Source organism: Emys orbicularis, chromosome 2 (assembly GCF_028017835.1).
Source record: "Emys orbicularis isolate rEmyOrb1 chromosome 2, rEmyOrb1.hap1, whole genome shotgun sequence".
Taxonomy (NCBI): domain Eukaryota; kingdom Metazoa; phylum Chordata; order Testudines; family Emydidae; genus Emys; species Emys orbicularis.
The window spans coordinates 144,417,551-144,559,704 of NC_088684.1; the positions used below are offsets into that span (position 1 = coordinate 144,417,551).

Consider the following 142,154-nt stretch of genomic DNA (forward strand, 5'->3'; position numbering starts at 1 on the left):
AAACGCGTCAAGCTGGCATTCCCCCCTCCCCCCCAAACCACACCCCCGCCCCAGTCGGTTGGCTGTTGGCAAACAGCCCCCGGTGGCAGCACTAAGATAAAGGGGCGGCTGGACATCACTCATGGGAGCAGGCAGAAGGGGGAAGCCCAGGCTTTGCCCCCGTGCTAGCTGGTTACACACAGTGGCACTGGCCTTGGCCTCCAATCCCAAGCGTGGATGTGATTTTCCCTTCCTCGCTGGGCGTCATCAAAACTGCACGGCCCCAGGGGAGATGTTGAACATGGCGGGGTCGAACTTCTGGCCCCGGAACGGGGAGCCTTCCACGTCCCAGCCCTTCTTCAGCATCTCGTGCACCTTCTGAAAACGCAACGCACTCGAGTCAAGTCTACTGAGGGGAAACACAGCTGACGGAGACACGGTCCCACCCCCCAGGCTGGTCTCAATGCCCCACTGGTCTCTGCCATTCCCCAGCTGGGGGCCACCACCCCTTCTCCTCAATCGAGTGCCTCAAAACCCTCAGGTTTTACAGCTGTCGCCGAGAAATGAGTTTAAGGAACCCCCCAAGCCAGCTCCACGCCCGGCCTTCCCAGGGAGTGGCTAAGCTCAGGGTCTGTGCCAAAGAACAGAGAACAAAGAGGCACTGGCTCATTTCCCAGAGAGCTTTGCACTTCAATACCAAGCTGAAAGGTGCCTCCTGCTCTGGTCTCTCCGCCTCACAGAGCCACCGAGCTGGGCTCCATGACAGACCTGCACCCAAGCCCTGTCCTGGGGCAGTGAGATGGCGCTCAAACAGTTCCCCCTCTGCTCCTGATAACAGCCACCCTGCTGGGCCACTGCTGCTACAGGAGAGTGAGTGGGAGCCAACTCTGCACTGGTGGCTGCTTGCTATCAGCAGGGCCTGGGCCATTGGGATGACGGGAGACACCAGCTTTGCTTTGTGGTGATGCAAAGCCATTGGCCAGCCTGTGGAGTCTAGACTCCCTGGGTATTGGGGGAAGGCAGCAGAAGTGACATGTCCCTTTTTAACCTCCAGATGGCAGGACACGGACCGTTCCTGGCCACCCTCAGCAATCTTGGCTGTTTCACCTGCAGGCTCAGCTACTGGACAGACAGCAGAAGCCAGGCTGGCCGTTACCTGCTTGCTTCCGGGTGCAGCTCAGCTGGTTAGGAATGAATGATCTTGGACCTGCATACCTGGGCGATTGCCTCTCCTCCATGCCCGGCTGTGACGGACAAGACCCCCTCTTGCTTTCAGTCCTTGCCTAGCTCTCTCCAGAACGGCCGGCAGGGCTCTCAGAGGACTGCGGACTATGGAACGCACGGCGGGTGGGCCGCGAGGACTGGGCATTGGTGACTTGCAGGGTACAGCGTGAGGCTCGCCTGCACAGGAGGGTGTGGGGAATACGATGCTTGCTGAGGGCCAACGGGGGGTGGGGTGTGTGTGTGATGGAGAACTCAGCATTGCCACACAGGACGCAAGGTCCAGGCAACGAATGGCTCTCCTGGGTGCACATCAGAGTATGCAGTCGTTTACACTAACAAAAATTCACTGGCAGGCAAGATGGTGGCGTTCAGCTCCCTGGAGTTGGCTCATGGAGCGGGATCCGTTCAAGTCAGAGCAGCTGGGGCCCTTCAGGGAGTCAGGGTAGGTCTACAGCTCCCGGCAGTCACAATGGGCAAGAGGAGGGACAGCGCTTGCTGCTAAGTCCCTACTCAGTCCAGCCGGCCGCAGCCATCCCCTAGCGCCTGGGGCGCGGAGTCAGAATAAAGCGGTCAGCAAGGATCTGCCCAGCCAGCTGGCAACCCACTTCCCCGCAAGCTGCGAAGGACCTACCAGCTCATGGCTCTGGGGCTTGCCCTGCAGTTTCTGGTGGTAGTCGAAAGTCAGTCTGTCCAGCACGGCGTGCTCCTCTTCGTCCACCGTGGCCATCGAACGCTCCTTGTTGATCTTATCGATGTCTATCGGCTCCTCTCCCTCCAGGATGGCACTCCACCAGTACTCCCCCACCTTGTTCAGGTTGATCTGGGGACACAAAAGCACCGTCAGCCCAGCAAGCAAGAGACAAGGTGCAGCCAGCCAGCCAGGCCTGGGGCCGGAGGGGAGCCCAGTCCAGGAGTCACCGCTCTAGGCAAGAAATGAGGTCTCCCAACGGAGCGTCAGGGCCTGTAGGAAGCAGGGGCAGCGGAGCTTGCCCAGAAGCAGCAGCTGTAAAAGCTCCTCAACAGCATTTCACTGGCTCCACTTTAACCCCAACGAATCAACAGGCTGGCAGCTCCCAGTCAAGGGGGGCAAAATAAATATAGAGCAACAGAAGTTCTGCTGCAACCAGAGCGTCTCGATACACACAAGGAAATCAAATTAAATGATTGTTCCAAACAGCTCCCTGCCCCCAGAAATCTTTGGGCTAAACTACATTTATCACCCACCACTGACCCCCTCACCTGCACCCTGCCCACTAACCCACTACCGTGAGGCTACTGCTGGCATCCCAAACTGCTCAGTGGCTGCAGACCAAACCCAGCCCACGCTGTGTGCCTGACTTCCTCCTTTCCCTCCCAAACACGGAATTTAGCTCCCAAAGATAGACCGGCCCAAGGTTCAGGAGAGGGACTACTTGGCATTTGACAATGGCCCCCAAGGGTTCGAAATGGGTACTATATATAGCTAGAAAGGGGAGAGTCTAGCTTTCCGGTGGGGTCACAGGACAATGGATTCACACCCCGGCCATTAACACCACATTTATGTGCTGAAAAGCTGCTTACATCATTTTGAGATGGTGCACGTTTTCTTTGCTGTCGAGTTGCCTTGTGGGAACTCTGGGCGTTGGCCTAACGCGGCACCGTGTGGGGAGGATGAAGGCTTTATGGGCACTCATTTGGGGTGGGAGGGGAGGTTGTCGTGAGTTATGTGCCCATCCCAAGTCTTTATACCCTCCCACACCAACAACCATTCACTGTGCGGCTTCTGCTCAACGGGCGCTACACCAGCTGGAGCTCTGCCCACTGAAGGGGACGTTCCCCGGGCTAGCAAGCAGCAGTGCCCTGGAGGATGTTTTACCACGCCATCCAGTGGGAACATACACGGCTGCCAGGGTGTGCCCCCCACTATGTACAGCCACAGCGGGAAAGGGATTAACCATGCTACGCACTGCCATGTAGCCCAGGAGAGCTGGGTCAGGGGAGACCTCTGTCTCATTCGCTCTTCCTTCCGACGCTGCTTAATCCAGGATTCTGGTTCTCTGCACTGGGTCTACCCAGAGTTCCTCTCTCTTTCCTTCTACGCCCTTAATACTAGTATTTCCATTTTATGAAGAGAACTAAGGCACAGAGCGGGGACCAGACTTACCCAACGTCCCACTGAGTCAGTTACCACGATGGGAGTGGAACGCTAGAGTCCTGGTTCTAGCCATTAGGTAACGCTCCCCCACCCACGTGGGCCTCTGGCATCTGTGGGCTGGGGCGGTTCACTCTAACCATTCCAGATTCTCTCTGCATCCCAGCCCACAAGTAGGAAAGCGAACGGAGGGGCTGGCTGGCATATGCCCTTTAGCAGGGAGTGGTGTCTCCCTTCACACCCAATGCCAGTCTGTTCTAATGACTAGACAAGTTGGTAGGTTGCTTGACTCCACATGGTGAGTTTTTTAACCTGTCCTTCCATAGCAATTCTTAACGACCACCCCTCCCCACCACAGGGCCAGCTGGTTTTGCAGCCAAGCAGTGCAGGACATCCAGGATTCTCCTTCAAAGAGACATGGGGCCAGCAGTCTCCACCCTCACCCCACTCTCAGCATGGCAGGTGTCCCTCTGGAGAGCCAGCGCAGCATGCCCCCTAGTCCAGTCCAACAGCAGACGCATCAAATCTTGAATTAAGAAACGGCTCAAGAACTCGGGGGCACAACTGGAGCTTCCTGATTGGCTGGCAGTGATGTCATCCCCAGGTCTGTGAGGCCAATAATTCGCAGGCCCTGACTTTTATTTGAATGGATAGATTCCATTTCATAACAGCCGTGATGAGAGGCCGTGCATTTCATAGCCACTGCTGAACCGGGAACGGCCCTTGGCTTCAATGCCTGCCGTCGCGGTGCAGCCCCACCTGAGGTGGGCCAGAACCACCTGGCAATGGGGTTACGGCTTATTCTTTAAACCCAATGCCAGGCAAAGGCAGGAGAGCTGATAAAAGACAACTGTGTGCTTACAGGGCTGGAAGGTGATGCAGAGCGAGCAGGAATCGCCCCTAGCTGCCCACAGGCTCAGAGCGGAGGGACCTGTCAGACGCACCACTTGATTAAGAAATTCAGACCCTCTCACAGCCAGCTAACGACTCTGCTCGTGTGCAGCCCAGAGAGGAGCCCTCGGCGTGGAGATTTCACATTTCACTAACCCAGAAAAGAGTCCTGCCTCAGCTCCCGTCAGTCTCATCTCCCATGCACGAGCGTGGGCGGGAAGGAGGCTGAAATGTCACACGCTTTTAGCTGCCGCCCCTGCTCGGTGGGAACGCCTGCCCCTGCGTGTGTGATGCAGAATCTGCTCTGTGACAGGAGACGGGGCCAGGCGTGCGTCTGAAGGACCGGCTAGCAGGAGGGGAAAACAGCACTTTGGAGGCTGCCTGGGAGCCTCAGCGCTATGTGAAGAGTCACCAACTTGACACACAGCCCCAGCAGCTCTGCCAATAGCCAGCAGAAGAGTGGGCAGAAGATTTTCCTTCATAACGCTTTCAACAGCCGAGCCAGAGCCCAATGTCCTGGACTGCAGTCATGGCTGGGGGGGAGACACAGCAGAGCCAGGTGAGGGAGAAATGTACATGTGTAAACATCACATTGAGACAAACATGGAAGCAGGAGCGTGGAATCTGATACAGATAGGAGCTCCTAGCTCCTGGTAATCAGTATTTCTCTCGCCCACTGTGCTGGGGCCAGCTGAGATGGTTTTTTTCCCAGTGTTTTTTTTATTTTAACAATAATCTCAGCAGTGAAGAAGATATATGGCATGCGTTGGCACCTCTGCAAAATCATCAATAAAGTCAGACAATACAATTTAGTCAACGCTCTCAACAGCTCCGGAGGGGAAACATGGGCAGAAGTGCACAGCTATTAAAGTTATGAAGCAAGGAGATTTTCTCCCGAGCAAAGGAAAGAAGCCGGTTAACAGAGGAGAGGCGGGCGGGGGCATTTTGGGATCAAGCCCTCTAGGCAAGAGGAGCCCGGAAAATATTCCAACACAGATAGCATTGGTGATTCCAGCCAAACTGGTGCATTCCTTCCCCTGGTCATTGCCCAGTTCAGCTTTAGAGACAGAGGAAAGACTCACAGGCTTGCCAACCTGCAGGTGACTAAGCGGGGTGCAGCTGGACTCTCCTCTGCATTAGGAGCAGCAATCATAGGCCGTGGCCATGACATCTGCTGCAGAACCCTGCTCCAGAATCTAAGCTCCAAAATCAAACCCTGCTCTGAAGGCAGAATTATTCATTCCCTCCTGCACTTTTCTATGGCGCTCCTCACTCCAGGAGCTGAATGCTTCACAACCACCATGTGTGTGCACATGGGGCATTATCCCCATTTTACAGAGCGGGAACTGAGGCACAGCGAGATTAAGGACAAGAGTGTCCATTCATTATGGGTGCCCAATGTGAGGTGTCTATGGCACGAAAGTAGTAAGCATTATAGAGCCCGTCATGCGTGCCAAGCGCAGCTTCCAGCGACTTCAGCTGCGAGTGCTCAGCACTCCTGCGAATCAGACCCCAGCGTCTCAAGTTGGGCACCTGGAAGATGAGGCACACAGGGAGTGACCAGCTGTGAAAAGCTCGGAGTAAGTGACTTGCCCAGCGTCACATAGGAACGCTGTGGCAGAGGCAGGGATTAATCCATCTCTACAAGGCAGCATTCAACTGCCTAAACCACAAGGCCAGGCTTTATTCCTGCAGTCGCCTGCTCGATTCACTACACACCTTCCAATTTCTGCAACAAGCGAGGCAGGGGTCCTACAACCAGGGGTTCTCAACCTTTTTCTTTCTGAGCCCCCCCCCCCCCCCAACATGCTATTAAAAACTCCATGGCCCAGCGGGGGCGGGGAGAGCCTCAAGGCAGGGGCCTTGGGCATAGGCATAGTTTGACTATTTTACGGAGGCAGGGGCCAGCAGGGGTTGAGCCAGCTCCGGACGGCAGGGTACAGAGAGGGAGTGCCACCTCCATCCCCTGACTCACCTAAGCAGGCCACCCAGCCTGTCCAGGTTGGGGGGTGGGCAACCAAAAATTATAACTCAAAGGTGGGGAGCTTAGCTCAAAAAGTTTGAAAACAGCTTAGGGTGCAAGCAAGAGGGTAGCTAGGGGCTGTGTGCAGACAGGGGGTAGCTCACGGTGCAGGGAGGAGGGCTGTATGTTGGGAAGGCTCCCCTGCGGTCCCTGTTCCCAGCGGGGTCTGCCAGCCACGGAGCTGGGTCTCCCCACCCAGGGGACTCTTACTGGCTGCCTCTGCGGGAGCAAAGGGGGCTGGGAGCTGAGGAGCAGCTTTAACCTGGGACACCAGCAGGAGATGAGGGAACGCTGTGGCTGCCTGCTCCATGACACCAGCTTCCCGCCTCCGACTTGGCCAGGGGGTGGGGAGAGGAGATGGGGGGGATGGGGTGGGGGGGTGGAGCTGCCCCCCAGGACTGCTGTGCTCTTGCGCTGCAGTTTGGGGGGGGGGGAGGAGGAGAGGGGCAACGCCCTCCATGTTCCCAACTGTGCTCATGGGCTCAGGGCTTCTGCCCGACAGGGAGCACTGGAGCTCGGGGATTCAGCTCGGAGCCTGTCAGCTTCAGCCCCGCGCCTGCCGGCTTCAGCCCTGTGGGGGGTGCCAGGAATCAGGGCTTCAGTCCCACGGGGGGCACCGGGGATCAGGACTTCAGCCCCAGCTCCTGACTTCAGACCTGCGGGAGGCGCTGGAGCTCTGGGTTTCAGCCGCAGGGCCCCACAGACCCCTTGAAAGGGCTCGCGGACCCCCGATTGAGAACCACTGCCACAGACAACAGCTTCATTAAGGGTTGATCCTGTCCCACTATAAAAAAAAAGAAGGGAATTTTGCCATTGGGTTCAAAGGGAGGAGTGCACCCTTCCTACACAATCCTAAATCGTTCCCTGAGCACTGTCCCATCCTGTCAACTGAATGAAGCGGGATCCTGTGGAAAAAATAGCACATGCTCATGTACTGAAGACTATCATAATGCAGACACACGAGAGCGCTGAGTTAAGATTGCACTGAGCCGTCAGACAGCAGCAGACCCAGCAAACCCCAAAGACCAGAAGCACCCTGTAGCCTCAACCGCCCTGCAAACCGCAACACACATGGCCCAAAAAGATGGGTTTTGCAAATCCACAGCAAACCTGTTGGGGCAGCATCAAGAGAACTGAATCGCATTGCAAAGAGAAATACGGACCTGACTGCACTATTCGTTTCCCTATTGAATTCAATACAAATCAAAACTTTGCGCATTGATTCTTAGACCCTGAGGCCAGAAGAGACCATTGTGACCACCTAAGTCTGACTCCTGTATAACTCCATGGGACTTGCCTCAAGCTGCTCCAGGACTTCCAGCTGATGGCTGAATTTAGCACTTCGGGGCCCCAGAAACCATGGGTCTTTCTGCAGGACAGAGGTCCAGATTGCTGCTGAGCGTGCAGGGCCTTGATCGACCAACACTTGACGTATCTAGAATGAGCGGCCAGCACGTGACGGGTCTAGAATGCCTTTCAACCAGAGGGGGCCCAGAGCCCCTTACGGGCTGTATAGAAGGGTCATTCACCTCTGGTTGAAATGGAGGGAAAACGCAGCAGCTGGACTGGTTTATAAGAGGGAACCAGCAGGGCACCTTCTAGAACTGAAGCTTCATTTTGCCGCCCTAAAGGCCCCCTGAAGTTACCCAAGCCGATATTGTGCAGGCTGCAGGAATTAACCCCTCCTGGTGTGGAATGTATTATTGCTACAGCACGGTGTGCTCAGAGCTGTACAAAGCAATGAGGCGGCCAGGGAAAGGACCTGGACTGTAAGTAAGGGAAAGCAATAGACACAGGGGCCCAGCTCCTCAAAGGCACTGAGGTGCCTAACTTCCATGGGTGTCAAGGGGAGTTAGGCATCTGAGGGACCAGTGTCACCAGGGATTCAGGTAAGACTCTTGCTGAGAGGACCGAGGTGTAAGTGGAACAGATGGAGCCGAGGGGGAAGCCTGGTTAGGCTGGGTGAGGGAAGAGGTTCCAAGGATGATGGGACGGGACTGGAGAGGAGATGGGAGATAGGAATGAGGCATTGGATAGAGGAATAAGAAACTGATTGAAGGTAGATGGGAGCTAAGCACCGAGGAGGGCAAAACATGAGGCCAAGGAGCCTGATGCGGATTCTGTTTGTCTCAGCCGAAAGACAGCACAGGCACAGTGCACCAGCCCGCTGCCCCGTGAAGGGACACAACTCAGGAGGGCAGAGCACCACCTCCTTGCACCCAATCCCTGCAGCAGAGCGCCTCTCCCGGGGGCACTGGGGTCAGCACCCACTGTCCCAAGAGTCAGAGGGTTTACCACAGGTAGGAGGTCTCCCATCAAGCACAGACTGGGCCCCACCCTGGTTAGCTTGTTGCAGTGGTCCAGATCCTGCAAGACCTGCTGTGTTGGGATGTGAACGGGAGGGAGGAAGCAAAAGACTTTTTAAAAATAACATCCCAGGGGGAGGGAGAGAACAAGGTAGGAAGGGGAACAAATTACAGGGCTGAAGTACTAAATGCCAACTTCACTTCAGCTCCAGCAAGAGAAGAATGTCAGTAATGAGCAATCAGGTAGCGGAGAAGGAGGTGAACAGCCAAACGAGAGAAGCAGCAGAATTGTTCAAGAGCAAGTGAGGGAATATCAGGAGGGTGGGGAGCCTGCTTAAAAATCAGCAGGCTCCAGTGGAACCTACTCAAGGGCATTAAAGGAATTAACTTGGAGCCGTCGTCAACTGCTCATGGAAGGCAGGGGAGGTCACTGGTGTCAGGGTGATTTTCAACCTGGGATCAGGGGAGATCTAGAGAAGTAGAGACCAATTATTAACATCGCCCCGTAGCTCCCTGGGTGTTACGCAGAAAAGTGCTTTCATGGCTCTTCTAGGCAGGACTTTGTAACAAATTCAAACAGCCTGGCTAGCGAACGTTTGGTGGTTGGGGGGGGGGGGGGGGAGAACGTGTTGTGCAAAACACCGAGCACAGGTTTCTAAAAACAGCTCATGCAAATCTATTTTAATCTCACTCTTTGACAAGCTAACTGGTGTAATGGAGAAGGGGAACGCAGAGGAGATTATACACAGTACCAGGAGTTTGCAAAGGCACTTCACACAGGGTCACACGACAGTCACCGAGAAACTAGAAAGAGGCAGGCTAGCTAGGACAGCAAAGCTGGAGAGACAATAAAAACTGAGCGTAGGTGTTTGGAGAGCACTGGTCCACCTAGCACCCAAGCACTAAAAGACATCAAGAAATGGTAAGAGGTAGAGAATTAGGTTGGTAAATTACAGCCATTGGATTTTGTCCTTCGCTGGACCAAGACTCTAATGTGTTTCACAAACATGCTGGAGGAGAGGATGGAAAATACATTGATCTTTAGTCCGGTCACCTGCAAATTGGACATAATTAAACAAGACACTGCAGTGGTGCTCCTTTTAGGCAGAGAATAAAGGGAGCGTTGAGGAGGATAAATGCAGAGGAAACCAGCATAAGAAACTGGAGGACGAAATGGTTAAACACGTTGACTGTGGCATGGGGGGACAAAAACTACAGGACAGTGAAACAGAGAGGTGTACAGGAAAGCAGCTAGGATGGGGTGAATGGATTACAAGGAAAATTAACCCCATTAGCCCGGTTTGTATTTAATAATAATCAGGAGAAAATAGGGAAAATAAATGTTGAATAAGACGAGCAGGGGAAGGAGGAGACAGGGTGCAGGATGGGGTGAGGAAGCTGGAACTGAGATGAGGAACAGATGAGAGGCAGGGAGCTGGAAGGTACAGAAAAGGGAGCTGGAGAAGCAGACGAGGAGACACCCTTGTGTAATCAAAGAGCTGCAGGGCATGGGGAGCACTGCAACCCACGAAAGCTTATGCTCAGAGACTAACAAATTTATTTAAGGTGCCACAAGTACTCCTGTTCTTTATACTTACCTGGCGTGCAATTAGAGGGGCATGGCAGGTTCCATGGGCTAAGGGAAAGTACATACCTACAGCCTGGAAAACTGAGATGGGATTGTGGAAGATAAAGGGAGCCTGCACGGGAGAGAGATGAAATCTCTCAAACTAAGATAAAAAGTGATGGATTTCAACTGAAAAGAAATCAGTCTGAACAACAGACTGACCCACTCAGTACAGCCAGACCGCTGGGAGCAGAGCGGACATCACCACCCTGAATAGGCAGATGGCCCTAGCCTCAATTATGGTCTGGCTAGAACGGCTGAGATGCTAGAAGCCATCTGAGAGACAGGGTGGGTGAGGTCAGATCTTTTATTGGACCAACTGCTGCTGCTGAGAGACATGAACTTTTGAGCTTACCCACCTTGTCTCTCTAATAGCCTGAGACCAACCTTGCTACAACAACGCTGCCTCCATCTAGAAGCCACCTTTCGTACCAACCTTGTCCCTGCTCCCAGTGCCTGCAAGATGGACAGCTTGACAACAGGTAAATGTCTGCTGTGAGCCTGCGTGCGCACAGAAGCAGCTCTGTGCGTGGGGCTCGGCTGATGTGTGCTTAGGGTGACCAGACAGCAAGTGTGAAAAATCGGGATGGGGGTGGGGGGTAACAGGAGCCTATATAAGAAAAAGACCCAAAAATCGGGACTGTCCCTATAAAATCGGGACATCTGGTCACCCTATAAGTGTGCTCAGCTCAAATAGCATGCTGTGCACCTGTTTGTTTTCTGTGCAGCGGGCAATCACTCGTCGCTGATCTCAGTAACTCCTAACCCTTTCCCCACAATGATCCCACAGAGAAGGTTGGACTATTGCTGCCAATGCGCCAGCTGCGGGGAACGCTGCAAAGATCCCCCATGAAGAGTCACTCGCCGTGTTATGAGTTTGCTTTGGCTGCTCTCGCTTCCTGTGAGCACGGAGGTGACAGTAAGTTTGGCCAGCACGAACATCTGTGTGAAATAAAACTTCAGAGTGCAATGCCGTGAAGTCATCACCATTGGATTTTAAATGGGCAAGTGCTGCAGAAGGACAAGCTTGTGTTGCTCAACCAATCACAAACCAGAAACAATACCAGGCAGTTTACCTAACCCGTACAGCTCACGTACCAAATGCTCGCAGGGAGCTGTGCGCAAGCAAGAGTTACAACAATTCATTAACAAACAGTCGAATTGCAAACAATGAATGAAGCCAAGGAACCAGCAAACCACTCGTGTCTATTCTGTGAGCAGCAAAGGAGACAGTCCTGCTTGAGAATTATTCACTATACTCCAATTACCTTCAAGTGTAATTTCATCTACCGCCTCATTGCCCTGCACCCCACACTCCCACCATCAATATGTTAGAAGCCAGCTGGAGATTCTCACAATCCTCCATCGTTTTCACTCACTGATGGCCTGAACCAGCTTGTTCAAGGCAATGAAAGACTCTCGTCGACTCCAACGGGGGCCTTCTCCAGCTCTTGATCTTACTTCACCATCTCGCTGTCCCCTTCCTCCTCCAAATCACTGTTATTTAACAAACACAAGTCCTCTTACTGACCTGGGAACTCCCACAACTAACCTTTGCACAATCTGCAAAGCTCCTACAGAATGTCTTTGTTTCTTGTTTGTTTTCCTTATTCATCTAGTAGGGACCTTATTAAAACCTTTTTTGGAAAATCGAAGTAAACTACATTGCTATTATCTGCTACTTTAACCTTCTCTAAAGAGGTGACAGGTTAGAAGACGTGGTTCTCTCTCACACAGAGGCCATCCAAGAGTTACACAATTCTTTGGTTAGATTTCCAGTTTTCTTAGCACTACCTATCATAGGGTTTTATACAGCTGCCCATCACCATAGTCTCAGAGGGCCTTCCACGTAACACCATCCACAACAGTGCTCTCCCTAGTGGACATCACCGTACTGAGGTGTCTCCTCTGCCCTCCAGCTGGCTGCTTACCATTTTCCATTACGTCCTGGGGAGGGGGGGCGGGATCCCTCTAGTGACCCAAAACCTGGTGGTGCAATGGAGCACCAATAATCCTCTCCCCCAGATTGCAGGAAGCTACGCAGAGACTCAAGAAAGGGGCACTTGGTCCATTTGTGCAACATCTTCTGCTATTCCTGATGCCAGAGCTGGCCACACACTGTACATTTCCCCCCAGAAAGCAGCACAGCCAGGCCCCAAGGAAGGTCACTTGCTCTCCTTGCAGAGAAATTTAACATTGCCACTTGCTACCACTTGAGCAACAAGACTAACTACAATGACATGGTCCCGTCATACAGATTTCTTTATAACTCTGGGGCACTCCTTCCCTGCGCAGCCCCCTCTGTGCCAGAGTCTGAGCCTAGGGGTGGCCACAGACCTTTCTTCCATCTTATTCCTACACCTTAAATGCAACCTGGCCTGCTCCCCCCTAGAAGCCTAGGTTCTAAAGACTCACTGGATGCGAGGACATCAATGGCATGAAGTGGACAGTTCCTTCATTTATCCTTGTAATGGCTCAGCATGTGCGCGAGGATGGGCCACACTGAGGGCCTGTGACAGCAGTGGATTGCCTACATTGGAACACCACCATGACTGGCATCGGGGCTTTTTTTGACTAATTTCCGCTACACAGCAGGGGGGACTTAGGAGGACCAGCTGGCCAGATGTGGCTGCAACACTTGTTGGTTCCCATCCACGATGAGGAGAGGCCATGGGAGACCTCCCTCAGTCAGCTGGCCCTGAACTAACAATTACACCCCAGGCGCTGCAGCCAATCAGTATCGGAGACAGCCGGTGCATGCGGAAGTAGGGCACTGATACTAGCCGCTCCAAGTATCCCCATCCAGGCTTTGCTGAGCAGCTTTTTCACCTTGGGCAGATGTGGTGTGGGTGGGGTGTTATTGACCCTAACTTCTGCTGGATCAAGATCAGCGGAGGGAAAGCAATTTTTTTAAATGGGCATTTACACCCACTTCAGCTTAGGCTCTCCCCAGGCTAACGATGGTTTTCAATGGCCATTGAAAAGGAAAGCTCTTGTCACTCCACACAGGCTAGCCCTGCCAGCAAAGTCACTAGCTCCAGAACAGTCTGCAAGAACCAGTCCTACAAACTATAGCAGGAACAGCAAGGACACTCAACACTGGCTCCCCTGCCCCATGCCCCCGGCCCCAACCCCTCTCTCCTGCCCCTATGCCCCCTGCCCCAACCCCCCCTCCTACCTCCCCAGCCCTCCGCCCCCCTCCTGCTCCCAGCCCCCCACCCCCCACCCTCCCGCCTCTCCTATGCCCCAACCAATCAAAAAAGAGGAAATTAATAAAATGTAAACAAACAAATGCAAACCCTTCCTCCAAGTAGAGTTTTGACCCCAGAAAGGAGACATGCCAGAGACTCCATGAAATCCACTATGCACTTGGTTATTGCTATGGATTTTATGTGGAAGGTGCCCATGTATTACAGAGATGGGCAGCGAGATAAAAGCCTAAGCAAGATAGCGCTGACAAAACTACCACGTGGACAGGGCCCTGGGGATCCTCTTCTGGATGAGGCTGCCGCAGGCTGGGAAGCAAGACCACCGCGGTGACGTTTGGGCACTGACTGCTAGTACGCACTGGAAATGTGATAACAATGTGAAGTCCTCCCTTTAATCAGCTGCCAGTTGGTTAAGTCTGCAGAATTGCCCAGTTACCGCTCTCAAAATAAAGGGGCAGAGCTCAGAGCACCCGGATTAGCAGGGACCACAGCTCCCACCCCTTGTGCCAACTAATGCTCATCTCTAATAAGTATTAATACAACGCCACAACTGTGCACGGCACATCACAGGTTAAGGCAGGGGAGAGACACAGTCCCTGCCTCAATGAACTTCTAGTCTAAATAAGATGACACAGGACAGGACGGGGGAGAGACAGAGGGAGGGGAGGGCTGGAAGGAATCACGTGATTCACAGTACAGAGCGGTGGATCACGGACACATGTTTAAGTGGTGATTGAGGTCGGGCAAGACCGGAGCAGACAGCAGAGGGGAGAGCCAGCAGGATTCAAGGAGGGAGCTGAAGGAGAAGAACGAGGAGCGCTGGGGTTCCAGGCACAGGAAAGGAGAGACGTACCCAAAAAGGTGAGCAGAGCAAGCCGAGCTCAGGGGCAAGAGAGGAGAGACAGTAGAAGCCAGGGCAGAGGGGTGGGGAGTTCGAACGTGCTGTTGGAACAGCCAGTGAAGGGATGTGGTGGGAAGTGGAAGTGTGAGTCATTTGCAGAGGGAGGGAAGAGATCGATTTAGCATTTGGTTGGTAGAGCCAAGTCAGGCCCCTTGATTTGGCAAAGGCTGCTACCACCCTGGCTTCGCAGATGGCTGCTTCTTGGTCAAAGGGCAAGGACACACAAAGCCAATGTGCATGTTGCTCCCGCTCTCCCGCTGGGTGACTGCGAGAAGGGGGTGCCCAAAAGAGGCTGCTCTTACCAAGATGCATTTCCCTGGTTCCAGACTCCATAGGGAACTCTCCGTGTTGATCTTGTGGGTGAGTCTCCCTTCCACGAGGACACGCTGGCTGCTCCCCTCCAGCACGGCCACGCGAATTGAGCTGCTGCTGAGATCCACCGACACCTGGAAGCACAGAGACAAGGAAATCAAAAGGGACATTCCCTCCTGCTTTCTCCCCTGTGTTTGCTGGGGCGGGGGGGTAGAGTGCACTCATTGGGGATGAGAGAGAGGAAAGCAATCAGCTCTTTATATAGCACGGAGGCTGGGAATCCTGCCACAGCTTCAGGGAGATGGAAAACCACGTATGTGCAGTCATTTACTCTACTGGGGACTTCTTCATGTGCCCTTTGCTATTGCTGCAGTTCGAGTGCATGCCCCAGCTTTCAGAACAGGGGGAATGAGGAGGGGATTTCTATTCTGCGAAGGATTCCACAGGGTTGAAGTGTCTCTCTCTCTCTCTCTCCCTCCCTGAATTCTTCATTCTTGTGCTAAAGACAAGGCATACTTGCTGGGTTTGGGGGTGGGGGGAGAAGACAGCTTGGCATGTGCTTTAACGTCGACACCTGCAACTGATGGAGATTCCAGAATCAACCCGAAGAACAGCATGAAAATTGTGATCTTGGGTGGGTCCTATGCCTCCTGCTGCATCCGTGGTAGGGCTTGGAGAGCATGTGGGTCACGTGTGTGGGGGCAGAACATGGCCCGCTGCCCCTGCTACAGCACATATTAGGACAGGGCAGGAAATGGAAGCAAAGAGACAGCGCTGACAGCAAAGTCAAGAAAGGTTTTATTCCTGGCATGCCCTCTACAGGAATGAGGCCAGGTCCCTCACACAGCAGCAATGCTGCCATATGGGAGACCCTGATCAGACCTGCTGTGGAGGGGACATGCTTCTTCCCAAAGGAGGTGGAGGCAACTGCTGGCTTGGTTCATGGAGTGGTGTTACTTTCAGTCTCAGAAGAGACCATCTGTTCTTTCTTCCCCAGCTTCAAGCTGCAGTCACTGAAGAAAGGGATCTGGGGGGAGCCCGGCTCTCCCTCTATAAAAACATATTCAGGAAAGGGAACTGCCCCATCTTTCAAACACTGCCTTAGCGCTGAGGCGAGGGGGTTACCGCTAGATTTGCCTGAACACTCTCCCAGAGTTCCCCCAGATTTTGCTCTGCAGTTCTCATTTGAAATGTTCTTACATTATCCATTACCTAGGTGATTTCTAGTGACTCAGTGCGGGCAGGAGATAGACTGAAGCTGCTCCAGTCAGGGACTGCACCACAATTGCATTTGATAGATGCCACAGAGATAAAACCAAAAAATGAGCCACTTCTGACAGGTCCCTGTCAAGTTTTGGAGAGGACCTGAGAACACCCAGTGCACACAATGGAAGGGGAAAACAGGGAAAGCAAGAGCCACTAAGCTTAAATACTGCTCACCCCAGACTGTGCAAGACGGATGTATCTAAAATACCCACGTGTAAGCTGAGTGGAGTCTCTAAATCAAACAAAAGGCCCGTTGAGAGGAGCCAAAGGGGAATTCAGGAACAAAGGAACTGGGAGAACTGGCTGGCTCAGGGGACCGGTAACAGCACTAAGTCTCCTGTTTCGATCCAGCCCAGGGCAGACATGACTGGAAGCAAAATTCTATCTGACAGATGTTTGTGGGCCTTTGTGAACTGAGCTGAGGGAATCCACGTCCCACGTAGCCTCTCAGAGAGGCCACGCCACGGAGCCAGCTTCCTTTCTCACCCCTGGAGATGAGCCCCTCCAAGGCAGGGCGAAGGCCTTCCGGAAGGGGGTTGTGAAGAGAGCCCGGCTGCTGCTCCGTGGACAGAGGGCTTTCAGCCTCAAGGACTCTCAGCCTGGCCCCTTTTGTTCGTAACTCTCAGAGTTGAGGGAAGACAGGAGCTGTCAGAGGTTTAACAACAGGCAGTTTCTAAGCAGAATTAGTGCTGCAGGGTACTGCTCCCACAGCATGGCACAGAATAAGCCTCCAAAGCGGAGGTCAGTGATTTAGCCACAGTTCAGCAAACAAATGAATCCTTAAACAAGCCTGCAATCTCTTTAGTCTGAGGTGGCTAAAAGAGAAGCCACTTGAGGCTGGATGTACTTCTCCAAGTGACCTCTTAGGAACAACCAGACAGCGGGCAGTAACAAGGCCAGGATAAGTGTGCCCAGGACCTGAGAAGTTTACAGCAATGTTTCAAAGAAGATCAGCCTCAGGAAGATGCCAGGAGGTGGTGAGCATGCCAGGAAAGCAGTATTATTTTTAATAAAGTCAATGGAGTATGGCTTCTCGTATTTGAAATGACACCTATTAGAGACTATAGGGCAGGGTACAGCCGGGGGGAGAGTTTGCGGAGATTGTGGAGAGACCCAAAGCGGATGGAGAGGCAATCCAAGCTGATCTGTTAAGTGATATGGCAGCAGGATTCCCCAGACGGACGTGACTTGCTGTTTCATTGGGGGAGCTCTGGATCTATAAGCACTCATGGGCTAAAGACAAGAGAGACCCTGATACAACACAATTAGGCTCCCAGAATAAGAACATTTATTGGAAATTTCCTCTCCGAGTTACAAGGACACAGATCCATTAACCAATGGGCTCTCAGCCTGAATATACATAGTCAAAACCAGACCTGTCAGTCATTGATATGGGAAGGTTTGGCCAACCACACCAAAGAATGCACAAGTTGAAACTGTTTCCACAGCACAGGATAATATCCCCTGTGGACTGAAATTTCCAAACAAGCTTATACACACAACAATGAACTTGAGTTCCAACAGCAGAACATACCGTCACAAACTAATCAATGAGCCAAGCAGGCCAAAGAAATACTCTAAACAAGGGAGGGTCGGAGCTGTAGACCTTGGAACTCAGAGAAAGGAAATTTTCAATACATCAGAATAAGTTTTCCTATTCCACTAGTTGCACAGATCCTTTAACGAATGGGATTTTTATAGCAGTACACCTTCAGGGAGGGTTCAGAGCAAACAGAACGACAGGGTTTTAAATTCCTTCTCTACTCCTGGGATGGCACAACGTGGCGCGCCCTCCTACCAAAGGCAGCACCTGCTGAGGCTTAACGTGGTGCATCAGAGGCTGCTACCGCTCTCAGAGAGTAGGCTTGGATGCTGGTTGCTGGACAGAGACACTCTGACTTGTAGGCCTCATGGATGCACCATTTTAACCATCTTGAAACAGCAGATTTTGATACTTTTTTTCCTTGTAGATGCCAGATGGTAAAGAATAAATAGAGCATTGAACTTGGGACTCCTGCGTGCAGTGGATGTAGATCTTGAAGGCTCTAAACCAGCTGTTCTCTTGGGCAAGATGGCTTTGGACAAAGCAGGGAGCACAATTTTCTAGGCTCAATGAGTTAATTTTTGGGATACAGCCCAACTCTGCTCGAAGAACCACACCATTACTGCAGAATGTGCAGTAGCGTTCCTCAGTAGATCAGACCCTACAGTCTGATGCCTTCTGGGCAGAGGTGATGGCTACCAGGGAGGCCACCTTGACGGAAAAGAAATACATGATTACATTCCTGAAGGGCTTGCAGCCCCACCTCCCAGCTATTTCAGTGCTTAGCCAAAACCAGCCCCTGGATTCAGAGCAGCTGCTAAACTGCAGCTAGGCAAGACTGAAGCGATGTTGGTGGGAAGAAGTTGTGGTTTTAAGATTTCCCCCACTGTTGAGCGCATCAGCCCTTCAGATTGTTAAGCTGGCCTGGAGCCTCGGGGCCCTTTTTAGCTCCTCTGGGCTCATGGATGTCCAAGTAGCTGCAGAAATGCCACACCTGCACCTGCGATGGGCCAGATGATCGTGCCCCATCCAAACACGCACACTCTTGGCCACAAGGACTCAGGCATTTGGAGACTTCTAGGCTTGATGATTTCAATTCATATCCAGAATGAAGCCACACGGCCTGAGGAAGCTCCAACGAACACAAAACACAGCAACCAGTCTGCTTAGCAATTCAGGTCACCGTGATCTCATCACCTCCCGGCTCCTCTCTCTGCAGTTCCACCCCATTAAATATAGAGAGCGATTCAAGGTCTCTGTCCCTGATGCTCAAAGTCCCCCATTGGATTGTCCTAGCTGCCTCTCCCCCCCACCACCACAACTTCCCATGACAACTCCATTCCACTGGAGTCACGGAAGATGGGACGCAAGGGTGCAGGAGACAGAACTTTCACCGGAGCCGTGCCTAGACTATGAAACCAACTCCCACAAGAGAGCAGAATGACTGTGGGCCTTGCTGAGTTCAGAACTCAGCTCTTCCATGTCGCTTTCAGCCCCAATAATTTCTTCACACACAAATACACCCACACACACCCACACCAAGCAAGCAAGCAAACAAAAAACCTATGAACTAATCCAGCTATTTCTCCTACAGGCTGGGAAGGAAGAAAGATTTGTCGTTGTTATTTCTATGTTCAAGTTCTGGGGAGGCACTCATACTAATGTGATGGGAGGGGAGGGGGGCTACACTCAATCAGAGTTCACGGTGAGAGAGAGGAACCTCTATCCTCCCAGTCTCCAGCTGCTGCTCCTCCAGGGACAGTCCAGGGACAGCTACATTTAAGCTTGCCTGAGCCAAAATGCCATAGCAACCGTCCTAAATCAAAAGTTAATCATGTTTAAAATGAGATTTTAAATCATCTTTGGTGCTGGGCACTAGTTCACAGCCAAGAAAGCCCAGTGAAGTGCATTTTAATCTCACTTTACTTCAGCTTTTTTCCTACCAAGTAGGAAAAGAGTAAGCTTATTTGTAGAACATGGGTGAACACTTCCAGTTTGCAAGATGCCGTCATTCACAAATCCTATGTCCATTTACTGTCAAATTTGGTAGAAAAATTATACTTTGACCCCTGACCTAGCCTATCAATTTTGATGGAGATACGGACGTTTTTGTGGATTTTAGAGTGGGTCAAGATCTGGTTTAAATGAAAACTCAGCTGCAACCTTAGCTATGTAGTTGCTTCCATGACACTGGATAGATGAAAGAGAGGGTGACATTACCATGTGTGTGAACCGCTTCACTACAGCCGTCGTCTGACAAGGGGAGTGCATGCTAGAAACCCACGACTGATGATTCAGATGTTACTGTCACCTCTGAACAGCTGGGGTCAGCCACAGCTTAGCTCACAGCCACACAGCTCGCAGACTGGTGGCCTCACTCCAATCCTCCCAGGGCCTTTGCCCACAGCAGGGAATGTGGCGGTGCTGCAGGTTAGAAAGATCTGCAGTTTCTGTGCCGGGGGACCAGGACTGGATGAAAAGACACGAATGGTGTCACTTCCTGTTTCCCTCCCCCAGCCAACCCCTTCTTAACCCTGCCTATCCCCAGGACACCCCTTCCTGCAGCAGAGGGCCATGCCTGTGGTCACACACATGCCACCTGGCCAATGTTATTAGAGAGGAGAAATATGAAATCGTAGGGCTGTGCAGCAGCCCAGCCAGGCATATTCTCCCGTGCAGAAGTAAGAACTCCTTCCTCCCATCTAAACCTCGGCACGGTGCTGTGGGAAAGCTTGTAGAGCAGCTACCTGCATGAGTACAACTCCATTCAGGCCCGAGTGCCGTAAACTATATCCTCTTCCGAAAGCATCAGAACACTTGGAAACATTCATTCAGATTCAACCCCTCCGTGGGGTAGATGAGGGCGAAAACAGAGATTACTTGACCCACCACTGAAATGCAGCCACTTCTGTGGTGGGCCAGGCCAGCTGTTTAACAGCATGCGGCGTCACTACACAATTGTGTAGGACAATAAATGAAGAGAGCTCAAATCCAGTTGAACCTGCAGGGGTGTTTGGAGAGGAAGAAGAGGAGGTGGAATCTGGACAAGACGCTTACACCTTGACCCTTGCAATAAATGTCTTGAGAACGTTAAGGAACACCAGTCACTGGGAGCTCAATTTTACATCTCATTTAAAAGACAGCACCTTCAGCCACACAGCACCTCCTGCATTGTGCTGGGGAATTGACTCAGAACCAGCTTACAGGGGAGACCACCCCTAACAAGTCACCAACACCACTCTTACAGATCCTAGGTGGTCTCCCATCCACCTTCGTTTGTGAGATCTGAAGAGAACGTGGCACAAGCCGGGAGCATCTGTGAGCAGGTCGCGTTGGGCTTTCCTAATCACAATCTAGCCAACCAGCTCTGGGAGAGAGAGACCATCTTTAAGCCAGTTCAGTTTCCTGATTACCAAGATTAGTCTCTGCAGTGGAATCGGGCTGACATCTGGCAAACGTATTTGCATGCAGGGAAAGGAGAAGTAATGTAAACTGAGCTAAAAAATAACATGAAGTGACTATATCAGCCATCAAACTCTGCTGCCAGGGACAGCAGGGTCACCCCCAAGGTCATGCTGGGATGCTCATTAAAAGGAAAGGAGGGAAAAAGAAAAAGAAAAGAACGACAAGCCAGAGGTTTCTTTCTGCCCCTCTTTCTTCTAAGCAGAGTGAACACTAACCCGTTCCTCTCTCTCTCTCTCTCTCTCTCTCCTGTCCCTTCTCTAGTTGCTAGCAGCCTTCAGCTCATGATGCAAAAGGGGGTTGGAGGATCCAGCACCATCAGCATGAAGGGTGGCTCTGCAGTGCACCCATGAAGTACCAGAGTGCAGGACCTCCCACGCGAGGACCCTGCTCCTTCAAGCTGGCACCATATGCAGACAGCACTGTGCTTTCAAGTCAGGCCCAGAACTTCACTGGCCTGAAGGCTGTTCCCGAAGAGGAAAAGCCCCTCACTGCAAAACAAGGTAGAAGCAGGTGTTGTTTTCTCAGACCTAGCAAGAAATGGTTCTGTTTCATTTTATAGACCCTATACAAAAAGGGTGTCTTGGGCGCCCCCTGCTGGCCCCGCAGCAGCAAACTACATTCTGCCTACGTCTGTGCTGCCACTGTCAATTATGTTGATGCACAAACAAAGCTATTTCGGATACAGAGCTATGTAGGTTGAAGTTGGTGAACAAAACCGACTGTGCTCATTTCAGCTGCCCTGAAAACAGAGGGGAAGGGGAAAAAAAAACATATTTCCCAAATGGAAAAATACAAAGTCGGTGGGGGCCTCTTTAAAGGCTTCTAGGACAACGGAAAGTAAAAATAAACCTCTGGCTCGAACAGCCAGTCTGTCTGTGTACACCCCCCCCCCCGAACCCACCCCCACCAATAAGATCACAGAGTTGGAACAAACCAAAGAGGGTTGTAATTTACATTAGCTACCCCAAACCCACTGTCCAGCCCAGCAATGAGATGCTCACAGGGCAGGAAGCGTGGAGGAGGAAGGGCAGCTACAGCTACCTGTAGATTTTCCTGCAGGTCACTTGCCAGTGGGTCTCTGCCAGGTTAAAAAACCCCTCCATCCACCCACCTGACAATATTGTCAGATCAACTCACATTCAAAAAGGCAGGGCTTCCCCACAAGCGCTAAGCGAGCAGGGAGAACAGGGGAGGGGGATCGGATCGTCAAAGGCAGCTGCCTCATTCACGAAACCCAGCTCCCATTCCCTTGGGAGTCCAAGGAAAACAGTCTGGGGTGAAATGAAGCAGGCCACTCTGCCGCATGCCTCAGCTGTAGTCACATGAGCTGCACTTGTTTGAATCCACCCTGCAGGCAGCTCTCTTACAGCAGCACAAAATAAAGCTTCAGAGCAGCGAGCCACGGGGCAGTCTGAGAGAAACGGGGACCTCGTGCGGGACGACCTGGCCTTTAATTACACCAGTTTGGATAATGTGTTTCCTTAGGAAGCCTCAGCTTGGAGGCAAGGTCTGGGTTTCAGTGTGTGTGTGTGTATAATGTAGCCACTCAGAGGCAGCATCTGGGTTTCAAGCGAGGGGGAGTGGAGAAGAAAGAGGAAATATGTCATTGTATTCCTCCCGGGAAGCTGAGGCAGCGTCTGGGGTCTGCAGGGGTAGGGTGCGCTGATCAAGCCAGGGGATCAGCGTCTGCACAGGCCACGCATGCCTGCGTGAGAGGAGGCAGCTGCATTCTGCTGCACTGAAAGGGAATCAGGCATGGCCTTCAGTGGGGCACCCCTAGCATGCGCACGCCTGCTCCATCACAGTTCAGCATCGCTTTGCAGGCAATTAGAGCTGCTAAGAAGCAACACACTGGCAGGCTGGGGCGATGGGGAGCTCGTCACCCGTCACAGGCTGACAGCACGGGTGCTCATTACCTGCCTGCCTTTCACAATGTGCTTGGGCACCGGCACTTTAATCTCCAGGTCGCTGTAGTCTTGGGACCAGGCGTAGTTCTCTCGCACGGCTCCATTGTAACTGTCAGGGTTGGTCTGGAACTGCTCCTGCTTCCTGAGGGGAAAGAGCGAGATGGCAGGTGTCAAGTGGCTCGGCACGCAGCGAGCAGGAAACACCAGGACACGCTGGGCGAGGCAGATGGAGAGTGCTGTGCCTGTAATCGGCTAACTGGAGGCAGAGCAAGGAGCACCGAAGAGCGACTTGACAGGCACTCTGCTGCCCACTCCCTGGGACCTCTCTTCGCTGGGGACACCTGCTAAGGGAACAGGTTTGAAACAGCTCCAGGCTCCCACAGGTCTTCCCCAGCCCCAGGACCCCTTGTGCGGAGAGAGGGGTGTCACCTGCCTTGCCAGTTTGCTGCTTATTAATGGCCCAGGTAGACTCAATGTCTCTAATACCGGTGCCTTTCCCCACTTGTGTTTGCAGCAGAAACTCCCATGGCCAACCTAGGAAGGAATGACTGTAAATGTGCAAAGGGATCAGCACGCAGTGCGTCCAGGCCCCTCTGTCTCCAACCTCCATGCAGCCGCCAGACAAAGACTATTACCAGCCAAGGCATGTCTAGCCTGACCCAGTGACCTCAGCACACGTGGGAACATGACAACCCGATGAGGAGAGAGGAACTGGTGAACGGAGGCAAACTGGGATTTTTCTAAGGAATATTCAGATTTCCTTTGGCTACTTACAAGGTGCTGAACTGGATGAAGCCAGCGACAAGGGAGACACCACAATGGTGGACACAGGCTGCTGTCCTTTAGCATAGCCTTCCTGACCTGCCGCCACTCTACGGAGTGGTACAGAAGAAGCCACCATGTCCACACAGCCTACCTGCCTGCCCTGGCCAGACCAGAGAGAGGTGCTCACAGAGGTAGCTGGCCAGAAGGAAGTAGACTGGGCAGTATGAGAACAGCTGGAAAGAGAAGGTGGGCTATAGCCAATGCATAGCTGATGGGGGCTACAGCTAGAACCCCTCCCCAAAAACATGACTACAGCATCGCCCCTTTAAACATTTCTCCTCTGTGTTACTCAAAGGGGAACTTCAAAATAAAAGGGAAGAATGAGGGAAGCCCACCCAGAATCTAGTGCAGAGACCCCATGCACCAGCTTTGACTAACTTTTTAACATTCTTTGTTGGTATCCCTGGGCTCAGTGAAGATATCCCAGAATGCTTCACTCTGACATAATTAATGCCATAGATTGCAAAAAAGGCACCTGGTATTTGCGGTCTTGCGTTCTGAGATCATTTTGCTGAGCCAGGAAGTACCAGGAGGAGAATTCCACAGAGGGAGAAAGAGGATTTTTAAAATTAATGGAATCTGGGTTACCTGATTCCCCCCAGCCCACCCCCAAGCCTGGTTAGATAGACAGGAGCTTCGGCATCAGAATCTGGACTACACTCAGGTCTTATTTTTCTTTTGCATTCCCCTTAAAAAACAAACAAACAAAAAAAACCCACCCTAAAGCTAACTGCCATATGAGGAAATTAGTGTTTAGGAAACAAACATTAAGTGCCTTGACTCTGATGGGTTTCTAATATAGAGATGACGGCAAGATTTGCCTAGTAAGATGCTTGAAGAGTTGTCATAGTCTGAGCTAACAGTTTTGTTGTGTGGTGGTTTTTTTAAGAACTGGTGCAGTAGAGGAGCATTTTGGGACCTGTAGCTCAGGATTACCTGTCTAAATGGACACCGGTACATTGAAAAAATTCCTACTGACAATTTAAACGATTCAAGAGTCTGAGGAGCCCCTTTTAAACAATGCGGAAACAATTATTTACCTAAATTCCTTTATAAAACGTTGATTTGCAAAAGGTGTTTTCTGCTCCCCTGTGATATTTGCAAGGGTCTATCCAGCAGGGAAGAGTGGCAGCACCAAATACGCTTGAACGCACCCTCTCCTTCCTCTCTGGGCACAGGCCTGTTTGCTGACTTCTCCGTTTCAGTTTTGCAGCTGTTATTACCGGTAAACACCCTTCTGCAAGGTGTGAGGGGCACAGTAAGTATGCACACCAGCCCTCTACCCCAGTCAGAAGCAGAGCAGGCATGGGACTGGCCGCACAGCGGTGAGATCAGCTAGTGCATAAGACAGGATGCGTAACTGACCAACAAAACAGTGAAAGTAACTCCACGCAAAACAGTTGCCAGTGCATAAGGGGAACACACTAAAGAAAAACAAACAATTGTTTTCATAGCTATAGGAATCTTATGGGGTATTTATAACAGTAATCCATAGAATTTTCAGCGGGAAATGAGATTCCTAACTTGTAAACGTCCCTTTAAATCACTGTCAGATAAAATCGCTTTCTTTTTAATCTCACAGGAAGGGTTTGGTTTTTTTAAAAATCGTTTCTAAACATAGCTGCAGCGCTAACAAAAGTCTGAGTTATTTTAAAATGTTTTGACACGTACCTAGTCTTCGATCTTGATTAATATAAACAAGGGCTGCAGTGAGTTATGTAACAGGTAATGTAACGGGCCCACAAGACGGCCCACCCAAGGGACCTATCCCCCATGCAAGCACCCACGCACTGCTAGGCCTTCAACCAACCAAGTGTGGGTGGTTTCCAGCAGAACTGCATGCTGAAGATTATATAAGAGACACAGATTTTAATTAAATTAGGCTTTTTTTTTCTTTTTTTTTTTAAAGAGTTCAAGGGGTAAAAATAAGATGTCACCAGTCTTATTAAAGCAGTGGTTTTGAAACCACTTGCTGAAATTAACCAATGAGAGCACCAGGTCCAAGGGGCGCACACAAGGCAGCAGCTGCGGGGTCTGAGCTCTGCAAGCTCAGTTGCTTGTTGCTATGTCCTGTCCCTGTGGAAATGGACCAGAGCAGAGATTTAAGGAGGGTATTGAAACACTTTGACAAAGTTTGATTTGCCTGGTGTTCGCCCATTGGGCCTCCATTTCCATGGAGACGGGGTTGGCATGGCAGCAGAGAACCAGCGTTCTTGCTGGTTGGTTCCAGCTGCCAGCTTCCAAAACCGCCTACAGATTTCAGGAACCGAAAGCACTGGGGGACAAATAGAAAATGAAAGCGCAGGGGAAGATTTCAGACGCCCCACAACACCCTCGCCCACGACCGGCAGACTCATCTTGGGAGGGCAAACTGGCTAATGATTTCCAAGCCACGTGATCACTTCAGATACCTGCACAGCGTGAAAAAAACAAAAAATCAATTTCAACTCAGGGTCCTGGTGTCAGCAGCAGCTACCGCTACAGACGAGACTCTGGACTGTCATGTTGCCATGCAAGGAGAATGCCTCAATAGAACTGTCTGAAAAAGCACTTTATGGTTACCCCATACACCCACATGCTTCATGGGGAGAGGAAGGATGGTCAAGTGGTTAGGATGCTAGCTTGGGCTGTTGGAGAGCCAGATTCAATTCCTCTGCTCTGCCACAGACTTCCTGTGAGACCTTGGGCAAGTCACTTAGCCTCTCTGGGCCTCAGGTCTCCATCTGCATTAAAGATCACGAGGGGTTCAGATACTACGTCAATGGGTGGTTATAGAAGTAGCTGAGGTATATAGAGAGACCCATGTTTCTTACCCACCCATGAGGGAAGAGAGCTAGTGTGCTGCATAAGGGTTACTGAAAACAGCGGTGGTTATTCATCAAATAAATCCCTTTTGTAATAAGTCACCAATCTGTGGGGTGATCCCCCATATCCAGAGTCAGGCTCTGCATTACCCAAATCAATTCCTCCATTCTCAATGCTTTTTTATAAAGGGAGGGAATCGCATTTGGCCCTCTGAAGTATAAAGACAGCCCGGCGGTGGTGGGGGGAGGAGGGCAAAGGGGTTTAAAAAAAAGTAGGGGTCCTGCTTGCTTGTTTGCAGCAGAAATAATCAGGTCTCAATTTATCTGGCTTTGCTGAAGGGCGAGCGCTGGAGAGATAGTGGAATGAGGACATTACAAGAGCTATTGAGAAAGGGTCAGGCAATTTCAAATTCGGAGAGGGTCTTTTTGGTTAGTGCCTATTTAACTCAAACCCTTAACAAACAGCGGGGAGAAAAAGCTCTCTGTGAAACATGCAACACCTCCACTCCAACTAAGGGCTGAGAAAGCTGCTGCTCCAGTTCTCTGGTCCTCCAGAGTCATCCTACAAAAACAGGAAAGACAATTTGATGTGCCTGATATTTCTAAAATAAAAGCAGAAAAGCAAACAAACATTCCAGGTTTCCGTTATCCATCAGAAAAAAGCCAAAGGCGGCACACCTTTTTCACCTTAATTCCATATGGCTGTGTAAGTAATGGGACCACAGTCCTGTTTCATTCTAATCAGCTTTCCCCCTTCAGCCTCTCAGGGTATCTACTTGGGGACTCAAGTAGCTCATAAAACACAATTGTATTATTGTCATTTAAATAACATACACCAAAGAGGGCGACATCAGAAAGGTGGGTCATCAGGAGAATTACTGGATCAATGTCTGGGGCTTCCTACCAGCTAGCAAAAGGCAGGCTGGGATTTTTATTTCACAAACTGAAGCTGGGGGAATAGCTATTCATGACTATTGTAGGCGAGTTTACAGGCCTCTCCTGGGTCACTTAAAGCTCGCATCTCATTTTAATCTACAAGCAGGGGCTTCAGAATGACCTCCCTCTAGGAAATCTCCAGCCGCTCCATTTCTCTTTCCACTTAGCACGTTCTGTTTCCGCACCCCAACCTGCATGACAAGGCGGTTTGCTTTTTAAAGGGCTGCTCTGCATTTCTAATTGCAGCAGCCACTTTGCAAGGCAGATGAGAAGGAGTGTGCTCAGAGGTCACCCTCCTGCGGCAAAGGTCAGTCTTAACAAGGGCTTGCGAGGCCTGGAGAGAACAGGCTGTCGCACTCCCAGACTGACACCAGTGCGTCTCTGCTGGGAAAACTGGGCAAACAAGCTGAAGCTCATCAAAACGCAGCTACTGTGCTGGAGCCGAACGGCCCCGAGGAAGGAAGTCATCTTGACACGTAGTGCTCACCTAGGACTGGCTGGAGCACACTTTCGCAGCCCAGCCATGAGTTGGGCCTCACAACAGCCTGGGGAAGTAAACCAGTATTACCCACTATTTACAGATGGGGAAACTGAGGCAGGGTGACTTGCCCAAAGCCCCTCCCATTCCTGCGTTCATGCCACCAAGCCATGCTGCCTCCTAGAGAGACTCACATAACAGGGATGCTACAGACTGAGGTAATGCAAAGAATGGCCATTTCCTTCCCCTGCTCCCATCTCACCCAGCAACAGGGCAAGTGGAAGTTAGCAGCAATCCTGTCCCAAGCCTTCTCAGCAAGGCTGCAACACAGGTAGCGTTAGGAAGAACAGAGTTCCATCATTGGTGTCTAATTACTTCTCCAAACTAGGTAATGCTTTGTCTTTCCACAGAATCTTTCAGCCTCAAAATGCAGGTAAGAGATCTGTGAACCCACTTCTGGGGTGGAGTAGGGCGGCTGTCTCTAAAGGCACAGCAACAGTGCACAGAATTTGGGCCAGGACATTAAAAATGGGTGATTTGGAGAGGCAGGATGGAGCTACGCAAGTGGAAACTTACCAAGGCAGTAGGGTTAACACCCTAACCTTGTGCAGGGGTAACAGGGGATCTTTAATGAAAGAAGTGGTCAGGACCTCAGTTTTGAACACAGCTCCTGCTAACACCACAGGAGGGCATTGGGTTCAGTACTGACCCAGAAGAACAGCACCATTCACTGACTCACCAACATCATTTCGTGCAGCAACCTGGGTTTCCCACAGAGGCCTCCCGTCCAAACACCACCCTGGTCTGGCCCTGCTTGGCTTATATGATCCTTTGTGTTAGCAGCACAAGGTAACTGGCAAGAGCTTCTTAGCTGGAGTGGGAAGATAAGCTAGAGAACAGCTGATCCCCTCTCCTCAGAAATACTGGGATGGCTGCATCATTTCAAAGTGACCAGGGCAGAGAGGACTCAAGGCAGCTTCTTCCATTATTGCCTCCTGCCAGGATGAGACTTGGACGTGCTCATGGGAAGACAGCCCTGATGGTCAAACATGCTGCTAGTCTTGCTTCAACAGGGCCATCAAGTAGCACCAGCCCCACCTCCAGAGAGAGCCTTTCCTGCCATCACACAGCGAAAACAACAGTCCCTCCCACTGATTATCTCCCAGGGGACAGGGTAGTCATGGAGCCAGCTCAGGAACATCTGCAGTTGGTCTCTAGGCAGAAGACTGGCAATGACTACCACCCCCTGCTGTGCTGGTCAGTGCACTAGGGCACAGGAACACTAGCAATGGCTGGCAGCAGATGGCGGTGGGGTTGAGGAGAGGGAGGGTGAAAAAGCATCAGCTTTAAAATAAAGGGTTTGGTATTGATTGCACTTGGCTGCCTGGTGGTGGGGATGGTGTGGGTGGGTCTGTGTGTTCTGTCTTGCTCTATTTTTGCTCGCAATGTGTCATTTTGGGGGAGGTGAAACCTTTAACAATGCACCGCCGAGAAGCAGCAAATCTGTTTTTCTTTCCTATGGACTGCAACACACGTCTATGCTGTCATTAATACCAATGCCTAGACCCACTCCCACCTAGACCCGGAGGTCAACTGACCATCCAACTGCAAGTGCTGGCCGCTGAAGGAAAAAAGGGAGGAGACTGTTACTTACCTGTAACTGTTGTTCTTTAGACTTGTGGCTCTCAACCTTTCCAGACGACTGTCCCCCTTTCAGGAGCCTGATTTGTCTTGTGTACCCCCAAGTGGCACCTCACTTAAAAACGACTTGCTTACAAAATCAGCCATAAAAATACAAAAGTGTCCCAGGCACACTATTACTGACAAATTGTTTACTTTCTCATTGTTACCATATAATTATAAAATTAATGAATTGGAATATAAATACTGTACTGCCATTTCAGTGTATGATATATAGAGCAGTACAAACAAGTCACTGTTTGTATGAAATTTGAGTTTGTAGTGACTTTGCAAGTGCTTTTTATGTAGCCTGTTGTAAAATAGGCTACATACAAATATCTAGATGAGTTGATGTACCCCCCTGGAACATCTCTGCATACCACCAGAGGTACATGTACCCCTGCTTGAGAACCACTGCTCTAGAGATCTAGTCAAAACAGGGTCCAGACTCTGCCCAGGCCTTAGACAGGAATTCCAGGCTCAAAGGGCAAGCTTCATGCCAGTCCCTGCTGTGGAATGCAAGCCCAGCAGCTCCTCCTAGAGCAGACAGTGAAGTTACTGCCACACATAGAAAGTGATGGAATGAACCCTCAGCTCTGTAAGGAGTGGGAAGTCATTCCACAAGAATCACAGAGAAGGAATTTTCTTCTCGATAGACTCCCATCTCAACAGATCCCCCACTCTTGGGGACAAAAGCTCCAGGAACGGCTCTATGAAATTATACAATCATAGAAAGGTCATCTGGTCCACCCCCTCACATCTGGTCCACCCCCTTAATTATACCTAGACTGTCCCTGACGGGTGTTCATCTAACCTGTGCTTAAAAACCTTCACTGACAGGGATTCCACAACCTTCCTTGTTAAGCACTGGCACAGGTTACTGGTTAATGGAGAGGCATCAGATAGCTCAGTTTGGACCTCTCCTGGCAGATTTGGGACACCTGCTCACAAACACCAGACTTCTCACTCTCTACCCTCTCAGGAGTCAGCCTGACAGGGACACCACGCTGGGATGGAGAAAGATGCTCTCGTTCGGTGTGCTAAGACATGGACAGCCCTGATCAGGTCAGTTCCGCTACCCTTTGGAGTGTCAAGAACCACACCTGTGCTGGCCAAGAGAAGCCCATTGGGATAGTGGCTCTTCTGCCTCTCCTGCGATGTGTGAGGAACATTCCTAGCAGAGGTAATAGAGAAAAGGCTGAAAGAGCCTGAGCTTAGAGCAGATCACTGGTTTGTCGTCAACATTAAGTGCATTTAGTCTTGATCAACCAATTCTAGCTTACACTATGTTCGGTCACTTGGCTTTCTCCAACGGTTTCCCCTGATGAAATTTCTGATTGTTCTTAGTCAAAAGGTGGGAAATGCTGAGAAAAATCTGTTGAGTCCTTTCAGGAACATGGAGGGGGCATTACAATTTTCACACCCTATGAACACTTTGCCATCAACAGTAAGTTTCATAACAGGCCCCCATCCTACTTTACAATCAATGACTTAAGCCTCACCATTATATGGGACTATCCCTATGGTACAGATAAGGAAACAGAGAGGGGAAGTGTACTCCCCCAGGTCACACAACAAGTGTGTGGCGGAGGCAGGGGGATCTGGGGGGGATGCTAGTCCTGTGCCCTAAGCACTAGCCTGTACCCTTTTTGACAAGTGAAGCTTTTCTCAAGCTCAAGAGCCTTGCTAAACACAAAACAATTTCATTAGGCAACACCGAAGTAACAAGCTAGTAGGAAGATGATGTCTGATGCATCCATACGCCTTAACCACATAAGGAAGCAGCAAGTATGGCATTCCTCAGAGATACACTATGCGCAAACAGACCAGCATTTATTTCAATGATTAGACAGCCAAATAAAGGCCGCTTCTCACTGACAGCGGCCTAGAGCGAGCGGCGTCCATCAAAGTAATTAATTGTGAGTTCACAAACACTGAATTGTGACAACAAGGGGATGAATCAGGGAGGAGGTGGCAGATTTTATAAGAGATGCTTCAGCTGGCACATGAGCATTTTGGCAGGCAGCAGGCCTGGAGTGCATCAAGCGCAGGATAATTGTACTTCCTGAGGTGCTTTGCAGCGCGCCAGGGTTCGAGAACGCGTGCAATGAGCTGGGCTTGCCGTTCTGTCATGTTTTCGGACCAGGGCCTATGTTTTCATCTGATAACTGCCGGCCCTGCCTCAGCCACCATTGGTCATGCCAGCTAGCACTTGCCTCGACCAGCATTTGGAAACGCAGTCAACCGCTCTCCTTGCACCAGCAGCTTCTCACCAGGGCTGACGCCTCCCCACAACAAAGCCCCAGCACAGCAAAAGGATGCTCTGGCTAGCTACTCCCACCAGAAAAGGCGAGGGATTGAGGAAAGGCACCAGTCTAATCATTCTTGCGCATGAAGGTAGAGGGAGATGGGGCACCACCTCAGCCCAACGAGCTAATGCTGTGTAACCCCTTGTGCCATTGTCCTTCTCAGATGCTAGCTGATGCCAGTTAGACCCTAGCAGCATTTAATAGCCATCACCTGGCTCAAGCAAGGCACTTGGCAGCCAAGCAAGTGGCAAAGGCAGCAGACCCAGACAATGGATTAGGGGAGCATTAAATAAAATCAGCTCGTTTAAAGCCTTTGCAAATAACATTGCTCTGCTTCCATTAGCTAGGGGCTGTCAGGGAATTGAGCTGTTACTAGAACTAAATGATGTTGCAGTTTTTAATGGCAGGAGAACAGTCCTGTTATTTATAAAGCTTCTGGATGATCCAATTTGATCCTCCCCAGCAGCCCTCTCCTGAATGCAAATGCTCCCTCCGCTGCGGCCCTGGCCCTGGTCTGACCTGCGGAGGTGGCAGCCAACTATTGGCCGGCAAGTCAGACACTTACCAGTGCCGATTCCAGATGCCAGCCAACCTGGGCATCCATCACAGAGCTGGCAAGTCCAGCGGCCTCTCCGTAAATGTCAATGAGTCCGATTGTTTTCGTTTCAGGCAGGGACTGGAGCTTGTTATGCTCAGCCACGCTCTGGCATTTCGGCACTTCTCCTCTGCAGCGTCTTTCCGAACAAGCGTTTGGACTGAGAAGCTTTTCTAAAGGCCCTGGACTACATCTGCTGAGCGACGCAGAAACACAAGCAGCCCCAGTCCCCTAAGTACTAAAACGGCTAGACCATCTACTGAACACAAGTTACCTGACTGGAATTAACTCAGGGAGAGGCAAGGTGACAGAACCCACCAGGGCATAGGTGGATGCAGATGCAAGGGGTCCTTTGCATTCACAATCCAACTGCCGCTTACGTGTCCACCTCTGAGTAGCAGCCAGGACGGCAGTGCAGCCTTTCCCCTGGACGCCATGGCACAGTTAAGTGCTCTGGCTTCTCGCGTGCCCTCCAACAGCCCGAGACCAACTCTGCAGCCTCACCTTCCCCAGGCCAGCTGAAACCTCCCCTCTAGGAAGCAGTCGAACTGCTGGGGGACGGGCTAAAGGCCTGGAAGAACAGCAGAAGTAAGGGGGCAGCACGCACAGGAGGGATTCTGAGTCAGGCTTTGCTCTTGCGATTCCTTCGCATGCCACTCACTGCGCTCAGGAGAGGTGGTGTTTTCAACAGGAAGTCTGATTTCTGTCCCAAAGGAAATACTTCTAAAAACTTGGCCAAACCACCTTTGGGACTTAACCCCAAAGCAACCCCTTACCTGACTGGCCAGCTCTGTGCTCCAGAGCAGGGGTTCCCAACCTTCTTACTAAGGCACTCTGGCTGTTTGGGGACCCACCATTACCTCTACTCCCCCCTCCCCACCCCAGCCCTCTAGCCAGTTGCTCCCCTTCCCTGCTCCCTTCCGCAGCCCCAGTTAGGCCACAGCCCCGCTGAGATTGCCATTGGGCTGCTAACTGTCCACTAGCTGCTGGCTCCAAACACTTCCTCCAGGCTGCTCCTGCTGCCCAGATCTGGCTCCCCACTCTGCTCAGTGGCAGATTAGCCACTGGGCCAATGGGGTCCATGACCAGTGGCCATGGCCAATTGGGGTGCCCCTATGCCCCACCCACCCAGCGCTCCCGCCAGGGAGCAGGCTTGGGGGCTTGCCCCGCCCCACCCTCCCAGCGCTCCCGCCGGGGAGCAGGCTTGGGGGCTTGCCCCGCCCCACCCTCCCAGCGCTCCCGCCGGGGAGCAGGCTTGGGGGCTTGCCCCGCTCCCCAGCAGGAACGCCAGGCGGGCAGAGCAGGGCAAGGCCCTGCACCCCGACCCCATTTCCCTGGCAGGAGCACCAGGGGGTGAGGGTGGGAGGAACTGCAGGTGAAAGGGTTAGGGAGAGCCTCCCACTTGCTCTGGCCCAGGGCCCCACAAATCCCTAATCCACCTCTGACTCTGCTGCATGCTGCCCAAGGGGGGTGACAGCAGGATCTATGCTGCTGCCTGGAGGAAGCAGCCAGAGCCAGAGAGTGAACAGCCTGGTCACTCAATTACAGACCTCAAAGTCACAATACTCCAACAAAAAAACTTCCAAACCCGACTCCAACGAGAAACTGCAGAATTGGAATTAATTTGCAAACTGGACACCATTAAATTAGGCTTGAATAAAGACTGGGAGTGGATGGGTCATTACACAACGTAAAACCTATTTCCCCATGCTAATTTTTTCCCCTACTGTTACTCACACCTTCTTGTCAACGGTTGGAAATGGGCCATCCTGATTATCATTACAAAAGTTTTTTTCTCCTGCTGATAATAGCCCACCTTAATTGATTAGTCTTGTTATAGTTGGTATGGCAACACCCATTTTTTCATGTTCTGTGTATATATAATCTTCCTATTGTATTTTCCACTGCATGCATCCAATGAAGTGGGTTTTAGCCCACGAAAGCTTATGCCCAAATAAATGTGTTAGTCTCTAAGGTGCCACAAGTACTCCTCGTTCTTTTTGCTGATACAGATGAACACGGCTACCACTCTGAAACCAGCCTGTCCCTGCCTCTGCCACCCAGACCCCACTCCGCACACTGCTGCCTGCCACCCAGGGGAAGTGAGAGCATAGGAGCACATGGGATCAACTGGTGGGTTGGGAGTCAGGAGCCATCATTTCGGAAATGCGGTTCTAAAGGGGTCCTTGTACCAGAAGATCCCAGCACAGAGGTAGCTGATCTGCCACTGTTCAAGCCACTCAGATCACTTCCACATGCAAGTCACCTCTGCAACTGGAAATCCCCTTAACTCTCACCAAGAGACTTTACTTTCTAGATACCAGCTTTGCTCTCTTCTACAGCAAGGATTTGTTCAGCTGCCCGTCGAGCTACCTAAAGAGCCCCTTTAGGCAAATAATTGTTAACTAGGCAAACGGTTCTCCTGCCTCTCCAGGGAGAGAGAGTCGCCTTGGAAAGAGGAAGCCATCTGCAATAGCTAGGAGTGCTAGAATACACATTGCAGGAGAGATGAAGCCAGCTACTTTCGGACCGTTTTCCCCACAGACCTTGCCGGCCCGTTGCTCAAGGGCAGATGGCTAAAGGTCAGCTAGGGCCCTTCCTAGAAACAAATACTGCACAGGAAGAGTTCCTGGACCTTGTGGATCCTCCCCACAGGCTAGGGAAGGGTCCTTTAGCAGTGGGGGGCTTGCGCCCGGCCCCTCCCCGGAACCCAATATGAGGCCTCTGCAAACTGAATTTCAGAACAGGGCTGTTGCAGCCCTGTGCTGTCCTGAGCCTAACGTTCACCAGGGGGAGCTAAAACAGTTAAAGACAAAGATGAGCATAAAGTTTAGCCTCCTGGAAAGATGATGTTTTACTGGAGAGCTGCAAAGGGGTTTTGAAAATATGGGGGTTCGGCCCTTTGTACTTCTAGATGATGGAGAGAAGGCCTGGAAGGGATTCCCCCCCCCTTTTTTTTTTAAAGCATCAAAATATCTGGAATGTAAAGTTTGATCTTCCCTAGTTTAGCTGGAGAACTACTGGGAGGCACAGGAGATGCTTATTCTGAGCTCTGAACACCTCCACTGAAGAGGTGTTGGGTGTTTAGCAAAGGCTTCCTTAATACAAAATGGCTAGAAATCACTGACGTTCAAAGTGTTAAACAGTCCAAATACCAATCCCTTCCCCACTTCACAGCTATCAACTCTCACTGGCTTAGCTGTGCTGCTCCGATCATTTCACTAGCCCCCTGCATCAGAGAGTCTTCCAGCCTAGACGGGACCAAGGAAAATGAAAAAAAGCGGTGGGTGGGGGGGAGACACCAACTCAAACACCTGTTTTGAAAAATCCCTTCCAGGGCTTCTTTGTCCATCATAAGCACAAACACTACTTATCTGTGGTCCCAAACTTGCCCCCTTTCCATAGTATCTGAGTGCATCACAGTCTGAAATGGGAGGCCGGGCAGTGCCATCATCATCATTGTACAGATGGGGAAACTGAGGCACGGAGATGCTAAATGACTTGGCCAAGGTCACAGAACAGAACTTAAAGCCAAGTCCTAGGCTAGTGCCCTAACCAATGAGCCATTCTTCCTCTTTCTCCTCCTGTGCAAGTCATCTTTAAAACAGTGAGCTCCCTTTTATTTTCTAGTATAACCTCTCCAATCACTTAGATGGTCAGTGTCACACCAACGCGTCTGAGAATCAGGAAGTGGTTGAGTTAAGTTGCTAAGAGTTTATTACATTCCAGCATCATTTCATGCAACGGCCACCTTATTGCCTCATAGCACCAAACCAACATTTGCCCTGATTCAAGAATCTCCCCTAAAATGCCCATTCCTGTACAGACCCAGGGAAACTGCACACACTCCACTCCAGTGCCCAGATCTCTCACCAACCAGTGACAAAAGGTCCCACGAACTAGCCAAAAAAACTGTCAATAAACCCCTCAGCTCCCCAAACAATGGCACCAATGCTGTTACAGGGCCTGATCCAAAGCCCATCACAGTTAGTGGAAAGATTCCCATTGACTTTAGTGGGCTTTGGATCAAGCCCTTAGTGGCCACCATGCTGACAGACCTTGTCTACACCAGCAAGCTTCGAAGCCATATCTCATCACCACAGCAGTAGCCATGATGGAAGCTGCAATGTGAGCAGTACTTAGCCATGTTTCCACTAGGTATTATGTAAGTAAGGTTAAATGACCCTATGGTAAGTCACCAGAGTCCCCCTCTATGCTACAACCAAGCCAGAAGCCTGGTCACCCCAACAGTTGCTAGTGGAGTCGCACACCTGTGGGGAATTACAGCTACAATTTTTGCTGGTGCAGGCGCAGCCTTATGAAACCAGCAACTATCCTGGGCAATCAACCCTGCCCATAGTAGGTTTGTAACTACAGGCGTGCACGCTGTGTCTGTCAGCTCTGGTTAATAGCCACTGGGCACTCTGAAGGGCTAGAGACCCCGATTCAGATTTTTCCTTGCAGGGTTCTTAGCTACTGCAAAGATTCAGGAGAGAGATTTTTCCTCCATGTGCCAGGAGCTTTCCTCTTCTCCCCCAACAAATTCTGTTGGTCAGATATTTGCTCTTTTGAAACACTCTCTCTCGCTCTCTTCAGGTGGTCTTCCACCCTTCTGCTTTGATTTCAACTTATTTATGGAGTGGCTCAGCAGAGAGTCGACTTTACTGACATTAAACTAGTTAAAATGTCACCGCCAGCTTGCAGAAAAACTCCACCTGGTCGTCAGTGGGTTTCACTACTGCTGGGAAATTTAGGTCAAGGATAGCACAACATGCTACTTTTAGGAAAAGTCCCCTGGGATCTTTATTGATCACACAGCGCTCACACACACTTGGGCTTTAAAGGTCTCCTTTGAGACACCCCCACATAGTGAACTGCACTGGATTCAGTTTTAGCTACCTTGAAGGATGAAGGACCAAGCAATTCCTGACAGGATTTAAACCTACAATTCCAAGGAAATGTGGCCTTTCAAACCTGTAGACCCTTAAGCCATGCACAAGGTGACTTAGTCTGAATTTCCCCGCCACTTGAATATTGCATTAAAAAGTCTGAATTCTGCTTGGTGATTTTCCACACTGAATTTCTCTATTTTGATGAGCATCGATATTTTAAGAAGGAGACTTATGTTTTATTAAAATCAGGTACACCTCTTCCTTCTGCCTCCAGCCCAGGGACTTTTTGCTTGTTAAGAGAAACAACAGAAATTTCATAGGTTTGGGGGTGGAGATTGGTTGTTTCAGGGCCTGATTTTTGAGGCCAGGCACCCAAATCCCTTAGTGGCAGGCCATGACAAGGGGATTGGAACTCCGGTGATGCTCTTAGCCCGATTAAAGCATTTGGAAATTGGGCCCTGAGTGTGATTTCACAACAGCTGTGAAGGGCTCGTAACTGCAAAGCCAGCCTGAGCCGTAGCTAGAGCTCCGGCACACACATGACTCGAGGGTAGAGTGGAATCTCGTCTTAGAGACAAGTGTTTATCCCCTTTGAAAAACACTTCAGAACTTCACCATCACAGGAGAGGGCCTCTCTCCACCCATTGCAGCATAACGGTTGCCTGGGGGAAGAGAGGATCCAGGCACCAGGGGCCACAGGAAAGGTGGAGGAGAGCTAGCATAGCGGGCTCCTGTACCACAGGGGGACACAGCTATGCCCAAGCAGGGGGACTTGCTGCCTGAACAGTGCAAAGAGAGAACGCAACAGGACAAAGACTCTGCCCTGCAATACTGACTGCGGCCCCTTGACCTTTTGGGGTCAGGCTGGAGCCACCGAAATATACCACTGATTGTAACTGTAATGGTCTGGTATTTGTGAGTCATCGGTGAATCTGAAATACCAAAGGGCCTTCAGAGGGAGAAATCAGCTGAAACTGGTTTCTGTACCGTGCAATGCCAGAGCGAGTAGAATGGGCCATTCAACACAGGAATCTGGGCAGCGCACAGCCAGTCCCCTTTACAACGAGTTAATAGTAAAGGGCTGCGGTCAACCCCACTCCTAAATGAGTCAATGCAAAACTTGCCTTCATTTCTCTCCCCTTCACAGCAGCTCGGGACAGCCATTTGAACTGCACTACCACGCAAGAGTACCAAGTGAAGTAGAAGAGGGTGGGAAGCCAGTCCCACCACTTGCTCCCCCAACGCTTCTGTTAAGAGCACAGGGAGAAGTGGAGAAAGGTTCTTCTCCACATGGATCAATTTTCCCTTCTAGAGCGGCTGATGTTGCAAGCACTTGTGACAATCAGTTCAGCTTCAGGCAGGCCAGGCTGTTTCTGAGCTGAAGCACTCTAGACTCTCACAGAAACTCTACAGGACTGAAACCATCATGCCCTGGAAACAGTTAATTTCACGCAGATGCCTCCAGGAATAGAAGCATTCACAATTGGGAGAGCTCACCACATTAACACGTTTCAGTTCAATTTTATTCCGCCTCTCGCTAGGGACAGAGAGTTGGAAAGCACATGAGGGATTTTGTAGGTCACCGCCGTTCCTATCCACCTACTTACTGGGAAGTTACAGCAGTGAACTTTACCTGCCCAGAGAGTGGCATTACTGAGTACATCACAAGCATCGCCAGGAGAGGGGCAAAGGTCAGGATGCCTAAGAGAGCTGGGATTTGACACAGCCCTGGCTGGCTGGACGACAGGAAGCACTACCTTGCCTTTCAGCGAAGAGTCTCCAAGCCCTTCCTAACAGTCAATGATTAAGCCTCACTTGTCGGGCAACAACATGATCCCTGGTTTACAGATGGTGACACAGAACAGAAGTTACGTGGAGTCCCCCACATCACAGGGGATAGGTCTGCACTACAAAAACAAAGGTGGGTTCTTAGCCTGCATTAGCTAATGTGGATTAAAACAGCAGTGAAGACACAGCAACTCAGCTTTTAACTTCAGCTGCTCAAGTTCAACCCCAAGCAATTGGCAGTGTAGCATATGCAAAGTGAGTTAGCGGGAGAGCTGAGACAGAACTTAGGAGTCCCCGGTTCTAACCATTCGACAATATTGTCTCCTAATGGTCTAGTTCTTTTCTAAATCTCTACGATCCTTTCATTTGTTTCCCCTATAGCTCCGAGGGCTTTTCTAAAGCAAACAGATGTCTTGCTGCAGAACCTCCTGGGCCAGGGTTTTGGTTTGCTCTGGATCAGTGACCTGCAGTTGACATTCACATGTCACTGCATTACGAGTTCTCGGGCTGCAGCTGGAAAACCTTTCCCAAGCAATAAGGCACCGTGACTGCTCCCTTGGCTTCTGCTAGGAGTCTCACCAGGAGTCTTTTTTGGTGCTCTGATTCTGGGGCTTGGAAAGTTTCCAGCCACGTGTGAGCTATGAAAAGGAAGCAAGTGAGAATTGGGTCACACAGGTGCAGAGATTCGGCGGCTCCGAACTGACTGGTTTGCTCCATTCCTTGCCACGTGTCCCGCTAATGCAGGAAGAGCGCTGAGAGCTGTGGCTTCTTGTACTCCCTGCTGCCCATGAGGGAGACAGCAGTTGGGTGGAGTCACCATGGGTTGCACCAGTGCAGGAGGCCCTGGTCATCTTTCTTCTCAGGGCCTCTCCCCGCTGCTGCCACCATCACTGTGGGAGCCTGGTATTTCTCCCTGCTGCGCCCATGCAGGCTGCCACAACCCCAGTCCCTCTCCTCCCCAAGAGCACATACCTCTCAAGATGTAACTCAGGATTTAATTCACTACCCCGGCCTCGTGTCAGAGCGGGGCCAGAGCCATGGGTTGCCCAGGAAGCAGCAGAGCAGGGTACAAAGGAGAGCTGTGCTGGGTTCTCTCAGTCTGCCAGGGGAAGGAAGGTGTGGACCCCACCTCCCAACACTTTCAAATTGCGGGGAGCAGGGGCTCGATTTCTGAGCGTCTATTTCTAGGCTCCAGATCCCACAAGCTACTGCAGCAGAAGCTGAAAGACCTTGACGGCCACCTGCCCCCTGAACTTCAATCACAGCCAGCAACCAGTTTCTGCTTCTTCTATCTCCTCCTTTTAAGCCTCTCCTCTTTAAAGGGGTCTTTCCATCCCCCATAGATCCTGTAGGGTGGAGACCATCCGTTTGGCTGAGCCTGGTAGATGCTGCTCCGTCCTTCCGCCCGAGAGCAGTGGGATGGAGTGGAGCAGCTCTATAGAGCTCCAGGCCCTGCCATGCAGCAAGCTTAGCCCTGAGTTCTGCCTGCTGGTAACCTATCACACCTCACCACTGTTTGTGTACCCATCCCTCCTGCACATGTCTCACTCAAGCTTCCCTTCTGCTCCCTTTCCCACTGCCCTCCTCCCCCAGAATGGTGCACGTAGTGCTCCCAGTATTCAGCACAGCCCCCAGCATGGAACTGACACAAGGCTGCTGGGCCAGAGGTGCCACGCTCTGTGCAAGAGCAGAACTGGTGCGAGCCTCTGGCTCTACTGCTGCTCGGAGCAGGTGGGAGATTCGCTTGCTACTCCTCCTTCCACACTCAGAAGACCCACCTGCTGTTGCTCAGGCACAGAGCAATTCCCTGTCTGAGCAAGAGCATTGTGAAACTGACAGGACACACTTGGAAGCTGCCCCTCTGCAGGCACCAGTGACGAAGTGCTGTGTGTGGAGGTGAGAGTGGGGGGGACGGGGGACGACTAGGTGTCCCTAGCTTCTGTTTGCCAGAAGCTGGGAATGAGCAACAGGGGATGGATGGATCACTTGATCTGTTCATTCACTCTGGGACACCTGGCATTGGCCACTGTCAGAAGACAGAACACTGGGCTAGATGGACCTTTGGTCTGACCCAGTCTGGACGTTCTTGTGTAACTATCCGGAGAGAGAATACATAAGAGGGAAGATGAGACACCCACCATCCTGAACCATATTTAGACTCCCAATGATATTCACTTCACTCATCCTCTGGCCATTGCCGGCTCCTTGTGGCTTTCCAAACAGTTGTGTGGTTCTGGAAATTAACTAATTCCCAGAAAACACTGGGAAGCAGCTTCTTCTCAAGAGCGGCTAGCCCACCGCACAGCGATGAAGCACTAGGTCAGTATGAAAGTTCAGCCTCCTGGAGAGAAGCACTTGGAGAAGAACTGAGAGCCACAGTCAAGAAGCATAAATAGAACTCAAAGGCCAGACTGCGCTGCGGCACATGTGGGAAGCCGGGCACTATTTTGAATGCTATGTGGCAAATGTATGCAGAGCCAAATCCAAGAAGGGGGCTGGGTGAGAAGGGAGATGCTCAAAATTAGGAGCTGAGCTCAAGCAGCATGAATGATGAAGAGAACGGCTTCTCGAAGCAGATGGGAATTGCTTGCGAAGAAGGGGGAGGGGGGAATTCACCACCTTGTGCAAGACACATGGCTGCAAACTAAGTGTTCTTTGCCCTGCTATGATCCTACAGGAGCTGGAGACTCATCATGGGTGGGGTAGTGTCCATATGCCTGACAAAGCCCCCCAGGGATCAGCAGGCCAATGCTGGGGAGATGGACATGCCCTCTGTCACCTCCACTGACTAAGCCTAAGATGGTGCTGGTCCTGTCCCTTAAGGGCACGGCCCTGCCCACTGCTGCATGGGAGCACAGTGAAGTGAGGACGTGAGGCACAAGGGAGCCTGATCCTGATTAATGAGAGGTGGCTGCAGCCAGGCTACCAAGGAGTGCTGCAAGGAGTGCCAAGGGGGAGTGCAGAGCTAAGTGCTTCATTTGCGGGAGAGCGATCAAAGCCCACGTTCCCTCAGATGTGGTCATTCCACGCTCAACCGAAAGGGAGCAGGTGAGAGTACCAAGTGGCTTGAGATTTAGAAGAGTGGGAGATGTGCTCACGAGATACCCCGTGGACTGGAATGGTGGGTAGACACAGGCAGAAGTGCCGGGGAAACTTCTGCCCTGCAATGGGGCTGGGAATGCCCTGTATACATGGGTGGGTAAGAGTTGCATTGAAGAGGCCTTCACCACAACAGAGTCTCGCAAGGTACTTTTCTGGCCCCCATTCCCACAGTATCTGAACCTCACCATCTTTAACGTACGTACTCACACAAACACAAGGGCCCAGCTATTCCCGCCACTGGAACTGAGGCCCAGAGAGACAAAGTGACTTGCCCAAGCCTCTCATCTACACAGTCCCTGGCAAGCGCCTATTCGGCACTATCCAGAGAGCAGAACCAAACCTGCTGCAGCCACGTAAAAGCCACGACCATACTGAGGCAGTTTACGAGAGGCGCCAGGATGCAAGCCCGGGAACCCAGGGGCTCATCCAGCCGCTGCTGGGGCTTGATGCAGCTGGGATGCTAAATGCCCTAGATTTACACGGCACTAAAGTTTGGGGAACTAACACGTTTGGTTTTTTCTTTATTTCCCCCCCTCCCCTTCGGAGAAGAGAGAAAAATATTTTTGTTTTATCTCATTTTTGCATTCAGCTAGCTGCTGGGGATGCGCATTATTCACGAGCTCCTACTAACCAGGCTGCTGGCGTTGAATTTTGTCGGGGGGGGGGGGAGGGGGCTGTGCAGAAGGAACTCGCTCTTTAAATTATTGATAGCCATTATCCGAGTGCTCTCGACATTCTTTCAGGTGACTGCAGCGCCACCCAGAGGCAGACAGCACTAGCTACAGTCAGCTCTGCAAAACAGCCCTAGTCAGATTCTGCAGGCCCGGAAGCTCTCCGTTCTGAGCAGCCCCTTTGAGCAGCGGGCACCCCTGCAGGACTTCGGGCCTGAGAGCTCCTCAGGTCGCTCCTCACCCGATTCTACTGATCCCTGCAATGACACAGCCATGCATACATTTGAGAGGAGGTGGGGAGAGGGTTGTCACGCAGGGGTTTTCAATGGGTTCAGGGCCGGATATGGAAAGAGGAGAACCAGCCTAGCTGGCAGAGGGGCTGTAGAGACACCGCTGCTTAGTGACTGCCCTGAAGTAGCCCTTCTCACTCAGCAATGTCAGCAGCAAAGTTGTTCCCCCAAGCCTGGCTTTCCAGGGTGAGAGCAGGCTGAAGAATGGCAGCCCAGCCTCTTGTACTCTTCCCTACAGACAGCTGAATATTCCTCTCCCAATAAGTGTTGCCCATTGTCGCCCATTACAGGGACCACGCACAGGACGAGGTCCTCATGACAAGGCCGTCTTGTTCTTGGATCTCCCTGTCACACACCGCAGGGGACTGGAAGATCCAGGCTACTAAAAGAATTTCCGATGCAGATACTGCAACACCATGTCTGCCAAAACTTCCCGTCCCTAAAAGTGTGGCTTTTCCTGAAATCGCCCCCAGCGTGGCTCTTCTGAAGGGGCAGGCTGTACTGAAAGAAGCCGTGTCTCTTCCTGCTTTTTTCGCTTTGAGCCGTTCTTTAACAAACAGGACAATACCCACCGCAGTTAGCCTCGGAAGATACAACGCTGGAGAAGCCCTACACAATCAGTTCCCCTCCAAGCTTAACCACGCTCAGTCACTATAGTAACACTAGCCACACAGACCTCACAGCAGCCAGGAGCTGTAGACAAATTCATTGGCTCTGCTGTGGAGTTCCCTGAAGATCCTGAAGGCTCAGCCCAGGTCCAGTGGCACTGAAACTACAGCACCCACTAGACAGCCCAGCCCAACCAGTTTGCTGGATACTTAGTTCAACCACACTGTTTAAACACCTGACTGTCCCATATGGGATGGAAGCTCCAGGGCCAGCCCTTGAACCCAAATTTATCAGGCGGTCAAAAAGACAGACCCAACTGGTCTTAGACATCATGAGGTTGCACAGGGAGAGTTTGTCCCTGAGGTCGCACACCATTGGACTTGAGAAATTAAAGCCAACAACTTCAATTGCTCTTGGACACAAGTGCTGCTTACAGAACACGGCTGTAGCATGCTCATTCCAAGCCTCAGCTAGGCAGGGGTGGGCCTGCTCTTTTAGTCTCTCCAACAGACACTGTACCCATCAACTCACACACATCCATAACAAGATGCATCCTATGCCCACTGCATCAATCTCCTTCCCTTAGTATCGCTTCTAATTCGTCTTGCTTATTTTCCCCAGTCCAGACATTTGTTCATAGGACTTTTGTTTATGGGGCCTTAAGTACCCACCCTTACATACTCATTACTCCCAGCAACTACTGTCCTTATAGCAAGAGGACAACTCAGAAAGTCAAACCTTAGTCCCACAGACTATTAACACAATAAAGCTGAAATTAAACCTGAGTGCTAGTAGCTTGCATTCAGATCTTTTTTTGCACACAGATTTAATTTTTCAGATGTATTTTTAGAAAGAGTCGGTTTTAGCCACGCTAGCCAGGGCAGCGGCTGCATGGCAGGCTCAAGGGATCTGCCACTTCTAACCGTTTTTTTGCAAATTTCATGCTAGTGAAAGGTGCCAGACTGACAGCCTGGAAGAATGAAGCTTTTATGCACAGGACAACTATAACTCTGGCAGCAGAACATCGTTCTTTTCTTCCGGTCTCTTTCTACTTCCCTGAAGCTCTTGTTCCTTTCTAATCTTCCCATCCTTACTGCATTTGGTCCCACATGGGACTAACCCAGCAGCCCTCAGGGTGCACTCCTGCTTCACATCCTCTGTCCTAGCAACCAGGAGGAAGAAGGCCACCTGGTTCTTTTATGTGGATCAAAGATGTCTTGGGTCAGACTCCTCACTAGAATCAAGTTGATCAGCCTCTCTCTTTCCAATGGCCTTTCCTCACTGGCCTCATTCATTACCGACATACATCATGTTTACCCAGGAAACCTAGAGGTGGAAGGCTCACTGGCTGTCACCAATCCGCTCAGCCACTTGGTTCCAGCTCCCAGGGATCGCTCTGTCCCATCCTTCCACTTGCTGCTGCACAAACTCAGCATGCAAGCTAGTTAGACTGTGCTGGCAAAAACACACTGTTCCAGCTGCCCTATCCTGAAGCACCAAAAGGCTCTGGAGACCTATTTGTAGCGCTCCTAACAGGAAAGCCACTCCAGGCACTCATCAACACAACCAGCCCTTTCAGCCTGTTCCCTTGTTACACGCATGCCAGCCCTGCTGTGAAACTGTGGCACGCTGTAAGGGGATAAAAATCAACACAACCCACTGTGCTGGAGAAGCTTCCTCTCCACTGCAGCCAGCGCATGTACAGCAGCTTTTCAAACTGCAATAAACAGGGGTGGGGGGAATAGGAGGGACTTTACTGCAATGCAAGGCCTTTCGCTTTTCATGCCTTTCCTCTACCAAAGAGACAGCGTTTGGAGACAACGATGCAAGGACTTCCCATAATCCTTTGCCTGCAATATTCTGATCTGCTGATGAGGGGATGGTCCTGCCAAACACACAGTTGCTTGGGTAGAAATAGGAAGAAAAAGCACAGACAAGGGGGGGAAAAACCATCTTTCTCCATCTCTGGGAGTCCTGGCAGTGTCACACTACCCCTGGCCTGCCTTTGGGTGGTGGCTCTGCTCTTGAGGGATGCCAGGGGATTGAAAATGAGCCCAGCCTGCTATGCCTTGAACTCTTAGCACCCAGACTCATAAGAATGAAATGGTCCGTGTGCTCTGGGTTGGGGAGGCGGGGCAGAAGGCCATGATATGAGGAGCTGGACATTTGCCTTCCACCCCCAATAACAACAATGTTTTAATAGACACAATATAAAGTCACTGGAGGGGCAGGGAAGGCTATACATTCTGGATCCACCACTCACACAGCAGCTCTCTCAAACCACAGGAAAGGTACATTAAGGATCAGAGACACACACCCCACTATAAGAGCCAAAAAACGCAGAGTTATGGTGTGATGAAGTGGGGGGTTTTCTTGTTTTCTGTGGAGTTTCAATGGTTTGCATGCGGAGGGGGTGGGACTCAGTTTCCCTGGGTGTTACTGGTTTAACGAGGTGAGGGGAGAGGGAGTTTGTTTTGCAGAGGACCGGAGAGAGGACTTGGGGACCCAGCCGATGGCCGGGAGGATGGATACCCCGGAGACCAGTGACCTGGTGACCCGGAGGCCCAGCTTAGGAGACGCAGCCGGTTCTGGCCAGTGGGCGGACAATGGGCTGCAGAGTGAGGACCCAGTGACCTAACCAGCCGGTTCCAGCCAGAGGACAGAAGCGAGGAGAGGAGGCCCCGGTTTAAGACCCTGTTTACCCGGAGAAAAGACAATGGACAGAGGCGGGGCCTGGGGCCAGTGATCTCAGATGCCCAGCTGGGAGCAGGGGGGCTCTGGGCTGGAGAGGGGGAGCAGGCAGAGCCCACCTGGATGCAGAGAGACTGGGTGTGCTGGGCTGAGGGAGGCCAGGCCTGAGGCCCTGAGAGTTTCCTGTGCTGTGTTCAACTCTCAATAAACCCTCCTGTTTTATGCTGGCTGAGAGTCACTCCGGTCTAGAGAACAGGGTTGCATCAACCCCTTTGGGGGTGGAGGCCCGGGGGGTCCAGAGCGAGTGGACTCCCTGAGGGGGCCCACGGCGAGAAACAGGTGTGCTAGGGCTCCGAGAGGTGTGGATCCAGGAGGTGGAGGGGCCTGACCCCGAGAGAGAGTGGACCCCCGAGAAGTGCTGTCTCACTAAAAGGGGCACCCCCCCACGGACCGCATGGGGCCAAGAGTGGGCACGATCTGTGAGTCCGTGACATATGGTAATCCTTTTCTTCCGTTCTTTCTTCTGGCATTGTCTCCTCAGAGAGAAACATGGAACATCCCCATCCCTGAGGATTAGACGGAAATATTCAGCCCAGAGAGACTCACGTGTGGCCTTTAATACTTCATTAGCCTGGTGTCTTATTAACGCTTCTTTGCTGTTTACCGTTAATTTAGTGCTGCTGAAAGGTACTGAATGGATACCGGAGATTGACAGCCCCTGTCACCGGGACAGCCCAGGCAACAGAAGTGCAAACTGCCCCTGCCTAACCGGCCTGACATTGCTGTGGCCCATTCGATCCTTGGCATCTCTTAGGAGGATGTCAGTAAAGGGGACCACACAGGCCCCGTTATGAAGTGGACACCTGTCCATTAATTATCATACTGAATTTCATTTCACAAAGGCAGTTAAAGAGCCACCAGCTGGTAACAACTTTCACTCGTTAATCTGCTCTAGATCTGAATGGCTGATCTAGAGGCAAAATGCTTTATATGCCATCATCTGTCCCCTGTACCATCCAATCCCTCTCCACCATCCTCACATCCCCTGGTCTTTGTGGTTTGTATGGGCTGGGCAGGGCAGCCAGCTATCCAAAGAATCTGCCCTGATATATTCCCGGCAGTAGCTGTGCTTCTAGATCACTCAACATTCTAGAACAGCTCCTCCAGAGTGACAAGTGGGTATTACTTGGAGCAGAGCCCAGCTGAAACAGACACAGCTCCTCCCCACAAAATTACTCTAGGAAAGGGGAGACATTTTGACTTAGCCTTGCAAAGGGTCATTTGCCATTGTTTTAGGAGAGCCCAGGCCAGCAGAATGCTCCTCACTCACACAGGGGTAACAGACATCTGCACAGAGGCTTTAAAAACTGGCCAGTTCAAAAATGAAGAGAGTCCAGCTTTGCTCTGGAATGTATGTGCAGGCCTTGGCCTGAGCCAGGGAGATCTTCCACAGGGGAGAGAGAAACCCCAAGGAACAAAAGAAAACAACCTGACCTTCTGGTCCCATTGACACTGCAGCTCATACAAAGGAGTGAAACAATCAGCTTTATATATGGCTTGATTAATCAGCTGGTGTGCACCCAGGCCTGCAGCCTAGGCTGGGACAAGGTCATTTGTTTTGCTGTGAAGTTGGACCCTAACTGCGCTGGTATAACCAGTTTGGCTGGTCCTCCCTGCTCCCAGTTCTCTGTGTGGTAACCTCCCAGAGTGAACTGCCCCACGTGTCTCTGCTCTCGGTGCATGGCCACAGTGCTCAAGGAGGACTGAGGGAGTTTGAAAGCAATGGGAGTTGGGCACCTAACTTCCCGAGGCATTATGGGATAGCTGACAATGTTTTCCCTGAATGCACTGAAACACAGTCAAGTAGTAGAGTCCGTGGAGATGCACAAGCAGCACCACATCCCATATTGGGAGAAAACATGCTTTGTGGCCTTGTCTCGACTGTGTGTGAGCTGACCATGGGGGAGGAAGGCCTAGCGACTTGGCTGAGCAAACAATTGTACTGCAGTGTTGTGAAGAGGGAGGTGCTAACAGACCACCTCCTCTGCTTAGAGGAGAGAAGAGAGCAGACAGACTAAAGTGCCCAGAAAGGAGCAAAGGAAACCAAATCTGAAGACTTTGCCATGCTTCTGTGAATCCATGTCACCTCCTCTGACTGATGGGCCTGACAAGGCTGGGGCTGCCCTGTGTCCCCACAACACAATTATCTCTGTTGTGAAGAATCTAAACACCACCCTGGAGAAGTGCAGCCTTCCCACAACCCCATCACCTCGTGAGCTAGGACTGAGGACTAGACTCTATTCAGAATGAGCTGCTTAGGCTTGCAACGGACACAAGGGAAGTACCATAACAAGAGACCCTTACTTGGGCAATGCTGATGGCTGGGACTCCACTGGGGCAGCTGCTCCTGGTGGCTCTGCGGCCGCAGAGCTGTCCGCCGCTTCAGCTGTCTCCTCTGCTGCAGTGGGCTCTTGAGGCCTGGTGGCAGCCCCATCATCTGGGCCAGGGACTGGCTCTGGTGCCGAGTGGATCTCAACTTCCTGAGCTACAGCAGGCACTTTCATCCTCTCCGCTGCCACTTCCTCCTCCCTTTTCCTCATCTTCTCCACAAGCTCCCGCTGCCTCTTCTCATCATCCTGACGGGCCAGGTGTTCAAAGTTCTTGAATGCCTGAAAGAGATAAAGCCAATCAAGCAAACAAGCAGGCAGCCAAGCCATCAATCCACAGCTACACCTCTACCCCAATATAACGCGGTTGTGGGGAGTCAAAAATCCCTACCGCGTTATAGGTGAAACGCCATTATATCGGGGTAGGGGGGCAGGGCTCCAGCGGTGATTTAAAGAGCCCAGGACTCCGGACGCGGGGAGCCCCAGGCCCTTTAAATCGCCAGCGAGCCCCGCTGCCGCAGCCCCGGGGTAGCGGCAGCAGGACTCCAGCAGTGATTTAAAGGGCCCGGGGCTCCCCACAGCAGCCAGAGCCCCGGGCCCTTTAAAGCGCCGCCAGAGCCCCGCTGCTACCACGCTATATGCGAACCCGTGTTATATCGGGTTGTGTTATAACGGGGTAGAGGTGTAATATCCGTCTATCTCAGAAGCAGACATGGTGCAGGGTTTGCACCTTGACACTAGAGGCACTGAGACTGGAAAAGAGACACTAGTTCAGTATAGCACTGCTTCTAACAGGAAACTGGTGACAGAACGCATGCCTGCCTGGAGCAGTGAGCTGACAGATTCTTTAGGTGACACAGGAATAAGCAAATGTATTCTTCCATTTTCTGCGGACTGTACCTAAGTAGGAAACCTCCAGTGGGGTCATTGCTCTGAGGCAGCTCACCGTGGCTGCAGTTACCCTGAGACACGTACACCGTGCTCTCTCTCTCTCTCACAAACAACATTACATTGGTTCTTTCTCTTTTTTTAATCTAAAACAGAAATGGGTTGGTTGGCTTTGTGTGTGTGTAAAACAGAGTGGGAGGCTACTGGGGGGGTGAGAGATCAGAAGAGAGGCCAAAGGAGGGGTGATTAGAGAAGCCAGCAGCTTCCAACCTGCACCAGGCCTGCCTTCGTCTTCAGGTGCAATCTTGCCACTCCCCAACCCACCTGGTCTTGGCTACTTCTCCAATTGTACCACCTCACCCCTACCCTAACCCCACACTGGTTCCTCCCCTCCAAACTCCCTAGTTCACATGCTCACTGGGCTTTTGTTCTTAAATCCATACCTGCTAGTACTGCTGCCTGGTCAGGCTAGCAGAAAGCTGACGGAAGTAACACAGCCACAGTTCTAGAGAAGTCAGCAGTTCTGGGAATAGACACTGGACGGAGGAGCCAGGCTACAGGTGGGCTCAGTCGGAAGGGCAGAGCTCTCTCGAAAGGAGTGACATTGCCACCAGCAGCTCCCTCGGAGAAGCGTTAGGGCAAAGAGCATGTTAGTGCAGCCACAGCCTGAAACCAGGCACGGCCACTCCATAAGAATCCCAGCGAGTGACTCACATGTGCTATTCATAGAGACCCACCCAGCCAGCTGCATTTCAATCATGAAACACAAACCAGCCCAAGGCAGAGCATTCAGAGACACGGCTCAGACCGTGCCCTTTAAATCAGGACAGGACCCAAAATCCTGAGCTGAGAAGGGAGGGTGACCTCTGAACTGGTCTGCAGCACAGTACCATTGGGAGCAGTGTCTCGGCTCGGAATGCCCATGGCTAGTGGAAAGAAACAGCATGTCCTGGAAGTGACTGAAGCCGGAGCCCAGAATGGCCTCTCTCTGGGGAAATTAAGATTTAGGCTACTGTGCAGTGGTTTGTTCTCACACAGTCATTAGACCTGAGCTACTCCTCGGGGGGGAAACATGACACAGTTTCTCATTTAGAAGATACACATTCTCTCCTCAACAGGCCGTAACACTTACTAGTCTGTCACCTCATCGGGCTGCTCCACGCGCACAGCAACTTCTCTACCTAATTCCTAGTACAGGCTGCAGAGTTCTCCAGTGGGGTCTACAGGTACCCTCACCTTTGGGGGCTCACAGGCTACAAGTCCAGGGACGAGATTCTGTACTTGCCTTGGGTCGCGCAGCACAAGCAGGGGGAGGGTAAAGGGGGCTTTATACCTCCTTTGCACACACAGGATTCTGGGCTGCCCCTGCAGACAGCACAGCTCCTAGCATGAGTTAGGACAGCCCCAGGGTCTGCTCTAACTTACAGAAGTTGGCTACAGTTGTTAATGAGCTTCTCTGAAGCTCAGAATTCTTGGAATGACTCCCCTTACCATCTCTGGCTACTCGCCAGCAGTCTCTTATGGCAGGGGCTGCACATGGGGGTCTATGCCAGCCCTGTATTGAAGATATTCCCCAGGGGGCTGTTTTGTCCCCTTTCTGCCATCAAAGCGGTGGGGACAGGAGCTGAACCCCATAATGCAATGTTAAGCTGCAATGCATGATGTTAGGAGCCGAGGTCTCTGCAGATCTCAGTGCTCTATCAAAAGCAACGGCAGATGCACTCTGCTCCATTTTCTGGAAAGCAGGGATGCTGCTCTCAAGCTGCTGTGGTGAGAGAGGCAGCAGCATTAGGAGGACGGAGAGGGAGTTGCTCTGAGTAGCTACTGCAGCTGGGCAGGGAAGCACAGAACTACAGTGACACAGCTTCCTTGTGCACTCCACCATCACCAACCCTAGTACAAGCCCACTGCCTATGTGGTCCCCTCATGCCCCTTGGCTCCTCCCCCTCAGTACGACCCATAAACGTGATCTGCAAAGGAAACAATGGGTATGGGCTTTGTTTGCTTCTTTATGCTGCCTAAAGCCCTGAAAAGCCGCCTGTTTACTCAAAGACGGGGTTACCTGGTTTTTTAAACTGTCTTTTTGAACATTAGAAACATCAGACATTGCCTTCCCTGGTTTTCCTGGAGAACTGCTTGGAGAACTAATGAGATTACGACATCACAAGAGACCTGTAACCTGAGCAATTGAGAGGAAAAGGGATTGTTAGTCAGACTGTTTAAAACTCGTTAGTTTGCCTCTATTTTTGTTCACACCAATTTAACGTAGACTCCTGCAAAACACTTGGAGTGAATGCTCTCCCTGAAAAATACATCCTGTCCATTCCACTGGGGGATGAGAAAACTCCCACACCAGTTCTCTGGTCCTCCAGCAAAAGGCAAGGAAGGCAAGGCTTCAACGTTAATAACAAGAAGGAACAAAATAACTTCCAGGTCTCCTTTGTCCGTCATGACTCAGTAATAAGGCACAAATCCATTTTTGCTCCTCTCTGCAGGTCACTTCTATGCTGCTTGCCTGCAACTCTGAAGTACCAGCTCCAAGTAGAGAGAGCTTTCTCTAAAGCAAGGTGATTTCAAACTTTCCACAGCATCACTAATTTGGCCACTTTGCAGGCTGGGTATTTAAGATTAGTGTCTGTGCCAGCATAGCACATTTATGTCTTCACATAAACACCATACTAAATGGGGCTGTGTTTATTTCAAATGTGCACTTCCAGATAAGGCATGCTTGTCCTGCACCTCACTGGAACATTATACTCAGCATTAAATTGTTAATTGAAAATGAATGCACATGTGTAGCAGGCAATTTCCAGTTCCTTAAAACTTTATTATGATAAGAAATACTTAATATCTGACACTTCTCTAGGGGCTTTTATGAGTCCCAGAATCCTTTGCAAACATGCACTGAGCCATACAACCCGCCTGTAAGGTACTGTAGATAATTAAGAGTCTATTTTAACCGGGGGAGGGATCCACTTGCTCAAGGTCACAAAGCAAGTTAGTGACAGAGCCAAAAATACAGTTCCAAATCTCTTGACCCCTAGCCCTCTGCTCCAACCACTAGACAACGCTCCTTTTCATCTTACTTAGAACGGAATAGCCTTGGGTGAGGGAACTTTTACAGACTATTGATTTCTAAGACATCAAGCACACCTCTGTAATGCTGTATAAATAACAAACCTTTCAAACCAACTGGTAAATATTGACTCCTGATTGACTATGTATGCCCCCAAATTGACATTTAAAATGTAAGCTACCAGTTTTTTTAGTACAAAACAAACTAGACTGTAAAAAACAACCAGGTCTTCCCCCATCTCCCCTACTCGGATCACCCATTAAGCCATTTTTGAGTTTTAAGCATTCCAAAGAAAGCCTTCTCTCAATGTGCCCATCAGCATAGCACTCCAGAGCCAAAAGGCTGAGGCCAAGCAGGGTGCGTTTCAACACAAAATGAGAAGGCTGAGAAGCTCCATGTGAAAAGCAAGGCTTAGAAATAGAAAGCAAACACTGAAACCTAAAGTAGAGGTCTTCGACCCCGCCCACTCAGCCAAGCTATGGTCAGATCCACACGCTTTTCCCTCCAAAAGTGTCTCTCAAATTCCCCCCCTTCTCTGTCAATATCACTCTGACTTCTCCTCTTGCCTTGGCTACTGCAATCACTCCCTGTCAGGCATTTTTAACACCAACCTTATCCCCTCCAGTGTGTGCAAAATGTTGCTGTCAATATCCTCTCTCATGCCCATTCCTCTGAGAAGTTCATCCACCATGCGTCATTCCACTGGCTCTCCACTGTACTGTGCATCACATTCAAACTTCTTATCCTCTTCCATCATGCTTCCCTTGCCCACATCTCTGAAGTGATCCTTCATGTGCCCTCCTCTCCAACAGCAGCACCAACCGTGATCCTCCCTTTGTCTCTTCCCCCCAAACCTATCTCCCCTCATTCCAATTCCTCCCAAAACCTCACTTTTGATGTAGAACCTCTAAGACATGACAGGAGAGCAACGTAACCTGCAAATAACAAAGGAATTAAACAATCAGCTCTGTACTGATCAACCTCACAATCATCCTCCCCTCGCCATCCCCTTTGGGTGTTTATAGGGCTCACTTGTGTCACGGCACACAGACTGTATGCTCCCCTGAGCAAGGCCCGGGTCTTTATTTGGTTGTGGAGTGGCAAACATTTCTAGAAGCTTGAAAAATAAATACAAATAGTAACTCCACCCTTTGCTAGGGAGTCACTGGCCATGTGCAAACTGCTCATGTAACACAGCTGGCCCCACTCAGACCCTGGTGTAAGAATGCCACTAAGCACCACTATACATCATGAGAACAACTGATGAAGGTCTGGTCCAACCCTCAGGGTGTCAGTGTCATGAACAACAACTGTTATACTCTGTGAGGGAAACCGACAAGGCTCTATGCTGGCCCACTCAGATTCTGGTGTGAGAGTCATTAATGCAATGCTGTCCCCATCCTTTCAGTTCTCTCAGTTCATCCTGGACTAACAGGGCAGAACTACACTGCTGAAGTCGCCATGGGGAAGCTGGAAGTTCTGGCAGCTGGGATAGAGATGGTTGGGGCTTGGGGCACTTGCAAAGCGGCGGGAGGCATGGCCCAGTTCACATCTGCCCAAGCCATTGTCTAAGGCTGCCTGCAGACTCAGGCAGACGTCAGCGACCCCCTGGCCGAACAGCTCCTCTTACAGCCAGGAGGGTAGAAACTCCGCCTGGCTACAGGGAACCCGGCCCCTGGCGAGGCCCCGGCCGGGGCTGGCGTGAGGCCCCGGGTTACCTTGAGGGCCATGGTCTGCGCCACCCCGGGCGGGAAGCCCAGCCGGTCGTCCGGCCGCAGCAGGAGGCGGTAGAAGTCCGTCTTGCGGTAGAGGAAGCCGAAGAGGACGCCGAGGAACTCCTGGACGTTGCCCACGTGCTGCAGGATGCCCAGCAGCGCCTGGTCGTACATGTCGGTCATGGCAGGAGCCAGGTCCATGGCGGGGCCCCGCAGGGCTCGGGGAACAGCGAGGGGGACCAGCCCAGGGGCCCCGCGGGTGGGGGAGGGGCCGGGACCCGGAAGCGCGAGGACGGGGTCGGCCCCGCCGAGTCTCTGGGGCGCGGGGGGAGGGGAGGGCTCCTCAAGGCCAGACTCCTCCGCTACTAGGGCAACCTAGCTTCCTCCTGCCAGGCACTTCCGGTCCCTCTGGACAGGTCCCGGCGGCGACTTCCGCTCGTCCAGCCCCGCTAAACGCTCCGGCCGGCAACCGATGCCGTTGCCATAGAGACACGCCCGCAGATCATTGAGATGAGACGGCGAGCTAGAGCGTCGCAGCAGCGCGTGACGGATTTGGACGCCATCTTGATAGTGGCAGCGCAGGGGCGGGGTTCCAGGGCTTCCCTCCCGGGGTCGGGGCGTAATGGAGGGGGGGTGGGGCTAGCTCAGGGGTTTGCAAATTGGGGGTCGGGAGCCCTCAGGGGGTCACGAGGTTATTACATGGGGGTCGCGACCTGTCAGCCTCTACCCCAAACCCTGCTTTGCCTCCAGCATTTATGTTAAATATATAAACAAGTGTGTTTAATTTAGGGTTACCATATTTCAGCAAGCAAAAAAGAGGACGGCAGGAGCCCCGCCCTAGCCCCTCCCACTTCCCGCCCCCCTCAGAATCCCCAACCCTCCCCCGCTCCTTGTCCCCTGACTGCCCCCTCCTGGGACCCCTGCCCCTAACTGCCCCCCAGGACTCCACCCCCTACCTAAGCCTCCCTGCCTCTTGTCCCTTGACTGCCCCCTCCTGAGACCCTCCCCCCATCCTAACTGGCCCCCTAGGACCCTACCCCCTACCTGTACCCTGATTGCCCCAACCCTTATCCACACCCCCACCCCCAGACAGACCCCTGGGACTCCCATGCCCCATCCAACCACTCCCCACCCCCTGACAGCCCCCCCCCAGAACTCCCGACCCATCTAAACCCCTCTGCTCCCTGTCCCCTGACTGCTCCGATCCCTCTCCCCACTTCTGCCCCCTGACAGCCCCGCCCCCAGAACTCCCAACCCCCCCCCTTGTCCCCTGACTACCCCCTCTTGGGACCCCTGCTCCTAACTGCCCTCCAGAACCCCACCCCCTACCTAAGCCTCCCTGTTCCTTATCCCCTAACTGCCCCCTCCTAACACCCCCCCCACCCTAACTGCCCCCCCAGACCCTACCCCCTACCTGTACCCTGACTGCCCAAAACCTTATCCACCCCCCCAGAAAGCCCCCCCCCGAACTCCCGACCACCCCGTTTCTTGACTGCCCCCTCCAGAACCTCCCTGCCCCTTCTCCGACACCCTGGCCCCCTTACCCTGCCGCTCGTCCCGGCACGCTGGGCAGCAGGGGAGGAGGAGCTCCAGACTGCCAGAGGCGATCTGCGAATGCAGGGAGGGAGGGAGTGATCTCTGCTGCAGGGGAAGTGGAGGAGGGGCTCTCTCTGGCTGTCGGAGCCCCATGTAAATGGCACCATCCAGCCGGCTGCCCTGTTAGCCACGCGCGCTCTGCATGGGGGGGGGGGGAGTCCGGACATTTACAAATTCCCCCCGGACGCTATTTTTAGCTCAAAAAGCCGGACATGTCTGGGGGAATCCGGACGAATGGTAACCCTAGTTTAATTTATAAGGGGTGGGGGTTGGCAACCAGAGGCTTCCTATGCGAAAGGGGTCACCAGTACAAGAGTTTAAGAACCACTGAGCTAGATGGATAGAGCTGGGGGCCGCTGTCGGAAGGGGGCTGGCCTAGGGAATTGGGGGTGGGACATAGGAAGGGGGCTGGACCAGGGGTTGGGGGCAGGGCATTGGGTGGGGCTGGTTTGGTGGAGTTAGGGGAGGGTGTTGGGATGGGGCTAACCTGGGGGGGGGGACTGGCCTGGCCCCCAATTCCCCCCAGCCACACCTGCCTCCCGGCTTCACTCTCATTCTCTAGGTGTCGTTTCTCATCCCATCCCAGACTAGTCTGCCACCAGGAGCCCTCCCCAATCTGGGGCAGCCTGTGCTTGAGTCTGCAGAGAGCCTGAAACAGTAGCTCTGATGCATGTCTCCTGCCACATCTCTGTCCGTGGATGTGTTAACTCTGAAACGAAGTCTATAGAAATGAGAACACAGAACGGCTTTGTTGCTGGAAAATGCCTTTGAAACTTTTTGTTTCCCCCTTTCTATTTATTTGCCCACAAATTTCTGCTGGGCTTGCTACAGGGCACGGACCCTGGGGGACACTACTGATGCTATACAAAGCCCTACAGTCAAGAACCAGGACTGAGCTCTACTATGCAGACAGCGGGGTAGAAGGTGAAAGGGAGTGCTGGAGTAGCAATGGCTTTTTTTTACATAGCAAGGCTCTTCCCAAGACACAGAGGCAGGAACATCCCCATTCATCTCAGTGTTAACTCTGAAACATAAAAATCCCCAACGATGGGGGATTCCACACTGTTCATCCACAAGCCCTTCCTGTTTTCTGGATCCCACCTGCTGCGGTCCAGTATCCCCATCCATTGCTCCTTGTGCAGCCCAGCTGCCATCGGCCCAATCCACTGGCCTGTAGTTTGCTGTCACTTCTTGCCCTGGCACTCGATTCCCAGGTGAAATAGCTTTTTGGTTGGAGCCTCATCCCGTCACAGGCAGAACAGCCTGGGTTAGTTGCTGATCCCTTTCGACTGCTCAAGGCCCTTCCTGTTGGACCTGCTTCATGGTCACTCCTTTCCCCAGCTGGGACACTGCTGCTGTGCTATAGCTTCATGACTGTGCTCTAGCTCCTAACCACCTGGTCTCCGACTGATGCCGTCTCCCCCTGGGTCTCCCCACATGCTACATATCTAAATCTCCCTCTTGCAGCTTCACTAGGTGTACCCCTCCAACAGTTCCCACCCAGCCACCCCTCTCCTGGCCTTCCCTGTGGTTCTGCACAGCAGCCTGCTGGGACCCCACCCAGTTGGCTTTATCTAGCCTCCTGGGCTGCCCCAGACTGCTAAGGCAAGGAAGAGTTGGCTTAGCTATAATGTGGGTCACGCCATGATCCCCCACCCTCATACCCTTTAAAAGATCCAAGGAGGCATCAGCCCAGGTCAGGAGTGGATTTACTATGAAACAAACTGTGCGGTGGCATGGGGCCCCCAATGACAGGGGGCCCCCCAAAATGCAGGACAAATATCTGACAACCTGCCCCCGAGTCCCGGCCGGCAGTGCAGCAGGGCGCAGGCAGGCAGGCTGCCTGCATGCCGTGGCCGGTGGCCCCACGCTGCTCCCGGAAGCGGCCGGCAGCTGGCACATCACTGCGTGCCCCTGGTGGAGGGAGAAGAGGAAGGAGGTGGCTCTTCTAGGTTCGGCTCACCACCCTAGGGTTAGGGTTCCTATGGGTAGGGCTCCCCTCCCTAGGGTTAGGGTTCCTGTGGGTCAGGCTCCCCGCCCTAGGGTTAAAACAAACCTAAGTACATCTTCACATAATGCACAGTCAAACTGGAGCTAGTTGCCAGGGGAAGTTGTGAAGGCCAAAAATATAACTGGGTTAAAAAAGAATTAGATACGTTCATGGAGGACAGGTCCATCAGTGACTATTAGACAAGATGGTCAGGTATACAACCCTATGCTCTGGTTGTCCCTAAACCGCTGCATGCCAGAAGCTAGGACTGGAAACAGAGGGTTGATCCTGTTCTGTTCATTCCCTCTGAAGCATCTAGCACCAAAGACAAGATACTGGGTTAGATGGACCCCTGCTCTGACCCAGCATGGCTGTTCTTATGCATTTAAGTAGTTAATGTTAGGCACCTTGTTGTGAACATTTTTGTCTTTGTGGAAATGGGCACTGAAACAGGAGTGCCAGAACAAAGCGGGCCCTTTTAAAAGTGGGATGGCTACACTCTCCCTCTTTACTGGCTGTAAGGGCAAGCGATGGGGGGGGAGGGAGAGGAGCGAGCGGGGGCAGGGCCATGATTTGGGCACCAGTGTGCCCTCCCCTACTTTTAGGGAGCACCCACTGCTCCTGCATGGAAAGATCTGACCTTGTAAGGGAGCCAGCTATACCTATGCCACTGTGAGATAAAGGAAATCTTGGCAGGTGCCAGAGAAAGTGGAGGGACTACAAGCCCATCCCCCTTGGTGCAGGATGCATGTTACTGCACCTGTCAGAGTCCCCTTAGAGTTTCCTTGATACTACTAGGGAAGAGGAAAATGAGCCAGAGTCTCACCTGACTTATCCTAGTGTAAAACTGGAATAAATCTGGATTGTGCTGCATTTATTCCAGATTTACACTGGTGTATGCAAGATCAGAAGTTGGTCAATAAGCATGTTTACAAGCATAGGTGCCAACTTTCCCTCTTTCCTGTGGGTGCTTGACTCCCTTGCCCCCGCCTCCATTCCAATGCCTTCCCCAAAGTCCCCACCCCAACTCCACCCCCTCCCTGCCCCTATTCCAACTCCTTCCCCAAATCCCTGCCCTGGCTCCACCTCTTTCCCTAAGCACGCCACGTTCCCGCTCCTCCTCCTCCCTCCCGGAGCGTGCTAACGGTTGGGTAGGAAGCGCTGGGAGGTAGGTGGAGGAGCGAGGACATGGCACGCTCCGGGGAGGAGGAGATGGTGGGGTAGGGAGGGTGAGAGGAGCTTGGCTGCCAGTGGGTGCAGAGTACCCATTAATCTTTCCCCATGGGTGCTCCCGCCCCAGAGTACCCACGGAGTCAGCACCTATGTTTACAAGTCGAACAAAATTCTGAGTTAAGCCAGTGGTTCTTACACTGGGTATATCTATACTGCACTTAAAAACCCACAGCTGACTTAGGCTTATGGGCTGTTTAATTGTGGTATAGACGTGCAGGCTTGGGCTGCAGCCTGAGCCCTAGAACCCTCCCAGGCTCCTGGCGCCCAGGCTTCAGCCCAAGCCCACATGTCTACACTGCAGTACACCAGGGATAGTAGAGAACGTGGGAGCTAAGGTGTTTAAGACCCTAGCATAGAGAGGGCTAATCAGATGCAACAGTTCATCTGGTTGGGGTGAACCTGAAGCCACCAGTATGAGTTCACCTCCTGCCAGTGTGCAGAGATTCTAGCTTTGTATCTACATGAAGGAGAGTTTAAAACCAGGTGAGCTCCCTTGTTTTATTCCATAAAGCCAGTCACTCTTTGCTGGTTCAGATGCATGGGCAGGGGTTAGTTAATACAAACTGGCAAAGCTCAGCCTAAACTCAAACACTTTACCCCACCTAGACAAACCCTGCTAAGAAACAGGCCCTTGCAGTTCAAAATATAACTATATCAGAGGAATAAATACCAGGGAGGGAGAGGAATTATTTAAGCTCAGTACCAATGTGGACACAAGAACAAATGGATATAAACTGGCCATCAGGAAGTTTAGACTTGAAATTAGATGAAGGTTTCTAACCATCAGAGGAGTGAAATTCTGGAACAGCCTCCCAAGGGGAGCAGTGGGGGCAAAAGACATATCTGGCTTCAAGACTAAACTTAAGTTTATGGAGGGGATGGTATAGTCTAATTTTGGCAATTTATCTTTGACTAGTGGTAAATATGCCCAATGGTCTGTGATGGGGTGGGATCTGAGTTACTACAGATAATTCTTTCCTGGGCATCTGGCTGGTGAGTCTTGCCCACATGCTCAGGGTTTAGCTAATCACCATTTTCCTCCAGAGCAGATTGGCAGAAGCCCTGGGTTTTTTTTGCCTTCCTCTGCAGTGTAGGGCACAGGTCACTTGCTGGAAGATTCTCTGCAACTTGAAGTCTTTAAACCATGATTTGAGAACTCCAATGGCTCAGACACAAGTTTGATACAGGGGTGGGTGAGATGCTGTGGCCTGCATTGTGCAGGAGGTCAGACTAGATGATCATAATGGTTCCTTCTGACCTTAAAGTCTATGAAAACATTGTAGCTATTCTGGTGCCAGTCCCTCGAGGTTAACTAACCTGTTTAGTGTCTACACTCCAACTGGAGCTAGTCAAGGCCAGGTCTCTTGCCTTTTGTCGGAGTATCGTGGTGTGCAAGCAGCCTTGAACAATGGCAGAGGGATGTGAGCTATGCCTGCAGGGGGTGGGAGCATTGGCTAGCTCGCTGCTTTGAGCGGACAAGCCAAGCCTGCCTCTGACAGGTCCTACTCCAGCATGACTGGCCTGAAGCTAGGCTAGCTGCCTGTGCTCTCAGACAGCTCTAGATCTGGGCAAGAGGCTAGTTCTTGTCTCCTCCCAAGAAGTTCAGTTTGAGTAGAACTGAGGCACTCGGTAGGTGTGTGTTGATTTTCACCCACCCCTTTGAAAGCTGAACATTTTTAGGAAGAGGAAGATTTCCCCCCACTGTAGCATGTTTGAAAAGGTCCTTTTTTGTGAAAAGGGTGAAATGGAAAAAGCTGAACCAGGTCTAATTGCTCCTTATGCCAGCAATGAGTCCAACCCCTGCAGTGCTTTCCCAAGGGCTGAGGAGATGAGCCACTCAGCTGCGTGGCTAAGCACCACCTTCCCAGTCTAAGAGCCCAGCTGACCTTCCTCCCAGGGCCACTCACCCAGCGGTCAGAAACTCAAGCTTCAGTGAGCACACAGACCTCTCCAGGGTGCTGGCACATGAGCCCAAGTTGACCAAGGTTTGATCAGTCCAGCCCCATGAAAGACTCTGGGGCATTTTGCACTTTAAAAAGGTTTATTTAGTTGGTTGCTCATTTCACTTTTCATGTCAAGCAATCAGCTTGTCACAGCCTCCCCGACACTCTGCCACACAGACAGACAGGTCATCAATGCCAACATCACTCCCTGCGTCCGGGCCAATGATGCCTTCCACCATCACCTGCAGGAGGAGAGAGGTCAGTAGATCGTGGCTTTGAGTTGGGCTCCAGGAGTGCCAACAGCAGGAAGTGTTGCTGTTTATGGCACATACCTAGTTCCTGCAGCCTTCTCTGCTGGGGATCTGTAGGTGACAGCACGGAGTGGGCACAGCCTTTCCCCTTGAAGCTACCAAGCATCTTCCTAAAGAACCTCCTGATCACCACATGGCTTCCTCCCTCCCCACCCAGAGATAGAAGGAAATAGAATAGCTGAGACTTAAGACCAACCCAGAGGGGCTCTCACCTGCAGCTTCTGTGACTCAGAGGCCTCCATGCCTACTTGATGCCAGTCTGTGCCCTGCTGCCCTTTGGCAGACCAGATTCTGTGCCATTCAGGGGCATCTGTCAACTTGATATAGATGTTTATTGTGCCTGGTGAGAGAATTCAAGCAACTAGTGCCAATGGGCTATAGATGCCGATAAAGGCCAGTAACAAACCAAACATGGTCCCTGTCCCCTCCCTAAAGCCCCCTGCAGATGAGAGTTATGGGCTACTTTGGTTCATGGGAATAGTCACTGCCACCATGTTGTAGCTCAGGTATAAACTGCTAGTGTTTAGCTAGTATTAGTGGCCACCACTAGACATACCACGCGCTTACACCGAACAGCAAAAAGGCATCGTGTGCATGGGATACATGGTGGCTCCCTGGATCACCTAGACCAGGGGTTCTCAAACTTCATCGCAATGTGACCTCCATCTGACAACTGAGATTACTACATGGCCCCAGGAAGGGGGACCAAAGCTTCAGCCCCAGGTGGGGGGCCTGTAACCTCAGCCCTGCCACCCAAGGTTGAAGCTGAAGCCGGAGTCCCACCACCCAAGGCTGAAGCCCTGGGGCTTCCACCCCAGGCAGTGGGGCTCAGGCTTCAGCCCTGGCCCCCAACAAGTCTAACGCCAGCCCTGGCGACCCCATTAGAAAGGGAGTCACAACCCACTTTGGGGTCCTGACAGTTTGAAAGCCACTGATCTAGACACAGGCTTAGGCCTCTGGGGGAGCTTTTCCAAAGGCCCAATATGGGAAGCATCTGTTACAGCTCCAGACAAAGCCATGCAGTGCTGTGCTCAGAATTCAGGGGCCAGTCCTGCCCCACCTCCTTTCCCCAGCTGGGAGCCCTCAGCCAGGATGTCGTAGAGCAGGTGCTGATTAAGACGGAGCTTGCTGCCAGTGTATTATTTAGTCAGTCTTACATTCTCTCAAGCCTTGTCAGAGGCACAAGGCCAAGCTTACCCATGACAGAGCCCAGGGGACTGTACCAGAAGTGGATGCATCCAATCCTTTGCAGGATGGGGCTGATTAGAGAAGTCTTATGTCCTGTGGTTTGTCTGGCAGAAGGGGACTTCAGGGAGATGTAACCGCCTGGTAGAAGACAAGTTGAATCAAATGTAGTAATCCTCCGATTGCCCCTCCCCTGTTTAGGGAATTTCTTCCTACCATGGTAGCAAGCAGACAGCTCAGATGTCAGTGCATGTATACAAGATTGAACAAGGTACATGGAAGAGCTGGTAATTCAGCCATGTATGGGGCTAAGGGTTTTGTAACCCAGAAGTGACAATTTGCATCCTCCAAATGGCTTTAGGGTTAGGCTTTCAGGAGTCTAGTTCCTGGCTTGTGGTGGGCTGAGTATATGGATACTGTGGAAGTCCCATTCCATTTGGAGAGATGGACACCCATATAGAGGGTGTCTATCTGTCCATGTTAGTGTCCCTGGGGAGCAAGCAGCGCTAAGTTTTAGCTATTAAGTGAGCTGCAAAGGAAGTTAGGGGATGGCTCATGCCTTGCATTTCTTTAGGATGCATGAAAGCCTCAGCACTTAGAGTTGGTATTCCAACTCTGTCACTGATCTTTGCTGGTTTTGCCTAGGGTGACCAGATAGCAAGTGTGAAAAATTGGGACAGGGGGTGGGGAGTAATAGAGCTCCAAAAAACAGGACAGTCCATATAAAAATCTGGACATCTGGTCACCCTAGTTTTGCCAGAGGCCCTCTGGGAAAGTCTCAGGAGTTAGACTCCACACCCTGCTTTCTAATGTGTGGTCTTAAGACTTCTGTTCTTCAAATGGGAGTCAGAGGCTAGTTGGGTTACTTGACTCTAGGGTTTTGTTAGAGTCCCTTCTCTTCCCATTGCTCAGCTTCCATGCTCACAAAGTCACTGCTAGGACTGGGGTCAGAGAATATGCCTGAGTTGTACCAGCTACTTTGGTCCTCCCAGGCCTATAACCAAGTGCAAGGCTGGGCACTTCCAGCCCTCATACAAGAGGGGCCTTTCCCTTGCAATAGGAGGAGCTTTCCCTGCGATTAATCAGCCAAGCAGTGCTAGTCAGAGGGCAGCATGCCCAGTCTGGCACGGCTCCTTTCCTCCTGCTGAGCAGACTGCCAGTCACCAGAAGGGGAGGCTGCCATGGCCATGGACACCAGTTTGTCCCAATGCAGACTCCCCTGGTATTTGACTCCATGACTCGGCTGATAAGGCTTCATGTCTTATGTGGTACCTGGCCTGCTCTCCACAAGGGCTGGTTAACCAGGCCACTCCTGGATCCCATGGCACACAGTTACTCCCACCCCACTGCTGAGAGACCTGCCAAGAGATAGTAGAACTTACCCCTGGAGGGAGGAGAATGGGTTTCTTCAGAGAGGTTGCCACCAATTGCTGATCTAGCAGAAGGTCTCTCCCCAGCAAGTATCCAGTCAAAGTCATCAGTATCACTCTGCTGCCAGCTACACAAGTCCTTTTCAAAGGAACAGACCTGCCAGCCAGGCTGCACCATAGCCCTTTGAGCTGGTAGGATGTGACGGGCATGTTTACCAGAGCCAGACGGCCTCCTGGGAAGAGGAGCTGCAATAGGCTTGTCCATGGCAGGGGGTGCGGTTGCCTGCACTGCTTTGGCAGAAAGCAGGAATGGAGCCAAGCTAGTTGCCTTTTTCCTGCCCAAGAGAAGCTCTTTAGGTCTAAAGAGCCCATGCTTATAGTCAGGAGCAGAATCAGAGGTACTGGTCTCAAGCCAAGGAACACTTTTGATCCCTGTCACTGGATTATATCCAGCTGCAAAAGAGGACACATGAAACTCTGGCAACAGGACATGTTGCTTTTGGAATGCCTCTAGAACCTTCGCCCTTAGTTTTTCTAGAGTGTTTGAGAGCAGGGGACTCTGCATTTGTGTGTCCCCATGGGTCAGAGTAATCACTTTGAGGTCTGGATTGCTGTCATGGGGCAGGGCTGGGCTTTCCCCTATATCTGGCAAGGACCTCTTGCCAACAAGGTGTAGGAGCTCTGGGTCCACTGCAAACAGGTCACTGGGGTGCTTTCGAAAAGCCCGTTTCCACTGAGTCACTTTTATGCCATGTGCTTCTTTAGTGCCTGGTGTTGGCATCACTCCCACTGCAGAGCTAGTGGTAGTGCTCTCTCGGTGAGCCTGTGCTTGTGGGGTTGACCGTTCTCCATTGGCCAGTCTGGTGGTGTTGATAGCCTGTTTCTCAGATAGACTTGAGTCCTTTTCTAGGGCAGAGATTTTGTTTCCCACATCCCAGTGACCCACTGGTGTTACACCTCCATCAGCAGAGAGAGTGTATTTCCTGCCTTTGCCCCCTGCTAGTGGGCTTGGGGATTGGGTCTCAAGAGAAGATCCACTATAGGTAGGTTCCACTTCTCTAGATAGAATTCCAACAGGAGATGGAGCTCCAGACTCCATTTGAGTCTTCACAGGCTCTGTGGAAGCCAGTGCAGTTTGGTAGTAGGGAGGCCACAGGGAGGGACTGGTCGGAGTTGTGTCACTTCCTGCAGAAGACATGCTTCTAATAGGAGAATGGGTATAGGCTTGTTGTCCATTTTTCTTTCTATAGCCATGTGTAGCTGTGTACCCCCTCCTCTCACTTGGGCTGCTAGGGGTCTCAGCAGCCTTCACTGTGGTGGAATAAGACGGTCTTGTGGCTTCAGTTCCTGCAGATGGAGTCCTTGCTGTTGGAATTGGTTCCCTGGTCTCACCTGGGAGTATGGTTTGAGTCTCTGTACCGTTGCTGGGAACTTTATTCACAGTTTCTGTTGCCTCAGCCCCTGGAAAGCTAGTTCTCTCCACAGGTGTAGGAGAGCCAAGCAGTTGCACTAGTGAAACTTCTGTAATTCCCAGCTCAGTTTGGCCAGTGGTTTGACCTGCTAAAGCTTCCATACTAAGTGCTATCTTGGTAGAAGATGCCATGTAAGTCTCATTTTCTTCAGACAGTGTTGTTCCTATGGAGAGAGGAGAGGGTTTTCCTCGGCCTCTCTTTCCATGGAAGACACTGACCTCCTCTAGTCTCGGTGTTGGGGTCTCAGGAGACTGTGTGGATACAGTCTTTGTAAAAAGCCCTAGTAGTTCTAAAGCTTTCATTTTGGCAGGTTGCGTCCCTTCTGTGGACATAGGTGTTTGGCCATATTCTTCCCTGTGGAGGATCATTGCAGGTGTTTCTTGGCTGCTTATAGTTTTGATTTGCAATTCAATTGGGCTGAAAGTTTGGTGGGGTGAAGCCTGCTGCAGTGAAATTCCCTCTGCAAGATCAAACCAGTGTGTCACAGCTTCTAGGGAAGGCACCCCACCCATTGAGGTTAGACTGGTATATTCTCCACCTGTTCGGGTTGTGTTAGTTGTGGGTTTGCTTGTCCCCTGTTCAGGGCGCCTGGTGGGCCAGTTCTCAGGAAGCCTCTGCTCATTTACTTGTGTAGACTGCACTTGCTCAGTTTCAGTGCTTAGGGTATCTGAAGGCAGAGTATGGGTAGTAGACAGACCACCTTCCTCTCTGTAACTACTAGTTTCTTCCTTTTCCACCTCTCTTAGACCAACAGTCTTATTTTCAGGAGCCTCCAGAAGCAGCAATACCCTGGTGGAATGCACAACTTCAGTAGCAGTGTCTGCAATGGGAGTTCCCTCTTCAGTGTTCGAGAGGGTTTGGGTTCTGGTCTGAGTGGAAGTGGTTTCTGTAGCCCCTCTCCAATGTGGGCTGATGGAGTGTGTCTCCTGAACAAGGGTTTCCTTGGTAGGATGCCCTCTATGTTCTGACTCCCTTGCTACAGGCCACGTGCCAGCAGGAGAGGCGGTGTAGGGGTGTCCTCCCTTTCTCAGTCCATGGCTGCTTGTGGCTTCTTGCACATTCATCTCAGTTGACGTGCTGAGAACATGTGAGGTATCATGGAGACTAGCACCAATGCTTGTAGTATTTGCAGTCCCAGTGCTTGGATTTGTTACTGGGGCCTTGGGTGTCTCTAGAGAGGCCATTACATATGTGGCTTTAGTTCCCTCTACAGGCATGGACACCCTACCCTGCTTTTTAGGGCTCTTCTGGACTTCTTGCAGCCCCAGGACAGCTTGGGTAGTGGTTTTGGTCAGAGCCTCCAGGAATTGTCCATATGCCACTTCAGTCACTGGCAAGTTAATTTCTTTTGTTGTCAAGCAAGCTTTCCTTTGGCTGAATGGGATTTTCATCCTTGCCAACTCAGTGGGGCTGATGGTTTGGGTCTCAAGGTGCCCTGTGGTGGATGTTACTTTTGAAGGTTCCAAGTGTTTCTCAATTGCTGCTGCTGGCATTCCAGTGGGAGTCAGCCTAGAAATTCCTCCTCTGCCCCCTTTTCTGGGGCTACTTGGGGCTTCTTTTGTACCCACCACCTCAGTTGCATTAGTGGTTTGAGTCCCAAGTGCCTCTGGAAAGGTATACACGCCTTCTATTGTTTTAGTGTCCACAGGTACCATTCCCTCTGTTGTAGGGGCAGCAGGCTGCTCTCTACCTTCTGTTCCTATCTCCATCCCTTGATCCTCTATTGCTTTTGCAACCAGCACCATTGTACAAGACAGTTCAGTTACTGCAGGTGCTCTCTCCTTGGCAGGAGCATGCCTGTACTCACTACTTTTCTTTCTATAGCTCTCAGCCTCCTGTACTCCCATTCCAACCGGGCGGCTTGTCCTGCTCCCCCAGGGCTCTCGAGGGTGGGGGATGCGACTGGCAGTTCTTGCTGAGGGAGCTCTCTCTAGAGCGGAGATACTTGGCACAGCCTCCTCTCCATGGAGGTGCGTGGCATGCATTTCTCTGTAGCTCATAAGCTTGTTTGACTCGGGGGAGGCAGGAGTCAGTTGTGGAGGGGGCGGAGAGGTCTCCACCCTAGCAGGATGAGCCCCTGTGGCCTGCTCTGTTCTTGGGGAAAGCATAGCAGGAACATTGGAGCCAGTCTGTGCTTGGTGCAGCTGCCAGGTCTCAGGGAGGAGTGGAGATTCTTCTGTGGTCATCACCGATTCAGTAGATTTCATTCCCAGAAATGGCTGGGTTTGTTTCAAGGGGAACAGGCCTTTCCTGAGCCTACTTCCCTGAAGGAGCATGACTTTGCTCTTGAGAGATGGCACCACTTCTAGGGACTCTATTCTTCCCACAGAAGGGAGTGTAGGGCTGGGTCTTCTTCCTTCCCTCCTGGGCTCACCTTTGAATTCTTGGGCTCCTATACCAGTTCTGCTGCTGGATACAGACAATCTCAGCTGGTTTCCAGTGTTTGTGCTGATCACTTCTGCAGTCTGATAGTCTCGGCTGATTGTTGGGTTGCCAGGTTCCTCAGAGACCATGACATATGTGGGTTCAGTTGCAGCCTGTGAAAGTCTCTCTACGGAGTGAGCAGTGTGACTGACCCATCTGTTTCTCTTTCTGTGGGTGCTTATTGCTTCCTGAACACCCATTTCAGCTGAGTTGGTTGTTGAAGTCTCTGGAGGGAATGTTACTTCTGGGGTTTCACTTGGTGGAGGGGAGGTTCTCTCTACTGGAGAGCCATGTTCTTTAGCTTCCATGCCAGTGCCAGTAGTTTCCACAAGCCCAGACTCAGCTGTGGCCTCCAAAGAGGCTATTTTAGTCAAATGTTCTGCATTCAATGGGCTTGTGTTTGGGAACCGAGTCATCATTTGCTTTCTATACCCTACTTGGGCTATGGGTTCCCAGGTGAGAATGGAGTGAGTGGTTGGTGTCTCAGAAGTGCCCAGCAGTGGAGTGTTCACAGCTTCTGATGGGTTGGCCATAGGAAAGCTTGTTCCTTCTACATGGATAGAGTGAGGTGGTTGAACTAATGACACTTCTGTAGTTTGTAGCTCAGTTGCATGGCTCTCCGATATCTCCCTGGCATAAGGGTTCATGTAGGTTTCATTTTCTGCAGGCAGTGTTGATCCCAGGGGGAGAGGGAAGGTTTTTCCTTTAGCTTCCTCTGATCTCTGTGTAGGGGTCTCAGAAGCTTGAATGGATAGAGCTTTTGTAGAACGGCACAGCTCACATGCAGCAATGGAAGCTGTAGGGATCCCTTCCAGGGGTGTCAGGCTTTCCCCGTAAGTCACAGGTGCATGCATTTGTTGCTTACTTGAAGTTTTGAGTCTTAGTTCAATTGAGCTGAACGTCTGTGGTGAAGCCTGCAGCTGTGAGGGTCCCTCTGTAGGGTATGCTGCTTTGGTGGGCTTGGTCTGTAAGGAAGGCATCTCACCCACTAAGGTGAGACTGGTATTTTTTATACCAGTCTGGGCTTGGTTAGTTGTGGGTTCAGTATGGACAGGGGTCAGTTTCTCAGGAACTGTCAGCTCAGGCATTTCTATAGATGGCACCAGTGCAGTCCTTGACCTTGACTGTGGAGGGATAAATGTGACTAGTCCAGCTCCTATTCTGGAACTGACTCTGTGTTCCTTTATCTCCACTTCAGGTAGGCTGGCAGATTCTGGAGACTGGATAATCTGGGGAGAATACCTCTTTTCTGTATCACTGCTAATTGGAAAGAGCATTGCCTCCCTTGTTGCAGAAGAGCTAAATTGGTCTTTAGCTTCAGTCCAAGCAGGAGAGACTCCTGTAATTACCATCTCACTTGGTCTGCTGGCTTGAGCCACTGGAATTTCCAGGCCTGATGCTTCCCTTGTAGGATGTTCCATGAATTTAAGTTCAGTTGCTGTGGAGGATGTTAACACAGAAGCAGGTGTATAAGTTACTTCTTGCCTTCTGTTTGGAGGAGTGTTACTGGCTTCTTGTACCCACATCTCAGGTGAGCTTCTGGTGGACAAGGTAGCTTGGTTTCTAGCTTCACTTCTTGTGGCTTCTGCAGGTCCTGCATTGAGTGGGTTTGTTATTGGGTTTTCAGAAGCCCCCAGAGAGGGTGTTGTGTATGTGGGTCCAATTGCTGTGGGTGACGTTCTTCCAACAGGAAATAATGTATTAGTGTGCACCCTCTCTTTATTTCTGTAGTTGGTTTTAGTTGCTTGCATACCAAGCTCAGCTGGTTCAGAGGCTTGGGAGCCCCAATCTGCTGGAAGGGTCTCTGCTTCTGTAGCATACTCAGCATCTTTCACTTTGGTCACTGGAAAGTAAGTCCCTTCTGTTAGGCTAGGAGAGCCATGTTGGTGGCTGGCTTTGATTTTTGTGGCTTCAACAAATCCCACCTCAGTTTGGGTCTCCATGGAGGTGGTAGCTTTTGTTGGAGGTGCTCTATAGGAGGTTTCCATTCCTGATGAAGACAAGGCTGTACCTTTTTTATGCCTAGTTGTGGCCCCATGCACTCTTATGTCCACTGGGTAAATTGTGTGGTTCTGAACCATCTCAAAGGAGGTAGTTAATGATGTAGGTTGCATCACTTCTGTGGGCTCAGTCTCTGTAATGCCACTGGTAGGAATGGCAATGGTGCTTTGCTCATGACTCCCTGGGCTGTATGCCTGGCTGCTTGCAGACTGGTTTCCCTGCTTAGTTGGGCTGCTGGTCCAGTTCTGTACAGGGGGTAGCAGAGAAGTCTGCTCTGTAGCATACTTCACAGTGAGAGTCTCCATTTCTACAGATGGAGTCTCCCAAGTTGGGGCAGACCTGGTCCTGGTGGGTGCCATGGTGGTTATGGATTTGGCACTCAGTCTGGCTAGGTTTGTGGTCCATTTCTCAGTGCTGGTTGGATGTGGGGTTTCTGTGGCATGTACTTGCTCAGGGGGTGTTGGTCCCAGAGATAGAGGTGCTGTATAGGTCCCTAAACTCTCTTCTGAGGGGCTGGTGATCTCTGCTGTGGCCAACTCAGTTTGACTCTCCAGAGACTGTGTTTGGTCTGAAGACAAGGTCACCACTCCAACTTCAGTTGCTGGAGAGGGCCCCTTCTGTACCAGATAGGTAGAGTGATAGGCCAGCTCTGTTCCTTGGATGCTTGTAGTCTCTACTATTCCCACATCACTTGGCCTGGTGCCCCCTGTCTCCACAGGGGCTACTCTCTCAGGAGATACCAGTTCTGGGAATTCAAGCCCTGCAAGAGCATCTGTAGGAATTTTTGTAGTACCTATTCCCTCTGCTGTCTTCCCATGGTGACTTGTCACTTCTGAGAGCCAAGCAGGAGGGGCCATTACTGTAGTAAAGTTAGGCTCTTTAATGGAAGCAGTTCCCAGGACTGAAGTTTCCCCTGTAGGAATCAGAGGTTTCCCCTCAGCACCTACAGTCCCCATTTCCATGTGAGGTGGAGGGGGCTTCCCAGTAGCCTCCAGATAAGTTATGCCATGGGTAGACAGCCTTGTAGGTTCAAATATCTCTGACTCCATTATGGGGCGTTCAGCCAGTGAGACATTTAGGCCTTCACCATCCGTTGCAGTTCTGCCCAGGAGCTCCTCCATCCCTGCTGTGGGTGCACTTGTCATTTGTCTAGAGGGCCTCCTTGCAGATTGGACTGTTTCAGGGGGTTTGGTTCCTGGAGAGGCAGCTCCTGCAGTGGGAGAGGGGGTGGATACTTTGATTTCCCCTTCTGTTGGGCAAGGTTCCAGCTCGTTAGAGAGGAAGTCCATTATATTCTCTTGGGTAGTACTTTCAGTTGGGCTTTCTGGAAAGAAGTTGTTTAGCAGAGATCCATTTGTGCACCTACATTGTCTCAACTGTCATGCTATGCAACATGCCAAGGATGGCTGCAGTGCACTCTAATGCCAAGTGCATGTTACTACTTCTATAGGATGGGCTAATGTAGCATCTGTTCTGTAGATAATTACCCACCATAATCCAGAGTGCATCCATACCCCCATTCTGATGTGGGCCCTGATCCTGCACCACCCCTTCCCCTTCAGGCTCTACCACCTCCCCAAACCTAGCTGTTCCCACAGGAGAGAACCCACTCCCCAGGCACTTACAAAAGGTTTGTGCCAAAGTGCTTTGAAGCATTACTGCCCCCACAATGCACTATGGCCCTCCCCCAGGGGAGCCCTTTAGGCACAGAAGGCACCCAGCTCCTCCCTACCTGATTCTGTCAGAGTTGGAGAACATTTGTAGAGTTTGTTGACTCTGGCAATGTCCGAACTGCTCAGATTCCACCTCTGTCCAAGAGCAACGTAAGGATTGGAGAGTGGTATGATGGTGGGCAAGCCAGTCATACTAAAGGCATACCTAGAATTAAGACATGAGGAATAATTTGTCAGGAGGCCAAGTAGTTCATGGAGAAGCAGCCATCTTCCAAGCAGTGTGTCCTACATGGAGTGTAGTGGTGAAAAGGTAGCTTCAGAATACCAGGCAAGGTAACTGGAGAGGCTGTTAGAAGCTTCCCTATTCTCCTTCTGTTCCTGAAGGAGGCACTATTCCTGGCTCTGATAGAGAGGCGGCTCCCTCCCAAGCACCACCCATTCATGACACTAATTTGACATGCCACTTGCAGCCGAGAGAACAGGACTTTTATATGCTTTGATAGCAGTGAAAGAGTTAGCACTGTTCTAGTCATTGGGAACCTGAGTCAACATCTCAGATGAATGGGGCAGTTTGCCCCTCAACTATTTTGGGCTCTCTGCAGACTCAGGCAGGCACCACTGCATTGGTTTACACTCCTTCCACATTTAAGAGTGGTTTCTACTTGCATCCTTAAAAGCTAACTGAGAACAGAAGTTCTGGAGAACAAGCTGGCAGCCTCAGGAGCACTGCCACGGGTGGTGTGTGTGGTGCTTACCTGCCATAGTGCATGACTGAGGAATAGTCATAGTTCACCAACATGTTGCTGTTCCAGGATTTCATGAAGTTAATTTCAAAACCTGTAAGGCAAGAGGAGTGTAACAGATCTACTCCAACAGCCTAGTCCCCTAGCCTCATGGAGAATGGACTGGGACTTGCAGTACCCTCTGCACAGCAGCAGTAGCACTTGGAAGGGCATCAGTTTTGCCTTGTACAATTGCAGCTCTTCTGGTCCCTCATGGCACAAGAGACCAGTGGCATGCAGTTAAATTGGCATGACATGATTTTTTTTTTTTTTTTTAAACTTTGATTGCTTGGTATCTAGATAGTCCCTCCTGGTCGGTTAGACTGGGGCAATGCTTATTCTAAGTGGCTTTGGTTCTTAATGAAAGGCTCTAAAGTCCAGCATCTCCTACTGACGTGTTTCCAGGCTTTGGAATCTGTTCTGCACATGTACTCCCACACAAAGGAAACTGGAGTTTCTTTCTACATGCAATACCACCATCCTACACTGGAGATCCCAGGTGTTCAGCAGTGGGCACGTGGGCTGTGTTAGCAGTGGGGTTAGAAGGAGACTCCCTCAGTTTTCCCCAAAGGAATACATTTGATCAGCTATGGAGGTACAGAGTGGAAACAAGCTACTTCCAACTTCTGCAATATCTTTCTCCAAGAGACTGGTTGCTTTCAGGAGAGCTCATCTGGAATGGGCAGCAGAGGGGAGGACTTACCAGTCAAGATTTCATTCCAGGAGATGCTAATGTACTTGTCCCGGTCAGCCCTGGAGTGCTCATGCCAGAAACCCACCACATGCATGAGTTCGTGCAGAGTCACCCCTTTCCCCCTTCTGAGGCAAGCAGGTGCTAGGGAGACCACCTGCATCCCACCAGTGCGTCCAACGCTGGAGAAGCACCTAGTGTGAACCAGAGACAGATGTTCAGGGAAGGGGAGGGGGCACACTGCCAAGCGGAGCAGCCCCTGCAACATGACTAAGGCAGGAAAGCTGGAGGCTGCAGAACTTAGTCCATCCATGCAGCTTCCACTCATCAGGAACTGCCCTGATTTGGTTATACCAGTGTAAATCCCACCAAGGGCAGGATCTGAACTTCAGACCGGTCCAGTTGGAGAGCTAGTAGCATCTATACAAGCCAGAAGGGTAGTGTCAAGCTAGAGACTGTCCTGGCATTGGAGAAGTTGCCCCATCTGACAGCTTTGCCATTCAGCTCAGGAGGAGTTCTGCTGACCCAGCTCAGGGAACAGAGCCACCTTCACCCCATCCATGGTACCTCTTGCTCTGTCACATGGCTGGCAAGCTCTTTGCCTAAGAGCTTGGGGGCTAGGAGGAGGGGGGGGGGTTACATGAGCAGACAGCTGAGGGCTCCTGCGCTGGGGAGAAGAGTTTAGACTTGAGTTCCTAGGACTGCAGGGATCACCCCTGGCACTGGAAGATCCACCTACAGAGGGGTGGTGGTGCTGCTCCTGCTCAGGCACTTCAGTTGTGCTTTCAGTGCCAAGCTCCCCAGTTCAGTCCCTGCTGAATTTGACTACTTCCAGCATGTTGGATGGGCTGCTCTCACCTGGGAGAAGAGGGATGTTACACTGGCTAGGAGCATCATGGCCCCCTCCAGTGTCTTGTCCAGAGGATAAGAGGCTACAACTTCTCCTACAGCTCAAGTAGGAGGAACCCATGTTTTGGTGCTAAAGGGCCCAGATGTTCTTGCTGCTGGCTAGCAGGGGGTTGTAGGACAGCACCAGTGAGTCTCTGCTAGCTCTCTCTCCAGCAGAGAGTTCTGCGCCGCTCCCCAGCTTCTTAGGAGGAGCTGGGACTTGCTTCAGGAATTTTACTGGAGGGGAATCAAACTTCAGATGAGGGGTTGATTGATACCAGCCAAAGAGGAGTTTGCTTAGGCAGCATGGGACAACCACAAGGTAAAGCCTGGATGCATGAGCAGGAAGCAAGCGAGAGGTTTTACTGCACTACCTCGGAGGCAGTTAAGTTATCCGCTCAGGCTCAATACTAACCCAGACATTGGCATGATAGAGATGAAATCTCTCTGGTACGAGTATGGAACAAACTTGATGCATGTGAACCTTGCGAAGTCTGCAAATGCTTCCTTGATGATCTTCACACTAGGCTTGTCTGGGGAGAACAGAGGTGCTTCAGTGTCATGTCACCTAGATGACTCACCTGCATCACTACAGCCCATCTGAGCCATGGAGCTCTAGCCCTACCAGATTTCCCTCTAGTAGCTGGAGCTACTGTAGTCAGGTGACAGGGGCAGTGTAATGCCATGTAAACAGACAAGTGGCTCAACACCAGGTGACCATTTCCAGCATCCAGCTTTGTGGCTAGTGGAACACTCAGGGTTCCTAGAGGGACAGGAGCTCTCTGGAACTGGTGACAAGCCAGCTCCAAACTGGTGTAGGAAGTCTGAGAAGTTAGTGATTAGTCCCTAGTGAAACTCCTTCCATAGAGGGCCAGGCAGCAGCAAGTCTGTGTGTCCTAGAGCTGGATAGGAGAGAAACCCCAGCCAGATAGGCAAGAGGGTTACTTTGTTCTGGGCTTTCAGGATTGTAGTGCCAAAGGCCAACTGTTACTGGTTATAGGCACCTTTCTGCTCCCCAGGGATTCTCCTGTTGGTCTCTAGCTAATGCTGGTCACCCCAGACCTGGAACCTGCACTCCAGGAAAGGGCTTCTGAGCACTAGACACCACCTACCATATTTGTAGGAGATGATGTAGGGAATTTGGACTGTTCCTCTTCTCTTTGGCCATTTTGGGCTTGCAGATGAAAACACTCTGAAAGGACTCTGGAGCAGGAGGAAGAGAAACAAGCTGGTTTGGTGGGCAGGTGTCCCTAGGATTGGACTCTCCAACCAGTAGTCCCACCAAGACTAGAGGAACCTGCCAAGTTTGAGTGTGCCCCTACTATGTTCCTCCCCGAACACCCATTACCAGCCAGTCAAGATTAGTTAGTGGCTGCCACTTAATACAATTTAACTGTACTAGCTGCTGCAAGCTGCACATACTGTACTGGGAACAGAGGGAAAGGACACTGAGTGAACCACAAGGGGAAGCAATCTCATGTCCTCTACAGTGAGAGCCCCCCCTCTATTGCTGCTGTGTTTGCATTGTGAAATGGTTATTGTTTTAGTCCCATTGCAACACACACACACACACACACACACACACACCCCTTTCATCAGGTCCTTGGAGCTGAACACTGCTTCAGCCAGAATCTGATGTGAGATTCTCAAGCTGAGCAGAGGGCTTGCTAGAAGTATTGGCAAGCCCTGAAGTCACAGAAATGCAGGGTTGGAAAGGACCTCAATAGGTCATCCCAGTCCAGTCCCCTGCACTCAAGTACTATCTAGACCACCCATGACAGGTTTTAGCTTAATTGGTTCTTAAGAAGCCTCCAATGACAGATTACACAATCTCCCTAGGTAAACACTGGAACAAAACTAACTACCCTGACAGTTAGGAAGTTTGTCCCCAATGTCTAACCTAAGTGTCCCTTGCTACAGTTTAAGCCCCTTGTCCTGTCCCCAGTGTTAAGGGGAACACTTTATCAGCCTACTCTTTACATCTCCCTCAGTCTTCTCTAGAAGAAATAAGCCCATGTGTTCTAGACCTTTAATATCATTTGTGTTGTGGACAAATTGGAGGAAGTCCCCAGGAGTACATCTTTCCTGGAATGTAGTGCCCAGCACTAAACACAATACTGCAGCTGAGGCCTTATCAGTAGGGCCCTATCAAATTCATGGCCATGAAAAACGTGTCAGACTATGAAATCCAGTCTCCCCGCTATGAAAAATTGGTTCTATGTGCTTTTAGCCACTACTATACAGATTTCACAGGGGAGGCGACCAGTGTTTTTCAAATTCAGGGTCCTGACCCGAAAGAGTTGCAGGGGGTTGCAAGGTTATTTTAGAGGGGCCATGGTATTGCCACCCTTACTTCTGTGCTGCCTTCAGAGCTGGGCAGCCAGAGAGCAGCGGCTGTTGGCCGGGTGTCCAGCTCTGAAGGCAGCGCCCTACCAGCAGCAGCGCTGACGTAAGGGTGGCAATACCATACTGTACCATCCTTACTTCTCCACTGATGCTGGCAGCAGGTCTGCCTTCAGAGCTGGGCTCCCAGCCAGCAGCAGACAGCTCTCCAGCTCTAAAGGCAGGGCTGCCGCCACCAGCAGTGCAGAAGTAGGAGGTTGTGGTACTGCAGTGTGCCCCCCCAACCTTGTGACCACCCCACAACTCTTTTGGTCAGGATCCCTACAATTACAACACTGAATTTTCAGATATAAATCTTTAAATTCCTATGACTGAAATTGACCAAAAGTGGAAAGCTACTTCTCATGTCTTGCTTACAACAATCCTGCCAATACATCCCAGAATGGTGTAATATTGTTGCAAAATGCAACAAACCACCAAACATTGATGACTCATTAAGTTTGAGATCCACTACAACTCCCAGAGCCTTTTCTGCTGTACTTCTTCCTAGGCAAATCACATCCCATTTTGTATTTGGGGCAACTCATTCCTTCTTAATGGCATACATCACATTTGTCCTTGTTGCCTTTCATCCATTTCTTTCAGATGGTTTCTCCAGTATGTCAAGATCATTTCAAATTCTAATCCTGTCCTCCAAAGTGCTTGCAACCCCCTCTCAGCGTGGTATCCAGCACAAGTTTTAAGTGTACTCCATGGCATTATTCAAACCATTTACGAAAATATTGATTAGAATTAAACCCAGGACAGATCCCTTCAGAATTCCACTCAATATGCCCTTCCAGCTTGACTCTGAAGCATTGAGTACACTTTTCCAATCAGTTGTGCACCTGCCTAATGGTAGGTTCATCTAGGCTATGTTGCTTTAGTTTATGGGAAGGCCATGTGAGACCATATCACATTACTGCTTCATCCCTATTCACAAGGCTTCTTACCCCGTCAAACCAACTTCAAATCCTCCTTTGACAGGGATTTGTTCTTAACAAATCCATGCTGACTGATCACTTTATTTTCTTCTAGGTGCTTGCAAACTGGTTATTTGTGCCATTATCTTTCTGGGTACCAAAGTTAAACTGACTGGTCTAAATCCCCTGGGTTGTCCTTATTCCTCTTTTATAGATGGGGGAAATATTGTGCCCTTTAGTCCTCTGGGATCTCTACATTCTCAAAGATAATTGTTAATGACTCAGATCTCTCCAGCCAGTTCTTTAAGTATTCTAGGATGCAAGACAGCCAACTTGTTTTGGGGTTGGTCTTCATGTCCAGGAGCACACTGCACCGATGCAGCTGTGCCACTTTATTGAAGATGCTACTACACTGATGGGAGAGCAGCTCCCATAGGGATATCCCGGTCTCCAGGGGGGGATTGGGTTGGTGGATTTCACACCCCTGAATGCCATAGTTATAGGGCTTTAGGTTTGTAATGTAGACCTGGCCTAAGTAATTCTTAACTTGTTTTTCCCTATGTTAGGCTCAGATCCTACCCCATTTACACTGATGTTCACCATGTTAATAATCCAATTAATGCTAATTTTTTGTGTGAAAAGGCATTTAACACTTTAGCCATTGCAGCATTTTCTGTTATTGTCCCCTTACCACCTCATCCTTGGTCTCCCTCTTGCTTCTAATGTATTTTTAAAATGTTCTTGTTACCCTTATGCCCCTAGTTAGTTTAGTCTTGTTTATTGCCTTGGTCTTCCTAATTTCATCCCTACATGCTTGTGGTTTTTTATATTCCTCCTTCATAATTTGATATAATTTCATGTCAATTCATCTTCTACCAGGATGACAGCAGGGCTCAGAGGACCCTGTTGGTCCCCATGCCCAGACTTTTGGAAGCCAAACCCCCCACAGCAGGAAAATGAACAGTCACCCCCCTGCACAGCAGAGCCATCCACATCTTCAGGAGTCCTTCTCCCCACACTTTGTAACACCAGCATCAGTACTGCTTCTCTTACACGCTCTGAGCAGTGAAGATCGTGAATACTGACATCTAAATCGTCACACAATAGCTGATTTAGCACACAAATGGGGCTGTTCAGGCCCTCTGCAAACAATAGGTAAGGGGGTGAAACATCTCTGCATTGGTGGAACTGGTTTTCCATTGAGTTTGTTCTCTGCCACCACCACAGCTAGTGAGATTTTAGAAGGAAAGCCAAGACACTAAGCTAGTTGACAGGGCTGTCTGTGCCCCTGCTGACTACTTCTCTGTGCTTCCCTTCTCCCCAGGGCAGGGCGTGCATCTTGCTTGAATGCTGCTGTAGCAAACGCATGGACCTACAGTCAGGAACACCAGTAGGGCTCCCAATTCTTGTCCCAGTTCTGCCAGCAGCACCCTGCTCAGGGTTAGAGACCTGACAACAGCAGATATGGCCTCAGTGACCCTGCCTTGTTATTCACCCCTCACCCCCTGGAGGGTCACTCACCACCTTGACGATGTCTCCCTCCAGCAGGAAGCTGCTCGCTGGTGCTTCTGGAGGAATGAGCTCTGGAAGTAGGAGAATCCCCGTCATTTGAATCACCCCATGCCTCAGGGGGAAGGTGCATCACCAGGTGAGCAGCCAGCCCAGAGTCAGAACATTTCCTGCATCCTGATGACAGGAAGCTCCACCCAGCCAGTTTGTTAGGAGTCAGCATGGGCCTGCTTCTTGGCAGTGTCCACTGCCTATGCTTCGTTACTACCACTCACTCTCCCCTCCTCCCCCACCCAACACACTCTCCCCCTTGCCCCCCCCCGGGGGGGATTGGGTCCGATGCTCTTTTGGCCACTGTTCTCATGGCTTGCGTTGTCACAGGCATCCCATTGCCCACTCCCAGGGGAGTTAGAGACAGGTGTGGAAAGCAGAGCACCAGCAAGAGCTGCTAGACCTCAGCCGGAGATGGGCTGAGCAGGGTGGTTCTCAGGTTTCCCAGCACTGTGCCACACCAAGACACTGCTGGAGACTTGCTGGGACAAGCCACCCTCAGCAGAGCCTCAGCTGAGGCAGGGAGCCTGCCCACACGTACACAGCATACACTGGCTGGTGTGAAGATGGCGTTCCTGGTCATACAGACATGGACACCAGGGCAGAACTGGTCCCAGCAAGTGAGAGCTTCCAGCATTCAGATTTCAGAGGGATCCACAGACACAAATGCCTCAAAGCACAAGGGGATTTCCCACCTTGGTTAATGTTGAGGATCTCATCACTTGCGGGTGGATTCCCATCCGCATGTTGTTGAGGATTTCGGAGCTGGAGGGAGTTGCCAAGGCCTCCTGTAGGGAGAGCTAGAAGGAGGGAGATTAAATAAGTTATTGGAGATTTTACTCCCATCCCCTCTTGGGGTAGGTCAGGGACAGGCATCGAGATGGTTTCACGTCCATTCCACCCCAAGCAGTATCTAACCTACTCACCCCCACTCCAGCTGCAGTTTCGGGAGTGACTTGGGATCGTGGGTGCCTGATTTGAGGGGGCGGCTATTCAGAGTGCTGATCACCCCCCACTCAGAGTCAGGCCTGGTTCAGGGCACTAGGGCAGTCTCAAATTGGGTCCTTGGAGATGGGGGTAGCACCAGCTGCACCAAGGACAAACCAGACTAGAATACAGCTCCCTCTCCCACAGCAATATTGGCTTTGCAGGGCCCACAGGAGCCAGGAAAGGAAACAGATACAGCTCTGGGCAGTAGAGTCCGGATCCGGCAGGTGCATGCTGTTCTCACAGCTTGTCACTTTTACCAAGCCGGCCTTTAGCCACCAGGCACCGCCAATCCGACTCTTGAAAGGTCTCACCCTTGGGGTGCCCAGGTCACAAGAGGAGCTGCTGGTGCAGTCTCAAAGCAATGGGCCAAGTCCTTTTGGAAAGTCCAGGATTTTGAGTGTCCCTGACAGATGCTCCAGAGCCCACATTCAGTGAATAGGACTCAGCCACTATGGAAGTATTGCAGCCACCCTGGTTAGTTGCTGTTTAGTGAGGATTCATTTGCACCACATCCACTCAGCAGGGAGCAGGTAGATATCACGAGAGCCCAGGAGATTCAGAAACATCGAGCTGAGTCAGGAGAGAAGACAGTTCAAAGTTTCAAGAATTAAGCTATCCAGCTACTTTTATATATAGAACTTTGTAAAGGTAGCTAAGCTTAGGCCTCACCATCTTTGATCCGCTCAGATCCCTGACAATCGAGGGAAATCCAAGAATTGTGGGGCATTTTACACCAAGAAGAGTCAAAGCTCCCTCCTCATTATGTTCAGTCACTTCCTAAAGCCCCTCTAGGATCTGCCATTGCCCCAAGCGCTAGGCATTTTCAGCCTCATTAAGGAGATGGAGGCACAGCAAGGTTAAGCAGCATGACCAAGGTCATCAACAAGTTACTAACATCAGCAAGAGGCAAGTTGGCAGCTAGTCAAGGGACAGATGTTTAGGCCCCGATCCACAAGGCTACTTGGGCATCTCAATGCCCAGCCTTAGGTGCTTCAGTCCCAAGTTCGGTACTGCTACAATCCACAAAACTCCTGCCAAACCCTGCAAGTGCCTCAGCACCGACGTTTCTGCCTCAGGGCACATCACGCACGGCTGCCTCTCATCCCTCTAGGCATGCGGGCACCTAAACCTTAGAGCGATTCACAAGCCAGGGGAAGACTGGCGTCATGTGCAGGGCATGCTCAGAGGCTGCTTGCTGGATCCAGCCCCATTCAAATTCTGGCCAATGGAGGAGGAAAATGGAGACCCTTGTTGAAATCCTACATGAGCAGTGGGTGAACCCCCCCTTTCAGGGAGGCCCAGCCCCCCCCCCCCGAGGCCCAGCCCCACCAAGCACCCTCAGAGCCAGGCTCAGCTGCCTCCCCACCCCCAGGCCAAGCTGCTGATTAGGGTGCCCACTTAGGAGACCCCAGGCCCAGTCTCCTGCTCTCATTTCCCAGAATGGAACTGATTCAACAGGAGAGACTGAGGGACATCCCACAACTTAGTGGGGAGGGTGCTCTCCTGTCCCACCATCAGGCAAAGGGGGAACTGAACCTGGGTCTCCCGCATGCCAAGAGAAGGCTCTAGCCCCTGGGCTACGAGTTGGGTAGATGGGGCACACCACACCTCTCGTGCTGTGTGGGGACCAAGGCAAGGGCCTAAACCACCTGACCATGTTCATGGCTCATGCAGAACCATGCACCACTGTAATCAGCATCTCATTGGCTAGCTTAGGCAGCGCCCTACCTAGTGGGCTGGCCTTCATGGAGCCCCTTCTTAGGCACCTCTCCCCAGAGAGCACCCAGGGAGCTTGGGCATCTCACTTGGCTTTGTGGATCCATGTTGTTCCTTGATTTCCTAAGTGCTCTTTAACCCACAGGCCTAATAGGGAGAGGTCTCTTTAAGAGCTCTATTGTGGGGGATAGGAATGAGTTGGGGCCAGTTCATTGTTGCTAGGCAGAGGCACAATGAACTCACCACACTCAGAAGTTTCCGGAATTGGGTATGGTAGTTTTGGGTACGCCAGTAGGTTTGCTGTTGCTGGGGTCAGCCGCCATGAGGGCGAGCAGTCAGGGCAGCTGCTTTGCCAACAGCCATGTGCCCAGCGTAGGCTGGGAGAAGCTGAGCCCAGCACCAGGACACAGGCTGTTGTCCCAAACTCTGAAGCGTTTTGCAGCAGGCTAGTGATATGGTTAGCTCTCCACCAGGGAAGCCCTAGCAGTGTTCGTTACAGAAAGCTTTCCCTCCCCATTTCCCCTCATTTATTTTAATTGTATAAATGGAAGGATTGATTTTAGCCAAACTGTTTTAGTTAAATGGTCTCAACAAGTACAATTCACCAGCTTGCCTCTTATTTAAATGAGACAGTGGGGAAAGGGTCATTTATCTTGACATTAATATTGCATGCAAGTTTTTTTTAAAATCTACATGATTAACTCAGTGGCTGGTTAATTGGTTAGCAGCTGACTAGCTCAATGGAGTGATTTCAGAGGAGTCTGCATAGCTTCCAGCTGAAAATTTCTACAAGAAAATGGAGGGAAGATGTTGCTTTTGACTCAGCAGAATCTACACATTTAGTGATCAAAGACTAACAGACTCAGGTGAACTCAACCTAAGCTTTTGGTAATGGAGTTTCTTCTTACTGAGTTTGTGGGGACTGACCAGTTATACATAAAAAAACAAATTCAGTCTAAACAGAAGATAAAGTATGTTGCTTATAAAATAGCCATGTTAATTGTTTCTCATTTTATAAAGTTGGTACTTAAGTTAATGGGGGGGGGGGGGGAGGAGAGAGAGGAGGGGGAAGTAGGAAGTTTGCCCTGTGCAATCCTTGCAGAAAATCCTTAGAATGAATTCTGGGTCTCCAGGTGCTTTTCCATGGGAGTTGGGCTTTTAAGCAGAAGGACAATGAAGTGAACGCTAGGCTGCCCACAGGTTACACTGACACTCAGCATTGCAGTACCCAAGTCCCACCATGGATCCCACCCTTATAAAAGTTTTTAAAAGAACAAAGCCCTGATGTTTAAAGTAGTACAGCTATTGCTCTCTAGCTAGTATTCCTCAGAGCTCCCATTTGGAGCAGTGCAGATGGACCCCCTTGAACAGAGATATCACCTGTTGAGGGCTAGAAGCACCATAGCTCTAGCTAGATAACAGCTTCCTGGCTCAAGAAGCTAGGTGGTTTCCTTTAACCAAGCCCTAGCAAAACCAATAGAGCCAAGCTTGCCAAAATAGGAGGTGATGAGATCACTAATGAGACTAAAGCTGCCACTATAGTATTAATAGAAGATCAATCTTATCAGCTACCCAATGGGATCCTTTTCAAAGGAAGCCACCCTGACATCTTACTCTTTATGCAAAGCCAAGAGTGAAGTTAGAGACCATCCTTAATTAAAGCCACAGACCCAGACATACAGCCCTAAACTCTCTGGAACTGCACTGTAGAGCCCAGCAGCTTCTCTAATTAAGCTTCCCCATCAGCCTAAGTGGGCAGGTGGACAACTCTACTCCCATAGCAGGGGGTCACTTCATTAGCAGTGAGCCACTCCAGAGCCTATCTCCATTAGGCTCAGAGTTTTTGAAGTAGCCCCAGCACCAACATGGGAGTTCTCAGTTGACATTTACTCTGATCCACAGAAACACCAGCGCATCTCCAAGCCATTCAGCAAAACTGTGAGGCATGCTCCACCCCCACTCCTTGGGAGTGGATTACTCATTTACAGAGGCAGAAAGCACTGAGGTTCCAAACATTACATTATGTATGGAAGTTACATGTTTACAGCTCAGGGGCTGCTTAAGCAGAGCCTTAAGCACACTCTGGGGCTTTCCCACATCCCCTAGAGCTACCCTAAAAGGAGCAAGAGCAGAAGCTGTTAATGGGGACACAGGAAAAAGCCAACAGCTTTATGGAAGAGGCAGAATTTCCCCTTACCTTCTGCTACCCAGATAAGGCCAATGAATATAGGCCAAATGCCAAAATGCAACACCATGGCAAAGGAGGCAATCCAAAGGACCAGCAGCCACTGTGACACACCACACACTTCAACACATGCCTACTAGCACACAGCCTATTCAGAGCACCACTCCCCTGTGAATCTTTATATAGGGGACAGGTGAGAGGCACACCTGGAACTGGCCCTCTGATTAAGGGATGATCCATTAACCCATTGTACAGAGCCCATATAACAACAATAAGAGACTGCTACACACACACTGCAAGGATAGCAGCATATATCATCCCTATAGCTGCAAACTCACTATAACCCACTGCCAATATATCCAGGGTCTATCTACCCTGCAGTTAAACACCCATGGCTGGCCAGTGCCAGCTGACTTGGCCTGGTGGGGCGGGGGTTGGGCTGCGGGGCTGTAAAATTGAGGTGGAGACATTGAGGTTTGGGCTGGAGCCCAGGCTCTGGGACCCTCCGCCCTCATGGGGTCCCAGTGCAGAGATAACCATAGAGTTTAAGGCCAGAAGGGACTCCCAGATCATCTAGTCTGGCCACCAGCAGGTCACAGGCTACCCAGCACGCACACACTACCCAACAACCCAAGCGTTACAGCCCACAGGAGACTAGACTGTGCTGTGCCCCAGGCAGTGAATAGGAAGGACTGAGGTGCCCCAGTGCCCGAGGTCCCTGCAATGGCAGGGAATTATTAAATGAGATACACCCCGATAATCCTGCCAAGTGACCCCACTTGCAGGCTGCCGAGGAAGGTGACCCCCCCTCCCCCAAGATCCCGGCCAATCTGACCTGGGAGAAAATTCCTTCCCAGTCCCACATATGACAATCAGTGAGACCCTGACCATGTGAGCAAGAACCAGCCCAGCCAAGCACCGGAGAGAAAGAATGCTCCATGCCTGGCCCACCCAGTCCAGTGTCCCATCTCCAGCCGTGGCCATCGCTGATGCTTCAGAGCAAAGAGATTTAAAAAACCCTTCCCTTCCTGACCTCTGCCAGTGGCCAGCTGAAACCCTGTAGCCTGAGTTTTTAGGAACATAAGACGAACCAGAAGTGAACCCTGCCTCCCATCATCACAAGTACCCGTCCTACCATTGCACTCTTAAATTTGTCCAGCTCTGTCTCCAACAACTACTTTGGGGAGGCTCGTCCAGAACCTCCCCCTCTCCCCGGTTTGTTCATGGCCGGCTCACATCCGTTTGTTCAGCCGCACACATCCATCAGTATGCAAATACACTGCAGAGTGACAGTGACGCAAGCAAAACCTCGTACACTGCAGCTACATTCACATACCCACTGCAGGGGCACAAACCAACACTCCCGAAGAGCTACAAACACACACCACCACAATTATTGGTGGTACAATCACACACAAGCAAAAAGCACGGCAGGAACGCATAAAATCACTGATGATGCAATTTGCCCACCCCTACACTTACTTACACACACATATTGTATACGACAGATGCATAAAAATGCACACTTGGAAGCACTGCAGAGATACACAGACCCACACTGTAGACAAGCCAGTTGGGCTGTGGGGTTCATGTGATTTTTCTCTTCAGTTTGTATCATACCTGCTCTGCCTTTTGATTGTCTGTATAGACTGAACCTTGTCTGTGGGTCGTTTAAAGCTGCTCATATGAATGTTCCCAAACACGGAGGAAAAAAGGGAAAGAACAGACTAAACCGAAACCCCGTTTCTAATTTGGGTGTTTTGTGTACAGATTTTTACACTCCTCAGCTAGCTTGGCTCACTCAGCTGGACTTGCACTGAAATCCCCCTCAGAGAATATCAGAGTTGGAAGGGACCTCATGAGGTCATTTAGTCCAACCCTCTGCTCAAAGCAGGACCAACCCCAGACAGATTTTTGCCCCAGATCTGTAAATGGCCCTCTCAAGGATTGAACTCACAACCCTGGGGCTAGCAGGCCAATGCTCAAACTACTGAGCTATCCCTCCCTCATCTAGGCTCAATTTCTACCTCTGCTAGCAATGTCCTGCACAACCTTAACCAAGGTGCCTCAACCCACCGTTTAGGTGTCAGTGAGATTCTCAAAAACCCCACTCAGCTGGGGGATGATCACCCCAGATCCACAAAGGGACGTAGGCCTTGCAGTGCTAACTTTTAGGTGCCTAGAAAATCCCTGGGATTGAAATCCTTTTGCCGTTGCAGGCAGAGGGGAGACTCGGCCCAGGGGCCTCTCACAGGGGCAGAACCTGAATGTCCCTAAGGAAAGGACCTGGCAGCACATGTCTGTCCCCATGGAGCCCTCTCCTCTCCTTCTGGAGTTGGCCTGGCTCTGGGACAACCAGGGTACTGGGGGCCGGAGCCAGTGCCCCTGCTCCTGGCTGTGCTGGTCACTGACAGCTTCAGCTTCCTCTTCGTCCCCATCCCCAAGGAGCGGCTGGCCTCGTGCCCCCCAGGGCTGAGCACTGTCAGGTTCAGCAGCAGCTGAGTGGGGAGTTGGGGATTTAGGTGCCGAAAGTGGCAGTTAGGCACCTAAGTCCCTTTGTGAAGCTAGCCCTACATTTCCACCAGTGCCATGCCCAAGCTGCCTGAAGCCACGTGCTGCTGTGCTCCCTGGTGCCTGGCTAATGCCTGAGCCCCGTTGGTTTCTCAGACTCGGTGATCCCCCACCTTCCTTGTCTGCAAGGCCTGATGCAGCAGGTGTGCTCGGAGCACGCCTCCCCTGGCTGGGCAATGAGACTGGGAGTACTGGAGCTGCCTGGCTGGTGGACCAGGGGAGCAGTGCCTGGGGCACTCTTCGAGAATGGGCAGACGCAGATTCAGAGTAGGAAGGTGAACCCAGGTCTCCCCTCCCAGGGCAGATCTGTGACCACCAGCAGCCTGGCTGTTCTGGGCTGTTCCATTCTGTATAAATAATTAAACATCCTAGGGCAAGCGGAGAGATTGACTCAGTAGCCCAGTGGGCAGGGCACTCAGGTGGGACACCCAGCTTCAAGCCCCTCCTCCAATGAAGATATAATTCTTTATACAAAGTGGAACAGCTTCACCAGGAGAGACCGAGAGACACCCCCACCCGCCTCCCAGCCCTATTCTATGACGTTCAGAATGTCCTGGACTCGCACTTTGATGCAAACGCCAGAATCCCCTTCTGCCACCAAGGGGCAGTAGAATTCCACGCCAAATAGGCTGAGAATAGGTGTGATGCTCTGTACCTGTGCAGCAAGGCGGGCAGACGCAAGGGATCTTTCCTTAGCAGAGGCCCCCAAACTGTGGGGCGCGCCCCCTCTAGGGAGGCAGTTCCCAAACTGGAGCACCCCTCCCTAGGTGGGTGCGGAGGAAAGTTCGGGGGGATGCAGTAGGGCCCAGACCAGCCCCCGTGGGGGGGCAGGGAGGGAGTGCCACCCAGTCCCACTCTGCTCCCAGCTCTGCTCTGCCCTGCCCCCACCCTGGGACCCTGGCCCCAGCTCCATTCCTGGCCCCACTCCCAGCCCAGACCTCCCCCCAGCTGTGGTCCCAGCCTCGCCCCCCTTACGCCTGTCACTCCCCCGCCCCGCGTCCCAGGCCTGGGGGGGTGCAGACAGGGTAAGGGAGGGGTGCCCCTGAAAAGTTTAGGGACTACGGCCATAGAGACAAGGTACCAACTCCCGGGCACTGTGCTGTGCGGGGCAACGGAGGGAAAACATGAGCCAAAGAGCCCAACAGCATCACACCTCTGAGAACGAGAGCGGCTTCCCCCAGCACACAGCTCCTTGCACAGACCCAGCAGTGGCTGTTTGACCCACTGACTGTCACCTCCCCAGCATTGCCCCAACTGCCCCCCAAAGAGAATTTGTGTACCCAGTGACACCCAGCTACACCCTGACTGCCCCCAGAGACCCCGGGTACCCAGTGACACCCAGCTACACCCTGACTGCCCCCGACACTCTTGGTACCCCAACTTCCCCTCCAGATATCCTGGGTATCCAGTGACACCCAGCTGTATCCCAGCTGCCCCCCAGAGATCCTGGGTACCTAGTGACATGTAGCTTTACCCCCAACTCAGCCTCAGAGACCCTGGGTACCCAGGATTACCCAGACTGCCCCCCAAGTATCCCTGGGTACCCAGTGACACCCAGCTTTACCCCAACTGCACCCCTAGACACTCTGGATGTCTGGCTGACATCCAGGTTTATCCTGACAGCCCTGCCCCAGAGACCCTGGGTACCCAGTGGCATCCAGCTATACCCCGACTGCCCCCACCTGCTATAAAGCTGGTGTGACACTCTGTACCCCAAAGCAACACCCTGGCACCCCCATATTCATCACTGTCATAACATTATGATACATTTCGTACAAAGTACACCTTGTGAGGTATCATTTTAAAAGTCTTAATCTGTTGAACATTAATATCCTGTTGGACTGTATGTGCTGTCATTGTATGTGAATTTATGAAGTTTTGCTGTGTGTGTGTTACTGAAATATGTTGTAAAGTTGGAAACACCCACAACCAGCCTTTCAGGTACAACAATGGGGCAGCCAGAAACTGATAATGGCCTGTTAAGGGGAATACACGCACTCATAAGTATTACCCCAGGAACTATATACAATGGAAACCTCTCAGAGAGAGCACCTACACGATGGAGGCTGTTTGACTCACCTCTTAGCAAAGGATCTTTCCAGCAAGCTGGAAGAAGCTATAACAGTGGGAAGTGACGTCATCCTTGGGCCTCACTCCCCGCACAGCTCAACACCTAGAAACAGGACTAGAGAACAAAGACTGAACAACAGGGGAGGTGATCCCAGGCTGGAGGGAATTTCCAACCTGAGTTTGGAAGATCTGGGACTTGCTTGTTGTAGTAGAAAGAGAGCCTGAAGCATGAACCTGGTGCCAGGTCTGAGGTCTGTACCAAAGTCAGCAAAAGTTATGCTATGACCAACAGCCAGGCCCTGTCAAAAGCAGATGCTTGCCTGGAAGTCAGTGACCGGTACACAAACTCAGCACCAGTATTGCTGGCATTGCTACAACACACTTGTTAGAGGGCTTTCCCTTCGCTCCCTCCCCTGGTTCTTGTCACGCAGACAGAATGCAGAAAACCGGAAGTCCAAAGTGCAGGCAATGCGATGTTTATTGGGTTAGTTTCCAGCAGGCATATGTATCCCATAACTCTGATGCCGCAGACCCCTGGTTCCCAGTGTTCCCTTCCCAGCTCTGATGCCGCATAGCATTTACACCATGTCCCTCTTCCCAGCTCTGATACCGCAGAGCCTTTCCTATGTCCCTGTTCCCCATTCTCACTTCCTTCTTCTTAGCAGGCCCAAATATACCTGCAATGCACGCCCACAGTCCCACCCCTTACCATTTATGGTCATGGTCCGTTTTGGGGGGTCGTGGGTCTGGGGTCTTCATCCCACCCCTTTTGTACCCCATGGGAGAGGGAAGGAGTGAGGTGGTGCTACAGTCAGGGACAGGCATTTCTTTGATCTTTTAGTGTTTTATACCTTCCCCCCAGTATCCCCCATACCTCCCAACTGGTTGCTTGACCTTGCCTTGAGAGAAGAGCCAGGCAGTTTCCAGTGTATACTCATATTTAAAAATGTTATTAAAGCTAATGTTAAAAAAATTATCTAATACAAAGGTTGGGGAAAGAGCGTCTGTACATCTGGGCATAGTGCTTAGATTATCCACAAATACAAAGTTTGTTTTTAAAGTCATAAGATACATATAGTGCATAATCAGCAATAACCCAAATGTAGGTGGAGAGATTTAACAATACAGTTTAGATATTAGAATCCAAGTACTTGGGTACATCACTCATGAAAAGTTATACAGAGATTTGGTTGTGGAACGCAAAAAATATCAATGAGTGGAGATTGTCCCAAATCCATTGGCAAGGACTCAAACCTCGGGCAACTGCTGAGAAGGCAGCTAAGCTCACCCACTATACCACCAATGCATCTACCTGCCATCAATCCCTTATCTTGTCTCATTGTACTAAAAGCCCCGTCTGGTTGTGGGAAATGCAACACACAGTGTCTTTGTTCATTGTTCTTCACACATGTTAGTATAAGATATAAGAGTATCAAAAAGTCAAACCAAAACTTCTACCCCAGGCTAACAAACAAGCCTAGATGCTAATAACACTGGATACGTAAACACATCCCGGCAGGCCAGCACAAGAACACCCCAACCGAGCACGTGATAAAATGGTTTGATGAAAGTGGTGAATAGGGCTATTTGGTCTGAAATATCAGAGTAAAAGTACAAGGGGAGGTAACAAACATGACATGAAACACGTAAGGTGTTACGTACATTGTTTATCCCAGATTGTTTGTCTCAGTCTATTAATGTTGGGATATCTTGCGTTAACCCTTTGTCTGGTCTAGGGGGCAGTGCAAAGTCCCGCCACTGACTGAGCTGGTCCATTGTCACAGGCATACGTGTTGGTGTACCTGTAACCTTTCCGCCGGGGCATTAGCACCATGCGTCGTCAGCAATAAACATGACTGTTCTCAGTGGTACCAGATGACAGAACAAGGAGCAATGGTCTCAAGTTGCAGTGGGGGAGGTTTAGGTTGGATATTAGGAAAAACTATTTCACTGGGGGGGTGAAGCACTGGAATGGGTTACCTAGGGAGGTGGTGGAATCTCCATCCTTACAGGTTTTTAAGGTCAGGCTTGACAAAGCCCTGGTTGGGATGATTTAGTTGGGGATTGGTCCTGCTTTGAGCAGGGGGTTGGACTAGATGACCTCCTGAGGTCCCTTCCAACCCTGATATTCTATGATTCTATGGTACAAGAACACACAGACCTCTTAAGTAAATACATAAAGACATTCCGGAGCTGATGGTACAAGAACACACGGATCCCTCCTAAAGATAAGGATGGAGTGACAGGATAATGGATGAAGATGTTTTGTTCGAACTATGAGGTACAAGGTAATAACATATTGACTCTGGCCATTGGTCCACACAACCTTGAGAGAGAGAATGGCCATATTGATTTTTACCATTAGTCCACACAACCCCAAGACAAGGGGTGGTCGTAAGGACACAACTGCAGGGAAGTAATTACCCCACCCCAAGAAGGGACGGGGCACACTTGCCCCGCACACTGGGGTATTAGAATTCTTATCCCTTGAAGCTCTCAGTGACCTGATCTGGAGGTGGATGGGGTATGACGCTGGCAGACCAGGTGCCAGCTCATGCCAATGTCACCATGTCTCAACTGAACACTGACAAATACATAGCTGGAATCAGTCCTGCTCACCTGTGTGTTAGCATTGTTAAAATGGGTATTAGGATTATAAGAATGTGTTTAGTGTTTGGACTTTGACTGCTTGTGAGTTGCTGCACGCATTAATCTCACTTATAACATCTGTATTCCATATTCTAAAGTAATCTTTGAGCAATTGTATTGTGAGTCTCTGTGACTGTATAAATCACCAGCCAGGAGAAAGACAAGAACTAGTGTAAAGTGCTGGTCTCCAACAGAAGGTGTTAACGTCTTGCCCAACAGGGATGGTCCATCAACACCAGATGGACTATTGTGGAACACTAAAGAGGACAAAAGCTATTTGTTGTTTGCCCTTCCCCCAGTGAAGATGTGTCATGCACGTGAATTCCTCCCATCAGCTGTATTTGCAGCTGCGCGCACAAGTGAGGAAGGGGATATTAACCCTTAATAAGGACAAACTGGATCTCTATACCGCCTGCATTCTAGGGGGCAAGCTGTCCTAGGCATAAGCAAGGAATACCCAGTCACTTAGCCTGGCCTAGCCCTAAAGGACATACAGAGCTTGCTTATTCTAGAAGCTTTTATCATCTTTGGAAACTTAAGATTGTAACTCATTTGTGTATCTATGTTCACCCGCTTTAGCCTTGTAAATAACTCTCGTTTCCTTTTCCTATTAATAAATCTGTAAATAGCTTATTATGGGACTGGCTACAAGCATTGTCTTTGATGTGAGATCCAAGGTGCAATTGACCTGGGGTAAGTGAAGGGTCCTTTCGGACTGGGATTAACCTGAATATTGCTGTGATTCTTGGTGTAAGGGACATCTATCACAAAGGCAGGCTCACCTGGGTGGCAAGACAGAGTGGAGTACCCAAGGGGACTGTCTGTGACTCCATGCTACATGGAAGAGTTTACACTTGATAATTGGTTAGTGAAATCTAAGCATAGGACTCACAGCATATCCCAGATATAAAGAGTCCAAAGAGACCCTGCAAATGGGGAAAAACAAAGGCACTATTTACAACTATCAAGTATTTACCACTATATCTAACTCACGAGCTAGCTAACAACACTAAAGTATTCAACAGAACAGGGCACACTACAGACTCCGTCTCAGGCCAAAGGGGAGAAGGGAATGAGGGCCGTTCAGCCACACGGCCCTATATATCCTTGGGTCGGGGAATGAAGATGAGTGGGGCCAGTGCCTAATTTGTAATGAAAGAGGTGCCAGGGCTGAAGCAATTTTTTTTACATTCATAACTGATATGGCAAACCCAGCGGTGCCGGGGCTATGAACTGCCATGCCTAGAGGTGCCAGGGGTCAGCCCTGGCAAGCCCGGGCACAAATTAAGCACTGGGTGGGGCGTAGGTGTGGGCCAAACCGGCACGGCTACCAAAAATCTCTGATCAAAGGCACAGGGGTGCACGTGCCCCAGAAGTGGAGCACACATCACTACTCAAAGGAAAACCAGTTCTACCCAGATGGCCCCTGCATGGATAGAGATGCTGGGTAACTAGTGACACCCAGCGCAGAGACCCAACCGTGCCCAGACTGCCCCTACTGCACAGCAACCCTGGGTACCCAGTGACACCCAGCCCTACCCAGAATGACCCCTCTCTACCCCCCGCAGAGATGCAGGTACCCAGTGAGAGCCCTGAGGCTGCTCTATCTTACACAGAGGCTCTTGCCTGGTCCTAGACCAGAAGGAGAGAAAGGGGGACTGAAACCCACACAGGGAATGCACATCTGGCCTTGCCCCTTTAGGGCCCGCTCTTGGCAGGTGCGGACACCAGCGACAGTGGTAGGTGCTTGTTCTCATGCAGCATCGGGGCCACGTCCCCTTGTTCAGTGAGACCCTCCAGAGCCTCGGCAGAATGATGCTCAGAGACTCGGAGAACAATATAAAAACCAGCATTTAATTGAAACATCGTTCAAACCAACTCGGTGGGTTATTATATAAATATAAAGTGCAACATTTCCAACAGCTCTATACATTAATTTCAGTCGAGCGAGAGGTTTGCAAGTGCACGAAACCGTATTGCTCTGCACTGTCAGAGAGAGCGCTGCTGAGGAAGTCAGCCCTCCAGGAGGGTTCTTTGGCTTGGCAAGTTTTATCAAGTCCCTCAGTGCATTCAAAAGAGGAGATCTCTGCTGGGAGGTGGGCACCCACCTTCTCCCCCAAGAGAGAGAAGGTGCTGTGCAAGGCTCACATTATCCAAGAGGAAGGATTGGATCATCTGCAATCAAGTATCCTCAACCCACTTCCACAGCATATTTTAAAAATGAGCAGGGAGTGAATTACAGCGGGTTTTCAGGTGCAAAGAAGAAAGGCTATGGGCTCTCAGGAGTGGGGCTGGGGCCTGGTGGACAATCACAATCCACCGTTCATATAATCTGGTCATAATGATTCAGTATATTTGTCACTCTGGGCCAGAGTAGATTTTCCGTGTCAATGAGGCTGACTTGATCAAGGAAAGATCTCTGGCCAAGAAAACGTTTAAACTCTTTTTTTTATCACTACAGACCAAACTCTGCTTTCTTACATCAATCCAGTCTCACTGCGTCAGCCATTAAACTCTGTGGCATGGTTCAGACAGGGTTCTAGATGGATGTTTGGGTGGAAAGAGAGAAATCAAAGGAGAAACTGTGCAAGTAATTTTTGCTGGTATGGTAGCAAAGGAACCAAATTCTCTGTGGGTTCTTCAGTGGAGTTTTTCCCAGCAGAAAATTTGGACTGTTGTCTTTCCTTCTGTCCCCTAGAGCAGAAAGTTGTGGATCAAAAAAGATCAGGCAATGTACTGAATTATCTGACATGAGCCCTGATCCTGCTCGATGGGAACAGGATTGGGCCCCATTGAAAAACAACGAAGCACTTTGCCCTAATTAACAGTGTAAATGGCCTCGCTCTGAAGCTACCTGCTGTGATTTCACACCGTAAAGCAATAGGGACAAATCAATCTTGTGTTCTTTTAAGACCGGGATTGGGGAGAGGCTGGGGGGTTGGCAAAGTGGACATAACCTTCAAATGGTCCCAGTGTGAGGAACAAGGCTACCCGGCTGCTCTCAGTGCGTCTGGAAAAGCAGAGTTTCACTCCTTTTTTTGCATCTTGCCCATCTTCACTTCTTTTTTTCGCATTCAAGGGTCCAACGCATTCATACGGGGATGGGGGCTTTCACCCGGGGAGGTCGAGGTGTCTGTACAGGTTGCAGAGGGGTGTCCTCTGACATCTTAGTGCAATATACATGAGTGATACTGTTTGGGTAGAGCACCCCCTTGGGGCTGTAAACGGAAACACACTGTGAGTCTATGTCTTTGGCTGCTCCGGAGGGCGGGAGGTGCCCGCTAGGCAGCAGCTAATGGCACAGCACCTCTGTCTCGAACTGCAGAAGCTGTCCCATGAAGCCAAAATTGGGTGAGATGACCCCGCGGCGCTGCTTGACGAAGTCAAAGGCTTCCTCCAGGCGCACCCGCTGGGTCTGGATCAGGTAGGCCAGGCAGATGGTGGCCGAGCGGGAGATGCCAGCCTGGCAGTGGACTAGCACTCGCCCACCGCTGCTCTTCACGGAATCTAGGGGAGCAAGCAGAGAGGGTCACTGAATGCTCCAGCAGGACCCCTGGGTTGAGAACATCCTGTCCTGAGGCACTGCCCTCAGAACCCTCCAATAACCCCCCCGGATCTGTGCCCTTTAAACCCAGACTCTCCCGCTAGTATCTCTGGAGATCCCCCTTCCTCAGAGCCAGGGGCCAAGTGCTCCATGCAGCCTGCCCCACAGGGTGGCTCATTGGAGATGCTTTGGCCAAGAGTCCCTAGATGTAAGTGGCTGAAGTCCAGGGCAGGATGGGCCCAGTGTAGGGCTCTCAGCCCTGAAACTCCCTCCTCTTCTCCTTGCTGTGCACTGATCCCGCAAAGCTCACAGGCCTGATTCTGCTCTCGCTTACACCAGTGTAACCCCCCTGATGTCACTACAATTACTCCTGATTTGCTCCAGTGGCTGTGAGAGGGAAACCAGGCCCTGACCTGTTTGGCTTTAAGGCACTGGGTAAGAGCCATTGCTTTTCCTGGGGCATTGCCCCCAGGGGAGGACATGGGGCCAGGAATGAGACTCTGCCAGGGCTGGAACCGTGCCACATGGCTGGACCGGGTCCTGGCACACAAAAGTTCTCCCTCTGGAGCAAGGGCTGCAGGGGGTTTAATAGTGCGCCGTGCCTAGAGACTACGGGCCTAATCCAAACCCCACTGAAATCAATGGAAAGGCTCCTGCTCCTTTCAATGAGCCTCTGATGAGCTCTATGTGAAAGCCTCTGTACTAGGGCGTCAGTAGGGCTGCAAGGGGGAATGGCTGTACTCATGACTTACCAATAAAGCCAATGGCCTCCTGGAACCAGATGCTGATCTCGGCCATGTGGTTGTCCTCCACAGGGATGCTCTTGTAACGAAACTGCCCTTCAAAATGGTTGGGGCAGCTGGCAGAGACGTTGAGCACGGCTGTGATGCCCAAGGACTCCAGCACCTGCTTGTTGGAGGAGTGGTAGCAGCTGCCCAAATAGAGGAATGGCAAGATCTCCACAGGGCCACCCTAGAAACAAGAAGAATAAAGACAACGTGAGACCTTCTTCCTCTGGGTTGATTTCACAGCTTTACCCTCCCCTGGAGACATGCACCCAGTTCGCCCTGCAATCACCTGGAGCTGCATCTGCCTATGTACTCCTATGCCCCTCATCTCTGCTGGATCGGAGTGCTACTCCAGCAATGATATCAGGAGATTAGACAGATGGACAGATTAGATTAGTGCCTGGACCGATGACTTTTCTGGGAGTGAACTGACAATAGACCCTGCACTTGACTTTGGCTGAAAACCCAGATCAGTTAATGATTAATTTAATCTGCGATCCCCACAAATCCTGCTGACAGATGTTGGGCCAGATACACGCTCAAGGACAGATCCTGATGCTGTTGGAGGCTTTGGCAAAACTCCCATTTCTGAAATGAGATCAAGGACTGGCCCTCAAACAAAACGAATGACTAATCATTGTGGTACCCAATTCTGATCCCCGTACGCCAGCTCAGTAACACCTTCGCCCATGAACACTGACGTCAGCGGGCTCCTCAGCATTTAAGAGACCATTTGGGATGAGTCAGACTATCAGAATCGGGCCCTGTAATATGCATTCATAGGCTCTGGGGTGTCTACATTTGGAATGGGGGGAGGAGGGTCATTGTTGTAGATCAGCCTTCCAGCCCAAGTTTGTCGCATTGCTGATGAAGTCAGGAAAACTTACCTGATCATAGAAAGGAGTTATGGTCCTGGCGTTACTGTCGTCTTTGGGGTCTATCAGGGCTGGCAAGGAGGCAGGAGGAGGCGGTGGCTCAGAGCACAGTTCTGGAAAGCGGGCTTGGAAACCATCAAACCCCCCTGCAAAGAACACATCATGTTAATGTCAGCAGCAGGTAGAGCATCGCTGCTCAGCACATGCGCAGGGACAGGTGTGCCAGGGTTAGTTAAACAGGCACTGAAGCCGTTGGGAATAACAGGCAGAAAGGTCTTGTGCAGATGAGCCCAGGGAGTGGACCAGCATTTGTGTGCTGAAAATGCATTTTAAAATGGGGTTTGCTACTGCAGTTTGTAATCTCAACCTGCTGGGAGAAGGGGGGCCGCCTCTTTCCAGGGCCTCCCAAGCTGGAGGCAGGAGCCAGGTACTAACCATGTCTCCTTTAGCCCTTCCGTGTGTACTTTTCTAGCACTAAGGAGTAGTGTGAGCTGCTCAGTGAGTGTGACGGGCTGCAGGTGTGGTTCTGAATTTGTGTATTTGAATGTGTGTGTGAGAGAGAGGCAGAGAAGATTTCTGGTTGTTGTGCATGTGTGTTCATGAGTGGAAGCTGGTGCTGTGTGCCAGAGAGTTTGTGAGTGCCTGTAAGTTTGCGGGGTGCTAGTTAGAGTGTGTCATGCTGTGAATGTGTGTGAGATTGTGTTTGTGTGACATTTCTTATGTGTGTGAAGTGGTGATACTGATACTCTATAGGAGTGAGTTTGTGTGTGATCCTGAGAGTGTGTGTGCTCTCCTGGTGCGGGGTGTTCTCCCAGGGTTAGTGGGGGTGCTCTCATGGTGTGTGTGGAGGTGCATTCAGTGTTCTCGGGGGGGGTGTTGGTGAGGGTGCTCTCCTGGTGTGTGGGGGGGTGCGCAGTGTTCTTCCGGTGGGGGGAAGGATCCTCTCCTTGGGGGGGGGGGTCTTCCCGGGGGGGGATGCTCTCCTGGAGGGGTGCTGGGTGCCCACAGGCGAGCCCCTAGGGGAAGGTGCCTTTACCTCGGAGCAGGTAGATGAGCGTGGGCCTGGCTCTCGCTTCCAGCAGCAGGGAGTTGAGCAGCAGTCTGGCCAGGCTGTCGGCCCGCAGAGCCAGCACCGAGCCGCTGGCCTCGTCCAGCACCACCAGGCGGGACAGCTCGCCTCTGCGGAGCCGCCCCAGCAGCGCCCTGTCCGGGACGAGCCAGTCCAGGCTGACGCCGGCTCTGCCGCGGGATCTGCGGCGCAGCAGCCCGTTCCAGCGCACCGGGCGCGAGTCCCGCAGGTGAGCCTGGCAGAAGGCGAGGAAGGGCCGGCAGTCCAGCACCAGCGTGCGCCCGGCTTCCTCGGGCTCTCGGAGCAGCCTGGCGAGCTCCGCGCTCTCCAGCTGCAGCACCTCCTCCATCACCATGGCTGGGGCTGAGGGATGCGCCCACTCCAATCCCGGGGGGCAGCGCGGGGTCCGGAGCAGGGCGCACGGGCTCGGCCGGGCAGTGAGCGCAACGCAGAGCAGGGCGCACGGGGCTGGATACGCGGGGCGATGGACGCTTCAGTGTCTCTGCCGCCTGCCCAGGCGCTGGCGTTTAAATACCCAGAGCAGGGGCCAGCTCCGGGCAACCATATAAGGGAGTGTGTGTCACTGAGGAACTCCTTTTTTGGGCAGCTTCCACTCACGTGCACTGAGATCAGAGGAGCTAAGGCCGTCCCACTGCGTGTGTGTGTGTGTGTGTGTGTGTGTGTGTGTGTGTGTGTGTGTGTGTGAGAGAGAGAGAGAGAGAGAGATTCTCTCTCTATCAGGGTATGTATATTTGTGTGTGTGAGAGAGTGTGTGTATCTCTCAGGGTGTGTGTACTTATATGTGTGTGCGTGTGTATCTATCAGGGTGTGTGTGAGTGTGTACCTATCAGAGTGTGTATATATGTGTGTGTATATCTCTCAGGGTGTGGGTGTGTATGTATCAGGAGGTGTGTGTGAATGTGTACCTATCAGGGTGTGTATATTTGTGTGTGTGCGTGTGCATGTGTGTGTGTCTTTCAAGGTGTGTATATTTGTGTGTGTATGGATCTCGTGTGTGCATGCCTGTGTGGGAGTGTGACAGTCTGTGTGTATCTCATTCTGTGTGTCTTTCTCTGCACATGCCTATATCTCAATGTGAGTTGCGTTGTGTGTTTTGCTTACAAGACTGACCATGAAGCTCCTGGCCCTGTGTAAAGACAGCTCAGTAATCTCCCTGTCTGTGACTGGGGGAGCCAAGGAAAATCTCCCTCACTTCCCGACGCTAACCAGTTCCCCCTCCAGACAATCATTTCTTGTATCTAAGCAGCCGCCTCTTCCCACAGCCTCTTCAACCCAGCACTTCCCTGGCTCTCAGTGGCTCTCCAAAGTCTCCCCAAACGCTCCCCTGGTTCTCAGCAGCCCCCATGAATGCTCTCATCTGTCTCAGTCCCTTCCCAACCCAGACAACGTATTTCCCCTGGAACCCCTGCCCGCCCCCCACCTGGTTTCCTGTGGTTTCTATATATGGCGCTGCTCAACTGACTTTAGTCAGTGGCGTGGGGACCTTCTGTGGTTTCCTCCCACATGGGGCCCCCGGTCTCAGAATGTGAAATTGTGGGGGCAGAGTGACATGGGGGGGAAGGGGGGATACAAGAGTCCTGTGATCTGGTCCCATTTTACACTGGGACTTTACCAGGTCTGCCCCGGTTTTGACTCATCCTCTCCTCTCCCCCAGGCCGGCCTTTTCTGGCAGCGAGTCACGGGGCTGGGGGCAGGAGTCGCTGTGAAGAAAATCGGTATTGACACGCCCCACCATGCCCAGGAACAGGAAGCAGAGACAGCAGCAAGATGAACTTCTGCTGTGGCCTGGGCTCCTTCCAGCCCGGGGCTGGCCCTCCTGCTCATGGCCAGGGCTGAGGTGGACGAGCCGCAAGCAGAGGGCAGGAAAGAAGCAGGAGTGTGGGTCACATCCACACCGCAGCTCTGCGCTGAAAAGTGGAGCCTTCGCTGCCACTTCCTGGTGGGGGCGGTGCAAACCAGCCTTCAGCTCTGGGGGCTGAGCTTGGGCAGGGCTTTGGTTCGGCCTTTAATCTAGCTCCAGCCCTATGGAGCTAACAGTCGACCCTGCCACCTTAAAGTGCGGGTGGATCCCCTTGTTTAGGCACTGGGCTGAGCCTTGGCGTGAATTCCCCGCTCAGCCACAGACTTCTTCAGTGAACCTGGGCACATCCCTTAACCCCTTAGTTCCCCACCTGTGCAGTGGGAGTAGGGATCCTTCCTTGGTGGCAGAGACTGCCTCCTCCTAGGCGTGGGTGCAGGACCCAGCCCAGTGGGGTCCTGATCTCCAGGGGCTACCAGAACACAAAGAATACTAGTGATCAGGCCAGGTCAAGACTGGGACTTCTACCTTGTTGCCTGCACACTTCTATGAAGCATCTTCCCCATTTCTCCACCCTGCAAGCCCCATGGAGACTGGGGAGGCACGAGGCCATTTGGGATGAAGGGAACCAGCAGGACTGGGTCAGCCTTGCCTTTCACCAGCAGGGGTAGCTGCAGCCAACAACGAGCTCAGGGACACAGCTTCCCGGGTGGCTTCCAAGGAGCAGCCGCATGGGAAGTAGAGGAAGGAAGCACTGGTGGCCTTGGCTGCTCTCCAAGGCAGGCACGTAAGGTGATGGCTACCTAGGAGGAGCCCCTGAGGAGCCATGATCCACTGTAGATCCCACCTCGGGTGTGGTGTCTACTGCAGGTGATGCACCACCCACCTCCTCCCAAGTAAAGGGTTGAGAGGAGAAGTGACTCTAGCAGGGATGACTGGGGGGGGGGGCGGTAAGGAATTGCAGTGATAATGGAGACACCCCCCCCCCCCCCTCCAGCAGAGGTGGGCAGTCTCTCGACAGCTGAGATGGATGCAACAAGTGTGGAGCAGAAAAGGAGGCCAGACTCACACCATGATCCAGCCCCCCCGCCACCATCACCTCCACAACATGTCAGGGAAGTTCAGATGGGGATCTGGATCGGGGTGTTGTGGCCTACCCTGGTCTTTAGGTGGTGAGCATGACCAAGTAGCAGGAGGTTGCGACCCCCCCCCCATGCCCTTCCCATATTGGTAGATGGGAGGGGAGTCTTGGCTAGGTCACAGCTACCTGGGAGAGGGTATAGCAAAGGCTGAGACCGCTGCTCTGGGCTGTCTGATACCCCTGGCATTGGGTGAGTGCAGAAGTCTGGCTGAGCCCGTGAACACGATCTCACATTTCCCACTGCACCGTGCATTCCACAATCTACAGGCTGATTCACCCACTGGGTCGGCTCTGCACGGACTGGCATAGGAGCTGTATCAGCCGCTGTGTGCGCAGCCCTGCTAAAGCCAGCGTTGGAGTGAGCAGAGCTGGGCACCGGGGCCAAGAATACCAGGGCAAACGCCAACTCTCAGGGGAGAAATGCTCTGGCATCTTTGATGTCCCCCCAGAGCAAGTGGGGCCTTGTTCTTTAAGGTCTCCGCTTCCAACAAGCACCCTGGGAGTCATGTGGGGGAGTGCCGCTTTCCTGCCGTAGGACGACCCCTGCCCTGCTAGCATTTGAAGTAGAGTTTTGGGACTGCAAACCTGATGTGCATTAACTCATCCCCTCTGGAAGGTCAGGAGCAGCCACAGGGCAGACTAGGATTAGGAGCTGAGCTCCCAGGCACCAGGACATGTGGCCTGATTTCAATGTCCATTGATTCCCATTGCCACCAAGGGTGGTGCACTCAGTTTCATCCAGGGGGCTGGAAGACTATGGGGAGAGCCGTCATTTCTCCAGTCTCCAACTCACAGTCCCTGGGCACCAGCATGGGGCTGAGCAACCAGATCCAGCCCCTCTGCAGAGACTGGCTCCTTCTGTTCCCCACCTAAGGCAAGACCTCCCCAGAGCTCCAACCCCGCATGTCCCAGCAGTGACTCTTCCTCCTCCCCCAGCCCACAAATTAACATACCTCTCCCTGCACACACCAACCTCCTGTGTCCCCCTCATCTTCCGACCTTCCCATCCCCAGAGCACTGCTCCATCCCCCACTAACTGCGGGATTGCAAAATGCAAATCACGCCCCTCCCCCCCCCCTTTGCTGCCTATACACCCCCCAGTGTGATGCTCTCGCAGGTCTCTGCCTCCTGGAGTTTCACTTCTTGGGGAAGGAAAGTCCCAGCCAGCCAGGGAAGGGGGAACCCCTGGATGCTTCCCCTGCAGCAGTGACAGTCAGTGGAACCACAGGCCCTGTGTTCTGGTCAGCTAGTGAGTGCTAATTATAGCAGGGAGACATACATTTCTCATGCTTAACCACTACAAAAAGGGAACGGTCAGGCGGATGAATCCGGATTCGTCTCTGTGTCCACCTGCTCTCAGCGACCCCTGTGTGACTCTGTGGGGTGTAGCGCTGAGTCTGGCCCATAGTGAGGATCTGCTTCTGTCTGCTACCTTCAGAATCGCAGCACAGAGTCTAGGGGGCTGATGCCCTGAGTGGCCACTGTCTGCCCCCAGGCGCCTCTTGCTTCAATGTCACAGTTACACTCTGGGTCTGGAGAGGCCAAGAGCCCCTTGCCTTTAGCTACCATATCCACCACAGGGGGCAGTGAAATCAGAGGCAGGTTCCTGACGCCTGGGACTCTGTTCTCCTGATTCCTTGATGGCTGGGGCAAGGGCCACGAGACTCACTAGTGAGCCGTAGTGATGCTGGGGGCACAGCGTGGGTATCCACATGGCACGGACAGGGCTCCTAAGTGCCGTCCCACTCTGCATGGGGGAGGAGACGTCCCTGGGTACCACCCTGGTCTGCACCCACAGGCCCAGACACTGCTTAGGTGACACGGAGGGGCCAGATTCTGGCCATCTGTGGCCAGCACAGAATTCCCTTGGTAGTGGAACTATCACCCACACCAACAGCCTTCACCTTCCCAGCACAGAGGCCCTGCCAGGGGAGGGAGCATGCCAAGGGCTGGACAGCGGTAGGGTGGAACTTGAGGACCCTAGCCCCGGGGTACCAGTTAGAGCAGCCCCTAGGCTGCTGTAACTCAAATCAGGGCAGAGCCAGCACAGCATCAGAGAGTTGTAGCTAGTTTCCTAACAGACCCGCTCCTCTGTGCCAAGCAGACCTGAAATTTAGGAGCGAAAAAAGCCTTTCTAGTCTCATCTCCTCCAGCCCCTCTCTGTGCTTAGAAAGTGCATCACTACTGCGGGTGCTAGCTTGTGAAATGTGATGTCTCCAAATGGTCCCTCCAGCTGCCCAGGCGGCCTGGGATGGAATTTGCCATCATATTAATTTCAGTCTCCTGAAACCACTGGCTCGGCAGCCCAGGAGACTGAAGGGCTCTAGTTCTCTCTCAGCATGTGCAGGCCCCAGGACAGAGCAGAGGCGGCTTTCCCTGGATATGCCCTCCCATGGCCCGCGCAGTCACTGGCCGCTCTGCTGAGAGTGGCAGGCGGGGATGCATTGTCAGCATTGCTGACCGGAGCCACCAGAGTTGAAAACCGGACACCTGGCAACTAAAGTTATCACTGAGGTAGCTCTCAGGAGCCCCATCAGTGGGCTAGTGCTGCCCACCCACCAACGAACAGAGAGCCAGGCCCTACCCCAATGGCAAATACCAGGCCCAGCCACCTTGCCACAGAATAACCAGAGCCACATTTCAGTAGCCAAATAGCCAGTGTTTTAAGGGGCTAAAGATACTGGGCGTGGGCGGCTCCCACTGACTCCAGTGGCCTGTCGTCAGTAAGGTGGTCTCCGGCCTACCCCCGGTTTCACATCTTCCTTTCCATAAGGGACATGGGTGACATAGGCTGGTTTTGAGCATGGGCTAGGGGCTGATGCAGCTGTGGGCATTTGGATAAATATAGCACCGGAAGAGTGGGAGGAAGCAACCCACAGGAGAGAATCAGGGAAAGCCCCTTTCTCTCAGCTGTGAGAATGAGCCATTCCCTCACAGCGTGGGACTGGGTCAGTGGGGACCACAGCCTAGGCTGGCTGCCCACAGGAATCCATTCTGGTCTGCTGGGCATTGGGGCACGTTTGTGCTGCTGGAGGCGCGGGGAGAGTCAGCAGACAAATGACACTCACTTTATATCCACCTTGAAGCCCCCTATCCCCAGAGGCGGTGGTGCACAGGGAGGGCTAGCTTCCCCCACACTGTCTTCCTACCTCTATCCTGAGCTAGAGGGACCTTCCTAGGCATGAGGGGAGCTCAGACCCCATGGCCTACTCAGACCTTGAACACGTCTTTTCAAAAGTGCCCATCAGCTTGGGCTGGATTCAAAGCATAGTCTAGGGGAGAACAGCTCAGTGGCCTAGTCTCAATGTCCTAGACCAGCTAGTCACCCAGGAAGGGGCCTCTCGGTCCAGTCCATTACAAAGCTTTTGGATCTTGGCAAAACAAGGCCATCACTCCTGGGCCCAGAGTAACCTCCCAAGGCTCAGCACGCTTGCCCATCAAAGACAGAGAGTTAGTGGAAGATCCATTCTGGAGCCACTCCATGCACCTGATGGAGACACAAACCCCAGGTGAAGTGTGCAGTGCCCAGAATGAACATGACTTGTGCACGCGCAGGCTGGAAATGATAATGACAGTGTCAGTGAAAATATCACCCTGAGATAATTGCTTTTAACATTAGCAAACAGCGCTGCAGTTAATTGCAGAAACTGGCATGAGCTAATAATGGAACGAGCTTGCTGGGGACTGCACCTTCTCTAGGTAATCACAGCGAGTATGCAGGGTTATCACCTTTGCTGAGCTGCTGCTGCTCTCTGGGCTTGGCCAATGCTGATGGAACGGCCATTCCACTGCATGAAATACAGACACAACATCGCTGGGAGGTGGACAAATGTGTTTGCTCAATGCACCTCATGCTTCCTGGTGCGGAGAAGAAACCCATTCCTGGAATGCACCTGCTCTACCCAGATGCACTGGGGAGGGGTGTTTGCATGACACAGCCAGCACGCCTGGCTGTGGTAGAGAAGCACTTTACCTGGCTGTCTCTGGGGAGCATGTTGATATCTGGTTGCTGCAGAAAAGCACATGGCTATCCTGGTGCACCCAGGTGCAGTGGGGGAGTGTATGAGCAGGTCATTAGCATTGTCTGAATTCCAATAGTGCCAAAGCAAGACTGTGGCCCCATTACTTTTAGGATTAGTTCACATTTATACAATGGTAACACCTACAGGCCAACCATGCTGGGGCTCCTTTGTGCCAGGTGCTGTACAGGCACAGAGTAAGAGAGAGAACCTGGCCCAAAGGGACAAGGCAGACAGAGGTGGGAGAACAGAAATATTAGCCCCATTTTACAGCTGGGGAATGGAGAGTTGGAGAGATGGGGCCAGATGTTCAAAGAGCTTAGCTCCCTTGATGCCTGGCCAGGGCTGGATTCACCTTTTGTGGGCCTGGTGCCAAACATATTTGTGGGGCCCCCCGGGGAACGATTGTAAAAGGCAGGAGATTGACACGGGAGTTGTCTTTGACAAAGCACACAGCTGCACTGGTTTTATTGACAACATTTACAAGTTTAAGTTGCAGATGGAGGTGGCTGCCACTAGGGTACCAGCAAGGGCAGCCCTCGGGCAAAAAGATCCACACACGTGTACATCAATTACACTATAAAAAAAAACAAATACCAAATAAAACACAGCGGTAAACACAGAGACGAAACGCCAAAGCGGCCAAAACACCAGCCCTGTGCTGCTCCCACACAAAGGGAACCGTCCCACCTTCACATTTCTCCTATGCATTACCAGGGCTTGAATTACGTTGTTGTATGAAATGGGGCAGATTTAAAACATTTTAAAAATAAAAACAAACATGAAAAACTTTAATACATTTTATTTACAGCGTCATTATTCATACTAATTCCACGCGCAGGGCCAGTTAGACAGGCAGAACTGTAGGGTTTTAATGCGTGGATGAGACAATGGTGTAGGGAGGAGGAGTTTAGATTGATTAGGAACTGGGGAAACTTTTGGGAAAGGGGGAGCCTATACAGGAAGAATGGGCTCCATCTAAACCAAAATGGAACCAGATTGCTGGCACTTAACATTAAAAAGGTCGTAGAGCAGTTTTTAAACTAAGGCTGGGGGAAAGCCGACAGGTGCAGAGGAGCACGTGGTTCGGACAGAGACACCCCTTAGAGGAGGATCTATTAATGGAGATTCTCTATGTCATAATAAGGAGGAGAGGATGGAAGATGATGAAATACAGGTAGGATCTGATGAGAAACAGTCAAATGAAAAAGTCCAATTCAATTACATCATATAATAGCAGACAGCTAAAAAGTGACAATTTTTCTAAGTGCTTATATACAAAAGCGAGAAGTCTAAATAAGATGGGTGAACTAGAGTGCCTCATATTAAATGAGGATATTGATGTATAGGCATCACAGAAACTTGGTGGAATGAGGATAATCAATGGGACACAGTAATACCAGGGTACAAAATATATCAGAAGGACAAAACAGGTTGTAGTGGTGGGGAGGGGCACTATATGTGAAAGAAAGCGTAGAAGTAAATGAAGTAAAAATCTTAAATGAACAAAACTGTACCATAGAATCTCTATGGATAGTAATTCCATGCTTGAATAAGAAGAATATAGCAGGAGGGATCTATTATCGACCACCTGACCAGGATGGTGATAGTGACTGTGAAATGCTCAGGGAGATTAGAGAGGCTATTAAAATAAAAAACTCAATAATAATGGGGGATTTCAACTATCCCCGTACTGACTGGGCACATGTCACCTCAGGATGGGATGCAGAGATAAAGTTTCTTGACACATTAAATAACTGCTTCTTGGATTGGCTAGTCCTGGAACCCACAAGAGGAGAGGCAATTCTTGATTTAGTCCTAAGTGGTCACAGGATCTGGTCCAAGAGATAAATATAGTTGAACCGCTTGGTAATAGTGACCATAATATAATTAAATTTAACATCCCTGTGGGCAGGGAAAACACCCCAGCAGCCCAACATGGTAGCATTTAATTTCCAAAAGGGGGACTACACTAGGGTGACCATATGTCCCATTTTGGCCGGGACAATCCCATTTTTAAGCTCTGTCCTGGCCGACCTGACTTTTTTGAGAAAAATGGGCATTGGTCCCATTTGCTTTTCCCAACTGATCAGCTGGGAAGAGCAAACAAATGCCCAGTTTACCAAAAAAAGTCAGGTGCACACACCTGGAGGAGGGGAGGGACGGGGGAACTTTGAGGGGGGCAGCCCCAGCCACATCTGCGGGCAGCGCGGCTCTTGGTAGGGGGTCAGCTCCAGCTCCAGCCACAAGTGGCATGGGGCTCAGGCACCCAGACCCAGCCATGGGCAGCAGGGACATGGAGCTCAGGTGGTGGGGTGTCAGCCCCAGCTGCAAGCAGCAGGGGGTTCGGGGTCAGCCCCAGCTACAGGCAGGGACATGGAGCTTTGGGGGGGGGGTGTCAGCCCCAGCTGCAAGTGGCAGGGTGCTCGGGGGTCAGCACCAGCCCTAGCCATGGGCGGCAGGGGGAAGGCGGCTTGGGGGGGGGGGGAGGAGTTCAGCCTCAGCTGTGGGTGGTATGGGGCACAGAGCTGGGTGGGGGTCAGCCCCAGCCCCGGGTAGTGGGGGTGGCTCTGGCTAGCCTTGCAGGTGGGGCGGGGCAGCTTGGGCCCGGCCGTCCTATTTTTACTTTAAGAAATATGGTCACCCTAGACTACACAAAAATGAGGAAGTTAATTAAACAGAAATTAAAAAGGTACAGCACCAAGAGTGAAATCCCTGCAAGCTGCATGGAAACTTTTAAAAGACACCATAATAGAGGCTCAACTTACATGTATACCCCAAATTAAAAAACATAGTAAGAGAACCAAAAAAGTGCCACTGTGGCTACACAACAAAATAAAAGAAACAGTAGTAGGGAAAAAGGCATCCTTTAAAAAATGGAAGTTAAATCCTAGTGAAGAAAATAGAAAGGAGCATAAACTCTGGCAAATTAAGTGTAAAAATATAATAAGGAAGGCCAAAAAAGAATTTGAAAAACAGCTAGCCAAAGACTCAAAAAGTAACAGCAAAAAATTTTGTAAGTACATCAGAAGCTGGAAGCCTGCTAAACAACCAGTGGGGCCACTGGTCGATCGAGATGCTAAAGGAGCACTTAAGGACGATAAGGCCATTGCAGAGAAACTAAATGAATTCTTTGCATCGGTCTTCACGGCTGAGGATGTGAGGGCAATTCCCAAACTTGAGCCATTCTTTTTAGTTGACAAATCTGAGGAACTGTCCCAGATTGAGGTGTCATTAGAGGAGGTTTTGGAACAATTGATAAACTAAACAGTAATAAGTCAGGAGGACCAGATGGTATCACCCAAGAGCTCTGAAGGAACTCAAATGTTGCAGAACTACTAATTGTGGTTTGTAACCTATCATTTAATTCTGCTTCTGTACCAAACGACTGATAGCTAATGTGATGCCAATTTTTAAAAATTGCTCCACAGGTGATCCTGGCAATTACAGGCTGGTAAGCCTGACTTCAGTAATGGGCAAACTGGTTGAAACTATCGTAAAGAACAAAATTGTCAGACACATAGAGGAACATAATTTGTTGGGGAAGAGTCCACATGGTTTTTGTAAAGGGAAATCATGAGTCACCAATCTACTAGAATTCTTTGAGGGGGTCAACAAGCATGTGGACAAGGGGGATCCAATGGATATAGTGTATTTAGATTTTCAGAAAGCCTTTGACAAGGTCCCTCACCAAAGGCTCTTAAGCAAAGTAAGCTGTAATGGGATAAGAGGGAAGGTCCTCTCATAGATCAGTAACTGGTTAAAAGATAGGAAACAAAGCATAGGAATAAACGGTCAGTTTTCAGAATGGAGAGAGGTAAATAGTGGTGTCCCCCAGGGGTCTGTACTGGGACCAGACCTATTCAACATATTCATAAATGATCTGGAAAAAAGGATAAACAGTGAGGTGGCAAAATTTGCAGATGATACAAAACTACTCAAGATAGTTAAGTCCAAAGCAGACTGCGAAGAGCTACAAAGGGATCTCACAAAACCGGGTGTCTGGGCAACAAAATGGCAGATGAAATTCACTGTTGATAAATGAAAAGTAATGCACATTGGAAAAAACAATCCCAACTATACATAGAAAATGACGGGGTCTAAATTAGCTGTTACCACTCAAGAAAGATCTTGGAGTCATTGTGGACAGTTCTTTAAAAACATCCACTCAATGTGCAGTGGCAGTCAAAAAAGCGAACAGAATGTTGGAAATCATTAAGAGATAGATAGTAAGACAGAAACTATCATATTGCCTCTATATAAATCCATGGTGTGACATTACGCCCCATATTCTTTATAGAAATATGCTCATGATATGAATATGGCATAACTAAGATGTATTTTATGCAAGATGGGTCATGTGAGATCATTGGAAAGGTTCTGATTTACTGAATGTGATTATCCAAGTTGTATACATGTATCATTTCTGTATCTGAAGTTAGAAATGTTGACTATGTAATAGTTACAACTGTGTTTTTACCTGGGGAACGCCCACCAGACAGTATGCAAACAGCCTGGATGGGCCATTCGGAAGGACAATAGGACTTTGAAGATACTAATCTCCCTCCTTCCTGAAAAGTTTCCTAGGATGCTGCTTTGACACTGCAGGGTCATGTGATCATGTCACCTGGTACAGGATACCATCTTGAAATGCTGGTACTTTTCCACAGGAAGGGGGTGGGGTCCAAACTGGGAAACAAAGGATTCCTGCCATATGCAAATCCTATTAAAGGCTGGGGTGAGAGTTAATTTGGGCTCTTCTCCACCACCTCCCCGCCCAAGAAGGAAGACTGCTGAAAACACCTGAAGAAACAAAGGAACTAAACTGGGGGAGACAGAGGCTGAGCCCAGGCGAGAAAGGACAGCCTGTGAAGGGCGTACCTGGAGATTTAAGCTGCAAGCAGTGCAGTTTACCTTCAAGAAACTCTGCAACCTGCACAAAACATTTAGGGTGAGAAATTACTATTTGTAGCCAATTTCTTGAATGTATTAAGCCTAGTTTGCGGGTTTTGTTTTATTTGCTCAGTAATCTGGTTGTTCCGTTTGCTATCCCTTATAATCACTTAACTACAAAAGGTAAATTTTAATAAACTTGTTTTCTTGTTTATTCTAAAACCCAGTTTGTGCAATTCATAACTGGGGTGGCAAAAAGCTGTGCAGATCTTCCTCCACATTGAGGGAGGGGGCGAATTTCATGAGCTTGCGCTGTCTAGATCTCTACACAACGCCAGACAATATAAATTTGGGTTTACACTCCACAGGGTGTGTGCAACAGAGCGCTGGGCAATCCCCGAGCTAAGTCCTCCCACACAGAGCTGATCCCAGACTCTGTGTGATTCTACAGCTGGGTTTGTCCCTACCTGTGTGTGCTGGAAGGGGGCTTGAGAGCCTGTCACAGCAGCACAGAGTGAGGGGAACCCAGGCTGGTGGGATTCCATTTCTAAGGGTGGTGGAATCTCCATCCTTAGAGGTTTTTAAGGCCCAGCTTGACAAAGCCCTGGCTGGGATGATTTAGTTGGGGTTGGTCCTGCTTTGAGCAGGAGGTTGGACTAGATGACCTCCTGAGATCTCTTCCAACCCTAACATTCTATGGCAGGCAGGCTCAGTGGGACCCCAGCACATCAGGTAGCACCCCAGAAGGGGGCTCCAACCTGTCACACCTCTGGAATACTGCGTCCGCTCACCTCTGGAATACTGCGTGCAGATGTGGTCGCCCCATCTCAAAAAAGATATATTGGAATTGGAAAAGGTTCAGAAAAGGGCGACAAAAATGATTAGGGATGTGGAATGGCTCCCGTATAAGGCCCTGAACCCTGGGTCCTCTCTGACCAGAACCATTTTTGTTGGTTTTTTTAATTTTACAAAACTGTCGGTGAGCCAAAAAGTCAGTTGTTTGCCCAGCCCTAGTGGGCAAGGAGGCAGGGCCCCGCAAGACATGAGGGGAGAGCTGGTATCGGACAGGCTGAAAACCACTTATCTGGAAGGTCTCATCCAATCTCCTTTAGAAGATGCTCTTCACCTGGTATGCAGGCCCGGGGGCCCAGGGAGCTGCAGGCGCTCAGCCTCTTCGCAGGTCTCCCGCTGGCCTAGCGGCCCTTCCCCATCACTAGCACCTCTGGGGGAATGATTCCTGTGGCCAATCATGAAGGCACCAGTGCTCCCCGTCTCATGGCTCACTCCTGTTTGCCCATTCCCTGGTAGCAGCCAACAAAGCCCTCCCTGCTGGTGTGAGTCAGCAGCAGGAAGCCAGCGCTCTCAGCCCTAGCCCCAGCCAGCCCCAGCACCGAAGGGAGCAGGAACCATCGTACTGCTTGTGTGGGTGTGTAATGCACACCCAGCACCTGGAACGGCAGAGGGCAGAGGCCGGATCTAAGCAGCTGCGGTCGCAGCAGCTTCACATTGTGTCCTGTCCCCGCCTCCCCGCAAGCTGCAGAGTTTCCACGTCTGTGACGGAGGAGAGGGCACAGACAGGTGGCATGCCCCCGCTGCAAACAGGACATGAGCCCATCCCCCCTCCCTGCTCCCCAGGGCTATGCATTCCCTAGCAACCCCGTCTGAGCTATGGAGGCGAAGAGGCCGGGAAGCCCTCACCTGCCCCATGGACGCAAACAAGGAACAGCGAGACTCCACCTGATGCACCAGGACATTGTTCACCCACCGGGAAGGGGTGGCCGAGGCTACTCACAGGGCACATGGAAGAGATGGGAACCTCCCAGCATCCTCCCAGCCGAGCCCCATGCTGGGTCCCTCCTACCAACAAGAAGAGAAAGAGCACTGAAGAGGGCACCAGGCCAGGGCAACGGAGAAGCTTTGTCTGTCTGACAGGCGCTGCCGTCCCTGGTATCTGGGAGGAAGAGCCAGTGCCCTAAGAACTGTAGCCCATGGAAGGGTCTATCTGTAGGCCTCCCCTGAGAGAGGGGAGCCTGGAATGGAGATGGTCCCCTGACATGCCAGATTGATGGGATCTCATCCCCTTATAAAGGGGACCCCATTAGTAACTTCCTGATAGAAGGAACCCAAATATTGTAACGCCTCCCTGCCAAAACGGGGACCCTCTAACTGTGACTTCCCCGAGATCAAGACTCTTTTCTGAACCCTGTTTTCTGCCTGTGACTCTCAGCCAAGCCCAAGCTGGAGCGAGTGCACCCCCTCTCTAGAGGGGCGCTTTCACGGCAGCCCCAGGCACAGCATTTTGAATTAACCCTTTGCTGCCTGGCCAGCCCTCTAATTGCAGAGAGAGGAGACCCAGGGTGAAGCAAGGAGATGGGACTGCCGGGGAGAAGCCATGTGTGGGCACCTGCTCTCCCATCCTAGGGACCAACCACCCAGGCCTCCACGCAGGTGGAACTGGGATCGACATTAGTGGTCTTGTGCCTGAGCAAGACAGGAACCCACATGCAGGCAGGATGATGCCCAGCTCTGAAACGCAGCCACCTCTGGGGAGGAATCCTAGAATATCAGGGTTGGAAGGGACCTCAGGAGGTCATCTAGTCCAACCCCCTGCTCAAAGCAGGACCAATCCCCAACTAAATCATCCCAGCCAGGGCTTTGTCAAGCCTGACCTTAAAAAGGTGACAGACAGCAGAGCGGGTGAGCTAGTCCCAAGGAAACTCTGACTCCCATGCCCTGTGGGACCTTTCATGCCTGTGCAGAGCAGATGGGTGCGTGGGTTTTAAGGCCTCAGCCCCCCCTTCCCCTCCCGCAGCAGCTAACTCAACTGCCTGGTGCACGTTTTACAGCCGCTCTGCACTACTGGGGCAGACCCACGCCCTGCTCTGCTTCCTTTGAGTCAGACGGTTGGCTGCATCCCACTAGCAGGGGCAAGCTGCCCCCCCGGTGCCTTCAGCTCCATCCAGTGTGAACTAGAGGGTCTGGCCTGTGACTCTCAGGAGGTGCAGAGCAGGGGGTCAGTGCCCAAGCAGCTGGGAGGCCAAGGCAGCTTTATGCCTCCTTTGTGCCTCCGTAATTCTAGCAGACCCCAGGGGCGTGTAAGTTCCAGCAGCCCCAGAGGCAGCTCTAATTTACTGTAGCTTATGGGCTGCTCTGCTGCTTGCCATAGTTTTGCGAGGGAGCATAGAGAGGAAGCAGGAGAGCCAGATCCGCCTCACAAACAGTCTCCAAACTTAGGCCATTGACCCCTTCGAAAAACGAAGCGCAAACAAGCGAAGCAATCCTCCAGGACTGAAAAGAACGCAGGCAGAAGTCCAGCAGCAGAGTGGGGCTGTCCAGTGTATTGCACTGAATGCAGCATGGATGATTACCTGCCTCATTGGCAGGAGGGTCGCCAGGTGTCCTGATTTCGACCGGAACACCCAGTCGAAAAGGGATCGTGGCAGCTCCGGTCAGCACCGCAGTGGGGCTGTCAGGCTCCCTGCCCGGCTCCGCATGGCTTCTGGGAAGCGGCCGGCATGTCCCTCTGGCTCTTGGGGGGCGGGGTGGCGGCCACATGGGTGCTGTATGCTGCCTCCACCCCGAGCGCTGCCTCCGCAGCTCCCATTGGCCAGGAACTGCGGCCTGTCGGTGGGGGCAGCACACGGAGCCCCCTGGCCCCCTCTCCGCCTAGTAGCTGGAGGGACATGTTGCCGCTTCCTGGGAGCCGCCTGAGGTCAGCGCCGCCCGGAGCCCACACCCAATCCTCCCCCCCACAGCCCAACCCCCTGCCCCATACCGGAGCCCTCTCCTGCACCAAAATTCCCTCTTGGATCCCGCACCCCAACCCCCTGCTCCAGCCCAGAGCCCTCTCCTGCACCCAAATTCCCTCCTGGAGCCCACACCCTGCACCCCAACCCCCTGCCCCAGGGATGCAGAGATAACATTTCTAGACACTATTAACAACTGCTTCTTGGAGTAGCTAGTTCTGGAACCCACAAGGGGAGAGGCAATTCTTGATCTTAGTCCTAAGTGGCACACAGGATAGGTCCAAGAGGTAAATTTAGCTGAACTGCTCAGTAATAGCAACAAAAATGTCATTAAATTTAATATATCTGCAGGGGGGAAATGCCAAAGAAACCCACCACAGTAGCATTTAACTTCAACAAGGGGAACAAGGCTAGTGTGACAAGATGGCCAATGTAGTATAGTGGGTCCTGCGCTTTTCTTGGTGTGTGTGGGGGGCTAAGATGCCACCCCTTCCCCCTGCTCTTGGGGCACCAAGGGCCCCACTAAGTGGTAAAGGAGGGAAGCGGGGGAGGGGTCTGGGTTTGCTCCTTACTCTGAGCCCCAGCCCCTCTCAACCTCTGCAGGTTCTTACCCTCTTCCTCCTTGGGTGGGGTACCTTCGGTCCTTAAACACTGGGGGAGGGAGTCTTCCTCCCCTGCTGGGGCAGGGTCTCCCTTACTCCGGTTTTCTGATCTTTCAAGTCTCACAGCGCACCTCCAAGCTCCAGTCCTCTCTCCTTCTCCCGTGACTGCCTGAAGCAGGGGGTTTTATTAGGTTGCTAACAGGGCCTTAACTGACTACAGGTGCTCCACTTAACCTGTAGCAACCCTCCCTAGTCTACTGGGAACCACGCCTTAATTAACCTAGGGTTTATATACTTCCCCTCTCCTGCTGCTCCCTGGCCCTCCTGTATCACACTAGTTAAACAGAAATTAAAGGGACCACTCACAAGAGTGAAATGCCTGCAAGCTGCAAGGAAACTTTAAAAACTCCATAATAGAAGCTCAAACTATATGTATGACCCAAATAAAGAAAAACAGTAAGAGGACCAAAAATACCACCATGGATAAAAATTCCAATTTTTAAACAATGTATTTTTGTCTCTAACTGATTCTTTTGCTCTTTTGACTCTTCCAATTTTTAAACAATGTAGTCAAATCCTATTCAGGAAAACAGAAAGGAGCATAAATGCTGGCAAGTCAAGCATAAAAGTATACTTAGCCAGACCAAAAAAGTATTTTTGAGCAACTAGCAGACGACAAAAACTAACAGCAAAATAAATAAATAAATAAATTTTTTAAAAAAATTGTAAGCACACCAGAAGCAGGAAGCCTGCCAATCAGTGGCCACTGGATGACAGATGCTAAAGGAGCACTCAGGGAAGGCTGTGGTGGAGAAGCTAAATGAATCCTTTGCATCAGCCTTTACTGCAGAGGATGTGAGAGAGGTTCCCACACCTGAGCCATTCTGTTTAGCTGACAAATCTGAGGAACAGTCCCAGATTGAGGTGACAGTAGAGGAAGGTTTGGAACGGAAGACTGTCTCAATGAGTCTGCTCTGCCCTATGTGGGGAGGGGAGGTGTCTCAGATTCCAAGGCCAGAAGGGACCACTGTGATCATTAGTCTGACCTCCTGTATAACATAGGCTTCTCTGCCCCCTCTCCAATTTATCAACATCCTTGAATTGTGGACACCCGAACTGGACAAGGATACAAGCAATGGTCGCACCCGTGCCAAATACAGGGGGGAAATCACCCCTCTGCTCCTTCTCGAGATTCCCATTTATGCATCCTAGGATCACATTAGCTCTTTTGGCTGGAACAGTTTTTATAGTGGGGGTGCTGAGAGCCACTGAACCAACTGTCAACCCTGTGTATGATTGAAACCACTTCAAGCCAGCACCCTAGTCCAGCACCTATGGGCCACTGCATTACATTGGGAGCTCACGTTCAGCTGATTATCCGGCACGACCCCCAAATATTTTTCTTGTCACTGCTTCCCAGGAAGAGTCCCCCATCCAGTAAACATAGCCTACATTTCCCCCCACATGTATACATTTACATGTAGCCGTATTAAAACACACATCGTCTGCTTGCACCCAGTTTACCAAGCAATCCAGATCTCTCTGAATCAGAGACCTGTCCTCTTCATTATTTACCACTCCCCCCCCGCCCAATTTTTGTGTCATCTGCAGACTTTATCCGTGTTTATTTTATATTTTCTTCCAGATAATTGATACAAATGTTAAATAGCAGAGGGCCACAAACCAGTCCCTGCAGGCCTCATTGGAAACACACCTGTTGGATGATGATTCCCCATTGATAGTTACAGTTTCAGACCGATCAGTTAGCCAGTTTTTAATCCATTTAATGTGTGTCATGTGAATTTTATATTGTGCTACTTTTTAATCAAAATGTCATGCTGTACCAAGTCCAACACTTTACAGGTCGAAGTATATTATGTCAACACTAAACCTTTATCAACTAAACTTGTAATCGCCTCAAAAAATGATATCAGGTTAGTTTGACAGGATCTATTTCCATAAACCCATCTTGATTGGCATTAATTACATCACCCTCCTTTAGTACTTTATTAGTCGAGTCCCATATCAGCTGCTCCATTATCTTGCCTGGGATTGATGTCAGGCTGACAGGCCTATAATTACCGGTCATCCCATTGACGCTTTTAAAAAACTGCCACATTAGCTTTCTTCCAGTCTTCTGGAACTTCTGTAGTGCTCCAAGACTTATTGAAAATCAATATTACCACTCCAGCGAGCTCCTCAGCCAGCTCTTTTAAAACTCTTGGATGCAAGTTATCTTGACTTGCTGATTTTAAAATATCCAACTTTAGTAGCTTAACATCCTCCAGAGATACTAGTGGAAAGGAAAGAGTGTTACCATCACCATATGATGAGACAGCATCATCTTTTTCCCCCCAAATACAGAACAAAAATATTTATTGAATACCTCTGCCTTTTCTGAATTATTATTGATAATTCCACCATTTCCATCTACCTGCCTCTGGAAATTTCCACTACATGCATCTGACGAAGTGGGTATTCACCCACGAAAGCTTATGCTCCAATCCTGTCTGTTAGTCTATAAGGTGCCACAGGACTCTTTGTCGCTTTTTACAGATCCAGACTAACACAGCTACCCCCTGATACATTTCCATCTAGTCATGGACCAATGGCTGAACATTTGAGATGCTGTGGTGTGTAGGGCCAGAGATGGGGTCCATCGGCTGCAGTGTTAGGGTCACTTCAAAGTCTGAGGGTGTTTGGAGTCCCTCAGGAGCGTTGATTCAGCCCAGAACAACCTGATACTTTACTGATCGAGAGAGAGAGCGCGAGGGAGTGTATGGGGATAGATAGATCGAGGGGGTGTATGGGGATAGATAGATACAGTAGATAGAGAGATAGAGCGAGCGGGTGGATGGGGATAGATTGATAGATAGATTAGATAATCTCCAAATACCCAGATCCTCCTTTGCTAACTCGTCTCCACATGCACCAAGAAGGCCCCTCTTCTCCCACCAGTCTGGGACATGGAACAGTCTCTGGGATGGAGCGGAGTGAAGGAGCAAGCTGAGGCATTTGCAGATGGGTGATCCCCGTGGTGCGCACATGTGCCCACAGCTTAAAGAATCATTACATGAAATACAGTAAGACTGCTGTGCCCAGAAGCCACCTGTTCTGTCAGCGCTGCTAATACACTTCCCAGCTTTAGCAGCAGCTTGGGCTGTGACCCCTCGCTTGCTGTGTGTGAAGGGAATAATGCAACGTGGCTTTGGGATAAAAATTAATGAAACAGTCGAGTGAATCAAAACAATGTTCCAAGGGGATTACAGTACAATGGGCCATGCAGGCCCAGGGCTAAGCCTCAGGGTTTAGCTGGAGCTTTCATTAAAGCTGGGGCCATCAGCGCACTGGGTAGGATGGGGACACACAGGGAACTAGCAGACCGGCGGGGAAGCAGCTGCCAGAATGGACATCGCAAACCAGCCCTTTTCCTGGCAATATCAACACACACACACACACCATATACATGCACCATGCACACACACACACACACACACCATATACATGTACCACACGTGCACACACACACACACACACACAAACACACACCCCAGACACACACACACACACACCTATATCTGTGCCTTCTGTGAGACCTCCTGAGCTGGTGTAAATTGCACAGTTCCTCTGGCTTCAGGAGAACTACCCTGGTTGCTGTGAGTATCTGGCCCTGTTCTCGCACTCACGCCCACCCGTCTAACTCTACTCCCGCCCTGTGCTGGTGCTAAGGCCGGCCACTGGAGCAGAGGGGTGGTTTGCATCTCCCTAGACCAGTGGTCCCCAAACTTTTCAGGATTGCATCCCCCCTTACCCCTCTCCGCCCCTCCCCCTCCCAGAGAGAGGCCCAGGACAGGGCCGCGGCTCCAGGGGGAAGGGGTGGTCAGGGGGAAGGGGCTGAGGCTGTGGCTGCAGCTGGGGGCAGGGCTGGGGCTGGGAGCGGGGCCGGAGGAGGGCTGCAGTCTGGGGCCGAGGCTGGGGGCAGGGCCAGGGGAGGGGCCAGGAGATGGGGCTGGGGGTGGGGTGGGGCGGAGCTGGGAGCAGAGCATGGCTGGGTGGCACTCCCTCCCTGCCCTCCCTTGGGGGATGGCCCCGCTGTGTCCCCTTCCCCCTGAAGATTCCTCCGTGCCTGCCCCACAGTTTGGGGACCTTCGCCCTAGTCTGAGGTCCCTGTAGTTCAGTTCAGCCCCGGTGCATTAGCGCATTCTTCAGGGCTGCCCTAACCTGTGCTCAGGCTGCAATGGCCCCCGTGGAGTGAGGCATAATGGGCAGTAGCTAGAGCATGGGAACATGGTGCCAAGCCCCCTGCTGCTACCATCCTGCCCCCTGCACCAGGGCGGGCCACGGAGCCCAGCACTAAATAATTCAGGGCTCACGTCCTCGCCCATGTGCACTTGGGTACCTTGCAACAGGATACGGCTGGGGTAACGCAAACACACTCATTGCAGACTGAGAAGGAAGCAACGTGCCTGCCTTTGCCAGCTGGCAGCTCGCTCACATAGAATCAGAGAATATCAGGGTTGGAAGGGCCCTCAGGAGGTCATCTAGTCCAACCCCCTGCTCAAAGCAGGACCAATCCCCAACTAAATCATCCCAGCCAGGGCTTTGTCAAGCCGGGCCTTAAAAACCTCTAAGGATGGAGATTCCACCACCAGGGCCGGCTCTAGGCACCAGCAAAACAAGCTGGTGCTTGGGGCGGCACATTTTTAGGGGCGGCATGGCCGGCGCCAGAATGCTGCCCCTAAAAATGTGCCCCGGCCGCCCTAGTTCACCTCCGCTGCTGCCGCTCGCGTGCCATGGCACGCGAAACAGCTGATTCGCGCGCCGCTGCTCACCCTCCCTTCCAGGTTTGAGAGCCTGGGAGGGAGGGGGAGACTGAGTGGCCGCGGCGCACGCGTCACTTCTCCCCCTCCCTCCTAGACTTGAGAGCCTGGGGGGAGGAGGCAGGGCTGGGGATTTGGGGAAGGGGCGGAGCTGAGGCGGGGCCGGAGGTGGGGTAAGAAAAAAACGGGGGGGGGGGGGGGCGGCCAAAATTGTTTCTGCTTGGGGCGGCAAAAATCCTAGAGCCGGCCCTGTCCACCACCCATCCCAGTGCTTCACCGCCCTCCTAGTGAAATACTGTTTCCTAATATCCAACCTACACCTCCCCCACTGCAACTTGAGACCATTACTCCTTGTTCTGTCATCTGCCACCACTGAGAACAGCCGAGCTCCATCCTCTTTGGAACCCACTTTCAGGTAATTGAAGGCTGCTATCAAATCCCCCCTCATTCTTCTCTTCTGCGGACTAAATAACCCCAGTTCCCTCAGCCTCTCCTCATAAGTCATGTGCCCCAGCCCCCTAATCATTTTAGTTGCCCTCCGCTGGACTCTCTCCAGTTTGTCCACATCCCTTCTGTAGTGGGGGGACCAAAACTGGATGCAATACTCCAGGAGTGGCCTCACCAGTGCCAAGTAGAGGGGAATAATCACTTCCCTCGATCTGCTGGCAGTGCTCCTACTAATGCGGCCCAATATGCCATTGGCGTTCTTGGCAACAAGGGCACACTCCTGACTCATATCCAGCGTCTCGTCCACTGTAATCCCCAGGTCCTTTTCTGCAGAACTGCCACTTAGCCAGTTGGTCCCTAACCTGCAGCAGTGCATGGGATTCTTCTGTCCTAAGTGCAGGACTCTGCACTTATCCTTGTTGAACCTCATCAGATTTCTTTTGGCCCAATCCTCTAATTTCTCTAGGTCACTCTGGACCCTATCCCTACCCTCCAGCATATCTACCTCTCCCCCAGCTTAGAGTCATCTGTGAACTTGCTGAGGGTGCAAAGCATCCCATCATCCAGATCATTAATAAAGATGTTGAACAAAATCAGCCCCAGGACCGACCCCTGGGGCACTCCACTTGATACCAGCTACCAACTAGACATGGAGCCATTGATCACTACCCGTTGAGCCCGACAATCTAGCCAGCTTTCTATCCACCTTATAGTCCATTCATCCAGCCCATACTTCTTTAACTTGCTGGCAAGAATACTGTGGGAGACCATATCAAAAGCTTTGCTAAATTCAAGGAATAACACGTCCACTGCTTTCCCCTCATCCACAGAGCCAGTTATCTCCTCATAGATCCCCAGCTGGGGTGACTTGGCTGCAGCTCCATTGGAGTCAATGGGCCAGATCCCCAGCTGGTGTTTATCACAGTAGATCTAGGCCGGTTTACAGCACCTGAGGATTTGACCCATTGACATTGGCGAGGGGAAGTCCCAGGGTTCCGTTTTCCGCTGCCCTGCGGCTGGTGGTGTCAGTTCCACCAGTGCAAAGCGGCTGATTTGGTAGCATGTTGTAACACCCTGTAGCGAGGTGACGACTCACCGGCGCAGCGCCTCCCGCCGGTCATCCTGGGAATTAGCTCTCCAGCCTCTGGAGCACCCTCTGCAGGCCGGTGTCTCGCATGCTGCTGGCCCCGTGTCCCTCCCGGACCCTGGTGCCCTTTACCCAGGGTTTCTGCCCACCGCAGCAACCCCCAATCTGGGTGTCCCCACTCAGGGGAACCCCCAACATCCTATCCCCCACCTCACCTCAGTGGCTACTGCCAGTCACCATCTAGCCCCCGCTCGCTGGGGCAGGCTGCAGTCTGTAATGGCCACTCATCATCGGCAAGGGGGGCTGGACCTGCTGCCTCTGCCCAGGCTATACCCCTGCAGCCCCAGTACCTTTCGTAGGCCTTTAGCTAGGCCCGCAGCCTGGGGGTTTTCCAGGCTGGAGCTCCCCAGCTCCTCTAGCCTTCCCCCAGCCCTGCTCCACGCTCGGTACCCTGCTCGGCTCCCAGGCAGTCAGGTCCTTCTCTCTCTATGGCCAGAGAGAGACTCTCTGCTAGCTCCTGCCCAGCAGTCCCTTTATAGGGCCAGCCGTGGCCTGATTGGGGCGTGGCCCCAGCTGAGGCTGCTTCCCCCAATTGGCTCCCCGGGGCAGCCTTTTTCCCGGACTGCTTTAAGCCCTTCCAGGACTGGAGCGGGTAACCACCCCGCTACACACCCACTTTGCACTGTTGGAAATGACCACACGAGCTTCAGCACAACGGTGTGTGGGAGTCTAGTGGGTCTCCAAAGCCATCCCTTTACAATGGCAGGATGGCTGAGTGGGTCCCAATTAGGGTCGCCAGGTGTCCGGTTTTCGACCGGAACACCTGGTCGAGAAGGGATCCTGGAGGCTCCGGTCAGCACCACTGACTGGGCTGCTAAAAGTCCGGTTAGCACGGGGCTGGCAGGCTCCCTGCCTGGCTCTGCGTGGCTCCCCGGAAGCAACGACATGTCCCTGCGGCCCCTAGGTGGAGGCACTGCCAGGGGGGCTCTGCGTGCTGCCCCCACCCCAAGTGCTGGCTCCGCAGCTCCCATTGGCTGGGAACTGCAGCCAATGGGAGCTATGGGAGTGGCATCTGTGGGCGGAGGCAGCACGCAGAGCCACCTGACCGCGCCTCTGCCTAGGAGCCGAGGGACTTGCCAGCAGCTTCCCAGGAGTCTGCACCCTGAAGCCCTCCCACACCCCAACCCACTGCCCCTGCCCTGATCCCCCTCCCGCACCCAAACTTCCCCCTGGAGCCCGCACTTCTCCTAACCCCCTGCCCCAGCCCAGATCCCCCTCCCACACCCTGAACCCTTCATTTCTGGCCCCACTGCAGAGCCTAGAGCCCGTACCTCCTCCCACACCCCAACCCGCTGCCTCAGCCCAGAGCCCCCTCCCACATTCCGAACCCCTTGGCCCCAGCCTGGAGCCCCATCCTGCACCGCAATCACTCATCCCTGGCCCCAACCCAGAGCCCGCACCCCCAGCCGGAGCCCTCACCCCCTCCCGCAGCCCAACCCTCTGCCCCAGCCTGGTGAAAATGAGCTAGTGAGTGAGGGTGGGCAGGGCCGGCTCTAGGCACCAGCAAAACAAGCTGGTGCTTGGGGCGGCACATTTTTAGGGGCGGCATGGCCAGCGCCAGAATGCCGCCCCTAAAAATGTGCCCCGGCCACCCTAGCTCACCTCCGCTGCTGCTGGCGCGCGAAACAGCCGTTTCGCGCGCCGCTGCTCCCCCTCCCTCCCAGGCTTGAGAGCCTGGGAGGGAGGGGGAGAAGCGGCGCCCGCGCCGCGGCCACTCAGCGTCTCCCCCTCCCTCCCAGGATCTCAAACCTGGGAGGGAGGGGGAGACTCCGAGTGACCGCGGCACAGGCGCCGCTTCTCCCCCTCCCTCTTAGGCTTGAGAGCCTGGGGGGAGGAGGCAGGGCTGGGGATTTGGGGAAGGGGCGGAGTTCAGGCGGGGCCGGTGGGGGGTAATTAAAAACGGGGCGGGGGGGCGGCCAAAATTGTTTTTGCTTTGGGCGGCATAAATGCTAGAGCTGGCCCTGAGGGTGGGGGAGAGCAAACGACAGAGGGAGGGGGGATGGAGGGAGCGGGGACGGGGCCTCAAGGAAGGGGCGGGGCAGGGGGTGGCCCCCCCTCTTCCGAGCAGCTCCACCGAGGTGCATAGGGTTGACCTGTATAAGTGAGGTCAGTACTCCGCCTGCCGTCCTCCCTGATGGAAACCACACAGACTCCAAACGCTCTGTTCGATTCAGGGGCCAGGCCGAGGGGTGGGGCACAAAGCGCTGAGCCCAGGCAGGTGCAGCACTGGCTGGAAGGACACAGAGCAGCTGATCCTAGCAGGAGACATAGCATAGAGAGCCGGGCTCCCAACCACTGTGCAGGAGGCGGCTTTGGGAAAGTGATGTATGATTTCAGCTCAGTGATTCATGCCCCAGCCCTGACTCCTTCATCCGGCAGGAGAGCAAGGAGCCCTGGAGGCCCAGCGGGCTGAAGGTTAGCAGAAGGAGAAGGGGTGGGAGTGGGAAAGGGAGCAGAAGGGAGAGGATTAGAGATAAATACACTGGCAAATCCCAGTAATCAGATAATATACTTCCTCTGAGCTAAATGGGGCTTTTCTGCTGAGTACAAGGCCTGGGTGAGTCACTAATACAGAGAGACACAACCCCCAGGTACACATACACACCAACACAACCACAGTAACACAGCCCCGTGTGTGTAACTAATACAGAGAGACACAACCCCCAGGTACACATACACACCAACACAACCACAGTAACACAGCCCCGTGTGTGTCACTAATACAGAGAGACACAACCCCCAAGGACACACACATCAACACAACTCGGCCCCGAGTGAGTTACTAATACAGACTTACACAACCCCCAGGGACACAGACACACCAACACAACCACCGTAACATGGCCCTGAGTGATTGTCAAACGACCTCAGCTCGTTGGTGAAGAGCTCGCTTGAGAATCTGACCATGATTGTCATAGCGGGAGCTGAGCACTTCTGAAGGCCAAGCCTCATCATGGGGTGCTGGACTCTTGAAGAAACAATCCTAAGTGACTTGCCCAAGGTCACGCAGAATGTCTGTGGCAGAGCCACAAATCGCAGGAGGCTCTCCTGATCCCCAGTGGAGTGTCTGAACCACAAATCCATCCTGACCAGCTCTTGTCTTTGTCACCATGATCAAGCTGAACAAGGAGCCACCAACCAAGAGCTCAGCCAAGCCAATGGGAAATCAATATCACAGGAATGCCGCTCACTCCCATGTTGCAACACCACAGCCAGGATCAAAGGCCATTACACCTCTGAGGACAGGACAAGAAGAAATGGGCTTAAATTGCAGCAAGGGCAGTTTAAGTTGGACATTAGGGAAAACTTCCGAATGGTCAGGGTGGTTAAGCACTGTAATAAATTGCCCTGGGAGGTTGTGGAATCTCCATCATTGGAGATTTTTAAAAGCAGGTTGGACAAACACCTGTCAGAGATGGTCTAGATAATACTTAGTCCTGCCTTGAGTGCCGGGGACTGGACTAGATGACCTCTTGAGGTCCCTTCCAGTCCTACGATTCTATGATTCTACATAATCAAAGGCCAAGAGGAAGCCAGGATAGAATGGGAGGATGAACTTGCAGCATTAAGAAAAGCTAAGCCCACATATAAGGCTTGATTCAGGCTCCGAAGGACACAGAGCTGCCTGCATCACTAACTCTCCAAACACTGGAGAACTGGAATTAATTTGCAAACTGGACACCATCAGATTAGGCCTAAATAAAGACTGGGAGTAGTTGGGTCATTACAAAACCTAAACTTAATTTCCCCATTACTAATTTCTCCCTACTGTTACTCACACCTTCTTGTCAACTGTCTGTAATGGGCCTCTCTCACCACTTCAAAAGTTATTTTTCCTCCCTTGGTATCCTGCTGTTAATTGATTTATCTCGTTAGACTGACCTCATACTTGGTAAAGCAACCCCCATCCTTTCAAGTATTTATACCTGCTCCTGTATTTTTCACTTCATGCATCCAATGAAGTGGGTTTTAGCCCACGAAAGCTTATGCCGAAATAAATTTGTTAGTCTCTAAGGTGCCACAAGGACTCCTTGTTGTTTCTCCAAACACTGCAACAGTAAATACTAATTATGGCAGTAATCTGCATCCATGCAGCCCTTTGATCCTGGAGGAGCCTGTGACACCCTGGCACCCTCATATTCACCACTGTCATGTAATTAGGGTATGTTCTGTACAAAGTGTGCCTTGTGAGGTATCGTTCTAAAAGTCTTGATCTGCTAGACAGTCATATCTCGTTGGATTGTATGTGCTATTGTCGTATGTGAAGTTATGAAGATTGGCTATGTATGTGTTACTGAAACATGTTGTGAGGTTGAAAACACCCACATGCAGCCTTTTGGGTACAACAATAGAAAGGCCTAACAGTGTTAATGGCTTATTGAGGAAATACACACAAGCACAAGGATTACCCCAGGAATTGGGTACAATAAAAACCTCTCAGAGATAACACTACACACTGAGAACCGTTTGATCCAGGTCACTGCAAAAGAACTTTCCAGCAAGTGGGAAGAAGATATAAAAGGGGGAAATGACATCATGGGGGTACCTCACAACCTGGAAACACCTGAGGAACAAAGACTGAACTGGGGGGAGGTGCTGGTCACAGGTTAAAGGGAAAGTTGGTGGACTGCTTGTATCATCAGTCAGGGTGAGAGATTACTGATTCAAATCCTATCTAGTATTGTAGGCTTGGTTTGCATGTTTGCTTTATTTCTTATGGTAATCTACTGTGATCTGTTTGCTATCACTTCTAACCACTTAAAAGCTATCTTTCTGTAGTTAATAAATCCATTTTATATTTTACCTGTGTGTGGTTTGAAACGCAAAGGGAATAAATCTCAGCTCAGGAACAAGAGTTGGTGCACGTCCACATTCCTTTGTAGAAGTGGCGGACTGGATAATAAATTCATACTGGTCAGGTTTTGACCAGGGCAGGACGGTACAGCCCTGGGGTCTTAGGCTGGGGAACTGGGAGTATTTTGGGTGTAGCCTCTCTATTGTGGGTTCCTGAGTGGCTGGCCAGAGCATTCATGAAGACAGCTGGGTGTGGTCTCTGCCTGTGGTTGTTGGTGTGAGTTCAAGCTTGGAGGGCCGCAAGAGGAAACCCAGATTGGTGAGACAGAGGGCTCAGCTGTACCTCAGTTCCAGGTGGCAACCCAGGGGGACCTGTCACAGAGCCCAAAGTGCTTCACAAAGCTGTAAAAGCATCACTCACTCACTGAAGCGTGGCTGGGTTACAGCACCCATTTTGTGCTAGTGACACTGCAAAACAATGGTCTGATCCTGCCCCACTCAGAAGCTTTGCTGAGCCAACAGTGTGGGCCGGTGGAACATCTGCCCCTTTAAGACGAGCATCCCCTGGGTTCTCGTCTGGACTCTGCTGCTAATTTACAGTGGAACCGTCTGAAAATCACTCCCCATTCTCGAATACTGGCCCAACAGTAGCACTCTTCCGGAATGTCCCCAGTCTTGCAAGATTTATTAAAAAGTAATATCAGCAGGTCACAGGTCTCCTCAGCCAGCTCCTGTGGGACTCTTGGGTACAAGTTATCCAGACGTGATGGTTTGAAAACCTTTATCCCTAGTGGACGGTTAGCTGGGTTAGTCTTATTTTCAATGTCTCAAGCGATGGGGCTGCCACGATCCCACAGCCCGGGAGAGCTCATGGCTAGGAACGCTTTCCTGATATTCAGCAGCAATTGCTCAGCTTTAATGTCTCTCCCTCACTCCTAATGCCACCTCCTTGGGCCTCCACTTGGTGTAGGGTTGCCAACTGTCTACTCGCAAAAAAACGGACACCCTTGCCCCGCCCCTGCCCTGCCCCCTCCGAGGCCTCGCCCATGCCCCACCCCTTCTCTAAGGCACCGCCCCTGCTCACTCCATCTCTCCTCCTTCTGTCACTCGCTCTCCCCACCCTCACTCACTTGCTCATTTTCACTGGGCTGGCTCACAGGGCAGGGGTGCAGGAGGGGGTGAGGGCTCCGGCTGGGGGTGCAGGCTCTGGGGTGGGGCCAGAAATGAGGAGTTCAGAGTGTGGGAGGGGGCTCCAGGCTGAGGCAGTGGGTTGGGATTTGAGAGGGGTGAGGGCTCCAGCTGGGGATGCAGGCTCTGGGGTGGGGCTAGGGATGAGAGGTTTGGGGTGCAGGAGGGGGCTCCAGGCTGGGGCTGAGGGGTTTGCAGTGTGGAGGGTGGTGAGGGCTCCAGCTGGGGTTGTGGGCTCTGGGATGGGGCTAAAGATGAGAGGTTTGGGGTGCAGGAGAGGGCTCCAGGCTGGGGCTGAGGGGTTCGCAGTGGGGAGGGGTGTGAGGACTCTGGCTGGGGGTGCAGACTCTGGGGTGCGGCTGGATATGAGGGGTTTGGGGTGCAGAAGGTTGCTCCAGGCTGGGATCGAGGGGTTCAGAGGGTGGGAGGGGGATCAGGGCTGGGGCTGGGGCAGGGGGTTGGGGCCCAGGAGGGGGTCAGGGGTGCAGGGTCTAGCCAGCGCTTACCTCAAACAGCTCCCGGGAAGCAGCTGGCATGTCCCCCCCTCCAGCTCCTACGCATAGGGGCAGCCAGGAGACTCCGCATGCTGCTCCCACCCCAAGCTGCCAGGAACCGCAGCCAATGGGAGCTGCAGGGGCAGCGCCTGCGGACGGGGCAGCGCACAGAGCTGCCTGGCTGGCCCTAGCTGCTTCCTGGGTGCCGTGTGGCACGGAGGCTAGCAGGGAGCCTGGCAGCCCCATTGTCAACAGCCTGGTCGGCGGTGCTGACCGGAGCTGCCAAGATCCCTTTTCGACCGGGTGTTCCGGTTGAAAACCGGACACCTGGTCACCCTAACTTGGTGTTTGCTCCCTTCTGGCTCTGGCAGGCTGCTGTCATGGCCCCTCCAGCAGCTGCCACTTAGCCAAGCTGGACAGATCTAGCAATTTGAATCTTCCCCAGAGGCTGATTCCTCCAGGCCCCAACAGATTTTGTTGCTCTTCTCTGAACTCCTTCCAGTCTGTTGCTGTCTCTCTGCTATTGAGTTGCCCAGAACTTAATACAATGGGGACAGCTCCCCAGTGTAAATCTGCATCGCTCCTTTGAAGTCAATGTGCTGTGACAGTTTCCACTAGCTGAGCATCTGGACCTAGGGGACTGATTCACTACCAAAATGTTCACTGTCACAGTTGTGGGGTAACCCCAGATCAGTGGAGTTACTCAAGCACAAAACCGGAGTAGCGCAAATGTAAATTGGGCTCAGTCTCCCAGCTGTGGTCATGCCAGAGCTCTATAGAGACAGATAACCTCCTCCTGCCTCTAAGACGGGATACCGCCGCATACTGCAGCCTCAAAATCACATTGGCCTTTCAATATCACTTGGCAAACCCCTGTCTCATCTGCATTCTATCATCAGCCCTCAGTCTGAGCCAGTCCTGCTCCCCAGGGAGTACCTGTTGTTTGGAGGATCTTTCCCCAGAGGTATCAGTTAGTCTTATGCTGTCATTTATGGTCTATGGGCCTGTCACGGAGTCCCCGGGCAATGCTCTGGAACTGCTCCCCACAAAGCCAGTTAGGACTTTGGGGAGCCTCCTTTCCCTTGGAGTAGACTGTCTTCAGGGCAAGAAGCTCACACGGCTTCACCTTCCTGGGTCTCTCCTTAGAGCATTCAGCATATGCCCCTCCGTGCGCTTCCCACAGCGAGTCCGCCCAGGCGGGGTCCTGGGGAAGCCAGAGAGTCCTGCACCCCCACTTCACAGTCAGACGTGACTCTCAGCCAGCCAGTAAAACAGAGGTTTATTAGATGACAGGAACACGATCTAAAACAGAGCTTGTAGGTACAGAAAACAGGACCCCTCAGCCGGGTCCATTCTGGGGCCCAGCGAGCCAGACACCCACGTCTGCCCTCACTCCCCGTCCCCAGCCAGCTCCAAACTGCCACCCCCTCCAGCCCCTCCTTTCTGGCCTTTGTCTCTTTCCCGGGCCAGGAGGTCACCTGATCTCTTTGTTCATCTTTAGCTATTCCCTTGCAGGGGGGAAGGGCCCCAGCCATTTGTTGCCAGGATACAGAGTGTGGCCATTTATGCACACTGGAGACTTAAGAAATGCATAGGGGAAACTGAGGCACCCACACAGTATTCAGAGGAAACATTAAGAATAGTCCCACTTAGTCACAGGGCCTGATTCGCATTTACTCTAAAGCCCATTTGTACCACTCTGGCCAGGTAAATGGGCCTTACAGCAGGCATCAATTACATATAATGAGGCTCAGGCCCCATACTTCTAACCTACCTACAGGGCCCTTCGTGTTATTTTTCTCTCCTGACTGGTGTGAGCAGTTCCTCTCAGTGTAATGTCTTCTGTGAAGTTCATCAACATGTGATTTACTCCCACTTCCAAAGCATTAACCAAGGTGTGTGACTAAGGCCAGGCCTGCTACAACATTGTCCTCTGCAGCACCTACAAGATACCTCTCCAGTCCAGACTCCATACACTGCTACTTAGCTGTTGGTTTGTGGATCCTCAGGTCAGTAGCCAGTCCATGTGAGACAGATCCTGGCCAAACCTAGCTGAGTTAATATGGTGAGTGGAATTTCACGAGACGCTTATCAAATGCTTCATTAAATCCAAATACAGTGCATCTACCATGTGCCCTTCATCCAGACATTTCTATAAGTCAGTCACAAAAAGCCATCACATTAATCTGCCATTAACAAACCTCCGGCTGCTTTGCTGTTTGTCATTCCATTCTTTTCTAGAGTTGTAGGCCACATTTCGGTGAAGTAAATGTTTAAGTGCTTTGCTGAATGGAGCCAACCATTTACACTATAAAACCATCCAGGCTGTGGGGACTTTGTTACAGCAGATTTGTGTCTCAGTTCGAGGTGGTTGGAAAATGGCCATTATATTTAATGGGAAATTTTGAATCAAAACAATTTTTTAAAAATTTCTCACTAAATTAAAAAAAAAATTCTAATGAAAACCAAAAACTCCAAAGAATGTCACTTTCAGAACATTCTTTTTGGTTAAATACATTCAGCCTTCAGTTATATCTTTTCGTTTTCAAACTCCAAACCTGAATATTTTTACTGAAAACCAAAAAAATTTTCCTGACAAATGAAAGTTTTACCCCAAAAAATCAGGGTTTTTTGTCATTGAAAAATTTGCTTGTGGTCAAAAAGCCAACTTTCATCCAAATGAAAATAAAAATGCTTTGATCAAAAGATTTCAACCAGCACTATGATACTGCTTATCATCTTCTAGTGTAGACAATGAGCTGTCTAGATTTTGGTCGTACTGTCTATTAAGGTTCTTAAGAACCTAAGAATGGCCATACTAGGTCAAGCCAATGGTCCCTCTAGCCCAGTGTCCTGTCTTCAGAGGCCACAGAATGAACAGAACAGGGCAATCATCAAGTGATCCATCCCCTGTCATCCAGTCCCCCAGCTTCTGGCAGCCAGAGGCTAGGGACACCCAGAGCCTCTCCCTGACCATCCTTGCTAATGGCCATTGATGGACCTATCCTCCATGAACTTATCTAATTCTTTTTTGAATCCTGTTATCATCTTGGCCTTCACAACATCCCCTGGCAAGGAGTTCCTCAGGCTGACTGCGTGGTATGAAGTACTTCCTTTTGTTTGTTTTAAACCTGTTGCCTATTAATGTAATCGGGTGACCCCCTGGTCCTTGTTTTACGCAAAAGGGTAAATAACACTTCCTTATTCACTTTCTCCACACCAGTCATGATTTTATATACCTCTATCATATCCGCCCTTAGTCGTCTCTTTTCCAAGCGGAACAGTCCCAGTCTTATTAATTTCTCCTCATGCGGAAGCTGTTCCATACCCCTAATCATTTTTGTTGCCCTGCTCTGTACCTTTTCCAGTTCTAATATATCTGTTTTGAGATGGGGCAACCAGAACTGCACGCACTATTCAAGATGTGGGCGTACCATGGCTTTATATAGAGGCAGTACGATATTTTCTGTCTTATTACCTATCCCTTTCCTAATGGGTCCTAAAATTCTGTTCGCTTTTTTGACTGTTAGCACATTGAGTGGATGTTTTCAGAGAACTGTCCATTATGACTCCAAGATCTCTTTCTTGAGTGGTAACAGCTAATTTAGACTCCATCATTTTGTATGTATAATTGGATTATGATTTCCAATGTGCATTACCTTGCATTTATCAACACTGAATTTTATCTGCTATTTCGTTGCCCAGTCACCCAGTTTTGTGAGATCCCTTTGTAGCTCTTCGCAGTTTGCTTTGGACTTAACTATCTCGAGTAGTTTTGTATCATCTGCAAACTTTGCCACCTCACCATTTACCCCTTTTTCCAGATGATTTATGCTCTGGTCTTGCCTCCTCTGCAGCGCTCTTCCTCCCCTACAATTAACCTGGTCCTGCACACATATATTCCAGCACGGTGTGTACCTTATCTAGTGCCCCATTAGCAACGATATGGGTGAAACCAGACAATTACAATGCTCTTGAATGAACTCACGCAGAAAAATGATAAAAAAGACAAATACACCATATCAGCCCTGGGCGAACACACATAACAGAATGATCACTCCATAGCTGACCTTTCAGTCCTTGTCTTCAAAGGAAACATTTACAGCACCTTCAAAAGAGGAGCCTGGGAGCTCAAATTCATAACTTTGCTAGACACTAAAAACCATGGAGTTAATAAAGACACTGGATTTATGGCTTATTACAACAATCTGTAACCCACTAACCACCACCACCACCACGTTTTCTGTCCTGTACCTACAAGGATGTTAATAGGCCACTTCACCTTGAATGGTCCCTTAAAATATGTGCTCACTACTTCTTCTAAACAATCTGTTCCACCTTGTGTTTAGCTGTGACACTCTCGGTACCTTTCCCAGACCTTTCCCAGGGAGGGATAACTCAGTGGTTTGAACATTGGCCTGCTAAACCCAGGGTTGTGAGTTCAGTCCTTGAGGGGGCCATTTAGGGATCTGGGGCAAAAATCTGTCTGGGGATTGGTCCTGCTTTGAGCAGGGGGTGGGACTAGATGACCTCCTGAGGTCCCTTCCAACCCTGACATTCTATGAACCAAAGAAGAGCTCGGTGTGGCTCAAAAGCTTGTCTCTCTCACAACAGAAGCTTGTCCAATAAAAGATATTACTTCTCCCACCTTGTCAGTTAACCGCCGTTAGCATTGTTACTGATCCTTACAAGCACAGCAGTAGAAGGTGGTATCAATGGTTATAAGAAACATATTGCATTGTTGTACAACCCATAACAATTCACTAACCCTTTATTCTATTGCTGCTATTATTCTACTAGCCGAGCACCTCACCCTCTGAAATGCATTTGTCCCCCCAAACCCTTGTGGTACAGAGCAGTGCTGGTCTCCCCACTGAGCAGATGGGAACTGAGGCGTCACACAGGACATGTGTAGTGAAACAGGAAACTGAACCCAGGTCACCCAAACCCCAAGCTAGTTCCCAGACCACTGAGCCACCTGTCCTCACTGAGCCTTTTCTGAACTACTTATAACTAAATGGACTCTTAATATCAAGTATGACCACGACTGTGATTGTACCAAAGCACTGGACGATTGAGAGAGAGACAGGTGGGTCCTGGCTACATTACATTCAAACCATGTTTTAAGGAGATTGATTTTGTTGTGCAGATGGAGCTAAGCAGCACAGAGCCAGTCCAGCCCTATTCTCAGCCAATTCCACCCACGCAACTCTCTAGCAAGGTTGTTAATTTGCAAGCTCTGACTGATCAAGACAAACTGGCATTGGCTGCTCGTTGAGCCCAAGGGCAGGGCACCACGGACCAGTACTTACAAATTAACACTTTCACCAATGTCACGTGCTGCACAGCCTCCCAGCACAGCTCGCTCGCACCAGGCTCACTGCTCGGGCGGGCGAGAACATGTACCTGAGAAATTCTCCTTGGTGGGTGAGAGCAGGACCCAGGTCCCTGCCCCAGGCAGGACTCTCTGGACACTCAGGGTTCAAGCAGTAGCTGCGGGGAAAGGACTCTGGTCTAGGAGGGAGCATGGCCCAGTGTAGACAGTCCCAATGGCTGGTCTGTGGAGCATCATCACTCCATGGAGCATTTGCTACTGGGATGCAGGGAGCTGACTGGTCATATTGTTCTGGCTCCTTCTCCTTGTTCCCAGCTGCTAAATCACATTAGAAAGAGCTCAATCAACCACTCCCCGAACGTTACCCATCAATGTCAGCAGTATGTCATTGCCACAAAGGAGCCCAGGAACAGGAACTGGAAGGAAAATGGCCCACAGGATGGGGAGTGGAAGGGCAAGGACATCCAGGAGAGGATAAAGAGGAGGAGAGGGAGGTGGTGGCAGGTGAGGGGGAACAGGAGGGAAGGCTGGGCCAGGCGAAGGGGAACAGGAGGGGAGGCAGGGCCAGGAGAAAGGGAGTAAGAGGAGAGGTGGGGCTGGGTGAGGGGGGATAGAAAGGGAGGAGAGGATGGGCAATAGGCAGCGGCAGATGACGGGGAACAGGAGGGGAGGATGGGCCAGCAAAGGGGAACAGGAGGGAAGGTGGGGCCAGGTGAGGGGGAGCAGGAAGGGAGGCTGGGCTAGGCGAGGGGGAACAGGAGGGGAGGTGGGGTCAGGTGAGGGGGAACAGGAGGGGAGATGGGGCCAGGAGGGGAGGAAAGGTGAGGTGGGACCAGATAAGGGGAACAGGAGGGGAGGCAGGGCCAGGTGAGGGGGAGCAGGAGGGAAGGCAGGGCCAGGTGAGGGGGAACAGGAGGGGAGGCTGGGCAAGGCGAGGGGGAACAGAAAGGGAGGTGGGACCAGATGAGGGGAACAGGAGGAGAGGTGGGGCCAGGAGGGGAGGAAAGGTGGGGCCAGGGCTAAGGTGAATGGGAGGGCCCTGAGACAATGTCTGTTTTAAGATGTGGTCCATGCTATGAAAGAGTTGCAGAAAGCCTGGTGTGGTGCTCAGATCTTTGGATTAAACAGTTTGGGTTCTAGTCCCATCTCAGCCTCTGACTCATGATGCGACCTTGGGAAATCACTTAATCGCTCTGTGTCTCGCTTTTCCCCTGTATAGTGTGGGTAATGATACTGCCCTGCCTTTTCAGGAGTGCTGTGCGGCTCCATTAATTAACGCTTGCACTGGGCTGGGCGGTCCACACCTGAAAGGCACGAGGCAAGTGCCATGCATTATTATTATCTCTGACACACATTCCAGAGCCACTGAATTCCTGGGGGGGTTGGCGAGTGCAGAGGTGGATGTTACACCCTGAAAGGAACAATCCTTGGACATGACAACAGCATTTGTATTGTACAGATCCTCCATTGGCCTAAGTATTGATCATCTTTAGCGTTGCCAACGGTGGACAGGATTTTAGCCCACTCTGGTCATCTCCTGTGGCATATCACTGAGCAGGCATATCGCTGGGAGACCTCCAGGGAAACGCCGAACCAATGCATTGGGACAGGGCTAGAGGACATTGTGGTACAAGAGGCCATGGTAGATCTAGATAGATGGCCTGCAAGATCTACCGGGTCTCTGCCATACAAAGAGCACATATCCCCAGGACAAGCTCATGACGTCTCTACTAATTCTATCACAGTGGCCACCTCCAGCTAGCTGACATCTCCCATAATAGCACTGATCTAGGTACTCGTCTGGTCCTCCGTAGCATAATATCCAAGCTCCCCACAATAGCCCCATTGCCCAGAGAAACTGACGGCCATTACACAGGGCTCCTGAGTCCCTTAGCAACACCTGAACTGTCAGATCAACCTTCCACTTCAGGGATGCGCCTGAACTCCTGCCCCTGCTGCTCCTGGCTTGGCCTCAGTTCCATCCCCATCCAACCAAGGTCTGCCAATGGCTCCGCACCAAAGACCTTCCCTGGCTGGCTCCAGCCGGCCTCAGACCCAGCAGCCTTGGTGCTCACGCACATCCACAGAGGGTGGGAGGGCAGTCATGGATAAATGGAGACTGGGGGCCCAGCCGCAGCTTCAGAAGGAGCTAAATGGCTGACTTTGTCCAGGGCCCTGCTGGGACCCTAAGAGCCTCTCAGTGCTCAGTGGCAAAGGGTTCACTGCCATGTTACAGCAACTCCTATTGAGCCTGACAAACTCATGACACCTAACACATTGCTGTCATTAGGTTTATCAATCATGCGAGATTTCATATGAAAGCTGGCGATGCATTGGTCGTTAATATCATTGTGAAATGTCTGTATTAACACTATCTGAGGAATTGTGGATTCTCACTGATATTATGCTTTAATGTCTATAACCAAACAAAGGGAGAAACAGGTTATCTTCCAGACAAGAGGTAGGCCAGCTCTCTCCCCGTCTCTAATGTAAAGTGAGCAGGGTGATGCCAGAGACAGTGGGCAGTTCATTTGCATCGGAGATAAACCGAAGAGACAAATTAACATGAGGATGTGAAATCAGCAAAGGAAAACAGTGGAGTCTGAATCCCCGGGGTCTGGTGACAAAGACAGTAGCTTTGGGGAATATAAAGAGAATCAAAAGGGCATGTTGGTGATCCATCCCTGAGGAGAGAAAGAGGCCAGTGCTCTCTGTATCTTTGAATGGTGGATCCCCTGTCATGTGGGTGGGTGACGCAGAAGGTAAGAAACGCATCTTAGCCAAGGATTGTAGCCTGGTAAGTTTTAGTCACTTAGAAGTGTGTTATACTTTTGTTGTATTTGGAATCATTTCTGTCTCTATTATTCTTGCATAGTATCAAGGCCAGCTCCAGGGTTTTGGCCGCCCCAAGCAGCCAAAAAAAAAAAAAAAAGCCGCGATCACAATCGCGATCTGCGGCGGCAATTCGGCGGGAGGTCCTTCGCTCCTAGGCGAAGTGAGGGACCGTCCACCGAATTGCTGCCGAATACCTGGACGTGCCGCCCCTCTCCGGAGCGGCCGCCCCAAGCACCTGCTTGACAAGCTGGTGCCTGGAGCCGACCCTGCATAGTATCAGCTAAATCTCAGTTCTTGGTTAATAGACTTCTCTTTGTTTTACCATAAGTATAGCTCAGTGTTCTTATATTAAGCAGAGTGTGTACACTGTCTCTTTAGAGACAGCAGACTCAGTAATTTCTGTGAGTGTCCACTCATCAGGGGCCAGATACTGCAGGGAGATGCTTCTGGGGAGTTCGGGAACTGATGTGCACCAAAGATTAAACTGAGAAGCAAAGTTAGGACTAGCAGAGTCCTGAGGAATCTGTGGGGCTGGTCAGCAGCTCAGAGTGACAGAGAGTTGTCACTCAGGGTAGCACCACAGATCCTTTTCATGCCGAGGCAGAGAGGTAACCAGGTGACTTATAGTTCTGGACACCCTGAAAAAGCATCACATAAGAACATACGAACATACGAACAGCCATACTGGGTCAGACCAAAGATCCATCTAGTCCAGTATCCTGTCTACCGACAGTGACCAATGCCAGGTGCGCCAGAGGGAATGAACAGAACAGGTAATCAGCAAGTGATCCATCCCCTGTTGATCATTCCCAGCTTCTGGCAAACAGAGACTAGGGACACCATTCCTGCCCATCCTGGTTAATAGCCATTGATGGACCTATCCTCCATGAATGTATCTAGTTCTTTTTTGAACCCTGTTATAGTCTTGGCCTTCACAACATCCTCTGGCAAAGAGTTCCACAAGTTGACTGTGTATTGTGTGAAGAAATACTTCCTTTTGTTTGTTTTAAACCTGCTGCCTATTAATTTCATTTGGTGACCCCTAGTTCTTTCTTCTGTTATGAGAAGGAGTAAATAACACTTCCTTATTTACTTTCTCTATACCAGTCATGACTTTATACACCTCAATCATATCCCCTCTTAGTCATCTCTTTTCCAAGCTGAAAAGTCCCAGTCTTGTTAATCTCTCCTCATACGGAAGCCGTTCCGTACCCCTAATCATTTTGTTGCCCTTTTCTGAACCTTTTCCAATTCCAATATATCTTTTTTGAGATGGGACGACCACATCTGCACGCAGTATTCAATATGTGGGCGTACCATGGATTTATACAGAGGTAATATGATATTTTCTGTCTTATTATCTATCCCTTTCCTAATGAGTCCCAACATTCTGTTTGCTTTTTTGACTGCTGCTGCACATCGACTGGATGTTCTCAGAGAACTCTCCACAATGACTCCAAGATCACACTTGCAAAACCCAGCACCAGCCCTTCCTGATTCATAGCCTTTAAGACAAGACGGGACCATTAGCAAATCCAGTCTGAGCTCCTGCATAGCCCAGGTGTTATGGTGCAGGTGCTGTACCTGGGATTGCCCTCCGTGAGCTCTCTTTCAGAGGGACAGCTAAACTTCTCCCAGAGTTCAGCCCCGTGGCTCAGCCCACTTTAGACTGGATCACCAGGCTACCACCCCCCGCCCGATTCACCACCTGTACCTCAGCCAACTCCACTCGGTCTGGGTCTGGCTATCGAGCCCTCTCTGGGAGCTTGGACCCGTATGAAATGCAGTGACTCAGGACAGTCTGTGCCAGAACAAACATGATTTAATGGTTCATAGAAACTTACCGAGTAGAGAGACCCAGGGTTAAAACAGTAAATGTCTCTCGGCATATTTCCTCTTACCTAACCCTGAATGTTTCCTAGCAAGTTTGAGAGGCACTGGCTTATTCCAGAGCCCAGAGTCCTTTTCTGAGGGTGAGGCTCAGCAGCTACGCTGTGTCTCCCAGAAACCCTCTGTCTGTTTGCCAGGCCGCTTTTATCAGAACCAAGCTCTTTGTTTTCAGGTCTATTAACCCCCCCTGGCTGGTGCTTGTCAGCTGTGGAGTGTAGACATCTGGCTCAGGCTGGAATCCTGGTGCTGGATCCCTATGAGGAAGGAGAGTCCCTAGCCCGAATGTCTACACCGCAATTTTACAGCCCCGCAGCCCAAGCTCCTGGAGCCCAAGTCAGCTGACGTGGGCAGCTGCAGGTGTTTCATCCCAGTGTGGACATAGTGTCCTGCCAGGATTGATCCTGCTTTGAGCAGGGGGTTGGACTAGATACCTCCTGAGGTCCCTTCCAACCCTGAGATTCTATGATTCTATGATCTCTCCCCATCCCCTGCACTGCCAGCCAGAGCTGAGGGGAGGTCAGACTTCAAAGGCAATGACAACTGCATAGTCTGGCTGAGTACTGATAATAGGACTTATCTGAAACCTAAGTGCAGCCAGTCCTGGCAGAAATTAACTCTTTGGTCATCACGTAGCAAGCAATGCAACAACCATCAAATACACATGGACATGGAATATTCCTAAAGGGAACACAGACAGCTCCCTGTTGGTCACAACTGGCCAGAGAATTTCACCCAGTTAGCCTTTGTGTTTGACTAAAGCATCTTCCAGAAAGCCAGACAGTCTGGATCTGAAGCCTTCAAGAGATGGAGAATCCACCACTTTCCTGGTAGCTTGTTCCAGTGCTTAGTCACCCTCCCTGTTAAAAATGGGTGAGTGCTTTTCATTTGAATTGATCTGAGGGCCAGCCAGTGGTTCCTCTCCTGCCTTTCTCAGCAAGCTTAAAGAGCCCTTTAGTGCCCAGGATTTTCTCCCCATTAAAGTAATTATACACCATGATCAAGTCACCCCTCAATCTTTTTTCATAAACTAAACCCATTGAGTGCTTTAAGTCTCTCCCTCTAAGACAATTTCTCCAGCCTTCAAATTGTTTTTGTGGCTTTTCTCTGCACCCTCTCCGATCTGTCAGTGTCCTTTTTGAAATGTGGACACCAGAACAGGATGCAGTTTCCCAGTATCAGTCCCCCCAGTGCTGTCCTCCTCCGCCCCTGGTTTATATCCAAGGATTGCACTAGCTCTGTTTGCCACAACATCGCCCTGGCAGGTCATACGATGAGTGGCTTGTCCATTTATAACCCCAACTCCTTTTCCATCCCTGCCTTCCAGGATACAGCCCCACTCTGAAGGCATGGCCTGCCTTCCGTTACTACATGTCTGACCTTGCATTAGGCTATATAAAAACACATTTTCTTTGAATGGTCCCAGTCTACCAGGTGATCCAGATCGCCCTGTATGACTGCCCTGTCCTCAGCACTATTTACCACACCACCAATCTTTGTGTCAGCTGCAAATTTTATCAGGCGCATTTGCAGATCATAGATAAAAACACTGACTCCCCTAGGCATAGAACCAAGCTCTGCAGAACCCCATTAAAAATATCCCCATTCAGTGACAATTCCCCATTGACAGCTTTTGGTTGAGATCAGCCAGTTCTTAATCCATGCAAGGTGTGCTCTATTGATGCTGTGTAGTGACAGTATGAGAATGACAATGTTGTGCCTCACTAAGTCAAACACCTTACCAAAGTGTAGGTACAGTACAGCTACGCAATTACCATTATCAGCCAAACTCACGAGCTCATCAGAAATGAAATCAGGGTTGACTTCACAAGACCTATTTTCTATAAAACGATGTTGATTGGCATTAATTATATCCCCATCCTTTAATTCTTTTTTGAGTGAATCCCATATTAGCTTTTCTATTATTTTTCCCAGGATTGAGTTCTGGCTAACTGGCTTATAAGTTCATGGGCCATTCCACTCGCCCTTCTTAAATACAGGCCCAACGTTAGCATTCTTTCAATCTTCTGGGATTACCCCACTTTTATTAAAAAGTAACAACAGCAGGCCAGAGATCTCCTTGGCCAACTCTTGCAGGACTCTTTAACGCTCTGATGGCCCCGGAAGTGTCCTCTCCACAGCAGGGAGTTTGTGCTGCCACTGCCCATGGCTGGGGGATAATTCAAGGGTTTGACTCAAGTGCAGGATTGAGGGATATGGCTGCAGGTGCAGGAATATGGTGCTACTGCTGCGCGTGCTGTACTGGAGATAAACAGTTCACTCTTCCAGGCGGGGCTGAGACACATTGGCAGGGGCAGTGTGGGATATGCATGGATCTAGGAATGTAGGCCTTTGCCCTCTGGGGCTGCCGATCAGGCACCCATCCCGAGCACAAAACTCACCTACAAACAAATCAGCACACAGGGCATGAGCCACCCAGCCAGCCTGGAGACATCCCGTGGGACCAGCCACGGCATTCAGATCGGAGCCACCAGCCAAGTGTTCCAGCTGCTAATTATCAGCACCTCCCACCCATGTGGCTGCAGCATGAGACGTACTGGGAGCCTCCTAATTCTGCCTCTGTGTGCCTTTTGCACTGAGAGCCAAAGGTCTTTAATTGCTCTGTTTTAAGGTGGGGAAACCACAGTGACCTGGCATGATACAGGCAAGAAGCCAAAATATCCTGCTGAGGACTGATTTTAGAGGGGAGGTGATGACGCCCAGCTCCTGCCCATTCCCACTGAAACATACATCTTGTATAGAGCTTGGCACTCGGTGGGAACCTCTGGTGAGTCTCAGCCAGTTCCTAGCAAACACAGGGGTTTACCAAGGACACCACCTCAGCTGGGGCATTCGCATCCAGGGGACCGGTTTGGTCAATCATACAAATAGGAGCCACAGTGAGATTTGCTCCCAGATCCAGGTCTGAACTGAGCCAGAGCCCAGGTTTTGTTTTCAACCCATATGGAGCTTCTCCACCATTAACACTTAAAAGTCCTGCTGGCTGGCAGCTGTGGGGTGGCTTCTGTGCGATGAGTTTTCTGGGTCTCAGTCCAGTGCCTGGTGGACGTGTGTCCTCATCTCTAAAGCTGCCACCACAGTGGGCATTGATTTAACCCCACGATGTGTGATCAGCTGAGAGGCCAAGCACTGAACTGCGTGCCCCTTTTGCAGGGGGGCTGGAACAATTTGTACAGTGGGGGTGCTGAGAGCCATTGAACCAAACTGTAAACCCTGGATATGATGAAAACCACTTCCAACCAGTGGGTGAGGCAGCCCCCCCCCCAGACCCCCAAGTTCCAGCACCTCTGCCCTCTTGCTCCCCTTTAGTTAGGAGCAGGGCACAGGAGTGGGACACTGCCCGTGCTCTGTGAGCAGACAGCCAAGCCAGACTGTTTCATCAGCCAATCTATAGCACCTAACCCACAGAACGATCCCCAAAATGCCCCAAGCAAACAATCAAAGTATTAATATACGGCACAAACCCCGCTGTCCCTGCCTGTAATTATCCCCACACTGCATGTGAGCAGCCACTGTGCCCGCATGAGTCTCCAGGGGTGGGATAGAAATCAACAGGCTCCTCCCAAGCTCAACACTTTGAGCCAAAATATCGCCTCTCCCAAGCGGAGCCAGCCATTGTCACCATGGGCAAATCCCTTCCCCCACCAGCTGCTTCTGCAGGGGTGGAATTCTCCTGAGTTCCATGGCTGAAAGGGGCTGTGTTGTATTATTATTGGGGTGGTGTGACCCCTGAACCCCTCAATGCCAGCTAGAAAGGGGGTTACAAGAATATCCTGATCGTGTATGTATATTCTGGTTCACCAAAGAATGTTGTGTGCCGTCTTAAATGGAAACCAGAGCCACACTGGTCATTACTAGCATTGTGAAATGTATATGCAGATACTGTGTAAGGAGTTACGTATGGGTACTGGAAATATGTTCTTAGCGTCTGCATCAAGGCAGACTCAACAAGCAGGTTTTCTGCCAGACAGAAGATGTTTATTCTCCTATCCCTCTGGCGTGTAAATGAAGCACTGTACATTAACACAATGGAGAGTCACTGGGATACAAAATCAACAGGGAGCCAGCACTCCGGAGAATCAGACACGGTGGTGGGTCGGGGGGCAGAGGGGTTAGTCTGACTCTGGGAACAGACAATGAACTTTGGGGCAATATAAGGAGAAGGCAAGGACAACCCCTCTTTATCCTCCACCTAGAAAGTAAGCGGGCGGTGCGATTACATTCATGACAATGGGATTACAACCAGCCTGAGCTGAAATGTTGCAAAAGACATTTGGGATGAGATGAACTTCTTTACATAGAAGATTGGCCTGTTAAGTCTCTAGACTGTGTGTTATTATTTTGTTAGACTGTGTGTTATTATTTTGTTTTATATGTAGCCCTCTAGTTTCCATGATCCTCACTCACTAGCTCTTGAATCTTTGGTAATAAACTTATTCTTGTTGTCACTATTAATATATCTCAGTGCTGTGATATTAAGCAAGATGCTGATTCTGAGCTGAATCAGACAGGCGGGTGTGTACACTGGTCCACCCCTGGTATTTCTGTGAGAGTTCAGGGGATAAAGGGCTGGCCACAACAGGGAAATGCTTCAAAGAGGCTCAGGGATGGGTGCACCTATTGTTATCCTGCAAGGCAAAGCAAGGGCTGGCAGAGCCCAGAGGAGAGTGCCCGGGTGGCTAATGGGCTGGTGGAGTCAGGGAGCTGACACCCAGTTAAGCACTCCCTCTCGCTGGACTCATGGGGATAACAAGGTAACTCACAGTCCTGGGCACCCCATGAGCCATCAGGGGCGGCAAATTTATATTGTGTGCACTAGGAGGTGGGCTGAGATCCACCAAACTCATCACCCATCACCGAAAAGTCTTTGGATGTAAACCGTTTTCAGTCCCTACTAATCGGTGTTAGACTCAAGATGGCAGCCAGGAAGCAAGATGCTCCCTAGCCTGTTACTAACCACCGAGGTCATCCACGGTCTCCACAGTGCTGGCTCTGCACACACACAGCTGAACTTCCACACATGCAAAAACCCAGGGGAGATGAAAAATTTCAGGTGTTTTTTAGCGGCTGGTTAGAGACACATTAGAAAATGTGACTCTGGTTGGTCTGCTGGCAACACAAATGTAAATGCTTCTCTACTGCCTAGAGAGATTATAATCCTCATGATCCTTCAGCCCCCACGTCCAGTGCCTTTAACATCACTTAGAACAATAGGCAGCATGTCAAGAAACTGTGAGAGGCCCCAAGAGCAGAGCAATGGGGAGACAGAACACAGGCCCTGTCACAGACCCCCAGGTCTGGTGCTGCCCCCACACTGCCCCTTCCCCTGAGGCCCCACCCCCAAGCTACCTCTTCCCCCCAGGACACTGCTTGCTCCTCTCTGCCCCCACCCCCTGTCATTCGCTCTTACAGCTGGTAAAAAGTGGGGGACCATGGCCCCCTATCCCCCTGTTCTGGTGCCCTTGCTCTGAAATAGTCCCTGGGAGGACCCCCTTCAGTGTGTCAGCCCCCTTAACTCTCTCACTGGGTCAAACTCTCTCACTGGGGTAAGACCTTTGGCTTCAC

The 142,154-nt window shown here is 51.3% G+C and overlaps 3 protein-coding genes across 3 annotated transcripts; all 3 read right to left on the reverse strand.

Moving 5' to 3' along the window:
* Positions 1-246: 246 nt before the first annotated feature.
* On the reverse strand, positions 247-54,721 carry NUDCD3 (NudC domain containing 3). The gene is made up of 6 exons (XM_065399515.1): positions 54,524-54,721; positions 48,819-49,123; positions 22,794-22,926; positions 14,594-14,737; positions 1,835-2,023; positions 247-357 (listed from the first exon to the last, which is right to left on the reverse strand). The coding sequence occupies exons 1-6, from the start codon at positions 54,719-54,721 to the stop codon at positions 247-249; spliced, it is 1,080 nt and encodes a 359-aa protein (XP_065255587.1).
* A 6,692-nt stretch (positions 54,722-61,413) lies between these two features.
* ASTL (astacin like metalloendopeptidase) lies at positions 61,414-78,992 on the reverse strand. Its single transcript, XM_065398359.1, has 8 exons — positions 78,906-78,992; positions 75,192-75,282; positions 74,495-74,612; positions 73,204-73,385; positions 72,474-72,555; positions 71,778-71,923; positions 61,806-61,933; positions 61,414-61,524 (listed from the first exon to the last, which is right to left on the reverse strand). The coding sequence occupies exons 1-8, from the start codon at positions 78,990-78,992 to the stop codon at positions 61,414-61,416; spliced, it is 945 nt and encodes a 314-aa protein (XP_065254431.1).
* Positions 78,993-92,989: 13,997 nt separating this feature from the next.
* DUSP2 (dual specificity phosphatase 2) lies at positions 92,990-97,756 on the reverse strand. The gene is made up of 4 exons (XM_065399129.1): positions 97,369-97,756; positions 96,345-96,478; positions 95,422-95,641; positions 92,990-94,632 (listed from the first exon to the last, which is right to left on the reverse strand). The coding sequence occupies exons 1-4, from the start codon at positions 97,754-97,756 to the stop codon at positions 94,418-94,420; spliced, it is 957 nt and encodes a 318-aa protein (XP_065255201.1). The 3' UTR covers positions 92,990-94,417.
* Positions 97,757-142,154: the final 44,398 nt, after the last annotated feature.

What these genes read in the sequence shown, in the direction of transcription:
- NUDCD3 (XM_065399515.1), bottom strand. Translation starts at nt 54,721, where the DNA reads ATGGACCTGGCTCCTGCCATGACCGACATGTACGACCAGGCGCTGCTG. An exon ending in CAGCCATCAGCATTGCCCAA is followed by an intron (nt 22,927 to 48,818) that starts GTAAGGGTCTCT and finishes CTTTCCCCTCAG; the next exon opens with GAAGCAGGAGCAGTTCCAGA. An exon ending in AACCAGGGAAATGCATCTTG is followed by an intron (nt 2,024 to 14,593) that starts GTAAGAGCAGCC and finishes TTGTGTCCCCAG; the next exon opens with ATCAACCTGAACAAGGTGGG.
- ASTL (XM_065398359.1), bottom strand. Translation starts at nt 78,992, where the DNA reads ATGACGGGGATTCTCCTACTTCCAGAGCTCATTCCTCCAGAAGCACCA. An exon ending in TCAGTCATGCACTATGGCAG is followed by an intron (nt 71,924 to 72,473) that starts GTAAGCACCACA and finishes TCTTAATTCTAG; the next exon opens with GTATGCCTTTAGTATGACTG. An exon ending in CTGAGTCACAGAAGCTGCAG is followed by an intron (nt 61,525 to 61,805) that starts GTGAGAGCCCCT and finishes CTCCTCCTGCAG; the next exon opens with GTGATGGTGGAAGGCATCAT.
- DUSP2 (XM_065399129.1), bottom strand. Translation starts at nt 97,756, where the DNA reads ATGGTGATGGAGGAGGTGCTGCAGCTGGAGAGCGCGGAGCTCGCCAGG. An exon ending in GCTCATCTACCTGCTCCGAG is followed by an intron (nt 96,479 to 97,368) that starts GTAAAGGCACCT and finishes TGTTCTTTGCAG; the next exon opens with GGGGGTTTGATGGTTTCCAA. An exon ending in TAACTCCTTTCTATGATCAG is followed by an intron (nt 95,642 to 96,344) that starts GTAAGTTTTCCT and finishes TCTTGTTTCTAG; the next exon opens with GGTGGCCCTGTGGAGATCTT.